Source organism: Gobius niger (genome assembly GCF_951799975.1).
Source record: "Gobius niger genome assembly, chromosome: 3".
Classification (NCBI taxonomy): domain Eukaryota; kingdom Metazoa; phylum Chordata; class Actinopteri; order Gobiiformes; family Gobiidae; genus Gobius; species Gobius niger.
This window is the reverse complement of record NC_136854.1, coordinates 5,220,729-5,364,907: the sequence shown is the minus strand read 5'-3', so window position 1 is coordinate 5,364,907 and position 144,179 is coordinate 5,220,729. Positions and strand designations below refer to the sequence as shown.

Sequence of the window (144,179 nt, the reverse complement as noted above, 5' to 3'; positions counted from 1 at the left end):
AAAAGGAGGTGTACGAGGAGGTCAAGGACAACATTGTGAGAGCTCAAGAGAAGACCCGCAAACGAAAACTAAAGACGGGGCATGATTATCAATTTGCGGTGGGGGACCAGGTTCTTTTGCGTAATAAGAAGGTGAAGCAGAGGAAGGGCGGCAAACTCCGCTAGTATGCTGGGACCCGTCACTTTTGTTTGTCTCCGGAACAAGTAAGTGGAGCTCACAGCTCCACAAAGCCAGAGCAAAATACGGGCAAACTTGGACCTGCTGAAGCCTTTCATCACACCGAAGGCAAGAATTCCTTCTAAACTGAAGGTCAACCAGGCAGAGGAGTCGGGCGGTGAGGCGGGACCCCAGGTGGAGGCGGGACCCCAGGTGGAGGCGGGACCCCAGGTGGAGGCGGGACCCCAGGTGGAGGCGGGCGGTGAGGAGGGACCCCAGGCCCAGGTGGAGTCAGGCGGTGAGGCGGGATCCCAGGTTGAGGCAAAACCCCAGGCGGGGCTCAATGTGGACACCTGTGAGTACATCTAAGAAGGTTGGCGTATGTGTCAAACTATGAAATTACTTGATATGAATTTTTATATATCTTAGTCTTCACCTAATCATGGCAAATGTACACCCTGGTACGGGCCTTTGGTCGAAGATTGGGCCATACAAATTGTTCACTGATGATTTTTTAAACCTGGGGCCAGGAAAAGAGGTGGAGAGTGAGGTATGATATGATTAACATTAGCATCAAGGAGTGTTTGCTTAAAAGCTTATTCTCTCAGGTTATAAATGCGTACTTCACATTGCTGAGCTCCAAAACGGGGGCATGTCTGATTGACACATTTGTGTTGAGTGACCTGTGGGAGGGGAAAAAGCGAAACCTGATAAAGGTGAGCTTGCTGTATACTTGGTAAAGCCAGAGGCTGTGCATTAACTGTCCATTTTGTATTTCATTTTTGTAGTTGGACATCCTGAGCCATGATGTGGCATTTGGGGCTGTGTGCTCTCACCACCACTGGACACTTGTAGTAAGCTTGGCCAATGTTGTCTGTACTATAATGCCAATTTAACATTTACTCATAACCTACTACCACAGATAATGTATCTGAAGGACATGAGGGCACTGTACATTAATCCCTTTGGCGCCACAGCAGCTCAAGTGATGCGCGTTACCAGGTTGGTGGCTTTTAAGCATGGTGCACATGAAATGTGACACATGTGTGAGTGTGTGTGTGTATGTGTGCAGGAACCTGCTCCTTACTGTAGATCCATCCTTGGACTTGACCAGATGACGTTGTGACACCCTGGCACATCCCATCCAGAAAGATGGCACCTCCTGCGGAGTGTTTGTTTGTAAAGTAACAAGACTGATGTAAAAGAATGTGACTACTTTAGTAATGTGTCTTACTTTTTTGCAGTTGGCTGAGAAGATTCTGTTGAAGGAGACCATTACCCCTCCAGTGGATCCAGAGGGAGTAAAGGGACTGAGGCTGGAGATAGCCCGCACTCTCCTGGAAAACACGGGTACTACGAGAAGGACCAGCTGAGCATTTTCACCAACCTTGTTAATTTTTATTTATTTTATTTTTTTTTTCCCCCAGAGGATCTGTCTGCATTTTGCAGACAATGTGGGTTCCAGTGCTCTGTGGGGAGGGACAGTGCCGGGGAAGGCGACAGCGGTCCAGAAGAAGATGTGTGGGTGAGTATAGTAGCATCAATGTTTTGTGTAACTTTGTTTTTTCTTACATTTTGTTATTTGTTTCAGATTGAGTGTACTGCCTGCCTCAGGTGGTACCACTGCGCATGCGTGGCCTTCCCCGACACGGAGGGGGAGTATTTTTGCACTCTGTGTAGCAGTAATTAAATAAACATAATTTTTTTTATTAAGACCTGGCTCTTTTGTTGTTTTATTTGCTTGCAAAGTTCCCTCTTAAGAATGTGACTACTTGTGTTGACAACAATAACTGAGCACCCAATACTTCCAAGTGCTTTTAAATGTACATACACCTTACACCTGCAAGTGAAATGCATGTAATTCAAGTTGCACATAAGGTTGGCAGTTTAGTGTTACTAACTCTATGAAAACAAACCACTTATGCGGGAATCGAACCCCCGACCTTCTGAACGTGAGACGCTGTTCTACCATCTGCGCCACTGTCATGCCTATACTGATGCAGTGAATACGATTTATTTGAATGCATGGAGACTGTGGCAACGACAATATTTGTTTTAATGTAGCTGTATGAAGACAGCATTAGTGTAAGGCCAGTGGACAGAACTGACAGTCGTATAGCTTTGCAGACACACGTCTCAACAATATGAACTGGAATTTGGTCATTCGGCAGACACGCTGGATCCATCGGATTTCACTTAGTTAGCGGAACAGCGAAAATGTTAAATCGCAAAAACTAAACTGCAAACATTCACCGCAACCTTATTTGTTGACTTGTGCGTCTTCGTGGTCAGTGATCGATGTATTAAGCCTGCCTTCACAGCTGTAGAATCACGGCCAGCTGCGGCAAGCCACACCTACCGACAACTGTCAGCCATGCTGTCATCCACGCTGTCAGGCAAGATAAACTACTCGGCGATATAAACTGGGACACCGGTGTGGCTTTCCCCTCCTTCCCGCCCTGAGCCACTGCCAGACCCCGACCTCCGTCCGAGGTGGGCCCCTTCTGTTTCGGAGCCACCGCTGGGCACTTTCTCCGTCCAGGGTGGGCTCCTCTTGTCCTGGGGCCACCATCGGACTGAGACCTCCGTCTGGGGTGGGCTCCTCCTGTTTGTTCCCCTGGGCCACTGTGGGACATTCTCTATACTGAGTGGGCCCTTCCCACTCCAGTCCCTCTTCGTCCACCAGGGTTGTCTCTCAGCTGCCTCCAGTGCCTGCACCTATCCCCGAACCACCGCCAGACAACACTCTACATCTGGGGTGGGCTCCATCCGTCCCTGCGCCACTGCCGGACACTGGCCTCCGTTTGAGGTGGGCCCCTTCTGTCCGGGAGCCACTGCTGGACACCATTCTCCGTCCAGGGTGGGCTCCTCCGGTCCTGGGGCCGCCATCGGACCGAGGCATCCGTCCGGAGTGGGTTCCTTCAGTTCATGTTCCTCACCTGAGCTCTTCCTGGCCGATGTTTGTCCCCCAGACCGCCTTCATTGCCTCTGGGGCCTGACTTGCCTCGGCTCTTCCCCCTTCAACGTCCTCCTGCTGCTCTCCTAGTTTTGAATCTTCAGCCAGTCTTTCACTTCCTGGAGGCAGCTCTGTAAAGAATGCATGGAACTGCTTTCTGACTTAAGAGGCATGTCAATTTGGACGTCATCGGCAAAGCAATGAAAGGAAATGTCATATTTTCTAAAAAAGCGAGCCCCAATAATAACAATTGCCCCCAATATGGCTGTGTGATGTGGTACAAAGTTGATTGTGAGGGATCAACATGACTTGCAATTCCATGACTGCTGTTTACCTGTAGCCCTTGGTGGCAGAGTCCCTGCACCCTGTGAAGGCTTTTGATGTGCTCCTCAGCTTCATGAAGGTCTCAGTCTGCGAGTGGCTCCTTGCAACAAGAGACAATATTTGTAAATATAAAGAGCCTACTTAACTGCAGTGGTTTATGTGCTTATTTGTATAATTGCATATCTATCGCACAATTTAATATTTGTTTCATGAGTCCCGTTTTGATATGGACAATTGTGGATTTGAAGTTTGGATGTTTAGACCTCTGATCTCTGATCTGTCACATCAAATGCTGTACTTTGGTGAATATATGTTGCACTTTGATTAACTGTGCTGATGGTCGAATGTTGTTGTATTGTTGTCAAGGTGGTGTGATGGACATGCGAGGAGTGGTGATGAGTTAATTTTGTTGATTAAAGTATTTAGTTAGAATTTTGTCTAAGTAATGATTTTATTGAGTTATGTCTAATAATAGATGTCCAAGTGTGCATGACTAAATTCAATTACTGACAGAAGGGGCTAAATACATACAAACTTTCAATGTTAAAAGCTTGGCCTTATCAGTTATATTCACTGCCTAAAGACCAGGTGTGGCTCCATGAGGACCTGAATTAGACATAATCATTCATGATAACTGTTACTGACAGAAGTATGTTTTAGATTTGGTCCACCACAACTTAAAGGATCTGTATCATACTATTTTAGCCATTCCAAAGTTAATCATAGGCATTTATGATATATTGTACCTCTACCATTATGCAGCACTCATTTTAGTGTGTGTTTTCTGGAGATATTTTTCAAACCCGGAAGACACAACGCTTTGATCCAGTTAACTCCGCCCACTCTCTCCACACATACAACTTTACCGTAATATAAATAAACAGCAATACGTGACGATGCAGTTTATAAGGAGTTGACATGAGGGGCGTAGCACCAAATTCTGGGCCCTGGGTACAAACTATCTTGGTGGACCCCCCCATTTGAAATTCACATTTTATTTTTATGTTCTTTGACCACATGACAGTGGTTTGGTGGTTTGACAGCGCAGTTCATTTATATTCTATTATAACTTTATTATATATACCTTAACTAAGTGAAAAAATGGGTCGGCCAAAAAAGTGCTTCATATACAAACACATATCCAATCCAATGGGTACTTTGGTCATGGTTTGTTTGTTTGTTTGTTTCAAGTCCATGTTTGACTTGAAATTTCATCTGATTTGGCTTCAGTTACAGAAATTGAATAACCTTTAACCCTGTGGTGACATAGATATTTAGATTAGGGTGGAATATTCTACTTTAATTGGGTCAATTGAAATGGCTAGTTTTAGGTAGAGCATAATGATTATTAGCAGATCACATTAAACAGGAGGGCTGCACCAGGGACATGGGATATTTGTGCTGAGAATAACACATGTGTGACTTTAAAATAGGCATTAAAATGCTATTTTACAAAAAATGATGATACTATGATGTCTCTGTGGCCACAGGCCTGAACACAAAACTCCAGGGCTTCAGTCTGATTTAGTCTCACCATATCTGAAGCCTTTACCTTTAAGTGTATAGTCAGTAAATTGTTGTTGTAAAAAGTTACGCTGGAATAGGCTAAATGGCACGAGCTCCACCTTTCACTAGAACCAGGTTGACTCGTCTCCAAAGCGCGCGGCTAATTAGCATAATTAATTCGGCGAAAACTTTTGTCACTGTATTGGCCTGATGGCTCAATTACAATAAATATGAGGAAAGAGAAACTTTAGAGATTAAAACGAGGAGAGAAGGAGCTCTGTCTCTGTCTCTGCACCATCCTCAGCGCAGGCAGAGGCAGGACTCACCTCACCTCATGTTTAAGTTTCATTTATGACAGAAAGTTGCCTCTAAGGTCCGCTAGAACAGGCTAGTGCTAAATAAAAGCACATAAGAGCGAGGTAAGACTAAGATCTGTCTTTCTTAGCTCTGTGTCATTACATTACAGAGTCCACCTCATCAAGTCACTGCTGAGCTGAAGCGCACGGTGCTGAACACCGGTGTGTGGGCTGAACTATTTGGCACATTTTTAAAGGGGTGTCAGGGCCCTGAGATATTATCCATCATTATTGTTTGTGCAAAATTCTGTGTAGCAACCATTGTATTTTAGCCCGGTTGTTCAGTTCTTATAGTATAAATTATGAAGAAACTTATAAAGTACAATACAGAACGCTTTTTGCAGCATTATTGAGGGCCCCTACCCTGCTCTGGGCCCTGGGTACTCAGTACCCTTTACCCCCCCAGTCCGACGCCCCTGGTTGACATCTGCAACACAGTTTGATAAATGGCTAACACACAAGCTAATACACAAGCTAACACGTGTTTGGATAAACTCACCGCTCTGGTCCATCGTTGTTTATGTGATGGGACTCGCGTTGGTTACAAAAGTTAATCCACTTTGATTCTGGCGAAGGTTCACCAAACATCCATCAGAGACAGTCACAGAAAAACACCATTTTGGTGATAGTCGCTGAATCCCAGAGAAAAAAACAACTTCTGACGAGTGGCCACATCTTTAGGAAGGTTGAAGAGACTCAGTCCTCGTAGCCAAACGCGCTTCTTTTTCCCCGTGACATTATCGTTAGTTAAGAATAAAGAACAGGTGTGTCCAGAGTAGGTTATAACGAGCTCCATCTTCACAGCTGCAGCGCAAACATGACGTCTGTTCAGACGCTCAGGGGATGTGTTTGTTTTGGCCCCAGCTGACCTGGAAGCACCTCGGGCACATTTCTTTTTTTCTTTGTTTCTTTCTTACGACAGAAATAATGAAAAAAGCTGTTTTACAAATTAAAATCAGGCTGTAAGACATTACATTACAGACGCCGAGCACTTCCGTTCCGCTGTAACGACACAACTGAGCACGTCAGTCGTTCACCAGGAGAGGGCGGCGCAGCTGCTCAGAGAGCAGGATTCAGGAGGATTGCTGAGAACTGCGTGAATGAAGCCAAAAAACACTCTGGGGGTGTTTTTGATAAGGAAATAGCATTACAACATGGCTAAAAGCTCTAAAAAGTTGATTTTGCATGATATAGGACCTTTAACAAGTAACAATACATGATACACTTTCCCCTCACAGGACGAAGACTGGAACTTTATTGAAACATGTCAACATTGAGTGGTGATATACATGGATGTCGTGCACACCTGATGGTTACAGCAGTTCCGTACTCACATTTGAATGGGCACTTTGGCCATCCTCCGGTCCGTGCTCCTGAGGTTTTCCGTGTGTTGTCATATTGCAGTTTTTTCCGTGGGTTTGATAGCGGTGCATTGTGGGAGCTTTTTATGCTCCCGAGGCAGCAGAGGATTCACAGGCGCATCCTTCGTAAATGAGCCAAACGGAGGAGTGGAGCTGCGAGGGGCGAGTGTCTGAGTGAAATGGAACACCACTTGGCGGCGCTGTGATGACGCGAAAAATCCATGGTACATTCCACATTATATTTCAAGTTAGTTAACCAACACAAAAGAAAACCTTTGTTATTTTTCAGCTTCCACAATGTTTTCACCAGACATTTACTTACACAAGCTCAAAACAAACAAGTCTAGCTTCAGCCACACTGGTGTGCCTCTCTTCCACTACCCGTACATAACAGGGAAGCCTATCTTCCCATGTTTTTCTGGGTTATTCCATGAAGTGCCGTCCTAAACCCACACCAGCATCTGACGCTATGCCATAGCTGTTGACATTTTCAAGGAATTCCTAATAGAGAAGTCCAACTAGTGTAAGATGACAAGAACTTGCAGTCTTTCACTCATGGGAGTAAATCCTGATTGTCCAGTTGTTTCTTGATCTTGTAACCTCCACCGGCCCCTGTATGGCCAGCAGGTGGTGTCAGGCAATGGTCGAAAGAGAGAAGTGCTGGTCTTTCATTTGGTTTCATTCAAATAGTTTATTTAGTGCAGGGTCTTCTGGTCATTAGTCAACAGTTCCAAGTTCTTGCAGTTGAGTTGTCAATAAGATTCTTTAAACCATGAAGGTGAGCCGTTCATTTCCACATACCAAGAGCAAAGAAGTGGAGCAAAGTCCATTCCTTCCATGCCGACTTCTTTGTCCTCATCTGAACAGCATGTTGTAGTTCGATTGCTTGTCACAGGGCCGTTTTCTGCCTTGGAGCTCTGCAGTTGGTCATTGAAACGGATTTATTTTGCCTGGAATCAGCACAGACAAAGAACTCTGACAATGACACGGTCAAAAATCATATCGCCTCTGCAACTTCCAACACCTGCTGCCAATAACCTGTCCTTTATAACAGGTGTGTCTCCTTACACGAAAAGGTAAACCACAGTGCCCCATAGTGGCAGGAGGCACACATACATACAGTCAAAATGGCTCCTACACTTATATTATAGGGCTCCTTCCGAAACCATCAGATTGCTAAGAGCTCTTACGCCAAACCGGATGTGCGTCAGCGTCCGCCATGGCAAGTTGCTTCCGAATTGGTAAGTCAGTTAGGAAGTAGTTAGGAAAAGGAGCCTCGATGCTAACTATCATGGCCACTTTAGCATAGGGACCTCTGATGCAAACTAACCGGTGATTAGGAGCTGTGTGCCATCCCATAATAAGCCACTGCGCCAAACCCCCCCACCCCCTCGCCCCCACCCTGGAGTGATTCATGCGCAACCAGTTGATTGACAGGAGCACATTTAATAATAAAAATAATAATAATTAAAAAATTAAGATTCTGCACAAGCCAAACTTTATAAAGGTGATAAATCCATGTTGTCGTCGCCACAGCTCAGTTACATGTCAGTGTTAAAGAGGAAACTCAGGAAACTGATTAAATGCTTTTGTTTTCATTTAGTAGAAACTTAAGCCACACGGATCATTTGCTACTGTAGCTTTAAAGGGACTATACAGAGTTTACTGTCACTCAAAAAGGTGTCACTTCGGCCCGAATTGCCGTCATGCGCGAGCTTAATATAGAAGGTGCAGTTACACATATGGCCTGAGGTGGCAGTAGTGAGTATAAAATGGCCAACTTGCATCCAGCCCCTTAAAGAAACAGCTGCTGAAATAAAATAACACTAAACGTATGCAACATTTTTTCCTCCTTAAATGTCTTTGTTTGGACACTATACAGCAGGGGGCGACATGCACTTTTGTTTGGCCTGCACTCCACCAATAACTTTAAAGAAGAAGAAAAACAGCTGTTGGTGATGTCACTTCCCTTTCCCCTGTTTAAGGATGGATGGATTGTGCAAATGCTGCTGAAGCTCTAGTTCACTAACTGCCAGAGGTGGGAGACTCGAGTCACATGACTTGACTCGAGTCAGACTCGAGTCGCAATTTTCGGGACTTGAGACTTACTTGACAAAAGCTGCAAAAAGACTTGACATGGGACTTGCTGTTTGTGACTCGAGACTTAACTTGGACTTGAGGCCAAGGATTCTCAATGACTTGCTGTGACTTTATAGTTATTATTTATTTGAGTGAAACTGTGGAAAGATCAGGTTTCATTGCGTAAAAACGGCGCGTCTATGTTTACATATGGTAATTAGCCTCATGCGCGTTCGGTTTCCCGACACAGCGCTTCTAATCAATACAGCGCGTAAAGGCAGGAGGAAATACGACGTCGAAATACGTGCATTAAAAGTTTTCTAAACAGAGTTAAGAGGTGGAGATTTACGGACAGGAAAATGTTTCAAACACTGTGACTGTACCTACAGCGCTGACAGGCGGCCTCGAGAACGACGATGCGTAAGAGCTGATTAATCAACAGAAATCTTGGGGCTTTTTGATGTTTTAAGGCGTTCACACAACGTTTTCAGCATTTAGAGGCTATTTTACGCATCCGCACAGAGCCCAGTGACAGCGGGACTAAAGGCTACGCGGAATTTGAGCAGGGCGAATCCGAGTATACAGGGGCTGGGGCATTACAGGGGAACCACTGACAGAAAAACTGCCAGAAACTAACAAAAATAAAAATATTATTTTTTAGTTATCTTTCAGACTGCAGGGAAAAGCAGCTCATGTTTAAAATACTATATTTCATATTTTTTAAGTCGCCCCCCCGGGCCCCCTTCCTTAAAATGCTGTCCCAGCAATTGTGTACATAGACTGTTTATTTATAATACATATATTTTGAATGTTGTGGCGTTTAAATATTAATTAGACTTTAAATCCAAATCCATGAGTTTTTAAAAGTTTGATTTTAGCCTAAATTTTCAAAATTACAGTATCTTGAGAAAGCACTTATTATTTTCAAGATTAAACACATGAAAAGTAGACACGCTGGCGTTTGTGACTTGAGGTGACTTGCCGGCTAAAGCAAGACTTGACTTGACTTGACTTGACAAAAGCTATGACTTGACTTGACTTGACTTGACTTGACTTGACAAAAGCTATGACTTGACTTGACTTGACTTGAGCCCATGACCGATTGACTTGGACTTACTTGGGACTTGGACCTTCCCGACTTGGACTTGACTCGAGACTTGCATTTAGTGACTTACTCCCACCTCTGCTAACTGCATAGATCTAACAGTTGACCCCATGAAAGGTTAAGGAGGTAGTTGCTAGTGTTAGTGCTCAGAGGCTACAATCTGCTCGTTTCGGACGCAGCCAGAGTTTGTCTGAAAACCACAACCACGTGGGCGGGATCAGAGAGAGGCTTCCGGACGGCGCGTTGTGGGCGGGCCGTGTCTGCGTCAGGTGAGTATTTCCGCTTTGTACTGTCGCCGTTAGTGGGCTGTGTTCCTGTAGATGAGAGAGACCAGAGAGAGACCAGCTGCGAGACACGAGAGAGGCCGGGGAGAGGCCGGGGAGAGCCCGGGGAGAGCCGACCCAGAGAGCGCGGTGATGTGTCTTCCGCTCCACAGACACGCTCAGGTAATGAAAAACCACAGTCTGTCAGTGGCGTTTCCTCCTCTGCGACGTGTGCGTGTGTGTGTGCGTGTGTGTGGGCGTGTGTGCTGCATGTGTGTGTGTGCGCGCGCGTGTGTGTGTGGCGAGAAACGGGAAGAGCACGTCGCAAACTTGCACTTCTTTGTGGTTGAACGGAGCGCGCTGTAGTTCCCGATACTGAATGAAACCGGTGAAAATGTTAGTTGCTCTACTTTACATCCGCACAGCCCTTCTGGAGCGCCATCATTTACTTGGACCAGTTATTCTCAAGCCTTGTGTCGAAAAGAAGCCAGAACCAGGTTGATTTCCTCCTTCTGAAGAGATACGATCTGAAAGTCTATTCCACTGTGAGAAAATCTAATAGTTACATCAGCCAGTTTACAGCAACAAGTGGAGACACGACAATATGAGCTCAAATATCTCAATTTAAAAATAGTTAATAAAGGAATAAAAGCGAATCTGTAGAATATGAGTAAGAATATAACACTATACAGTTAAAGAATGATGAATATGTTGAGGTTTTTATCTGCAGCCTCACATCTCGAAGGAAGGAAGTGTTTGCATAGCGCCTTTCACAAACATATTCACCAAGCGCTGCTACATGGGACTATTTTACATTCACTCCACACATAGTGGCCAGGTACGTGTGCAGGGGCGGCTGCTGTCAGTGGGCTAGGTAGGCTAAGCCCCGCCTTTCGTTTTTTTGGCAAGAGAATGAAGGAAAGAATACGTTGTGTTTTTCATTTATTAGGCCCGAGCACCATCAGGGCTGTCGAAGGGGCTCTTGAAATCGTATAGACCAGGGGTCACCAACGTGGGGTCACCCTTTGGGGCATGTCCAGTAGCCCTTGGGACTTTTTCTAAAGTGTAAAACACTTCATTTTCTTGAATCTTATTCTTAAAATGACAGTTATTTCGGTTCTCGTGACTCGGTATGAGTTCAAAATAAAGCTATTTTAATATAATATGGGGTCAATATCCTAGAAGTGAACAGTGTACGTTTAAGTCTTTAGGATTTGTTTTTAACTGGTGGCCCTCGAACAACTTAATGCTCTTAAAGGAGCCCTCAGCTGAAATAAGGTTGGTGACCCCTGGTATAGACACTCCTCCAAAGTGCGTGGAAATGAATATACAGCGTCCCCTGCTGTCAGAGTTCAACACCGACACGCTTAGAAGCTTCATATACAGCATTATAGACAAGAGATTTTCCAAATATATCAGCGGTGCATATCCGTATTGGCCAGTCAAATTCCCGAATAGTCGACCTCTCTATTGGATATATTCCTATAATTGAAACCTTTACTATAATAATAATAATAAATGTTTAACTATAGGCTATACGAGCGATCGCAATGTCGTCACATCCGTTGGCCGTGGTAGGCATTTTACCTTTTCATATTTGATAAACATTTTATTAAAATCCTATAATCAGCAAAAACAATGTCCATGAATAGTGCATTGCTTCTCTTACGCTGTAACAGATCGATCATTTTATAAAACCGGGTTAGAGGCCTGTATGTTGCCGACCATTCACCAAAACATCCGGCGAAAATTTTGGAAGTAAACAATAACAGCGGTCGCTCGTATTTGAGAGATAAAACATATTAATCTAAATTAAATTACTTTAAATATCAGTTTATATATCGGCTATCGGCCAGGCCAACCCCCTTCATATACTGTAGGTATCGGACCCCAAAAATTTGTATCTGTCGGGCCCTAGTCACGACGGTCCCTCTGACCACCACCTCCATACATTCACACATCATTCATACTGGCCTGTTGTACATGTTTTAGTGGTAGGGGAAACCGGAGTACCTGGAGGAAGCCAGACACGAGTTGAACATGTAAACTCCACACAGAAAGGCCCCGTCTAGGCGGGAATCGAACCTGGGACCTTTTTGCTGAGAGGCACGAGTGCTAACAGCTGTTGACTCGTGCTAACAGCTGTTGACTCGTGCTAAAACAATGTTTCACACTAAACCGCTTTGTTGGAAAGACATGGCAATTTGATGTGTTGTAGAAAATGGGTTCCCAAAGTAAATCCGACTGTTCTCACTATTTCATGTTTGAAAAGTAATGGATGGCCCTATCCTGCTGACTAAATTGTTAATTTAGTTGAGCTCGAATGTGCTCAAAGTGATCTTAAGAGTCAGAGCCTCTCTATTCACGATACACGCCACTAATTCGAGCAGACTCGGATTACTTTAGCAATTAGCACACAGCTCTGAAATGGGATAGGCATATTTCCCGTCGCTTTTGAACATTTAAAAAGGTTTTGAAGTGCCCCACTATTCTTCGTCCCACCGCGACCGCATCAGACACGCTTCTTTGTGCCAAAAGACCTTTATTAACTGCGAGTTGCAACGTGTGCGCCACACACGGGAGGCTCGCAGTCCACTGTCATTCATCGCCTTTATCATGTGTTTGGCATTGTCCCGTAGTACGACATGAACTGGGTTGTTTTGGGTATCCCCCACGTCTGTAGCATATCTTCCAACACATGTGCTATAGCCTGACCGGTGTGAGAGCCTCGTAACTGTCCAGTGTGCAGAATGACTCTTTGGACTGATGACAACTTCACCACAAAGAGTACAAAGGACTAACACTACTATCCAAATATCTGTTGTGAAGCTAAAGAACTCCACGTAGTAAACCAGTAATGTGCTTCTTGACATGTTCGTGTACCTTTGGCAAAACACTCTGTTAAGTGGCGGCGGCCAGGATTCCGTACCGTGGCTCGAGTGAGCTCAAAAGGCGGTGAAACCCCACATCGACACACGAAAGCGGGGTTGTCCCTCCACATCTTCTCTCGCTTTTCCAAAGTTTCCCATAGTGTTGGCTGTTTTTTTGTTCCGCTAATGGAAAAGGCTTTGTGCTCTGAGTCGTGGTGAGTTTTCAAATGTTTAATCAAGTTGCTGGTATTTTACGTGTTTGCTTTGGACCCACCTCGTGACAGTTTCGCCTTGCACATGTTCCAATCCGCTTTGCTTTTGTCACTCTCATTAATTTGGAAAGCTGCCACACGGCCGACATGCTTCCTCCTGTTTTTCTTGCTCCCAAGTTTTCGACAGCCAGGCGTCACCATGGCCGCGCTACTGTAAACCTAACAACGGGGTATCGGCTCCTTTGTCATGAGTACGAGTACAAGCCTGTGGTATCGGGCTGATGCCTGATACCAGTATCGGTATCGGTGCATACCTAGAAAATGATTTGTAACTCCTATAAGGTTCTTCTAGAAACACTACATAAACACTAGATGTAACAAAATAGTTTTCTTTCTTTCTAGAAGAACCTTCTAAGAGTTGTTGAAACAAGAAGACAAAATGAAGGTCATTTTAAAAGAGGAACATTTTCAGTGGCTGAAAGCAGCTTTTTTGTTTACTGCAGACTCGTGCATTGTTTCGTATTTGAAGTTTTTAAAAGTACGATTGCCTAAGATATTTATTGTCTTTACTCAGTTTCTTCAGGTGGCACAACCAACTAAAATATACATTTTGTCGTAAAACATGAAGAAATTTTAATCGTTTTCTGGCTCATACAGACTAAAATGGAGAAAAAATGACATAAAAATGTAGTATTTTTGATGAAAACTTTATTTTATTTTATTTTATACTTTGATTTTATATTTAGGGTCTGTAGTGTTTTGTACATTGTAAATTTCATTAATAGAGCCTTCAAAAAACATGTCCCTTTAGTTTACTCCATCAACACCACTTAAGCGCCACTTATAATGTGATAAACGTGATAAAAAAATTTAAAAAATACAATTTTCCTACACCATTCACGGCCAAGCGATTAATCGAATTATCGTAAAAATGATCGATAGATTAATCGATTACAAAATAATCGTTAGTTGCAGCCCTATAACTATGATGAGAAATGGGGCTGTATTGAATATAAGCATTTATATATTTATAAATTCATTTTCACGTTTTTAATTGTAAAATCATATGTTGAAAAAAGTAGAATGCATTAGAATCATCTTAAATTATTGCACATACAAAACACAACCAAAAAATATTGTGTGCTGTTCACTGCAAAGATATACATGGCACATATTTGACTTTGTACAAATTATACCAAGTTATTTTAGATTTTTTTTTTTTTAAACTTGGTTGTGCCACCTGACATTTTTTATGCAGAGAAGTTACAAACACATAAATAAAATAAATAATTATTATTATTATTTAACAAACCTTACTTGTTTAAACACATAATTATCGGATCTCAAATATGCATCCTAATAGTTTTGAAAAAAGCTTTTTAAAAACATCTTTGTAGACCCTATATGTCATGGACCCAAATAAGGAAATCTAACCTGGGCCAAATGGTTGAGTCTAGATGTGCATTTCCTGTTCAAGATTTAAATTTTGTAGTTTGGGCCCAAACTCGTGTCAAGCTGTTGCTATCCCTCCTGCACATCTGAATTGTTAAAACAAACAGCTGCTTTCTGATATGCAGATTACCAAGACCTACTCCGGCACAACGTTGTAAGGTGGCTTTCCAAATGTAACTCGCTGCAGGGTTTCTGTGCACTCCAGCAGGAGATACTAATATTACATCGGGAGAGAAAGATGAAGGCCGAGGCCCATTTGTTGGACAGTAACTATATGGCAGATGTGTTTTTCTCTCGGATTTATTTAAAGGTCCTATATCATGCAAAATCGACTTTTTGGAGCTTTTAGCCAATGAATATACATTGGCTAAAAGCTCTAAAAGCTCTGGGGGTGTTTTCCTTATCAAAAACACCCCCAGAGTGGTTTGTGGCTTCATTCACGCAGCTCTCAGTAATCCTCCTGAATCCTGCTCTCTGAGCAGCTGCTCCGCCCTCTGCTGGAAAACCACTGAGTTGTGACACTCTGACGTTTTTTAAGATAAGATAAGATAATCCTTTATTGATCTTACAAAGGAGAAATTCACTTGTTACAGTCGGCATTCAAGAAGATCACTCAGAGTTAATAAAGTGCAGCTGATACAGAGATTATTGCACATGTTACTTTACAGTCTGATTTTTACGTCATAGTGTCAAACCGGAAGAGCACAACTTCTGTAATGTAATGCCTTAAGGCCTGATTTTAATTTATAAAACAGCTTAAAATAAATAATAATAATAAGGAAGCGCTTCCAGGTCAGGGCGGAAAACAAACGCACCCCTGAGCGTCTGAACAGACGTCATGTTTGCACTGAAGGATGTGAAGATGGAGCTCTTTCTAACCTACTCTGGACACACCTGTTCTTTTTTCTTACTTAAGGATCATGTCACGGAGAAAAGTGCGTTTGGCTACGAGAGGTGCAGAGATTTATTCAACCTTCCTAAAGAAGAGGACACTCACCAGAAGTTGGAATTTCTTTCCGGGATTCAGTGACTATCAGACAAAATAGTGTTTTTCTGTGACTGTCTCTAATGGATGTTTGGTGAACCTTCTCAAAGTGGATTAACTTTTATAACCAACGCGAGTCCTCAATGTGATGGAGAGGCCAGGACAGAGCGGGGGTGAGTCAAAACGCGTGTTAGCGTGTGTGTTAGCGTGTGTGTTAGCGTGTGTGTTAGCGTGTGTGTTAGCGCGTGTGTTAGCGTGTGTGTTAGCTTGTGTCTTAGCTTGTGTGTTAGCGTGTGTGTTAGCGTGTGTGTTAGCTTGTGTGTTAGCGTGTGTGTTAGCTTGTGTCTTAGCTTGTGTGTTAGCGTGTGTGTTAGCGTGTGTGTTAGCTTGTGTGTTAGCGTGTGTGTTAGCGTGTGTGTTAGCTTGTGTCTTAGCTTGTGTGTTAGCGTGTGTGTTAGCGTGTGTGTTAGCGTGTGTGTTAGCGTGTGTGTTAGCGTGTGTGTTAGCGTGTGTGTTAGCGTGTGTGTTAGCGTGTGTGTTAGCGTGTGTGTTAGCATGTGTGTTAGCTTGTGTGTTAGCGTGTGTGTTATGCTGCGTCCACACCAAACGCGACCGACTTAAAAAAAAATCTTTTAAACATGAGCTGCTTTTCCTTGTTGTCTGAAGTATAAATATCAAATAATACTTTTATTTTTGTTAGTTTCTGGCAATTTTTTTGTCAGTGGTCTCAAGTCTGATTCGAGTCAAGCCATTTTACTAAAATGGCACAAACATGTGACAATAAAATACTATAATATACGCTAATAAAAATATGCATATTTTATCTACATGATCTGGCGACCCCCCAGGTTGAGAACCACTGGTCTCCAAGGACAGCTCGCAGACACCGGGGGCAGCGGTTAGCTTATCCTGCCAGGCCTTCGAGGCTCCGAGCCGGGCGGGAGACTGTACAGCGGGGCAGTGTTAGAGCTCGGGTCAGTGTTAGAGCTCTGGGTCAGTGTTGGAGCTCTGGGTCAGTGTTGGAGCTCTGGGTCAGTGTTAGAGCTCTGGGTCAGTGTTGGAGCTCTGGGTCAGAGTTAGAGCTCTGGGTCAGAGTTGGAGCTCTGGGTCAGAGTTAGAGCTCTGGGTCAGAGTTAGAGCTCTGGGTCAGAGTTGGAGCTCTGGGTCAGAGTTGGAGCTCTGGGTCAGAGTTGGAGCTCTGGGTCAGAGTTGGAGCTCTGGGTCAGTGTTAGAGCTCTGGGTCAGAGTTGGAGCTCTGGGTCAGAGTTGGAGCTCTGGGTCAGAGTTGGAGCTCTGGGTCAGAGTTGGAGCTCTGGGTCAGAGTTGGAGCTCTGGGTCAGAGTTGGAGCTCTGGGTCAGAGTTGGAGCTCTGGGTCAGAGTTGGAGCTCTGGGTCAGAGTTAGAGCTCTGGGTCAGTGTTAGAGCTCTGGGTCAGTGTTAGAGCTCTGGGTCAGAGTTGGAGCTCTGGGTCAGTGTTAGAGCTCTGGGTCAGTGTTAGAGCTCTGGGTCAGTGTTAGAGCTCTGGGTCAGAGTTGGAGCTCTGGGTCAGAGTTGGAGCTCTGGGTCAGAGTTGGAGCTCTGGGTCAGAGTTGGAGCTCTGGGTCAGAGTTGGAGCTCTGGGTCAGTGTTAGAGCTCTGGGTCAGTGTTAGAGCTCTGGGTCAGAGTTAGAGCTCTGGGTCAGTGTTAGAGCTCTGGGTCAGAGTTGGAGCTCTGGGTCAGAGTTGGAGCTCTGGGTCAGAGTTGGAGCTCTGGGTCAGTGTTAGAGCTCACTTGAAATAAAGTCAAATTAATAAGACCTATTTTCTTACCCCATTGGCAAAGAAAATTACCTGAAATAAGGACGAAATGTATCGAAACGAGTCAGAAACATCTCAGAACAAGTGAAATAATCTAGGACAAACGCCTAACAACTTCTTAACAACAAAAATTTGGATTATTATGCTCAAATTGAGATGTTTTTTCTGATCTAGTTAAATACTTTTTGCAGTGTGTATAGTGAGGCCACGTCCTTCTTAAGAGCTGGAAACACGACATGTTCCACTGCTCCGAGTCTGGGTCACAGCACACAGCTCTCGACATCTCACATTGTCATCTAAGTTTGTGCCTCGTTTCATGTTGGATTAGTTTTCACACCAGTGACTTTTACTCCACTATTTCACATTACGGTTACCTCACTGAGTATTCAGCAGACTGAAATGAGAACGCTTAAATGATGCTGGCGGATATTTCACACCAGGCTCTCGTTTAAATGTAGTTTTCTGTTCTGAAGTGGAAGATTGAATGTCTGTGTAGGCTCTCAGTCGTGCAGGCATACAGTGCCTCTCGTAAGTATTCATACACCTTGAACTTTTGCACATTTTGTCATGTTTACAACCCTAAACATAAAGATTTTATTTAGATTTTTTTACTTAACGTTCACACACAAGTAACAGACAACTGTGAAGTGAAAGCAAAATGATACATGATTCTGTTATTTTTCAAAAAATAGAAAATTGAAAAGTGGGGCGTGCATAAGTATTCATACAGCATTTTCTGAGTGCATTAAATTGCCTTTAAAACATTTCTAATGACTCCAGAATGTTCACACCTTGGCCTAACCATTAAATAGAGGCCACCTGTGTGTAATCTACTCTCAGTATAATTACAGCTGTTCTGTGAGGGCCTCAGAGCTATGGTCGGAGTGTATTGGTCACTAAAACACATCATGAAGGTCAAGGAGCACCAGAGAGGTCAGGGATAAAGCTGTGGAGAAGTTTAAAGCAGCGTTAAGTTACACAAAGTAACTTAAGTTTCCCAAGATTTAAACATCTCCAGGAGCACAGTTCAATCCATCATTCGGAAATGGAAAGAGTATAGCACCACTGCCAACTTACCAAGGCGTTGTCGTCCACCTAAACTAAAAGACTGAACAAGGAGAGCACTGGTAAGAAATGTAACCAAGTGCCCCATGATAACTCTGGAGGAGCTGTGAAGTCCTGCCGCTGAGCTGGGGGAATCTGTACATGGGACAACTATAAGTCGTATCTACACAAATCTGGCCTTCATGGACGAGTGGAAGAAGAAAGTCATTATTGAAAGGAGGCCATAAGAAATCCTGTTTGAAGTTTGCTAGACGTCATATGGAGGACACAGCTCCATGTGGAAGAAGGAGCTTTGGTCAGATGAGACAAAAATTGAACTTTTTGGCCCAAATGCAAAACGTTACGTATGGAGCAAACCTAACACTGCTCATCGTCCTGAGTGCACCATCCCCAGTATCAAATATACAGGGGGGAGCATCATGCTGTGGGGCTGCTTTTCCTCAGCGGGGACTGGGGAGATCGTAAGAATAGTTATGAAGACGGATGTAGCCAAATACAGGGACATTTTGGAGGAAAACCTGCTGGAGTCACAAGTGAACTGAGGCTGGGGCGGAGATTCACCTTCAGCAGGACAATAACCCTAAATACAAAGCTAAATCTTCAATGGAATGGTTCAAAAAAACATAATAATGTGTTAGAATGGCCCAGTCAAAGTCCTGACCTAAATCCTATTGAAAATTTGTGGAAAGGTCTGAAAACTGCTGTTCACAAACGCTCTCCTTCTAATGTGACAGAGCTTGAGTTGTTTTGTAAAGAGGAATGGGCTAAAATGTCAGTCTCTACATGTGCAAATCTTGTAGAGTCAAACCCCAAAAGACTTGTGCTGTTATTACAGCAAAAGGGGGTCCCACAAAGTATTCATTCATGCTGTATGAATACTTATGCACGCCCCACTTTTTGGTTTTCTATTTTTTGAAAAATAACAGAATCATGTATCATTTTGCTTTCACTTCACAGTTGTCTGTTACTTGTGTGTGAACGTTCAGTAAAAAAAATCAAAATAAAATCTTTATGTTTAGGATAGTAAACATGACAAGATGTGCAAAAGTTCAAGGTGTATGAATACTTACGAGAGGCACTGTATGTCCATATTCAATGAAGGTTTTTGAGTCATCTTCTGTACTCTGTAGTGTGGAATGTTTCGCCTCTCATCCAAAAGGCTTTGTCAGTGCACTAATGTTCAGCTCAGCTCGCAGCTCAGATAAAGACCATAAGGAGGAGATCAGCTTGGCTCAGTCCCTCTCCTCTATTAACAGCTACTCTCACCTGTGGGCAAAGTCCTTTCAAAGACTTCTAATTCCAGATGTTTACCCACGCTCAAGAACCTTCATTGCAGAAGACTGAATATTTGTTGGATGTTCTAGTCTTGTGTTTGGTTGTTTTGCAGAGTTGATGGAGACCGGGAGAAAGTACACTGTTGGCATTGTGCTCTGCATGCTGCTGGCTCTCGTCTACCTCCTGGTGATTTCCAATGTGGAGCAAGAGCAGAGTGGGGCGGGCCTGTTCTACCTGCCTCTGCCTAAAAAGCCCTCCACCCCGTCCCAGCAGCCCCCTCATTCCTCCCAGCCCGAGCCTCAGTGGGAAGACCCCGGGCCGTTCCATGTGGCCTACCCCCGCAACTACCGCTTCATCATGGACGACACGGCCGTGTGCCGACAGTCCCGCCCCTTCATTCTGCTGCTGGTGCCTGTGGCGCCCTCTGACGTCACTGCCAGGTACTACGGGAGAGCGGGGTAAAGTGACACGCGCTAGCTTTGCTTGTTATTCACGGGTGAAAATATAGATTTTTCATGCAGTGGTCAAGCTGGAGATTTTTGCGAGAATGCGGCGGCCCTGGGGTTTAAGGGATATTCAGGATTTTTGACATTGGGCCTCATTTCCTAGTTATCCAGTGTTGTTGATTTCTTGAGATTTCTTTATTTTTTAATTCATGCAATCTTTTTATTTGAATTGAATGGAACATTTTATTTCGAGCCATATAAACAAAACTATGCAAATAGTGTTGAATAAATACAGAGACCATTGTACATGCCATATCTGTCCAAGATCTTTACCTTTCATACATACAACATACTTCCTTAATAATTTACATTTTAGCTCAAAAAGGAGTGGGAAGAAGACAAACTTATTTACTCCCACCCCCATTTATATATTCTAAATAATTTAAATAATGTGGTTGCTGCACTAACTTGGTTTAATCCTTGCTAGCTGCAACCATGCATTACATTAAGTCAACATTCACAAAATGCTACACTTTATAACAAGTGTATAATTATTAATTCCGACACCCAGTATATCACCATGTTAGTATTACTGTTATTATTCATTATAAAATCATCATCATCACAACCCACAAAGTATTCATATTGTATGTAAGTGTTTGATATAACAGCCCATATATATTAATGAGAAGCATAGTAATAACAGATTGATTCATGGTAACCAGATTTAATTTTAAGGATGTGTATTTGAAGACTTTAGTGGTGTTGACTGAACAAAGTCTTTTACATGTAGCTGTTTTATCTGAGTGTATTATCTTGATTTAAACTTAAAATTATGCAATGTTTATTTGTGATTATGTGTGTACAATTGTAACTTGTATGTAAACCTGTTCCCCTGCATCTTGGCCAGGACACTCTTGAAAAAGAGTGATTTGTCTCAGGTGCACTGTGCTCGGGTCAGACTGTTTTTAATGCAGGCTACTAGTTACCATAGACATGAGCTAGCCTAGCACTAGCCTAGCATCACTAAACTCTTCAAATATAAGGACTGCAAGAATAATAAAAAAAAAGAAATATCTCCAGAAATCAACAACACTCTGGATAACTGGGAAATGAGGCCCAATGTCAAAAATCTTGAAATATCTCTTTAGGCTCTCCCTCACTCAGCGTCTCTACCGCATAGCCTACATAGCATACACTTAGGGATGCACGATAATATCGGCCGCCGATAATTATCGGCATTTATCGGCATTTTGGCGCCATCCCCGATAAAGCCGATAAATAGATTCGGCCGATAATTAGGCCTGATAATCATAAGCTCAAATTACATTGAATCTGCGGCTCCAGCTCGCTGCCTTTCTCTCGGCGGCGGCGCCCGCACGTCCTGCAGCCCGGAGCTGCTGCAGACTCAGGACAGCACGTTTACAGCAGCAGATACACGCTCTCCCTGGCCGACTTCTGCACGGCTTTAGCTGAAAAATACGACGAGTATTCCAGCGAAACAGCGCTGTGCAGGCGCTCTCCGTGAAGGAAGAGTTTTTCGACTTTTTACATCGAAGTAACTTCAACATTAGCACCGCAACAAAATGAGAAAAAGACGAGGAAATGCGAACCGCGGACCCGCTCACGTGAGTTACTGGAACAGAGCGGGGCCTAAAAACACATGTATTATCTTCGTATTTCTGATCAAATAAACACAACAGCCCCGCGATTAAAGCGCTATGAACGAGAGAAGTTTTACATTGATGAAATGAGCCACTGCTCGTGTTCTTTTTACCACATGAGGCACAAATGCATAAATGAGCCCAATGCAGGAGAGAGTCTTGTTTTTGTGCTTTAGTGTCGTATTAGTCAAAGTTGAATCTGTCACAGATTTGGCATCACTTCTCTCTCATGTCAGAGACGCCTCTAGACTCAGTGAAATACTATAATACTGTCTATATTCCAGTATTGTAAATAAGAATTCATTAGTATGATGTCAACAAAAAGAAAAATACTAGGAAGGAAGTAGTAATATTCTTCTTTTTTTTTTTAATAAGATGTGACACAGATGAACAGAGACAGACCTGCTCAGATGATGGAACTGTAAAAACCCAGAGCTTTAGAAAAAGGTGGAGACTCAAACCCAAAGTAAAACTCATTATTTGATTTATATTTATACTCTTGTATTTTGCTTGGTAGAATTAATACATTTTGGGCAGAACTGTGAACTGTTACATTGAGTTCTTGTCACAAAATAAAGTGCAAATATATATACATAATTATCGGTGTCATTATCGGTATCGGTATCGGGACAGGCGGAATTATCGGTTATCGGTTCAAATTGGCATTATCGTGCATCACTACATACACTGGCTCCAGCAGAATAAAGGGAAGGTCCCGTTAGTGTCCATCTCAGGCCGTTGTAGCACTTTGTGGGTCACCCCGACACCGCCCTAGTTCCAACTGCATTTACTCCAAAGTTAGTTCAGTCCCAGGTTTTTACAGGAACTGGAGGCTTTTTGCCAGAAAGAATGGACCACTTAACCATCAGAAAAAATAAACCTCATCCACAACGGCCACGAAAGACTCCAAGCTGTCAATGATGTTAAAGGGGGAAATACACAGTATTAAAAACTGGGGTATGTAAACATTTGATCAGGCTCATTTTGGTGCTTTCTTTTTTCATTACGATTTATAAATTTACTAACTCAGTAGTTTTGGCTTTACACAACCACTAACTATGAGTGAAAAAACCCTTTTTGTGTTATCTTTCATATTCTTTGAACAATAGTTAAAAAAAAAAAAATCTGCCAGGGTATGTAAACCTTTGAGCACAACTGTAAAACTAAATGTTTAAGCTCTTAACTCCCACCTGAACCGAGCACATTTTCTGCAGTTTGTCCCCTAGGACTACAGCTGGAATACTACCTCTGCAGTAGTATTCCAGGGCCTCCGTCAGCCACACACGGGGAAGTGTTGCATAATAATGAAGCCATACGCTCTCTCTTTTTCAGCCTGAGAATTAACGCTTTTAAATATACCAATGCTGTTCAGAGGAGAAGAAACAGAGTGCTCGCTGGATCACCGTGGTCGCATAGTAAATGCTAGAAGATAGCAGATACACTTACAAAACAGGTGCTCTTCAAGCTTGTAGGGCCAGGCATACAATGACAAAAAGAGATGGGCTGAGGCACTCTGAATTTGCAGATAAAATGTATTACGCGTTTTAACTCAGTCTTCATCAGGGTACGTCAATACCAATACTGTCATCGAAAACATGGTGAGGCTTTGGTGAGACGATTCTGCAAAAAAGCAAAAAACACAAATTTTTGGTGATCTGTCAAGAATCGGGCGAATGTGGACAAGACCGACTGCCGAACACATCGTCTTGGTGTACAAGCGCTCCCATTCTCATTTGCTCCGCCTCGCTCCTCGAAGTCAGGCCCGGGCTGAGTGAGAGGTGAGCGGGGGGACAGATGCAGCAGCCCCCGCAGAAGCGCTGGATGTCACGACTATGCGCAGACACCACCGCAATATGTGGAGGCCGGTGTGGATTCTGTGGCACCGCCACAAATGAGTCTAAATGTCCAGATCAAATGACTTTTTGTGACTTTTCACAAATTGTTGATCGATATTTATTTCAGTTCTGTTCATCACAGAGCTCCCAAAGTCACACATGAGCTGTATTAGAGTGTCGAGTTACGTAATTAAAACAAAAACGCATACGTTTTTGGCACTCAAGAATCGCAATAAGATGCGTTTGTATCGCATCGTGCCTATGTGTAAACCCAGCATGACAAAGGTGACAGTCAATGAAATGAAAAAAAATGATGGAAAAAGAGCATGAAAAAGTGATGACAACACGGCAACAAAGAGAGGAAAAAGATCCATTTAGATCAGTTTTGTAGGTCTTTGAAGTGAGGCATTACACTGGCCTGTAGGCTGTGAGCTCTTAGCCGGTAGGCTGTGAGCTCTTAGCCGGTAGGCTGTGAGCTCTTAGCCGGTAGGCTGTAAGCTCTTAGCCTGTAGGCTGTGAGCTCTTAGCCTGTAGGCTGTGAGCTCCTAGCCTGTAGGCTGTAAGCTCTTAGCCTGTAGGCTGTGAGCTCCTAGCCTGTAGGATGTAAGCTCTTAGCTTGTAGGCTGTAAGCTCTTAGCCTGTAGGCTGTGAGCTCCTAGCCTGTAGGCATTAAGCTCTTACCCTGTAGGCTGTAGGCTCCTAGCCTGTAGGCTGTAAGCTCCTAGCCTGTAGGCTGTGAGCTCCTAGCCTGTAGGCTGTGAGCTCCTAGCCTGTAGGCTGTGAGCTCCTAGCCTGTAGGCTGTGAGCTCCTAGCCTGTAGGCTGTGAGCTCCTAGCCTGTAGGCTGTGAGCTCTTAGCCTGTAGGCTTTGAGCTCCTAGCCTGTAGGCTGTGAGCTCTTAGCCGGTAGGCTTTGAGCTCCTAGCCTGTAGGCTGTAAGCTCCTAGCCTGTAGGCTGTTAGCTCTTAGGCTGTAGGCTGTGAGCTCTTAGCCTGTAGGCTTTGAGCTCTTAGCCTGTAGGCTTTGAGCTCTTAGCCTGTAGGCTGTAAGCTCTTAGCCTGTAGGCTGTAAGCTCTTAGCCTGTAGGCTGTAAGCTCTTAGCCTGTAGGCTGTGAGCTCTTAGCCTGTAGGCTGTAAGCTCTTAGCCTGTAGGCTGTAAGCTCTTAGCCTGTAGGCTGTGAGCTCTTAGGCTGTAGGCTGTGAGCTCTTAGCCTGTAGGCTGTAAGCTCTTTGCCTGTAGGCTGTGAGCTCTTAGCCTGTAGGCTGTAAGCTCTTAGCCTGTAGGCTGTAAGCTCTTAGCCTGTAGGCTGTGAGCTCTTAGCCTGTAGGCTGTGAGCTCTTAGCCTGTAGGCTGTGAGCTCTTAGCCTGTAGGCTCTTAGCCTGTAGGCTCTTAGCCTGTAGGCTCTTAGCCTGTAGGCTGTAGGCTCTTAGCCTGTAGGCTGTAGGCTCTTAGCCTGTAGGCTGTGAGCTCTTAGCCTGTAGGCTGCAAGCTCTTAGGCTGTAAGCTCTTAGCCTGTAGGCTGTAAGCTCTTAGCCTGTAGGCTGCAAGCTCTTAGGCTGTAAGCTCTTAGCCTCTAGGCTGTTAGCTCTTAGCCTGTAGGCTCTAGGCTCTTAGCCTGTAGGCTGTAAGCTCTTAGGCTGTGAGCTCTTAGCCTGTAGGCTGTAGGCTCTTAGCCTGTAGGCTGTAAGCTCTTAGCCTGTAGGCTGTAAGCTCTTAGGCTGTAAGCTCTTAGCCTGTAGGCTGCAAGCTCTTAGGCTGTGAGCTCTTAGCCTGTAGACTGTTAGCTCTTAGGCTGTGAGCTCTTAGCCTGTAGACTGTTAGCTCTTAGCTTGTAGGCTGCAAGCTCTTAGGCTGTAGGCTGTGAGCTCTTAGCCTGTAGGCTGTGAGCTCTTAGGCTGTAGGCTGTGAGCTCTTAGCCTGTAGGCTGTAAGCTCTTAGGCTGTGAGCTCTTAGCCTGTAGGCTGTGAGCTCTTAGCCTGTAGGCTGTGAGCTCTTAGGCTGTAGGCTGTGAGCTCTTAGCCTGTAGGCTGTAAGCTCTTAGCCTGTAGGCTGTAAGCTCTTAGCCTGTAGGCTGTAAGCTCTTAGCCTGTAGACTGTAAGCTCTTAGCCTGTAGGCTGTAAGCTCTTAGCCTGTAGGCTGTAAGCTCTTAGCCTGTAGACTGTAAGCTCTTAGCCTGTAGGCTGTAAGCTCTTAGCCTGTAGACTGTAAGCTCTTAGCCTGTAGGCTGTGAGCTCTTAGCCTGTAGGCTGTGAGCTCTTAGCCTGTAGGCTGTGAGCTCCTAGCCTGTAGGCTGTAAGCTCTTAGCCTGTAGGTTTTGAGCTCTTAGCCTGTAGGCTGTGAGCTCTTAGCCTGTAGGTTGTGAGCTCTTAGCCTGTAGGCTGTGAGCTCCTAGCCTCTAGGCTGTGAGCTCTTAGCCTGTAGGCTGTGAGCTCTTAGCTTGTAGGTTTTGAGCTCTTAGCCTGTAGGCTGTGAGCTCTTAGCCTGTAGGCTGTGAGCTCCTAGCCTGTAGGCTGTGAGCTCTTAGCCTGTAGGCTGTGAGCTCTTAGCCTGTAGGCTGTGAGCTCTTTGCCTGTAGACTTTGAGCTCCTAGCCTGTAGGCTGTGAGCTCCTAGCCTGTAGGCTGTGAGCTCTTAGCCTGTAGGCTGTGAGCCCTGTAGACTTTGAGCTCTTAGCCTGTAGGCTGTGAGCTCTTAGCCTTTAGGCTTTGAGCTCTTAGCCTGTAGGCTGTGAGCTCTTAGCCTGTAGGCTGTAAGCTCTTGGCCTGTAGGCTGTTAGCTCTTAGCCTGTAGGCTGTTAGCTCTTAGCCTGTAGGCTGTAAGCTCCTAGCCTGTAGGCTGTGAGCTCTTAGGCTGTAGACTGTAAGCTCTTAGCCTGTAGGCTGTGAGCTCTTAGCCTGTAGGCTGTGAGCTCTTAGGCTGTAGGCTGTTAGCTCCTAGCCTGTAGGCTGTGAGCTCTTAGGCTGTAGGCTGTGAGCTCTTAGCCTGTAGACTGTAAGCTCTTAGCCTGTAGGCTGTAAGCTCTTAGCCTGTAGGCTGTAAGCTCTTAGCCTGTAGGCTGTAAGCTCTTAGCCTGTAGGCTGTAAGCTCTTAGCCTGTAGGCTGTAAGCTCTTAGCCTGTAGACTGTAAGCTCTTAGCCTGTAGGCTGTGAGCTCTTAGCCTGTAGGCTGTGAGCTCTTAGCCTGTAGGCTGTGAGCTCCTAGCCTGTAGGCTGTAAGCTCTTAGCTTGTAGGTTTTGAGCTCTTAGCCTGTAGGCTGTGAGCTCTTAGCCTGTAGGCTGTGAGCTCTTAGCCTGTAGGCTGTGAGCTCTTTGCCTGTAGACTTTGAGCTCCTAGCCTGTAGGCTGTGAGCTCCTAGCCTGTAGGCTGTGAGCTCTTAGCCTGTAGGCTGTGAGCCCTGTAGACTTTGAGCTCTTAGCCTGTAGGCTGTGAGCTCTTAGCCTTTAGGCTTTGAGCTCTTAGCCTCTAGGCTGTAAGCTCTTTGCCTGTAGACTTTGAGCTCTTTGCCTGTAGACTTTGAGCTCTTAGCCTGTAGGCTGTAAGCTCTTGGCCTGTAGGCTGTTAGCTCTTAGCCTGTAGGCTGTTAGCTCTTAGCCTGTAGGCTGTAAGCTCCTAGCCTGTAGGCTGTGAGCTCTTAGGCTGTAGGCTGTAAGCTCTTAGCCTGTAGGCTGTGAGCTCTTAGCCTGTAGGCTGTGAGCTCTTAGGCTGTAGGCTGTTAGCTCCTAGCCTGTAGGCTGTGAGCTCTTAGGCTGTAGGCTGTGAGCTCTTAGGCTGTAGGCTGTGAGCTCTTAGCCTGTAGACTGTAAGCTCTTAGCCTGTAGGCTGTAAGCTCTTAGCCTGTAGGCTGTAAGCTCTTAGCCTGTAGGCTGTGAGCTCTTAGCCTGTAGACTGTGAGCTCTTAGGCTGTAGGCTGTAAGCTCTTGGCCTGTAGGCTGTGAGCTCTTAGCCTGTAGGCTGTGAGCTCTTAGCCTGTAGGCTGTGAGCTCTTAGGCTGTAGGCTGTAAGCTCTTGGCCTGTAGGCTGTTAGCTCTTGGCCTGTAGGCTGTGAGCTCTTGGCCTGTAGGCTGTGAGCTCTTGGCCTGTAGGCTGTGAGCTCTTGGCCTGTAGGCTGTGAGCTCTTAGCCTGTAGGCTGTAAGCTCTTAGCCTGTAGGCTGTTAGCTCTTAGCCTGTAGGCTGTAAGCTCCTAGCCTCACCGCTGTAGCACCAGCTGATTCTGCATACACAAGTAAACAGGAAGTGGAGTAAACCAATCAGCGAAGGGCGTCACTATTCGCTCAGTGTTAAGAATCAGGAAACTCCCCTGTTGATGGTTTGGGGCTAGGTTAACTAGGGTTAGGTTTGGGGTTAGGGTTAGGTTTGGGGTTAGGGTTAGGGTTAGGTTAACTAGGGTTAGGGCTAGGTTAACTAGGGTTAGGTTTGGGGTTAGGGTTAGGTTAACTAGGGTTAGGGCTAGGTTAACTAGGGTTAGGTTTGGGGTTAGGGTTAGGTTTGGGGTTAGGGTTAGGGTTAGGTTAACTAGGGTTAGGGCTAGGTTAACTAGGGTTAGGGCTAGGTTAACTAGGGTTAGGTTTGGGGTTAGGGTTAGGTTAGGGTTAGGTTAACTGTTTGGTCAGTTACCGCTGGTTGGAGACGGGCTCTTTCTGTCTCTGAGCCGTTCGTAGTTTGGAGGAACTTCCACGTCCTGTGATGACGCCGCCCGTGACAACACGTGACACAAATAAACAAATCTGATTGCACGAGATCGTTTTGATTTTTCTGATGTGCCAACGAGGGCGTGGGTTCCAGACAGATCCCCCTCTGTATAAAACAATCTAGAGAGGAATCATAGTGGTCTCATGAGGCTAGTGAGCTCCAGTCCTGAAGCTTTTAGATTTGGGTGAAGCCGAACTGGAGCAAATGCACTTGGTAAAGGTGGGGAATACATCAAATGAAATGATTTAAAATATCGGCTATATATCGGCTATCGGGCCAAACATCCAGATCGGTCGGGCCCTCATTTAAACCACTTTAAGAAAGTATCCATGCACAAAGTTATTGCCTCGTGACTGTACAATTCTGGACAATCACAAATCTGTCCTGGATGTTTTTCCTTCAGTACCGTTATCATTTTAATTGTTTCAGGAACATCATCCGCAGCTCGTGGGGCCGGCGCGTGGAGGTTCGGGGCCACCTGTTGGAAACGCTCTTCTTCGTGGGGGTGCGCACGGGAGCGGGGTCCGAGCGGTTGCAGGAGGCGCTCAGGCTGGAGAACCAGCAGCACCACGACCTCATCCAGAGCAACTTCGTGGACAGCTACCGCAACCTCACCATCAAGACCATGATGATGCTGGAGTGGATGTCCGCGCACTGCTCCACCACAGCCGTACGTACCCCACAGACCAGGACACACTTTGAACACAAAGTACACACACATCAGCTCAATGCAAAATACAAAAGGAAGAAAAGAGCCTGGAAAAAATTCAGAGAATTTTCAATGGGGAAATTTTCCATGGGAGTTGCTTCTTTGCAGACAGCTATAAACTGAAGCATAAAGATATGATTTGATAAGTAGACACTGAAATATCTATCACAGCAGAGATGAAATCCCATGCACACTCTCAAACACACTCTCATTCATCCTGACCTATTGTACATGTTTTAGTGGTAGGGGAAACCTAGGCAGACACGGGGAGAACATGCAAGCTCCACACTGAAAGGCCCTGTCCAGGACCTTCCAGCTGTGAAGCACCAGCACTAACCACTGCGCTACCGTGCCGTGCATGTTTTATGGTTCAAAACATCATATTAATGCGTAGCTAACAGTTGTCAGATTATTTATTCAACAAAAAAAATTAAAATATCATGTTTATTGAAGCATTCTGACAGTTAAACATTTTTTGAAAATTCCCAAAATGTTCGAGCTAAAATATTTTTTCACCTGTTTTCTTTTTGTCTTTTAAGATTCTTAGTTGTCACAGTGCTCGACGTGGGGATGGTAAAATGATGAGCTGCACTCGTCTCCTCTGTGCGATGGTTTAAAGAGACAATCGATGCTATGACCAAAGTTTATCTTGGCAGCTTCCGGCCTCAGAGGCGTGTGCTCAGAGATACGATGGAGATCGAGGTCGTCTCAAGATAAGGCGTTTATTGCTGCTGTTCCTGGTTACAGAGCAGTATAACCATCTGGTGACTCCAGAGAGAGAGATGTAAAGTCCAGGCCTCCTACAGTTCCTTGTGTTTGTACTTTATCTGTACTTCACGTTATGTCCAGAGTGATTATGGTGTTGACCGTTGTTCAGCTTATCTCACTGACATGGTCTTCGTGTTCTGTAGCGTGTAAGACAAGCCTGAGTCAGAAGTTTGTTCAGATTTAGTTCAATCCGGACAATCTGAATACGTTTGGTGGTGGGAGGCTCACCCCTGACCGGCTAAGTGACCAATGACCTCCAGTTACTTGTTTCACTGGGCCAGATTTGTTGAAGAGCCCTGCTGTAAGCAATGCTGACTGTGAAAGAGGATTTCCTCAAATAATACACACAACGAACATAATAACAAGCCTGCAATCAAAATGGTTCATAAGTAATGTTTCAGTACTCGTGTTCATTTCTTTGGTTGGGCCTCCTTTGAATAAGTGGTATCCTGACTAGGGATGCACCGATACCAGTATCGGGTATTGGGCCGATACCACATGCTTGTACTCATACTCGTACTCATTAATGAGGTCCCGATACCACTTGACGTGTGGCCGGCCCTGATACTGGAGCAGCTCCACTGAGGAGAGAAAATAACAACAAACTGTAGAATTGTTGAGTGTAAATCCAATATTCCACATAGAGCTGACTTTATTACAGACGACACTCCCTAAACCAGAGTCTGTGCTGTTAGTGCTGCAGCGTGGAGTCTGCAGTGTTTACAGATACAGGCTAATGTTGCTAATGTTGCTAACTAGCCGCTAACTTTTATGCCCAGGGGCTGGGCATAACAAGGCTGAAAAACTAACCCAGCGACTAAAAAGTCCAAAATAAAGAGATACAGCATGTTTATATTGAGCCAAAATGAGCTACAGCAAAACAATAAAATGCTGAAGCTACTGGATAAGTTACTATAAACACACGAGAAAATTCACTTCACTGAGGAGAGTCGTCGTACAGGCAAATACGGCTTTTGTTTACAAAAACTGCCTATACTTATCACGTGAACTCGCACCAACCACGTGAACCCACGTGCACTTCTGTTCTCGCGAGTGCCGTTTCTGTGCCTGGTGCAGCGTCTGGCGCCGGAGCCGGCAGAGCTACAGTGTCAGCCGGACTCACTGTGAGTGGTTGTTTGGGGCAAACCCGGACTGGATCAGGACCAAACCTGGACCGTAGTTAATGTGAGCCGGGGGTGAGTGAGTGAATCTATCTTTGATGTAAAGTGCTTTGAGTGCCTAAAGCAGGTCGAAAGGCGCTATATACAGTGGGTTGCATCACTATCCACCCCCTTTCCTCTTAATACAACCAACTGCCTTCAGTGATTTCTGAATGATCACATGTTGCCCTAATGACTAAACAGAGTCTACCTGTGTGTTTCTAATGTCAGTTCAAATACAGCTGCTCTGTGACGGTCTCATGAGACTATTGTGGAGCAGAAGCATCATGAAGTCCAAGAACACACCAGACAGGTCCAGGATCAAGTTATTGAGAAGTATAAAGCTGGGTTAGGTTATAAAAACATCTCTCAAAGCACAGTTAAATACACCATCCAGGAATGGAAAGAGTATGACATCACTGTAAACCTACCAAGACCCGGCCGTCCTCCTAAACTCACTGACCAGAGCTGTTACCAAGAAGCCTATGATGACCCTGGATGAACTGCAGAGAGCTACAGCTCAGGTGGGGGTAACTTTAAAAGCTGTTTGCCAGAAGACACATGGGGGATACAGCAAACATGTGGAACAAGGTGCTTTTGTCAGATGAGACCAAAATGGAACTTTTGCCTAAATGCAAAACACTATGTTTGGTGTAAAGGTAACACTGCACATCAGACTGAAAACACCATCCCCACTGTCAAACATGGTGGTGGGAGCATCATGCTCTGGGGGTGCTTTTCTTCACCAGGGACAGAGAAGACCGTTCGAGTTGATGGGAAGATGGATTTGGCCAAATACAGGGCAAACTGGGACAAAAACATGTTGGAGTCTGCGAAAGACTTGAAACTGGGGCAGAGGTTCACTTCACCTTCCAGCAAGACAGCGACCCTAAACATAAAGCCAAAAAAAAAATATCCATGTGTTAGAAAGTCCTAAATCCAATCGAGAATCTGTGGAAAGTCTGAAAACTGCGGTTCACAATCGCTCTCCATCTAATCTAACTGAGCTTGAGCTGTTTTGCAAAGCAGAAGATGTGCAGGACAGGTAGAGACAAACCCCAACAGCAGCAAAAGGTGGTTCCACAAAGTATTAACTCAGGGGGTATAGACACTTTTGCACACCCCACTGTTCAAAATCATGTATACATTTCATTTCACTTCACGATTGTGTGTCACTTAGGGTGTCTTTTACATAAAATTACAATTAAATATACAGTGCCTCTCGAAAGTATTCATACACCTTGAACTTTTTCACATTTTGTCTTGTTTACAACCCTAAACATGATATTTTTATTTTTATTTTTTTACTGAACTATCACGCACCAGTAACCGACAACTGTGAAGTGAAAGCGAAATGATACATGATTCTGTTATTTTTCAAAAATAGAAAAGTGGGGCTTGCATAAGTATTCATACAGCATTTTCTGAGTGCATTAAATTGCCTTAATAACATTCCTAATGACTCCAGAATGTTCACACCTTGGCCTAACCATTAAATAGAGGCCACCTGTGTGTAATCTACTCTCAGTATAATTACAGCTGTTCTGTGAGGGCCTCAGAGCTGTGGTCGGAGTGTATTGGTCACTAAACAACATCATGAAGGTCAAGGAGCACCAGAGAGGTCAGGGATAAAGTTCTGAAGAAGTTTAAAGGAGCGTTAAGTTATACAAAGATTTTCCAAGATTTAAACACCTCACGGAGCAACTGTTCAATCCATCATTAGGAAATGGAAAGTTCGCAGTGGTGCTGTACTCTTTCCAAGACATGGCCGTCCACCTAAAATATTAGACTGAACTGCATCATGCTGTGGGGCTGCTTTTCCTCAGCGGGGACAGGGGAGATTGTAAGAATAGTTGGGAAGATGGATGGAGCCAAATACTGGGACATTTTGGTGTAAAACCTGCTGGAGTCACAAGAGAACTGAGGCTGGGGCGGAGATTCACCTTCAGCAGGACAATGACCCTAAACACAAAGATAAATCTACAATGGAATAGTTAAAAAAAAAAAAAAAAAAACATATTAATGTGTTAGAATGGCCCAGTCAAAGTCCTGACATAAATCCTATTGAAAATCTGTGGAAAGATCTGAAAACTGCTGTTCACAAACGCTCTCCTTCTAATGTGACAGAGCTTGAGTTGTTTTGTAAAGAGGAATGGGCTAAAATGTCAGTCTCTACATGTGCAAATCTTGTCGAGTCATACCCCAGAAGACTTGTGCTGTTATTACAGCAAAAGGGGGTCCCACAAAATATTCATTCATCTGTATGAATACTTATGCACGCAAAATGTGCAAAAGTTCAAGGTGTATGAATACTTACGAGAGGCACTGTATTTATGTTTGTGGACCATAGCATGGCAAAAATTAAAGAGGGGCGGATACTTATGCAACCCACTGTAAATGTGACCACCTTTGACCATTATAATTTTGATCTGATACATTAAATCATGTGAATCCCTCTTCCATCACGGCACAGTCGTCAGAATACCACAATAATACTAATAATCATCTGAATACTTCATGAAACACACTTCATTCATACATCCTTTAGCTTAATGATTTCTGACTGTAAATGGAATCCGGACTCAAAGTGAAGTAATGTGTTGTTTCCTCTAGACATTCGCGGTCAAAGTGGACTCGGACATGTTCCTGCACATCCCCAACCTGGTGGACCTGCTGCTGCGGCCCGACACGCCGACCAGCGGCTACATGACGGGCCTGGTGTGGTGGAAAAGCCCGGTCCTCCGTGACCCCGGCAACAAGTTCTACATGCCCCCGGAGGTGATCGCCGAGCCCGCCTACCCACCCTACCCACTGGGCATGACCTACATCGTGTCCCTGGACCTGCCCGGCAAGATCCTGGAGGCGTCCCGGCATATCAAGCCCATCTTCATCGAGGACGCGTACCTGGGCATGTGCCTGAAGCGGCTGCACCTGTCGCCCACTGAGCCGCCCCAGGGCGACATGTTCCTGGTGGACCCGTGGCACCCGCTCAGCCCCTGCGCGCTCTCCAGGGTCGTCGCCACTACCACCACCAGCAGCCCCCAGATGTTGAGCTACTGGAGCCGCAGCCAGCAGCCCGAGACCCACTGCTGACGGGACACTTTTAGGAGCTTTTAACTGGTGGAAACGCTGAGGAAGATGGATTTAGTTTCTTTCACGGAGCTTTGGATCAGACTGCACTGAACGTATGTTTCACCTTACAATACTGAACTCAAACCACTATTACATGTATTTATTGCTCAAATATATATTGTATTTGTAAACTTTATACTTGGACTTGACTCGATTCTTGCATTTAGTGACTTACTCCCACCTTTGTCAAAGTCATGAAGGTCCAGGTCCCAAGTAAGACCAACTCAATTGGTCTTACTTTGGGTCAAGTCAAGTTGTACCTTTTGTCAAGTCAAGTCACACTATAGTCGCAAGTCGCCTCAAGTCGCACATGTTGGAATAATCCCTAAATTATTTTTAAAATGTTTAATGTTTAAGAACCTTTACAAAAATGTAATGTATTTGAATGTATTTTGAAGTGTAATCAATGTTGAATAGTCACAAATTAAAAAATATATATTTTGAAGGATCCTGTCAATGAAAGTTAATATAATACAGTATTTTAAGACGGGGGACTACTGTGCAAAAATGAAAGCAGAGTCTTTTACATGAGCTGCGTTTCCAAACTTTCCATGCAGCCTGAGAGATGTATGCTAAGATTCAGCCCTATTCAAAGTAGATTCAGTCCTGAGTCACACAGGCTTCTGTTCAGCATCGCCATGTGGCCAAAGTTTTTAGCTTTTACTGCGTTCCTGTCAAACTCCTGGAGGCGCTTCCTGCGGGTGATTTCCTGTTTCCTCATTAAACTTCTCTGAATGTATTAAAACAACAGTGATTGAAGAGGATTCATAGACTTCAAAGAAAATCACCTTCCAGCCTTCCTTTTCCGGCTGTACTGATCAGAAGTGCTGAGTCAAGCAACTAATTACAATATGTACTTAGAGTCCGTGTGACGTCCTTTCAGGCCGTTTCAATTCTTCGACTCTTGCGCTGCACGGTAAGTCGGTCGGTCCATGCTCCTCGTCTCTCGGGAAAAGCCAGAATGAGGCGGACAAAGACACAGCAGGTCCATGAGCTAGCATTATAGCTAGCCTACTTCCGGTTTCGTTCTTCCATGTGTCAGTGAAGCCGCAGATAGAGGAGGCGTCAGACTCGCGTATGGGCTATTTCACTGTAGAACCAGAGTATTTAAACAACTGTAGAAGTCTGGATTATTGAAGGCAACATCTGGCCAAGACACAGAGCTGCTGATCTTAGCTGTGTATGCGCACGCAGGAGCGGCCTCTCCCGTCCTCATTTCTCTCCTCAATGTTATTATTATTATTTACAAGCATTTTTAACAATCAATTCAGACGTCACTCTGTCTGTAAAACTTTGATACATCTGTTTCAATCAATCAAAAAACTTTATGGTAGTGATGAGTCGATACAATACTGGTACTTTTGGGGTTATTTTTGTTTATCGAAACCAGTATTTGTCCTTTCATATCGGTGAATGCTTTTCAATCAATATACATTGCTACAAGTGGTTATTTTGTATTATCATGTAAATTAAAATGATTTAACTGGTTAATTAACATATTAAGTGCCAAAATAAAATTGGTGTGAGCTCTGAGACACCTGTCTGCTGAACCTGCATGTCTGCTCCGCCCACTTTCCCCTCTGAGCAGAGACAGAAGATATACACGGATCTGATCATACAACTACTTAAAGGGACAATGCGGAGTTTAAAAAAAAAAATGTATTTTCCTCCCCCTACATGTTCCAGCCATGTCCTAATGTGTAGAATGAGCCCAGACCTGTTCACCACAGCTCCCTCTGAAATCCTGCACTGTCACTCAGAAAGGTGTTAATTCGGGTCTGAAGTTCCGTCATGCATGAGCTTCATATAGAAGCTGCAGTTACACGTATGACCTGAGGTGGCAGTAGTGAGTATAAAATGGCAAACTTGCATCTAGCCCCTTTAAAAACAACTCGTATTTAGATCATTTCATATTCCCCAAATCCTCTATTGCTGTAAAATGAAAACAAATGTGTAAATTTAATGTATCTGATTTATTTTTCTGTTTGGTTCATGCTAACCCCCATCTGAACCCAGCACATTTTCTACAGTGTGGCTATACCCAAATCTAAAAGGCTCAAATGGCGTATGTTTCATAAAACATGCGATATCTCAGTTTCTAGAAAAAAAACAAAGGATTTTGATCAAAACTAGCCTCTGTTTAGCTTAGGATTTCTCAGGAACCGAGGCATGTAGAACTAAACAGAGCTTAGAGTCTCACCTTTCAAACAAGCCATAACATGTGTCCATAGCTATAACATAGTACACTGTGGTGCTACAAATGGTCTGGATTGTTGGCTTTTAAATTAATACTTTGATGTGAAATAGAACCTTAACTGTGTGGGTTGGAAAGATCCACAAGAAGCCTAAACATTGAACACTGAAGTGTGTATCTTCATGGAGCCCTGGGGATTAAGTGCTTGTTTCATTCCATTCCATAATAGGGCTGGCCCTAAAAGCTAAACAAGCTCAAACACACACAGACACTCATCACTTTAACAAGAGTTAACAAGTTAAACAAGTTTTATTAGGACAAAGTTATTCTATGTTTAACAAAAGCCCACAATGTAAATGGTCAAAGTTCAGAGCGTGCTCATGATCCGCACCCGCCTCAGGGCACAAGCCTCGGGGCGGAGCCTGGACCGGAGAGGGACCCAGGCCACCACCTCCTGCCCCTGGGACAGACCCCCCGGGTGCACGTACAGCGGGCACTGGTAGGTGAGAGCAGCTGGGTCTTCTGCTGATGGGGGGAGTGGGTTGACTCTAAGTGGGGGGGCTGGGTGCACAGATAGTAGAGGAAGTGGGTTGCTTGAAGACCGGGAGTTGCATATGGCCCCGACGTTTGGGTCCCACACAGCGCCGCCTCTCAGCTCCAGGCCACACAGATACACAGTCTCAGGAGGGCAGGACGTGGGGCATGCAGCGTCATCCAGAACCTGGGCACACACAAGGCTCTGGATAAGTTACAAACATAGGACCTACTGTGTATAGACAGGGTCGGTATTCAAGTCAATTTATGTCAAATAGGGTTGTTGAGGATCTGTAATCGTCTACTTTAAAACTGATTTGTACTTTCTTCTTTGAATAACACAGCAAATTCTTAAGTACTTTCACAGGGTTTATACAGGCAGAAGCAAGACAAGCCGTTTTAATGCCACAAATGCAAAAAACAATCAACACATCACACAGAGGAAAGAGAATTGGACAAAACGTCAACTTATACAGTCAAGTATTGCTGAACAATTGTAGACTTTTCCAAGAAATGTTGATTTAATCCCAGCTTGAATCCAATTAATGCTTTTTAATGACATTTAAGACCTTGATTTTGGCAAGGCCCCATGGAAACCCTGCTTCACTTTGACGTTGGCATCAGGGCCTCTGAGCATAGGCGAAACCGTGTGACATCTTCATTGTGCGTTGGACTATCTGAGCTTTTAGAACATAAGTGACCTCTTTAGTGTGCGTTGGACTATCGGAGCTTTTAGAACATAAGTGACCTCTTTAGCGTGCGTTGGACTATCTGAGCTTCATAACATAAGTGACCTCTTTAGTGTGCGTTGGACTATCTGAGCTTCATAACATAAGTGACCTCTTAAGTGTGTGTTGGACTATCTGAGCTTCATAACATAAGTGAACTCTTTAGTGTGCGTTGGACTATCTGCGCTTCATAACATAAGTGACCTCTTTAGTGTGCGTTGGACTATCTGATCTTAATGACAGAAGTGTGACCTCTTTAGTGTGCGTTGGACTATCTGAGCTTAATGACAGAAGTGTGACCTCTTTAGTGTGCGTTGGACTATCTGATCTTAATGACAGAAGTGTGACCTCTTTAGTGTGCGTTGGACTATCTGAGCTTAATGACAGAAGTGTGACCTCTTTAGTGTGTTGGACTATCTGAGCTTCATAACATAAGTGAACTCTTTAGTGTGCGTTGGACTATCTGCGCTTCATAACATAAGTGACCTCTTTAGTGTGCGTTGGACTATCTGATCTTAATGACAGAAGTGTGACCTCTTTAGTGTGCGTTGGACTATCTGATCTTAATGACAGAAGTGTGACCTCTTTAGTGTGCGTTGGACTATCTGATCTTAATGACAGAAGTGTGACCTCTTTAGTGTGCGTTGGACTATCTGAGCTTAATGACAGAAGTGTGACCTCTTTAGTGTGTTGGACTATCTGAGCTTCATAACATAAGTGAACTCTTTAGTGTGCGTTGGACTATCTGCGCTTCATAACATAAGTGACCTCTTTAGTGTGCGTTGGACTATCTGATCTTAATGACAGAAGTGTGACCTCTTTAGTGTGTGTTGGACTATCTGATCTTAATGACAGAAGTGTGACCTCTTTAGTGTGCGTTGGAATATCTGATCTTAATGACAGAAGTGTGACCTCTTTAGTGTGCGTTGGACTATCTGATCTTAATAACAGAAGTGTGACCTCTTTAGTGTGCGTTGGACTATCTGATCTTAATGACAGAAGTGTGACCTCTTTAGTGTGCGTTGGACTATCTGAGCTTCATAACATAAGTGAACTCTTTAGTGTGTTGGACTATCTGAGCTTCATAACATAAGTGACCTCTTTAGTGTGTTGGACTATCTGAGCTCTATAACATAAGTGACCTCTTTAGTGTGTGTTGGACTATCTGAGCTTCATAACATAAGTGACCTCTTTAGCGTGTTGGACTATCTGAGCTTCATAACATAAGTGACCTCTTTAGCGTGCGTTGGACTATCTGAGCTTTTAGAACATAAGTGACCTCTTTAGCGTGTTGGACTATCTGAGCTTCATAACATAAGTGACCTCTTTAGTGTGCGTTGGACTATCTGAGCTTCATAACATAAGTGACCTCTTTAGTATGCGTTGGACTATCTGATCTTAATGACAGAAGTGTGACCTCTTTAGTGTGCGTTGGACTATCTGAGCTTAATGACAGAAGTGTGACCTCTTTAGTGTGCGTTGGACTATCTGAGCTTAATGACAGAAGTGTGACCTCTTTAGTGTGCGTTGGACTATCTGATCTTAATGACAGAAGTGTGACCTCTTTAGTGTGCGTTGGACTATCTGATCTTAATGACAGAAGTGTGACCTCTTTAGTGTGCGTTGGACTATCAGAGCTTAATGACAGAAGTGTGACCTCTTTAGTGTGTGTTGGACTATCTGAGCTCTATAACATAAGTGACCTCTTTAGTGTGTGTTGGACTATCTGATCTTAATGACAGAAGTGACCTCTTTAGTGTGCGTTGGACTATCTGAGCTTAATGACAGAAGTGTGACCTCTTTAGTGTGCGTTGGACTATCTGAGCTTAATGACAGAAGTGTGACCTCTTTAGTGTGCGTTGGACTATCTGAGCTTAATGACAGAAGTGTGACCTCTTTAGTGTGCGTTGGACTATCTGAGCTTAATGACAGAAGTGTGACCTCTTTAGTGTGCGTTGGACTATCTGAGCTTAATGACAGAAGTGTGACCTCTTTAGTGTGTGTTGGACTATCTGAGCTTAATGACAGAAGTGTGACCTCTTTATTGTGCGTTGGACTATCTGATCTTAATAACAGAAGTGTGACCTCTTTAGTGTGCATTACCTGGAAGAGCAGTGTGATGTCGGACACATTCCTCTGCTGTATGTGAGCGTAGTGCCTCCTGATGGCCAGCAGGAGGCCCGTGGGGTTGGTGAAGGCAGACAGTCTGTAGGCCTGTGCAGGGTCAGAGCAGCCCTGGGGCCACCGGTATGAGCTGAGGAGCCTGGCTCTCGTTTCCAACACCTGCAGCTCGGACTGTGAGGGTGGAGACTGGCACACAAGGGACACCTGGGAGGATACCGCGGACCACAGCGCGTCACACTCAGCCTGAAGGTAGTCCTGCAGAGGTCCGGAGCCCACAGCCCCTGTCCCGCACTGTAAAGAGCCACAGCGTAAATTACTGAAATAAAAAAATGGATGAAACTAATGGATCTTAGGATTGTGTCATTCTATTACAACAAGGGTTATTGTTCATGTAAAACTGAATTTGGACCCTACAGTGTGTTCGATGTATGGAGTGGCAGATAAAGACAATGATTATTCCTTTATTTTTCAACTGTTGTTAGCTATGGATAATGTTTTCAGGTTCCTTCTTAAAGTAATTTTAATTTATTAAAAAAATTGATATAAAACAAATTTCTCCGGCCTCATAAAATGTAAATTTGACATGCTTATTATACTTTGATCTGTTAATATACTAATAGGCCATTAATAATCGGTTTATTCATAGCCAACCCTAAACCTAACCCTAAAATGATTACTAAGTAAGGGATAATGTATACACTGCGTTCCAAATTATTATGCAAATGACATTTTTCTAAGATTTTCTAAATTGTCAACTCAAATGAGAGTCAGCATATTTTTAAGTCTTTACCTGGTAGAGGATCATTTAAATGTGGTGGAAAAAAATTCCTAGTGATAAGTTTTTTTTTCAAAAATAAATATAGTAAAAACCTCAAAATCTACTGTTCCAAGTTATTATGCAACTCATCGTGACATGGTGCGTTGTCCTGCATGAAGAGGATTTTGTTTGGGAAAGCACAGCTCTTCTTTTTGTAGCATAGAAGACAGTGGTCAGTCAGAAACTCCACATATTTTTCAAAGGTCATTTTCACACCTTCAGGGAGCCTAAAAGGGCCAAAAGGGGCCGACCAGCTCTCTCACCATGATTCTGGCACAAAACATGACTCCGCCCCCTCTTTACTGACGTCACAGCCTTGTTGGGACATTGTGGTCATTCACCAACCATCCACTACTCCATTGAGTTGACCATCCAGGGTTACACGGCCTCATCAGTGAACAAGACTGTTTGAAAATGTGTCCTCATATATTTCTGAGCCACTGCAGCCGTTTCTGTTCATCAGCTTCAATGAACAGTTTAGGGGAGGCTGGATAGAAGGTTTATGCACAACTGCAGCCTCTGGAGGGTCCTACACCTTGATGTTCGGGAGACTCCAGAGGCACCAGCAGCTTCAAATACCTGTATGCTGCTTTGTAGCATCTGTTCTAATAATCTGATGTGTTTGTCTTGGCAGAAACCGTCCATATTGTGCCTTTATCGGCACAAACCGGAGTGTGCTCTGAATCATCCACAAATCTCTTATCAGTACGATGATTACGCTTAATCTTTCATGAAATATTGAAGGTTTTCATACCTAGACCAAGGCATTCAACTATTTCCACGCTTTTCATCAGCAGACAGACCCTTTTTCTTTACCATAGTGCTTGAAAATGATGATCTGCTTAATAATGTGGAACACCCTTTTTCAGTAGTTTTTCCCTTAACTGGGCTTAACCCGACAACTAATCATCCCAGGTCTCTGAGATTAATGTCAGTGATTCAGTGATTTTGACACAAAAATCCAATTTGCATAATAATTTGGAACGCAGTGTAGAACACTGGTAATTATGGGGAAATTAAGCACCGACAGAAGGTGCTTATTTTCCCGATAATGACCAGCGTTCTATACATTATCCCGCTTATTATTCGGCCATTTGCCAACTGAACACACACAACATAAACTTCGTACACTTTTATGAAGGTCGAAAGGTTTATTTAATGACTTCCGCGACAGATAGTTCCCAAAAGTTTGCGCGTTGCTCGGCAACGTTTTGCTAGGCTAGAAGCAGAAAGGCTAGTAGCTAGCCTAGCTACTTAGATGAAGGTGCAGTTGGAGGAACGGTGGTGAATCTCTGGGTAAGTTGAAAGTCAGACTGACGCTAACTTCACGAGCAATTCCCCCAACTTCTCTGGCAGTGACAGGGACAGATAGTGTCGCTACTACGTATGCGCGGAGTGATATGAAAGCACCAACTCCGTTGCCATGGGCAGCGTCATTATTTTTTTCAGAGGTCTTTTATCGTTGGGAAATCCCATTCAAATCAACGGAGCTTCTACTTACATTGTGAAGAGCAGTATAATAATGCTTATTAATACTCTAAAGTGATACCAACTATAGTTCTGACTGATATATGTTCACTGGGGTTAAGATATCCGTCTGCTACGCTCTTCCCAAAAGAAGGTGAAAGACAGTTGTGGAGTGGAGGTAGCTGTGCAGGAGGAAGAGGAAGGAGGAGGTGGAGGAGCTGAGGACCAAAGAGAAGTGCGATCCACATCCTTCCGTTTATCGTGACTACACAGTGATACACACAGCTATCCTTCTTTTTACTGAAACAAATATTTCCAAGAACTTATTTTGAGATTACTTTTTGCAGTTGGAGCTTCATGTAGGCCTGCACCCCCCACAGGCGCTGCAGCGGAGAGACAGCCCTCTCTTCACGTCCCCGAGGAGACACAGCGGACACGTCCTCTCCAGAGCGTCCCGGTGGACTCTGGGACGCCTGCAGCAGGACATCCAAGCGCTGACTGTTCTTCAGGAGGATCTCTTCCCAAATGACTCCTCCAAAGCCCAGACACTGGCCCTCTCTGCTGCCTGCCCGGTCCAACAGTGAGGCTGGAGCATCTGAAACAGAGAGCGCAATCTTGGGCTTATCCGGTACCTATAGAGGCCATTCAGAATCACCAAGTTACAGCAATACAGCAGCCAAGTGAGGTCCAAGGGTTTTGACACTGGTACTGCTATTAGTGTGCAGTGAACAGTTCAGAGCGAGTCTTATCTTATCAAATAAATCAAAGTGGGGCTTAAAACAGGCCTGAAACATCATTTTTGCTGCCTCAGCATCGGTGTCCTGACGAAATGATGAAATGCATAATAAGACAGTGGTTCTAAACACAGGGGCCAGGGCTGGTGAGGAGTTGGGCCGGAGCTCCCCCTGTAGGCAGTCGAGTAGCTCCGTGGTGCCGCGGCGAGCACGCTTCTGCAGAACTGCTCAGAACAGATCCCAATGATGGATTAAGCACAGATCTGAGCATGTCAACAGTAGAAGAAGAAACAATCAGTCTCCAGGTCTGTTTTTGACATGGATCTGAGTTATGGCAGGGTTTAAAGCTCAAAGAAAGTCATTTTTTCATAATATGTTTCCTTTAACCTCTTAACCCCCGCCTTAACCGAGCACATTTTCTCCAGTTTGGCTTTACCCAAATCTAAAAGCTTCTTGAAAAAAGCATCCAAATAGCGACAAAAACAAGAACAAAATGAGGATGAAAACGCAACTTTTTTTAAAAAACAAAAAAACAAAAGAGCAGCAAATAAGAAACAAAAATGTGACAAAAGAGCAGAAAAAAGTGACAAAAACTCGACAAAAAGGTGGCAAAAATGGCGCGATAAAGAATGTGAAAAAAGTGATGGAAAAAGATCCGTCGAGTTTTGTAGGTCTTAGCTTTCAAATGAGGTATTACTCTGGCCTATAGGCTGTAAGCTTGTAGATTTGGGTGAAGCCGAACTGGACAAAATGGACTTGGTTAGGGCGGGTGGTAATGACTATTATGGGAAGACAGGTTGTTTTGGGCTGAGAGCGCCCCTTGCTGGCAGAGCTGGAAATGATCTTTGTTATAAACATAAAGGAAGCTTTTCAGGCGTCCTTATCTCCTACGGTTTTGATGACGGTTACCTCGGTGACTGTGCAGTCCAGGGAGCAGGTAGGTGAGGGCCACACACTGCAGCTCCTCCAGGTCAGCCGTGTCCAACACGTGGCCCCCGTGCACCAGCCTCACTGTGGACATAACAGTGTCCATCACACCACAGGGTTTATGTCTCCGTAGTATTTAGCCTCTGCTGTCACCTCTGAGCGGCAAACACAGTCCTGACTCCTGACCCTGTCACCTCTGAGCGGCAAACACAGTCCTGACTCCTGACCCTGTCACCTCTGAGCGGCAAACACAGTCCTGACTCCTGACCCTGTCACCTCTGAGCGGCAAACACAGTCCTGACTCCTGACCCTGTCACCTCTGAGCGGCAAACACAGTCCTGACTCCTGACCCTGTCACCTCTGAGCGGCAAACACAGTCCTGACTCCTGACCCTGTCACCTCTGAGCGGCAAACACAGTCCTGACTCCTGACCCTGTCACCTCTGAGCGGCAAACCCAGTCCTGACTCCTGACCCTGTCACCTCTGAGGAGCAATCACAGTCCTGACTGCTGACCCTGTCACCTCTGAGCGGCAAACACAGTCCTGACTCCTGACCCTGTCACCTCTGAGCGGCAAACACAGTCCTGACTCCTGACCCTGTCACCTCTGAGCGGCAAACACAGTCCTGACTCCTGACCCTGTCACCTCTGAGCGGCAATCACAGTCCTGACTCCTGACCCTGTCACCTCTGAGCGGCAAACACAGTCCTGACTCCTGACCCTGTCACCTCTGAGGAGCAAACACAGTCCTGACTCCTGACCCTGTCACCTCTGAGCGGCAAACACAGTCCTGACTGCTGACCCTGTCACCTCTGAGAGGCAAACACAGTCCTGACTCCTGACCCTGTCACCTCTGAGGAGCAAACACAGTCCTGACTCCTGACCCTGTCACCTCTGAGCGGCAAACACAGTCCTGACTCCTGACCCTGTCACCTCTGAGCGGCAAACACAGTCCTGACTGCTGACCCTGTCACCTCTGAGGAGCAAACACAGTCCTGACTCCTGACCCTGTCACCTCTGAGCGGCAAACACAGTCCTGACTCCTGACCCTGTCACCTCTGAGCGGCAAACACAGTCCTGACTCCTGACCCTGTCACCTCTGAACGGCAATCACAGTCCTGACTCCTGACCCTGTCACCTCTGAGGAGCAAACACAGTCCTGACTCCTGACCCTGTCACCTCTGAGCGGCAAACACAGTCCTGACTCCTGACCCTGTCACCTCTGAACGGCAATCACAGTCCTGACTCCTGACCCTGTCACCTCTGAGCGGCAAACACAGTCCTGACTGCTGACCCTGTTTTCATGCTAGGCTGCCCTCTCTTACCTGTGTTTGACTAGAACCAGTGGAGATAGATTTTCAAAAGTCAGATGTTGTTTTAAAGGTTGTTACATTTACAATGCCAGACAAAGACATTGTCCCACTTCTCAACAATCGACTGATTACTTTTAGGCCTTAAATATCTGGTTCTTTCAGAGGTTACATTTCGATAATCAAAAACAAAGTGGATGAAACGGGTAACTTTGGAGCCAAACATTGTACATAAATGTATATTTACTTGCAGCTGAATGTGTTTTGGGACCATCATTTTTTTTTTATGAACTAAAAAATTCTTTTAAGGCCTTAATTTTGGCACAACTGTCTGTACATAACGTTATAAAATCAATCAATCAGTAGCCCCACCACCCGTACAGTGATTTCCTGTTCCGATCCAGCACGCCAGAATAAAAGCACACAGCTCGTTTCATTCTTTAGTTCAGCAAGTACAGTGCCTCTCGAAAGTATTCATACACCTTGAACTTTTGCACATTTTGTCATGTTTACAACCCTAAACATAAAGATTTAATTTTTATTTTTTTACTGAACGTTCACACACAAGTAACAGACAACTGTGAAGTGAAAGCAAAATGATACATGATTCTGTTATTTTTCAAAAAATAGAAAAGTGAAAAGTGGGGCGTGCATAAGTATTCATACAGCATGCATGAATACTTTGTGGAACCCCCTTTTACTGCAACAACAGCAGCAAGTCTTTTGGGGTCTGACTCTACAAGATTTGCACATGTAGAGACTGACATTTTAGCCCATTCCTCTTTACAAAACAACTTAAGCTCTATCACATTTGAAGGAGAGCGTTCGTGAACAGCAGTTTTCAGATTATTCCACAGATTTTCAAAAGGATTTAGGTCAGGACTTTGACTGGGCCATTCTAACACATTAATATGTTTTTATTGAACCATTCCATTGTAGATTTAGCTTTGTGTTTAGGGTCATTGTCCTGCTGAAGGTGAATCTCCGCCCCAGCCTCAGTTCTCTTGTGACTCCAGCAGGTTTTCCTCCAAAATGTCCCTGTATTTGTCTCCATCCACCTTCACAACTATTCTTACAATCTCCCCAGTCCCCGTTGAGGAAAAGCAGCCCCACAGCATGATGCTCCCACCCCCCCGTATTTGACACTGGGGATGGTGCACTCAGGACGATGAGCAGTGTTAGGTTTGCTCCATACATAACGTTTTTGCATTTGGGCCATTTGTCTCATCTAACCAAAGCTCCTTCTTCCACATGGAGCTGTGTCCTCCATATGACTTCTAGCAAACTTCAAACGGGATTTCTTATGGCCTCCTTTCAATAATGGCTTTCTTCTTCCACTCGTACATGAAGGCCAGATTTGTGTAGATACGACTTATAGACATGTACAGATTCCCCCAGCTCAGCGGCAGGACTTCAGCTCCTCCAGAGTTATCTTGGGGCACTTGGTTGCCTTTCTGACCAGTGTTCTCCTTGTTCGCTCTGATATTTTAGGTGGAGGACCACGCCTTGGTAAGTTGGCAGTGGTGCTTTACTCTTTCCATTTCTGAATGATGGATTGAACAGTAGTTGCTCCAGGAGATGTTTAAATCTTGGGAAATCTTTGTATAACTTAACGCTGCTTTAAACTTCTCCACAGCTTTATCCCTGACCTTTCTGGTGCTCCTTGGCCTTCATGATGTTGTTTAGTGACCAATACACTCCGAACACAGCTCTGAGGGCCTAAAAGAACAGCTGAAATTATACTGAGAGCAGATTACACACAGGTACCTCTATTTAACCGTTAATCCAAGGTGTGAACATTCTGGAGACATTAGGAATGTTTTAAAGGCAATTTAATGCACTCAGAAAATGCTGTATGAATACTTATGCAAGCCCCACTTTTCACTTTTCTATTTTTTGAAAAATAACGGAATCATGTATCATTTTGCTTTCACTTCACAGTTGTCGGTTACTTGTGTGTGAACGTTCAGTAAAAAAATCAAAATAAAATCTTTATGTTTAGGGTTGTAAACATGACAAAATGTGCAAAAGTCCAAGGTGTATGAATACTTACGAGAGGCACTGTACTTACGAAGTAGAATATAATTAAATACACACATTTTAAAACATGTCTGCTCTGACTTTAGTCAGTGACAACAAGAAAGAAAAGAGCGGGAAAGCATGTGTATGACAAGGACCAGTCTCTTCAGCGTTACTAAGCCAGGAAGAGGAGCGAGAGAAGAGGCAGGAAGAGGAGCGACAGAGAGGAGCGAGAGGGAGGAGTGAGAGAGAAACGAGGAAGAGGAGCGAGAGAGAGGAGCGAGAGGGAGGAGTGAGAGAGAAACGAGGAAGAGGAGCGAGAGAGAGGAGCGAGAGGGAGGAGTGAGAGAGAAACGAGGAAGAGGAGCAAGAGAGAGGGTGCGAGGCAGAGGAGCGAGAGAAGAGCGAGGGAGAAGAGCGAGGCAGAAGAGTGAGAGAGGAGTGAGAGAGAAGTGAGAGAGAAGTGAGAGAGAAGTGAGAGGGGAGTGAGAGAAGAGCGAGGGAGAGCAGCGAGACAGAGGAGCAGAGTGAGGGAGGAAAGTACTCCCAGGCAACCAATCTAAACTGAATTACAGCACTTCATTACAGCACATCAAACAGGTTTGATTTCCTGTGACTGGTTTCCTCTGGTCGGGAATCGAACCCAGGACCTTCTTGCTTTGAAGAGTGATAAATATAAACAAACGAAGGAAATCTGGATGGGGCATATACTTTTTCACGGCACTGTAGATTATATATATGTATTTTTGTGTTTACAAAATTGTCAATGACACTGATCATGTGGCGAATTGTTGATGATTGCTGATGAGCAACACGTGTGTCAATAAACATGGCGTGCGCCCAGTGTGGGAGAGCACTACAAAGAGTAAAGACGTGTCTGCTGTGTTTTATGCCACGAGTTTAAGTGACTCTGCTAACAGGTTATGGGCCCAGAGTCATAACGCACAGTTGGATTAAGTACCAGGTGAAAGTCGCGACGTTTGCACCTGAGGGCCGAGTTTGGGTGATCCAACCATGAGTAGAAAGGACAGAGACGCGGTGCCAACTAGCCGCTGGGCAAGGCTCGTTTTCGACAGAGACGAGAAGAACTATGAGCTATGGGAGACAAAGTTTTTGGGCCACCTCTGTCTGCAAGGGTTAAAAGACACTATTCTTAATGAACCCGCTCCCGATAATGAGGAGGATGAGGAGAGGAACGCCGAGGCCTACGCGGAGCTCATTCAGTTTTTGGATGACAAGAGCCTGTCGCTGGTAATGCGCGAAGCGGCGGATAATGGACGCGAGGCGCTCAGGATTCTCAGGGAATATTACGCTGGTAGGGGAAAGCCCAGAGTAATAAACCTGTACACCGAGTTGACCTCACTGCAAAAGTCACCCATTGAGAATGTCACTGAATATGTCATCAGAGCAGAGACTGCGATTACGGCCTTGAGAAACGCAGGTGAGACGCTCAGTGACGGACTTTTAATAGCCATGGCGTTAAAAGGGCTACCAGAGACATTTAAGCCGTTTGCAATACATGTGTCTCAGACCTACGATAAAATGACTTTTGCCGAATTTAAGACAAAGCTCAGAAGTTATGAAGATGTTGAGAACATGCGAGCGACTGTGTCAGGGGATACGGTTATGAGGGCGAGAGCGCAGTTTGGCACAAAGCGCGCGTCCGACGGTGCAAAGAACAGTGAAAATATGGACATTGTGTGTTACAAATGCGGTGCAAAAGGCCACATTGTCAGGGTCTGTCCACGTAAACAATGGTGCAACCACTGCAAAAGCAACACGCACAACAGTGCAAGCTGCAGACGGAAAACGCAGCGCGATAACGCACGGATGGCGTCCGAGGAGTCGGGGAACAAGGAGTACGCATTCCGGGTTTTCGACGCGGAGAAGCGGGTGCCAGATGTCAAGAGTAAAGGGCTGATGGTGGACGCGGGAGCAACATCGCACATCATCACAGACATCGCAAAGTTCAAGACTTTCGTCGGGAGTTTCCAGGCTGGGACGCACTGCGTGGAGCTGGCGGACGGATCCAGGTGCCACGGATTCGCCAAGCGCAGAGGTGACGCGGAGGTGCGGCTAATCGACAGCGAGGGGCGGAGTTTCTGAACAACGCTCAGGAGAGCCCTGTACATCCCAACTTATCCCCAGGATATCTTCTCTGTGAAAGCTGCTACCACCAGTGGAGCCACAGTGATCTTCAGTGAGAAGAACAGTGTCCTGCTGCATAAAGACGGTACCAAATTCCCAATACACGTTCACAACAAGCTTTTCTATCTGCACACTTCAGACAATGACTGCAATGACCAGCGCAAGAAAAGCCTTGATTTGCAAAGTTGGCATGAAATCTTAGGCCATTGCAATTATGCAGATGTGTTAAAACTAAGGCATGTTGTAGATGGGATGGAAATTAAGACTGAAGTTGATAAACCTGTTCCGTGTTGTGAAGTTTGCACTCAGGGGAAGTTTGTTTTCGAAACTAGGAACAGGGGTCCAGATACAAGGGCCAAAGCACCTCTGGACATGGTGCACACAGACTTAGCTGGTCCTATAGACCCAATGTCTAAAGATGGTCATAAATATGCACTATCCTTTACAGATGACTATTCTAGTGCAGTGTTTGTATACTTTTTGAAAAATAAAAGCGATACAGTGAAAGCAACTGAGAAGTTTATAGCCGACATGGCTCCTCATGGCCAGAAAAAGGAAGCAAACCCAAAGAGAGGCGCTATCCTGATAGAGAAAGAAAAAAGCCAGATTATTACGGTGATCATGCTTGTGGTTTTGAGGAGGACATAAATATTGACTACTGTTACAGACTTATGTGCAATGTGCCACAGACCTATAAAGAAACTGTCACCTCAATGAACGCAAAAGACTGGACTGAAGCAATGGACGAGGAAGTTCAATCTTTGAAGGAAAACTCAACGTTTACCCTGACCACTCTACCAGAGGGCAAGGATGTAGTGGGGGGTAAGTGGGTTTACGCATTGAAGAAAAACAATGACGGATCAGACAAATACAAGGCGAGATATGTTGCCAAAGGTTTCAGTCAGAAAAAGGTTGTTAACTATGATGAGACTTTCTCTCCTACAGCCAGTATGACCAGCATCAGGCTGTTAGCACAGAAAGCAGCACATGATGATTTGATTGTTCACCAGATGGATGTAAAAACAGCATATTTACACGCACCAATTGAGTGTGAAATCTATATATATCTATAACAACCCGAGGGTTATGAAGTAAGATCTAATGGAGACAAACTAGTATGTAAACTGAAGAAATCCCTGTACGGACTAAAACAGTCGGGGCGCAACTGGAACAAAATGTTGCATGATTATTTGTGTGAAATACAGTTTGTACAAAATCCAGCTGATCATTGTGTCTACAGCAAAATTACTGACAATGAGAAAGTTCACATTATCATATGGGTTGATGATTTGATTATTGCCGCTAGTGATGATGATGTCATGAAATGTGTAAAGGAAAAGCTAAGTTCCAAGTTCAGGATGAAAGACTTGGGTAAACTGGCACATTTTCTAGGTATTGACTTTGACCAAAGTGCTGAATGTGTTAAGATGTCACAATGCAAGTATGTTCAAACTATACTGGAGAGATTTGACATGTTAAACTGTAAGCCTAGAGCTACGCCGTATGAACAAAAACTTGACTACAGTGATGACGCTGAGTTAATGGATGATGTGAGGAAATACAGAGAGGCAGTTGGTAGCTTAATCTACCAGGCAACCTGTACAAGGCCAGACTTAAGCTTTGTAGTGAGCAAACTGTCACAGTATTTCACCAAAACAACTACTGAACAATGGACAACTGTAAAGCATGTTTTAAGGTATTTGAAAGGTACCCAAAACAAAGAACTCTGTTTCCGAAAATACAAAGATGAGAACCTAATCCATGCTTACAGTGATGCTAATTGGGCAGCTGATATTGGTGATCGAAAAAGTACTACAGGTTACTGTATCAGTCTAAACAAGAATGGTCCAATAGTCTACAGTCTACAGTCGCACTCTCTACCTGTGAGGCTGAGTACATGGCTTTAGCTGCGACCATGCAAGAGTATTTGTATTTGAAACAGTTTTTGAACTGTCTTGATGGTCAAACATACAAATGTATTGTTTACGAGGACAATCAGGGCACTATAGCTTTAACAAAGAACCCTGTACATAGGCAACGGTGCAAACATGTGGATATTAAATACCACTTCATAAGGTCTACGTTGGATGACGACCACATAAGCCTATTGTATTGTCCAACTAATGCAGGGGTGGCCAACCCGCGGCTCTCGAGCCGCATGCGGCTCTTGGCCAATCAGAGTGCGGCTCTTTGCATGATTGGAGATGTTTAATACAATGCGGCTCTTTGCAAAATAATTGGTAAATATTTCCCATAAACTGTAACAGTCTTTGACCAAAAATCCAACCATATCGTCCTACAGACCATGTTTCCATCTCTACATGAATGAGAGTCCGTATCTCTCTCCTTTTCGAGGCAGTGTGTAAAAGGAGCCCGTGCGGCAGCCTCACTCAAAGCGGGATGTAGGTTGAACAACAGGCAGGCAGATTGTGGCACTAGGATTAGCTTCTGTGCTTTTCAGATTTCTGATCAGCTACTCTTTATTTGATGTAATTTGGCCACATATTCACAGAAAAAGATCAAAATTAGGAAATGGAAAAAAGCGGAGCTCTTATTAAGCGTATGATGCGAAGCGCGACATCGTAACGCGGAAATACGCAAAGTCATTGACTTTTCTTTCACATGTGACAGAGACTGTAACAGATGCAACTTAAAACAGAATCTCAGACGTCCTCCTGAGGCTCCTGGTTAAAGTTCATGAACTTTGTGCAGCCTAGAGTGCGTTCTTTGCACAGTCCAGTCAGGACAAAGCTGCAGGCACTGAGCGCACAGGCCAGGGGCGAATCAGAGAAGGGGGCTCAGTGGGCAGGGCCCCACATACAAACACACCCCAGCATTAAAAATAAATAAAAAATAATAATAATAATCTAATTCTGTCTCAGTCAGAACAGTAAACACAAAATGTCATTTAATATACATGTATTTCAATCTTGTTGAGGAGTAAAACCATTCAATCTAACACAATTATTTAAAAAAAAAAAGAAAAAGGCATAAAGTTATAGTTTATTGTGATTAAATAAAACGGTCACATTCTATTTAATCACAATAAACTACCGCCCCGGGATCTCGCTAATGGTCGGTGCCTTTGTGGCTCTTCACAGGATCAAGGTTGAAAATTTCGGCTCTTGGTCTCCGACTGGTTGGCCACCCCTGAACTAATGAGATGGTTGCGGATGTACTGACCAAGCCTGCAACTAAACAAAAACTTAAGAGATTTGAAATGTTTATGTTTGCTATGTAAACCAACATGTGTTAAGTTAAATGAATTTTTCAAATGTGAGCAAGTGGGGGTGCTCTAATTTTGTTATGATTTGATATATATATTTTTGTGTTTACAAAATTGTCAATGACACTGATCATGTGGCGAATTGTTGATGATTGCTGATGAGCAACACGTGTGTCAATAAATATGGCGTGCGCCCAGTGTGGGAGAGCACTACAAAGAGTAAAGACGTGTCTGCTGTGTTTTATGCCACGAGTTTAAGTGACTCTGCTAACAATTGTTACACTGAACTTTACTTCTTCTGACTCAGTAATGATTTTGGCCATTAAAAGGCAAACTCCAACAGAGAATCCTACAGGGCCAACCTCTGACACGTGCTCCTTTACCTGCCAGGACCTGTAGCGCCTCCGTGTGGTCGCTGCACAGAGCTGCGATGGCTCTGTAGGCCTCTCCCAGAACCAGGAGGTCGGTGTCAGTCCTGTGTGTGCAGAATCAGAAAAATGTGTCACAGCCTGAGGAAAGCACAATATGGAACCTTTGTGTCTTTTTCCATATAGATGCGTTGTTCTTCTGTGTGCTAACAGTTGTTACAGCATGAGCCCCATGATTGTATGTGCAGTTTCAGTCGTCCTTTTCATTCACCAGAGAGCAGCAGGTAGAAGCGTCTCTACTCTTGTCCCTCTCCAAGCACACTGTCAAAGAACAAGTGATGAAAACTCATTTGGAGCTTGCCATCATTGCGGGTGGATTAAGTAAAGAACTCCAACCGCTGGATATTGGCGTCAACAGGTCACTTAAGTTAAACTGCGTGCAGCCTGGGAGCGGTGGATGAAAGACTGCAAGCACACATTCACCAAGACAGGGAGGCAACGCCGGGCAACCTACTCACGTATCTGCAATGGATGGTAAATGCCTGGGCTAAGGCATCAGTGTTAAGTGTGGTACGAGCTTTCATGAAGGCCGGAATCATCACTGAGGAGCCAAGTAACAGCGAGACTGACTCTGATGACGAGAGGGATGGTGCGCCTAATGGTGCGAAAAATACGGTAAATGTTTTTGCTAAATACCCTCAAATGAAAGAGTAACTGTACAGGAGTAGTTACCCCAAGGAGTATTCTAAATACATGAATTCAGGTACTACCCAACACTGCAGATATGTGGTTTTAGTCAAGCAGCAGTGAAGCTAGAGCCCACCATCTGTCACTGATCATCATAGTGTAATATAGTTATAATAATAATATAATAGTTCTTCAAAAAGCACACAAGAAGTGTCTTTGTGCCATATTTGTTCTGTAAAAGCAGCCCAGGGCACCAGGCTGTGGTAAAGCATGTGAAGGTCTCACCAGTGGTAACAGTGGCTCTGTGTGGACTGTCTCCGCAGCAGGACCGTGTGGAAGAGGGCACAGCGCAGGAGCGCCCCCCTGTGGAGCTCAGGCAGAGAGCAGGTTCCCTCCTCTGTGAGGGCCCTGGACGAGTCACATACGAACACCAGAGACTGCACTCGCAAAACAACTGCAGAGAACATGCAGACATGAGTACATCCCCATCTGAGCTTCTGGAACGGCCTTTCCCACTTCACCAGCTCCGCCCTGGGACTCCTCTCTGGGACTCCGCCCTGGGACTCCGCCCTGGGACTCCGCCCCTCCACTTGGACAGAAAATGCACCACCTTCAGTGGCTTCAAACTGGTGGAATTAAAATGATTTAGATTGAAATTGAGTAAGTTTGAACAAGTCTAAAATAAGATGATAAAAAAGACTAAGAACTACAAGTCGTCTTTTGTAGGAGTTTGTCGCCTGGAGTGGTCAGACCCCTGGAGTCTGATTGGTCGCCCGTCCATGTAAATCGACCTAACTCGTTAGGTCAATATACACGTAAGCTGGTACTAGAAAGGTGTTATCCCAAGTGGAGATGCAGGAAGGCCGGACAGAGCCAGGTAGAGCCTGGTAGAGCTGAGCAGGGTGCAGTGGGAAAGGCCTTTTATTTCATGTTGTTTCAGTTACATGGAATGAGCTGAATCCTCCCCTCAGGAGCTAGGAACCAGAGCTGGAGCCTGTAGCCCGGAGCTTCCATCAAACCTGCAGTCAATCACAACACAACAGGCAGGACAAGAACAATTCATCTGCAGCTCTGGTTAGTGCGTGGATGGCTTTGGAGGGGCAAACACTGAGCAAAAAACATTCAAATTGGGAAAAAATAAATAAAAATTGGGAAACTTGGATCTAAATTTATATTTTTTTTCTCTGTTCCTGCTTTCGATTTTTCCCCCCAATGCCATACCGGTAACGTTTAACGGTATCCAGCTCTGGGTTTGCCACTTACCTTTGAGAATGAGCCTGTTGACTTCTGCCAGCAGCTGTCGGTCCCATCGCCCCAGTAAGTGACAGCTCTTAAAAACCAACCAAAGACCTTCCTTTGGAGCTGCTTTCAGAGCTGAGATGATGGAGGACTGTTCCCATGGACAGATCACCTTCAGACAAACCTGCAGAGCCAGAGGGAGCCGTGAGCAGACTGTGGGAGATGCTCCACTGGAGTCACACTGAGGGCTCACCTGTTCCCGCAGGGCCAGCTGTGTGATGAGCTGCAGGGGCTGTGTGCCACAGGGACAGGCTGATGTGAGGATGAAAGGCCCGCTGTGTTGGAGCAGGAGCTGGGACAGGGCCTGGAGGTCCCCGCAGTGCGGCGGCTCACTGAGGAGACATGCAGCAATGTCCTCTGCTACATCCCAAAGACTCTCAGGCCTCAGGGTCCTCCAAAGCAGTGCCCGCTGCAGCAGGGACAGCCCTGTGAAGGGGCTGAAGGGCACCGGGCCTGTGACTGTGCTGGGTACGCCCAGGTACTCCTGCCACTGTCCGGGGGCCGAGCAGAGAGAGGACACGAGGCCCCTGAAGGCGGGCAGCTGCTCCAGGCACCACAGCTGTGGGCGCACATGTGCAGGGATCCACTCAGGATAGGTCTCGGGACAGGTCTGAGGAGAGGTCTCAGTACAGATCTGAGGACAGGTCTCAGTACAGGTCTGAGGACAGGTCTGAGGACAGGTCTCAGTACAGGTCTGAGGACAGGTCTCAGTACAGGTCTGAGGACAGGTCTCAGTACAGGTCTGAGGACAGGTCTGGGGACAGATCTGAGGACAGGTCTCAGTACAGGTCTGAGGACAGGTCTGAGGACAGGTCTCAGTACAGGTCTGAGGACAGGTCTCAGTACAGGTCTGAGGACAGGTCTCAGTACAGGTCTGAGGACAGGTCTCAGTACAGATCTGAGGACAAGTCTGGGTGCAGGTCTGAGGACAGGTCTCAGTACAGGTCTGAGGACAGGTCTCAGTACAGGTCTGAGGACAAGTCTGGGTGCAGGTCTGAGGACAGGTCTCAGTACAGGTCTGAGGACAGGTCTCAGTACAGGTCTGAGGACAGGTCTGGGTACAGGTCTCAGTACAGGTCTGAGGACAGGTCTCAGTACAGGTCTGAGGACAGGTCTCAGTACAGGTCTGAGGACAGGTCTCAGTACAGGTCTGAGGACAGGTCTCAGTACAGGTCTGAGGACAGGTCTGGGTACAGGTCTCAGTACAGGTCTGAGGACAGGTCTCAGTACAGGTCTGAGGACAGGTCTCAGTACAGGTCTCAGTACAGGTCTGAGGACAGGTCTGAGGACAGGTCTGGGTACAGGTCTGAGGACAGGTCTGGGTACAGGTCTCAGTACAGGTCTGAGGACAGGTCTGGGTACAGGTCTCAGTACAGGTCTGAGGACAGGTCTCAGTGCAGATCGGAGGACAGGTCTCAGAACAGATCTTAGTACAGGTCTCAGTACAGGTCTGGGGACAGGTCTGAGGACAGGTCTGAGGGCAGGTCTCAGTACAGGTCTCAGTACAGGTCTGGGGACAGGTCTGAGGATGGGCCAGGCCCTGGAGGAAAGCCTGGCTCTCTGTGGGGGAGCAGAGCTGCCTGTGCTGCAGCAGAGCCACACTCAGCAGCAGCCTAAGGACCTGTGTGTGCCTCTTGAACAGACGGGGCCCGTAGCTCATTAACACCTGGGAGACGACTTTCAGACAGAGCTCTTCAATGATGGCTGTGGGCACAAGGCAGTGAGCGCCCAGCACCCTCGCCCTCCCTGACAGAGCCCCCTTCATCACACTCAGAAAGCCCTCCAAACTAAAGCAGTAGGCTGGGGACAGCACTGCCACCTGCTGGAGAGCTCTGTACATGAGGGCAGTGAGGGCAAAGAGAGGCCGAGAGCTGTTGAGCACCTCGGAGCACCCGCACAGGGCGCCCTCCAACTGCTGCAGCTCCTTCTGCAGCTCCTGCGACTCCTCGTGGAACGCATGCACTTTATCTGCAAAACCAGCGTCCCCCAGCAGAGGGCCCTCTCGCTCAGTGATGTGGTCAGTCACAGGCAGCTGGGGAAAGAGGAAGTCAGATGAATCAGACTCTGGTAGAGGAGCTATCATAGACATAATATTAATAGACTACGTCTCCTCACTCCTCCCCATTTACCACAGTGACCACGTTCGAGGGGGAAATCATGGCGGATATACAGACTCCTCCTACCCAGCTCTGACGTAGCATGTTCCTAAAAAGGGCATAAGGACGGGATCTTCACTGTACCCTTGGGGGACATGTCGTTCGGTTGTAGCAACGCCCGCGCCATTAGCTCTATTGCTAATTGCCTGTCCGGCCCTCATTAATATGCGAGATTCCTAAAATGTTCCTTACGATAACCAGCCTGGTCCCTGTAATTCTGCCTAACCCAGCGTTAACACAGGAGGAATATCTAACTGTAGAAAGTTTAGGACAATTAGGCACCAGGCTTTAAAGTTGTTTTTTAACAAGTCTAAAGTGCAATGGTAGCTTATGGAAGACTAGCTTGTTCTGCCGCCCCTAAGCGGAGGTACTGCAGCAATGTCGGCCCGAGCGTCGTGGTCGTAAAGCAGCACAACCAGCGGCCACTGGGAGCTACAGAGGTCAGAGACACTACAATACAGCTCAGCCCGCCTCCCTCTGCGGCCGTGTCTTTGCGAGGATGGCGTTTCTCAAGGCAGTACAAAGTGTAACAAGGCAGTACAATGTGTAACGAGGCAGTACAAAGTGTAACAAGGGGGAACAATGAGTAACAAGGCAGTACAATGTGTAACAAGGGGGAACAATGAGGAACAAGGTAGTACAATGAGTAACAAGGCAGTACAATGTGTAACAAGGGGGAACAATGAGGAACAAGGTAGTACAATGAGTAACAAGGCAGTACAAAGTGTAACAAGGGGGAACAATGAGGAACAAGGTAGTACAATGAGTAACAAGGCAGTACAATGTGTAACAAGGGGGAACAATGAGTAACAAGGCAGTACAATGTGTAACAAGGGGGAACAATGAGTAACAAGGCAGTACAAAGTGTAACAAGGGGGAACAATGAGTAACAAGGCAGTACAATGTGTAACAAGGCAGTACAAAGTGTAACAAGGCGGAACAGTGAGCAACAAGGCAGTACAAAGTGTAACAAGGCAGTACAAAGTGTAACAAGGGGGAACAATGAGTAACAAGGCAGTACAATGTGTAACAAGGGGGAACAGTGAGTAACAAGGCAGTACAAAGTGTAACAAGGCAGTACAAAGTGTAACAAGGGGGACCAATGAGTAACAAGGCAGTACAAAGTGTAACAAGGGGGAACAATGAGTAACAAGGCAGTACAAAGTGTAACAAGGGGGAACAATGAGTAACAAGGCAGTACAATGTGTAACAAGGGGGAACAATGAGTAACAAGGCAGTACAACGTGTAACAGGGGGAACAATGAGTAACAAAGCAGTACAACGTGTAACAGGGGGAACAATGAGTAACAAAGCAGTACAACGTGTAACAAGGGGGAACAATGAGTAACAAGGCAGTACAACGTGTAACAGGGGGAACAATGAGTAACAAAGCAGTACAACGTGTAACAGGGGGAACAATGAGTAACAAAGCAGTACAACGTGTAACAAGGGGGAACAATGAGTAACAAGGCAGTACAACGTGTAACTACGTGTCAAGGTGTAGTAAAGATATTCAAAGAGCAATTAATGGTGCTGAGCTATCGCATAGTTGTGGCAAAAGGGAATGTGGTATTATAAATTGTGCGTTAATTTTAATGTTGCAGGACAGTTGTATTACTGTTGTGAAAGTGAAGACATGACTCCAGGCATTTTTATTGATTGTTGTTTATTTTTTGTAGTGAGACACCGTTGCCTGTAACATGCAGAAACAAGGAAAAGTAGCAGCACGTGCATGTATACTGTAACTAATGTGTACGTAGCAGAAACAAGAGTGAACAGAGAAAAAATAAGCAGTCAAGACTGTGAAAATTATCACACTATCAAGGTGTGTGTACACGTGATATGATGATGCAGCGGTTAGCGCTTTTGCTTCATAGCTAGAAGGTCCCGGGTTCAATTCCTAAGTCAGACGGAGCCTTTCTTGGTCTAGGTATGAAAACCTTCGATATTTCATGAAAGATGAAGCGTAATCATCGTACTGATAAGAGATTTGTGGATGATTCAGACACACACGGGTTGTGCAGATAAAGGCACAATGAGGACGGTTTCTGCCAGACAAACACATCAGATTAAGAGAACAGATGCTACAAAGCAGCAGACAGGTATTTGAAGCTGCGGGTACCTCTGGAGTCTCCCGAACATCAAGGTGTAGGACCCTCCAGAGGCTACAGTTGTGCATAAACCTTCTATCCGGCCTCCCCTAAACTGTTCATTGAAGCTGATGAACAGAAACGGCTGCAGTGGCTCAGAAATACATGAGGACTCATTTTCAAACAGTCTTGTTCACTGAGGAGGCCGTGTAACCCTGGATGGTCAAATCAACGGAGTAGTGGATGGTTGGTGAATGACCACAATGTCCCAACAAGGCTGTGACGTCAGTAAGGAGGGGCGGAGTCATGTTTTAGGCCAGAATCATGGTGAGAGAGCTGGTCGGCCCCATTAGGCCCTTTTAGGATCCCTGAAGGTGTGAAAATGACCTTTGAAAAATATGTGGAGTTTCTGACTGACCACTGTCTTCTATGCTACAAAAAGAAGAGCCGCGTTTCCCCGAACAAAATCCTCTTCATCATGACAACGCACCATGTCCTGCTGTAAAGAAAACCTCTGCATCACTGGCTGCTATGGGCATAAAAGGAGAGAAACTCATGATGTGGACCGCCTCCTCCCCTGACCTTTAACCCTATTGAGAACCTTTGGAGCCTCAACAAAAAAAACTTCTATGAGGCTGGGAGGCACTTTTCATCCAAACAGCAGCTCTGGGAGGCTATTCTAACATCCTGCAAAGAAATCCAAGCAGAAACTGTCCAAAAACTCACAAGTTTAATGGATTTAAGAATTTTAAAGCTGCTCAAAGAAGGTCCTATGTTAAAATATAACGTGACCTGTTAAGATGTTGTTTGATTGAAATAGCTTTTGATTTCAGTAAATATGACCTCCTAATGCTGCAAATTCAACAAATGACCATTTTCAGTTAATTACAAGCTTTAAAATGTATTGAAACGATGAGTTGCATAATAATGTGGAACAGTAGATTTTGAGGTTTTTACTATATTTATTTTTGGAAAAAAAACCTGTTGGGAGATTTTTTCAACCACATTTAAATGATCCTCTACCAGTTAAAGACTTGAAAATTATGCTGACTCTCATTTGAGTTGACAGTTTAGAAAATCTTAGAAAAATGTCATTTGCATAATAATTTGGAACGCAGTGTATAATTAAGCGTGATCAACAGGTGTGGAGGTTGTGTTGTTTACCTCTGTGGAGATGAGCTGCTCGGTGAGCCGCTGCAAGCTCTGTTGTAGCTTGCGCTGCTGCCCCAGGAGGGCGCTGCTCTCTGGAAGCAGCAGCCGGGTCTGGATGAAGCTCTCCACCTCCTGGGAGCTCAGAGACAGGTCCACCACACGCAGCCGGCACAGAAGGGGCCCCGGCAGCTCTGTACAGCATTCAGAAGGTCGGCTTAGGTCACTTCACATTTTCAACTGTTACACTTTCAGTAATCCGACATATTTACACTGGTTTAGTGAGTTGCTCTTACAATTCTCACTCGTCATGTGTGAACCCCCAGTCGTTCAATATCGCGCTAAATACAGTCGTGTGGACCCCCCGTTCTTGACAAAATCTTCTACGACTGACAAAATTGTGTATCTTTAGGGGCCGCCAGAATGTTAAAGGGATATTTCAGGATTTATCCTAGTTATCGTTATAGTGCTAGACTAGCTCATGTCTATGGTAACGAGTAGCCTCTTCAAAATCATGGGCTCGTCCTCCAATCGTTGCCATATCTGATTTGTAGAAAGCTCCTTTGTGAATGCCACGTGTAGTAATGGCGGCCGCAGGTAAACAAACTACTGTAGATCAGGTAACCGAGCAGATCACTCCGCCGCTGTGTAGCAACTGTTTTTAATGCAGGCTACTAGTTACCATAGACATGTACTAGCCTAGCACTAGCCTAGCATCACTAAACTCTTCAAACATAAGGACTGCATGAATAAAAATAAAAAAATCTAATGTATGTATGTGTATATATATATATATATATATATATGTATATATATGTATATATATATATGTATATATATGTATGTATATATATATACATACATAAAGTTACCTAATGCATCTTTAAGCACTAATTTGAAACTATTCTTAACTATTCTCTTATAAGTCAGTAATGTGAGTAAATATTCTGTGTCCTCTTCTCCGACTGTACAGTGCCACACCTGCGGTCAGTTGGTGCGCAGGGACAATGGTGTAGAAGACCAGGCAGAGGCTGGGGGGACGCCTGTGGGACGGTGTGGACAGCAGGGACAGGAGCCGGGGACAGGATGGGGCCCTCTCTGCATCTCGCACCAGCACTCGGGCCCCTGCGCACGCACAAAAGCGTCTGTGTTAAAGTAGACATGTCGCCCAGTGCCCAGGGCAGCTTTAAAGGTCTTATATCATGCAAAATCGACTTTTTGTAGCTTATAGCCATGTTGGTATGCTATTTCCGTTTGGCTTCATTTACGCAGTTCTCATCAATCCTCCTGAATCCTGTTCTCTGAGCAGCTGCTCCGCCCAGGAAGAGCACAACTTCTGCAATGTAATGCCTTAAGGCCTGATTTTAATTTATAAAACAGCTTAAAAAAAAAAAAATAGGAAAAAAATAATAATAATAAGGAAGCGCTTCCAGGTCAGGGCTGAAAACAAACGCACCCCTGAGCGTGTGAACAGATGTCATGTTTGCACTGAAGGTTGTGAAGATGGAGCTCTTTCTAAACTACTCTGGACACACCTGTTCTTTTTTCTTACCTAACGATAATGCCGCGGAGAAAAGTGCGTTTGGCTTCGAGAGGTGCAGGACTTTATTCAACCTTCCTAAAGAAGATTCAGTGACTATCAGACAAAATAGTGTTTTTCTGAGACATGGCTCTGATGGATGTTTGGTGAATCTTCTCAAAGTGGATAAACTTTTATAACCAACACGAGTCCCCAATGTGATGGAGAGGCCAGGACAGAGCGGGGGTGAGTCAAAACGCGCGTTAGCTTGTGTGTTAGCTTGTATGTTAGCTTGTGTGTTAGCTTGTATGTTAGCTTGTGTGTTAGCTTGTGTGTTAGCGTGTGTGTTAGCTTGTGTGTTATAACTGCATCGTGAAGTAACTTCACTTATTGCTGTGATATTTATATTTATTCTACTGCTAGTAATGCATATGCAGATCCGGTCGGAGAGAGGGGGCGGAGTTAACTGAATCGAAGCGTCGTGTCTTCTGGGTTTGCTACCCCCAGAAAATACTCACAAAAAATAGTTCTCCAAAGTGGTAGAGGTACAATATATCATATAAATGCCTATACTTTACCTACTATTACTATATTGTGAGGCGTAATGATACGAGGAGCACAACGTCCGCGCAGTAACTCCTAAAGGTTATTGACGGAAGTGAGCGGGGGGAAGTCTTTAGGAGTTACTGTGTAAATATACTTCGGATGAAAACACTTCACGTAACTTAATTTAAATAGGGACCACGTGGAAGAGCTTGGTAGCTTCTATCGTAAGCTTTTTTGGAGCTGTATGACATGTGGGAGAGGCTGCGTATGTGCTCCGTTTGCATGACAGAGCGCACGGACAAAGACCAGACGGGGATATATTAATTCGTCTAAGGTTAGGTAAGAACATATCTCAGTATGTAAAAACGGTGGCCTATTGCTTTAAGCCACACCTCAGTGACTGGACCTCAGGTTGGCTCACACCTGACTCTAAATGTCTGCATAAACCTACCTTCTACCTACCTACCTTCCTACCTACCGCAACCCTAGGGGTTTTTGCGGCAGCCGTCGTTACCAGGCATGTGGGGTTCGGAGTCCACACTGCTCGCAGTCACCCCTTGGTGAAGCCTTCAGACAGTACTGGAGGGCCTCTCGGGGCCCCTGTTTGAACCCATTCGCCAGGCAGGGATGGACTGTCTGTCCTACAAGACTGTGATCTTCTTAGCTCTAACGTCGGCTAAGAGGATGGGAGATCTCTGTGCACTCTCTGTGCACTCTTCCTGCATGTCACTCCCTGAGGGTGATGGGGTGATGGAACTCTGGCCCAACCCGGCCTTTCAGCCGAAGGTCATTACGTCCGCCTTCAGGTCCAGGGTGATCAGAATTAGGCCCTTCTTTCCCCCTCCGCACGCGTCGGCGGAGGATGAGCGGCGAAACCGCCTTTGCCCGATCAGGGCAGTACGCCACTATCTTGAGCGGACTACCAGCTTCAGACGCTCAGATCAATTGTTCGTGGGCTTTGGGGTCAGGAACAAGGGTGCCCCACTGTCCTCCCAAAGATTGGCCCACTGGATATGCCTTGCCATCCACGCTGCATATAAGGCACAAGGACTCCCTCCGCCAGCAGTGGTCAGAGCACACTCTCTCTCTGCAGCTCAGAGTTTAACAGCGCGTGGTTTTGCTTTGCTTCGCCTTGTACGGAAACTTAAACCGTTTTAAAATGACGAAATGGCTCTCACATCGGAGCTAGCTGAGCGCGCATGGGTTTGGAATATTCTCACAGGAGAGAGACAGGGGAGAAAGAGGCGCGGTGCAGGGGTTACGAGGTTACGAGCACAAGGACCGGGCAGCGCGTGGAGCGGCTTCAAAAATGTAGCTACGACGCAAACTTCTAAATATTGTCCCGTTCACCCACTGTTTCTTAAACATTACGTTAAAACTGAGCAAATGCAAATAATAAGCTCCGATTTATATTTGTATTCGTGTGATAAGAGCCTTGGTATTGAGAAGTTGACGCTCTGAATAAGTCGTTCTCATCTCAGACTTTACGCACGAGTTTTAGCACCTTTCTGTTGCAAAATTCGTGTTCCGTGACTCTGTTCAAATCATGCTTAGTTTAGATCCATTTATCCTGCAACCTCACATTTTCCTAACATACATAGTACTATGTAGCATATATATAGGCTATGTAAATGTATTTTAAAAAATGCTTATAATGAGAAATGGACGACATCATCGTCCATCACGATGGTTCACTGTAAACATCGTCAACGGCCAATTAAGGGGACATCGCCCAACCCTACTCTACGGCACTGCTCCATGGCGCGTCGATTGAGGAGGTCTGCATGGCAGCCTCTTGGTCGTCCTCTTCAACGTTTGTGCAGTCATATCTGCAGGACGTTGCTACTGGTTCAGTTGCCCACGCAGTTTTGGGTGGTGGACGGTCACGAATTCCCCCCAATCCTATGGTGGTTCGGGAGGGAATGACCTGGGTTGGTTTGGTATTCTAGGTGCTCTGAGCGCTCTTGGGAGAGGCGCTTCCGAGCTCCTGTTTTTCCAGCATGGTCGGTTCGATGCCTCAGTGAGGCGGACCCCAAGTATGATTGGAGCGGTCAGTTCTTTGATCCTCTCAGGGCGGGAAGCTGGCGCTTCCGAGAGATATGCAATAGCGCAGCCTAAGGGCGGCGCACACATTTCTTAGAACTATAGTTACATAAGTAACTTAGATTTCACTGACTTTTTCCTCCCATTGTATAAACATTGTTTGAATCTAAATGAAAATGTAAAAAGAAATAGGGGAAAAAAATGAAAATGCTTTTAATAAGATTTCTAAAAATGAAGTAAATAACTTTTGAGGCTTTTAATGCCCCACGGAAAAGAATAAATACAAAAAAACATTTTACGAGTTTGTAAATGAAGGTGTAAGAAGATGAAGCCTTTCTGACCTGTGACCTTGGCCTGCTCCAGCTGCTCCATAAGGTCAGGATCATCTGCACTGAGCTGCACCTCAAACTCCAGCAGAGCCTGGGTCTGTTCTCCTGCACACACCACAGAATATACCGCTGTCAGATTTGGTCAACAGTCAAGGAAACCTAGAGGTCAAGATTTGCTGCCTGTTTGAATAATTCATCATTTAACTGGCACGAACATTTGACCACATCACCCCCATTTTATCCTCTCTTCACTGGCTGCCGGTGCCTCTGTTTGTTTTTAAATGTCTTTATGGTGTCGCCCCACTGTACCTCTCTGAGCTCTGACCAAACCAAAGCTCAGAGGGGATCAGGCTTTTGCGGTGGCGGCACCAAAACGATGGAATGAGCTGCCTCTGCACATTAGACAGGCTTCTTCTGTGCCTGTTTTTAAATCTGTTCATAAAACGCACTTGTTCACTTTGGCTTTTGACACAGCCTGAGATTTTGACGTGTTATCAGATTTTATTCATTTGTATTTGACACACCTTTTGTATTGTATTTAACCTTACCTTTGTAGCACTTTGGTCAAGTTGTTTTAAAGTGTATTATAAATTATTTTCCTCCTGAGAGGAGATTGAAGCAGCTGGGCCTCTTATCTCTCCTACACCGTCAGCATTCCCCACTCAAGGTCAAGTCACGGAGCTAAACCAGATACGGACTGAGGCTTTACAAACATTCACTCACAACATTCATTTCAAGGACTATGCAAATAACTGCACACACATCCCCTCTCTGGCCACGCCCCAAATCCCTCTGCGTCTGTGTTCACAAACTTTTTTCAACTCCCCCACCCTCCAGTCGACAGGCGGGCGCCCCTGCCCTACCCAACAAAAAATTCCAGCGCCTGCCCAGGTGTACTGTGTGTTTCCCATGTCTTGATGTTTTTATATATGTGCTTTGCATTAACTTAACCTGATTGTCATTTGGCATATTTTCTTTTGCAAGGCGCATTGAGTTGCCTTGTGTACGAAATGCGCGGTATAATAAAGTTGCCATTGCCATTTGGTTCTCTGTGGGGCAAAGATAGTTGGGGGCACTCTTCTGGCTCCTCTGGACTTTTGAAAATTTGTTGAATTTGGGATTTATTTTTTGTATGGGGAACAAAGACTCTGGAACAGCATCGCACACTCAAGTAGCCGATGTCCAATTTTTAATCAGGATGAAAACGTTTCGGCATGAGCCTTCATGAGATACAAGGCGATAAAGGCGGGGCTACTGTAGTGATGAACAAAGTGGACTATATACAGGAATGTCCTAGACAATTGTCAGATAATATGTTCTATGAAAAACTTACATATGATCCAACTGAGGCGTTTCATTCATGACATTGGTTACAGAATGGTGAGATTTCTGAAAATGAGTATAACTTTCTAAAAGTGGACTTCCCCATTATCCCAACATTCTATACATTACCAAAAATACACAAGAATCTTGATAATCTGCCAGGCCGACCTATTATAGCCAGTATAGGCTATAGGTTTTGCCATCTTTTGTAAAGGACACTGGACACATGGTAAATATGATTGAATCTATTGATTCAAGCGAAGATGAATGATATTTAGTGTCCTTTGATATCAATTCTATGTACAGTATACATCTATACCTCATGAAGAGGGGATTGAGGCTGTTAAACATTATGTTTCTCAATTTGATTTTGAAAATCCATCTATTCATGCTATTTTAGACATGATAATTTTATTATTTCGCTCGTGCATGACGGCACTTCAGACCTGAATTAACACCAGTGCAGGATTTTAGAGGCAGTTGTGGTGAACAGGTCTGAGCTCATTCTACACATTAGGACATGGAGGAACATGTAGAGGGAGGAAAATACATAATTTGAACATTTTTAAACTCTGTATAGTCCCTTTAAGCACAACTATTGGATTCTTCAAGACACATTCTATACTCAGAAACATGGAGTGCCTATGAGTAGCCCTTTCTCACCTTCATTTTGTAATCTGTACATGGGTCTGTTTGAGGAGAACTGGATCTATAACCATAATGAGTTTAAAGAAAATATATATCTCTGGAAAAGGTATCTGGATGATATATATTCTGCTTGTTTAAAGGATTTAAACTTAAGCTTGAGGCCTTTTTAACATATTTGAATTCCCGCTCTCCATTTTTAACAAATTTGAACACTATGATGTCAAATTTTGAGCAAAGGGGTTACAAAAAAACTGTTGTGCGGACCAGGGTTGGATCTTCTTAGGGCGAATCCAACTAAAAAGCCAAGTAATCGTCCAATATTCTCGACTGTCACCTCAAAGGGTTCAGAGAAATTTAAGAACAACTTACAATCTGACCCACTTTTAAGTGATACTTTAAAGGAGCACCCCCTGGTGGGTTATACCACGGGGTATACTTCCTCTAAAACCACATCAAATCAAGCGATTTTAGCTCCTATACCTGATGGTAACCGCCGTTGTGGGGGCTGTAGTCAGTTTAACTACACACACCGCTGCAGCAGCTTCAAACATCCCCATACAGGTAAAAACATATCCATCAGAGGGATCATTTCTTGCAATACCAAATCTGTCATTTATCTGATTACTTGTCCTATGTGGGTAAAACAAGCAGAGCCCTAAAAACACGTATGGCAGAACACAGAAGTACGAGAAGATGCAAAAACTTGGACAAAAACTTGGCTCATTTTGAATTCAACCATCCCAGGTATATTGGGATTGAACAGGTAAAACTGCCCCCTAGAGGTGGAAACTTGGATCTCCTCCTTTCAAGGGGGGAACACTATTGGATCCACCATTTAAGACTAAATATTGACTTTGATCTCAAATGCTTCTTGTAATACTGTAGGCTATATGTATTACAGACTTTTGTATATATTTGTATATTTTTTAACCATTTTTGTTTTTTGTAGAAAAATGGCTGTGGCTTCCTGATTGATGGGCACCACCCACTCTTTGCTAACACTATTTCTAAGCCACCTGGGCTGGTCCACTCCACACACTGTGGTTCTAAGATGAAAAGAAAAAATGATCTGATGAAGGCTCATGTCCAAACGTTATATCATCATCCTGATTAATTGAAAAATTGGACTGGCTTCAACCAAAAGAAAGAAGATTGTATCACTGGTATATGTTTATTTTTAATTGTATTAATTATCAGACACACTTCAGCCTATCCCATACGACACTTGCTACATCCATTTTTTGACACACCAAAAACTCACAGGGAAATGGGACGTAGAGCATTCTGTTATAAAGCACCCACGGACTGGAATAACCTCCCATTGTCACTGAAGTCTATTACATCTATACATTTATTTAGACAGGCACTATTTTTATATTTAAAAACACCATGTACCTGTTACTAGAGGACTTCTCTTCACTTCTCTGATTGTAATGATGTAAATTATAGGCCCATTAGAATTAGAATTAGAATTAGAATGCTTTCTTATTGTATTTATTTATTTTAATTTTATTTATATTATCTATTTTTCAATTTTGAAAAATGTTGTCAATGTAATCATGTAAACCATGTAATGCATAATTTGGGGAGGTGGTGGGTCTTATGGGGGAGCATACTTGTTGTCTTGTTGAGTTTGGTCTTGTTTTGCATTATTTTTCTTTTTACATGTGTTGTGTTGTCGTATGTTGTCAGGTGTTGTCGTGTACTGTCATGCCTTGTGCATGTGTGGCTTTTATCACTTACAATCAGTGATTGAAAGGATCCCCTCGAAAATGAGATGGCACATCTCAAGGGGCTATCCAAAATAAGAATAAAGAATAAAGAATAAAGATTAAAAATTGGACATCGGCTACTTGAGTGTGCGATGCTGTTTTTTTGATTTATGAAGATTTTCCTCAACATCTGCACCTCTGAGAGTACTTCTGGTGTGCGTTGCTTCTATTTTTTCATTCGAACAAAGACTCTGGGTCACACTTCCGTGCATATATTATTTGTTGTGTATTTCAATATACTTACTAAAAGAACACATTTTCTGTCTGTTTGGTGTTGTTCAGCCTCCGTCATATGGGAAAAAGGGTTTATGCCTGGTAGCATACGTCCTTTATGGTTTTGACATTTTAAAGGAAACTCACAGACTGTATCAATAAATAGCATACCGCAATATAAAAATATACCTAAACATTCATCCTATACGTTAGGAGGGAAACCTGATTTGCACCCATAGAAAGAACCTTACAACAATATAAAAAAATACATAATAATAATATCAACAATAACAATAACCAGATGTGGTGGATGCCTCTACCACCACCATTTTGTGTTAGTATTGTTTGTTTATAATTTACCTTAGTTACAAAGGACAACACATTATGTTTGATTCATTTCTTTATTTTGAGGCTTCAGTTAATTTGGTTTGAATTGTTTACTTACACTCTTTATTTGAGGTGCTGCAGACAAAGACTGGCTGGAGGGGTTGGAGGCCATCTTGAGACCTTGGAGTGGACCATAACAATGAGCGGAGAAGGAACACTAAAAGTCACACGTTTTATTCTGTTTTTCTGTTGGTTTAACTTACTTTATCTGCACTTATCATTTTGAGCTAAGTTATAGTTATGTTTGCTTTACTTGGTTGTTATGATAAGTTTTGCTAAGTTTAGTACGTTTGTGTTTCTTTGTGTTATACCTCCCTCTTATGTTGGTTAAATGGTTTACTCCACCCCTATTTAAGCACTGTGGTCCTTTGTTGCTGTCAGTTGTTTTTGAGTTCAGTTACTGTTAAGTTGGGCCCAAATTTTTGTGAGTTTTGTTTGTTACTTATTTTTGTAAGCCTTTGTTAATTCATATTTTGAGCATTAAACTAAGCAACTTTCCTTTTTTTAAACACCTTTGTCCCTGCCTTCTACTTGGTCCACGACACCAGACCAACTGCCGATCCGTCACAATGTCATCATCCTGCCTGTTCGTCTCGTACTCCCGGACACGGCAAAATACACTCATCAAGCGCATACTCTGTGCAGAGTGTTGCATTGTGCGCTCTGCTCCAGACCTTAGGAGCAGCTATGGCCGCTGCATTCTGTGTGTTCCCTTTGGGGGCGCTATGATCACCCACGTTTCTCCTGTGTGTCCAAAATCGGGCTTAAAAATCAAACATGTTTGATTTCCTGCAACAGTAGTCCAGTCGCGGCTTTTCGCCGGCCACATTCCACGATTTGAACACGAGTCCAGTCGTGACTCGTGACCCCCCCCCCCCCACACGGCGCAACACGACTCTCTGCGACTGCCTTCAACTAGCCATGACTCGAGAAGACTTGGCATGACTGAGAATTAGAACAAAATCGGGCATAAAAACCGTGTGTGCTGACCTTTAGAAAAACACTAAAGAGTCCAGTCACAACAATATGGATACATTTATGTTTCTATGACAGTGCTCTCACTATGGGCAGCGTGCTGAAGCGCCATGCCCCCTTCTATGATGCGATGCCGTCTGTATCTATATGTGTTTATTTTTAGAACACTGAGAGACACATGCCAATATAGCAAAGACGTCTATGTTAAAAGTCACAAAGTATCAGGTTGTGGCGTTTTGTTCTGACTACACTCATTTGCATATTAATGAGCGGGCGGTCCTGGTTCCTTACCTATGATGCAGCAGGTCGGGTTGGTGTCTAAGCGATGGTGGGGATCAACCAGCAGGGGGCATAGTTCCTGGGGGTCGCGGATGCAGTTCCAGAGCAGCAGAGACAGCAGCAGGCTGGAGAGGGCCACCCCCCGGAGCCTCCTCTCAGCCACACCCAGCACCCGAGCCAGAGGGTTCTGCAGGGGGGCCGACACATGTCCACCACTGAACCACTTGCTCACCAGTTCAGAGCGGATGTCTGCTCCAAACGGGCCCAAATAGGAGAGGGTGGCGGCTGTAAGGAGGGCGTCACCAGGAAGGGCCTCCAAGATCAGGGCGGCCTTCTGAAACACCAGGGCGTCCACATGAGCTCAACACTTCAGCATACAGGCTCTGGACCTCCTGAGCTTTACAAACCGTATCCAAACTCACTTCTAACTTCCCTAATTCTAGACAGAAGAATTTATAAGCACACCATGCCACAAGGCTGGTAGTTCATGATCAATGAAATGCTTTATTATTAAATGCACAGCGCACAGTCTTCACAAATGTTTACTTTTTATAGTGTACTACTGGATAAATTTAACATCACAACGAGGAGAAGCAGCATGAGCTCGTCTCCATGGAGATGTTGGTACTTTACTTTGGTTACCCTCTTGCTAAGTGATTATGTCATCACTTTGCAGTGCTTCTAAAGGAACTTTAGCCCTTTTCACTATAGTGGGATTTAGCTGATTTGAACCTGCTGTCAAACAGACTACTGTGTGGTTCTTCTACAGAGGGACTATAGAGAGCATCCTGACCATCACTGTGTGGTTCTTCTACAGAGGGACTATAGAGAGCATCCTGACCAGCTCCATCACTGTGAGGTTCTTCTACAGAGGGACTATAGAGAACATCCTGACCAGCTCCATCACTGTGAGGTTCTTCTACAGAGGGACTATAGAGAACATCCTGACCAGCTCCATCACTGTGTGGTTCTTCTACAGAGGGACTATAGAGAGCATCCTGACCAGCTCCATCACTGTGTGGTTCTTCTACAGAGGGACTATAGAGAACATCCTGACCAGCTCCATCACTGTGTGGTTCTTCTACAGAGGGACTATAGAGAACATCCTGACCAGCTCCATCACTGTGTGGTTCTTCTACAGAGGGACCATAGAGAGCATCCTGACCATCACTGTGTGGTTCTTCTACTGAGGGACTATAGAGAGCATCCTGACCAGCTCCATCACTGTGTGGTTCTTCTACTGAGGGACTATAGAGAGCATCCTGACCAGCTCCATCACTGTGTGGTTCTTGTACAGAGGGACTATAGAGAGCATCCTGACCAGCTCCATCACTGTGTGGTTCTTCTATAGGGGGACTATAGAGAGCATCCTGACCAGCTCCATCACTGTGTGGTTCTTCTACTGAGGGACTATAGAGAGCATCCTGACCAGCTCCATCACTGTGTGGTTCTTGTACAGAGGGACTATAGAGAGCATCCTGACCAGCTCCATCACTGTGAGGTTCTTCTATAGGGGGACTATAGAGAGCATCCTGACCAGCTCCATCACTGTGTGGTTCTTCTACAGAGGGACTATAGAGAGCATCCTGACCAGCTCCATCACTGTGTGGTTCTTGTACAGAGGGACTATAGAGAGCATCCTGACCAGCTCCATCACTGTGTGGTTCTTCTACTGAGGGACTATAGAGAGCATCCTGACCAGCTCCATCACTGTGTGGTTCTTGTACAGAGGGACTATAGAGAGCATCCTGACCAGCTCCATCACTGTGTGGTTCTTCTACTGAGGGACTATAGAGAGCATCCTGACCAGCTCCATCACTGTGTGGTTCTTCTACAGAGGGACTATAGAGAGCATCCTGACCAGCTCCATCACTGTGTGGTTCTTCTACTGAGGGACTATAGAGAGCATCCTGACCAGCTCCATCACTGTGTGGTTCTTGTACAGAGGGACTATAGAGAGCATCCTGACCAGCTCCATCACTGTGTGGTTCTTCTACAGAGGGACTATAGAGAGCATCCTGATCAGCTCCATCACTGTGTGGCACGGCACCAGCACTACCTCCTGCTGAAGGTTGAGGATGTGATACTTTTGTGTTTTTAAATCGTTTTAACACTTTGGTTTTCCTGGTGCTGTTGCTATTGTACAGTGTTTGTCTATGGAACTGTCAACACTTTGGACCTGGAGGTTACTCAGCCCTCTTTACCAGAGACATTATGATCAGCCTGTGCAGGAATAGCCTTGGTGGTTTCTAGCTGAGTATGTGAGTGCTGTATCTTGTGCTGCAACACATTGACCTCACTGTAGAGTAAAAGATGGATGGATAAATGTGTAAATGGGATTGTGTGCTGGTAACTCATGTGAAATAGCCTCTGCATCAGAGCCACTTTATCAGACACCTGCACGAGGACTGAAAACTTGCACTACCAATGACTTTTGATTTAAATATTCTTTCTATTCTGTCCTATTTTTCATTTTTTTATATAAGAAAGGTCTAGTTGCTATTCCTTAATTGCTCATTTCCTGTTTGTTGCGAGTGAGTGTTTGAGCTGACATGTGCTTATCCAATGGTACCTGAGCGCGCTCCTTCCACACTGAAGCGTAGTGTCCGAGCTCGGCCACAGTGCAGGCCGCCTGTCGGTGACAGCCTTCTGCTCGCTGGAGCTCGGCCCTCTGTTCGTCCAGCTGCTCCTGTACTGAGCGCAGCTGCAGCCGGAGTGTTTTCATACGGTTCAGTGCGTCCTCCTTCTGCCTCTTGGCCTGATGGAGGCGCTGTTGGGCCCCTGCCGCCTGGACCTCCAGCCTGCGACACCGCTCCGTGTGCCGCTGCGACCGACAGCAGTCGTACACAGCCAGCACCCAGCGGCACAGCGACTCACAGGCCTGGCTGGCCTCACGCACCACCAGGGGATCAAAGTCGGCACGGAGCAGCAGGGCACCCAGCTGATGGAGCTGCGGCTGAGACACGGCGCGATGGTCAAAGTACTCCAGCTCCTGACAACACCAAGAGCAACACATCAGCCTGACCACAGCCTCACTATCACCACAGCACTGATGATATAGGACCACTGTGATAGGACCACCCATACCATACACTATAATATACAGACAATAATAAAGTGCAGAGGTGCGGCCCTCCTTCTATAGTCTCAGTGGTTCCTAAACGTTTTGGATTTGTGTACAATGAACTCAAGCTGGCTTTTGTCTGGGTGACATGTTATTAAGAATATGTTGGCCTAACAAAATAGCAACAAAACTGAAAAAGAACATGTCAGTTTTGAAGTGGTTCTTAGTCTACCTTTCAAATGGGACACAGTATAGCCATGAATTACTCTCCATATCTTTATCAGTACATCATCGAAGACACTTCAGAATTCAGCTGACCAAAGAGCGCTCTAAATGTTTTCTCATGTCAACCATATGAAGGTTTAGATTTACTGTATTGTCCTTGGTGGAAATGTGTCTTTGGTTCACCATCACAGTCACAAAAAACACACAGTCACACTAGACAGGACAGACAGTATCAAAGACAATAAGTTAATGAAAAAACAACTCGTCATAGCCTATGACTAAACTTTAGAGCAAAGGAACAATAACAGGATTCAATTAATTGCATTATTTTCAAATCACAGTTATGGATTTAATAAAGGCTTTAAAATCCCCATATAACCGTGAATTAATGATGTTCTCTGAATCTTCCAAATCTTTCACATCTAATCCCTAACTGGAAAAAAGAGCTTATTTTAAACAAGATCCAAAATCCCTCTGAGAAAGTCTTACTAAACTAATATGTGACAAAATAATATAGAATACATATTGCCTGTCCTGCCAGACACTCCTCCGTTCAAAAGAAGAACCGTCTGGACAGCTCCTCGCAGCCTATCATTTCACGATTTTACCCACATCGGTCCAATCACGCACTGAGAGGCGGGACTTCATTCCCCCAAGAGGCGGAAGCCGTCACCACACTCTACCAAAACAATAGAGATGGCGTGTGCGGCGAGTGACGATGATTTCTTCTGCTCTCTCGTCTGTTTTAAATCATTTAAAAAAAATGTAGTCCCTAAAACCGGAGCAAGACGCAGTGTTCGAAGCGTTCCTCGTAAATAAGGACGTTTTTGGAAAGGCTTCCTGCCGCTTGTTGCTGCGACGTATCTAGCGTTGCTCTGATTGGTTGATACCGTCTGTCAATCACGCCCACCGGGAAATCGTTGAGATCATGCTTGCTCCCAGACTATATGTCTTTGAAATATCTATGACGTTTGGCAGGCCAGGCAAGAATACATAAAATATATAGAATACATTTAATCAGGCTTGATCCATTATTGAGATTTTGTCGGCGAAAATGTTGGAAATGTTGGGCATCAAAATGACAAAAAGCAATACATATTTTTTTCATATTGATATCGCTACATATTCACCTGCAGCGCCCCGCCTTAACAGATACTCTTAAAAAATACTCTTAATCTAAAGGTATCACAAGAATATTCTACTATTGGTGTAAATATGACATGTTCACACACTTGAAGGACTTGGCCTTTGCAGTGCAGTGCTGCAGACTCAGACCCAGACCTTAAAGAAGTTGTCCTGGCTGAGCAGGTGCTTGGCGCTGTCCCAGCCCAGCGGCCGCTGGAACAGCAGGCACACGGCGTCCAGCACCAGGACCACGGGCCGCGGGGGGTCTCTGTACCCCCGCACCTCCTCCAGGACACTGAGCTCCAGGCTGGACACTCTCCTCAGCCAGGCCTCCTGCGCAGCCTGGACCTGCACACAGAAAAAACATTCAAATATACTAGAAACCTTTTGTTCATATGTCCATTTGGACATATGAACAAAAGATTTGGTTTCATTTACTTATAATCTGCTGTTAAACCTGGATGGGGCTGGTTCAGAGGTAGGAGTGAGACCCAACATAGTTTGATGGATGAACGTGAGCCAGTGGAGCCATGTCAAGGTGAGGAGAGAAAAGGGGACGAAGCTCTTGTTGCAGTGACACCACGCCTCAGGCGACCCCTTCTTTTTAAGCCACACCCCCCCCCAGGCCACCATTCATCTGCAAGTTGTTCCAATAAGCTTCTATAATGTCCAGGCCACAGCGAATGTGCTGTAATCAAAGCTGGGCGGCACGGTAGTACAGCGGTTAGCGCTCGTGCTTCACAGCTAGAAGGTCCCGGGTTCGATTCCCACCGGGACTCTTTCTGTGTGGAGTTTGCATGTTCTCCCCGTGTCTGTGTAGGTTTCCTCCGGTACTCTGGTTTCTCCTACCACAAAAAACATGTACAATAGGCCAGGGCACGCTGGTGGGACTATAGCCGTCGTTCCACATAGCCCACACGGCCGCGCACGGCACGATCGACGTGCACGTATTGACTCTACACCACACACACTTCTGTTTCCACCACACATTTGTTGTGGGCAGCGCCCCACGAGGAGCACGCTGTACAGATTGTCATTAAGAGTTTTTAGAGCTGCGATGAGAACAAATGTGGACAAATACTGCCATCTGGTGGACATCAGAGGAGACAAGCTGTACTAAAATAGAAAAGAAACCGCTAAAAACAACTGAAGGTAAGATACATACAAATGTTATGCTAACATCAACTAACAGCAGCTAAATGCTAATATCAGCAAAATCCCCGTTTAGAACTGCCGAATGATGTTGTGAAATATTAAATCAGTATGACCTGCGTGTTAATAGTGAGGACTGTCCACTCTCTCGTTGCCAATCAGAGGTCAGAGTCACATCAGACACGGGTCAGCGCTTCGGCCACAGCCAGAGGTCGGTCCCAAAGCCTATACCTAATCAGACCAGTTTGGCCCTGGCCTTTGTTATGGAAAAGCTCGACAAAGCGGGTGAAAGAGCCATTCGGCCGACACACGCCTGTATATGGAAAAGGAGCTTATGTCTCCGAGCTGGCCTGGGGTCGCCCCTGGGTCCCCCCAGAACAGCTGGAGGAGGTGTGCGTGAAGTCTGGGCATCTCTGCTGAGACTGCTGCCTCTGCGACCCTGCCCCGGATAAAGTGGAAGACAATGGATGGATGGATGGATGGATGAATGTGTGTTTGAGAGTGTACATGGGGGACAACGGATGGAAATGACCCAATGCTACAACCCGGTGTGGCTCAAACGTGCACTGTCCCGACCAAATAAACCAATAAAGGCGCTACGTATTAGAGAAGGTCAGGACGAGTATTTGACTAATCCTAACAACTTAATTCCCGTTCAGTTGATTTCACTGGACAGATGGATTCAAGTCCTTGAGCTTTAGAAGGTTACGCTTTCAGGAACAATCTGTTTGTATGGTCTAATAGTTTAGTCTGCAGTTGAAACAATGGTTCCATATTTGTCTTGTACGCGTAACCACAGCCTGCGGGCCCATAATAATATAGAAGTATACTGTATGTAGTTAAGCAGACGTTTAGCTTTGCCCTTTATGGAAACACTGGCCAGTTTAGGTCTGATATTGACCATGTGGGATTCCCAACAGTCTATGATCCGATCACTCACTCTTTCTATTGCAGTATTGTCTACCCTATTTTCAAAGATCACATATCTGGTTTTCATCTGTATTAGACTTTTACAGTAACATAAAACATGGCGGACACAGTACTCCGGCCCGACCTTGATCTGTGTCTGCTGCATGTCCCTCTCCAGCCCAGTGAGGCAGCTCTCTTCCAAGGCACACGTGTCCAGGGCGTCCCGCAGCCTCCACTCCTGCTCCGTGATGGCTCTCAACACCGCCTGCTCCTCCTGCACCACACCACAGTGAGCATTTACTTTACACACAGGGCGACTAACAGTGAGTGATGTATGGCCAACTGATACAGGCGAAGAGAGAGGCGAAGTTAACTGAATACAAGCGTGTCTTCTGGGTTGGAAAAATACTCCCAGAAAATACTCATATTTTTCACATAAATGAGTACTCCATAGTGGTAGAGGCATAGTATTGTACATAAATGCCTTTAGTTTTCTTTCGAATGGTTAAAATAGCATGATGTATGATATAGGTGTTAAAATTCATCGATGACCTCCAGCACTCTCACTCAAGCAAAGGATGTGTGAGGGTTTCATTTTTAGATCAAGTTCAGCTTTAATTCAATGAAGATACACATCCTTTTAAAGAAACTTCAAAATTGAGGACTAATTCTGTGGATCAGACAGTTCCTGCCCTGTGTCAGGAGCACAGACATTTTGAGGGGCAGGTGCTCAACCAAGACAAAAGGGCCCAAAAAAGACCACAAAAGTGATTTTTCTGTAATTAGTGACACAAACAGACCATTGATTAACACAGCAACATAAAATGTCCAATTATGTGAACCGAATAGTAAACTACATAGACTTTAAAGGACGATGTAGGACTATCACAAGGCTCTGAATGTAAGACTAGCACAAATACGAATAAATGATGCAAATGTACTATAGCCTACACTTAAAACATCTGGTTTGTCAATATCAGGACATGGATATTTTTGTCCATATCAAAAATGTGTTAAATAACAATAATCCTGGGCTGTTCATGTTCCTGTGCTCCTCACACAGATGCACAGTGTCCAGAACCCAGGCACCTCCTCACCCTTCTCTCTCCTCTCCCTTCTCTCTCCTCCTCACTCTTCTCTCTCCTCCTCACCCTTCTCTCTCCTCCTCACCCTTCTCTCTCCTCTTTCCTCCTCACCCTTCTCTCTCCTCTCCCTTCTCTCTCCTCCTCACCCTTCTCTCTCCTCCTCACCCTTCTCTCTCCTCTCCCTTCTCTCTCCACCTCACCCTTCTCTCTCCTCTCCCTTCTCTCTCCTCTTAACCCTTCTCTCTCCTCTCCCTTCTCTCTCCTCCTCACCCTTCTCTCTCCTCCTCACCCTTCTCTCTCCTCCTCACCCTTCTCTCTCCTCCTCACCCTTCTCTCTCCTCCTCACCCTTCTCTCTCCTCCTCACCCTTCTCTCTCCTCCTCACCCTTCTCTCTCCTCCTCACCCTTCTCTCTCCTCCTCACCCTTCTCTCTCCTCCTCACCCTTCTCTCTCCTCCTCACCCTTCTCTCTCCTCCTCTCCCTTCTCTCTCCTCCTCTCCCTTCTGTCTCCTTAGCTCAGCTGACTTCTTGCCGCTGACTTTGTCCGGACGGTCTCAACACGCGCGGCGGCGCTGACATCCTCGCCCGACGGCCCTTTCTTTTCCTTTCCCCTTAATAATCCAGTCATGTCGCACTGGCTCATTCATAAAGTTATTGAATTTACTTCGTTTACTTTACTCCCGCGTCTCACAGAGATGGGCTGTACCATCTTCTCAAACGGGGGAGACACGGGGACAGCAGAGCTGCCCTCATTGATCAGGAGCGTCAGCGCTGCCGCGGCTCGAGAGGCAGAGGAGGAATGAAGCGCGATTTGAAGTTGTTGAGCATTAAAACTGTACTTTCAGCACATAATACTTAATATTGGGTAGGAAAAAAAAACAGGTCTTGAGAAGGGCACTTAAAGGGCACAGGGCAAAGGGGCAGGTGCTTGAGCACCACCTGGGCTCTACCTGTGCACGTCCCTGCTGTGAGCACTGGATGTCCCCAGTTTTATACATTCAGTTTATCTTACCATTGATTTAAAATAAATGACTGCATGGTGTTTGCATGTTCCTTGTGGTTTTGTCCTGGTGCTCCGGTTTCCAACATCAAACCAAAACATCTGCATTATAGTCCATGGACCAGAACCCCAAAATCTAGCAAACGGAATCATAATTTTGAGCTCTTGAAGTGTACCTGCTGTGTCCGCTGGGTCTTCTCCCTCTGTGTGAGCAGCCTCTCCAGGGCCATGCAGCTCATCTCCTCCAGCCCCGACACCACAGCTGCCGCTCTGCAAACACCAGCTTTAGTTACCCTTTAACAAGCTTTACACCATGCATAATAAAACCCAACACTGCACATTGTTAACGCCTACAATCCCCACACCTGTTCTGAGCAGTTCTACATTTAAAATGTTTCATTAAGCATCCCATCAGCTGAATGGGACCGCTTGTACTGTCGCTTGTACGCTTGTACACACAGTTACTCCCTCGGTTGCAGGAAGAAGGCGCTTCATTTATGATACTGACCAACACACATGCATTGGATTATTTACAGTCTCGGAGTTTGGGAATGTCTGCGTTGTTATCTCACACTTACAAGCTTTGGATTGAAGTTAGAGCGCCCTCTGTAGACAGCAGTGGAAATTGTAGTTGACCTTTCAATAATGCACTAATATAACCTTTTTTTGTTGTTTTTTTACATAAAAAATGCATAGCGCATCTTCTATTTACTTTACGTTACAAGCCGTAACTTTTAGTTGACAAATCAGTAGCACCCTAATACTGGGATGCAGAGTACACATCATGGTTCTTAATACTACACATGTTTTTCAAACAACAGGTGCGTATTGCTCGTAAAACTTAAGCTGCATCTGAAAAGCTTCAATAATCTTAGGAACCTCCTTCTCCTCATCGACATGCGGCATCATCAGCCGCGACAAGGAGCATCTAAATGTGTCAGAGCAGTTAGGAGGGAGTTAATGTAGAACAAAGTAACTCTTGCCCCTAGAGGCGATCAGCGCCACTGCAGGTGTCGTACCATGTTGTGTTTTTTACTCATTAATTGTCCGTGAGAGTAAATACTACGCTGATGGAAAAGACAAAGGGAGAGAGGGATATTGTACAGGTTATTTCTGTCAGTCAGTGTAGTTTCATATAGTACAATAGTAGTTCATGTTTGAAACTTCCAGAGTCAGTGATAATTGAACAGTGATGTTTATAAAGAGTTGTTTATTTAACACATTCTGACATTTGTGCAGATGTTCAGATTATATACTGCACTGTGACTGTTGGTAATTGTTGTTAAAAAATGTGTTTTCCTTGTTGTTCCTCCTCTGAGTTAGGAAGATTCAGATCGTCCTGACGCAGAAGGAGCAGCTAAAGCTCCTGTTCCTCACTGCAAAAGGTCGACCGCATGACATCGGCCTCAAAGGTAAAGGAACAGGAGAAAGGAGCTATCTTTCCACTTTTTAGATGCAGCCTTAAATGAAAGGAATCGTCCTCTATTTACATGTATTTACAGGTGCAACGTTTCAGCAGCTAGGCATTCATCAGGCGAAATCAGATTGCCTGAAGAAGGTCTGGTTGCCGAAATGTTATGCCACAATTTGTGTGTGTGTGATGAGCTGATACCGGTGGTTCTGCTGCAGCGCTCGGCTGTGGAGCAGCTGGTACAGGTCACAGAAGTGCTCCATGAAGGTCAGGTAGGTGGAGGGAGTGAAGGGCTGGTAGGTGAGCTGAGCGGAGGCGTACTGACAGGCTGACAGGTGCACACGCGTCATGACTTCTGCCACACTGCTCACTGACAGTCCTACAACTGATCATCAAAGGCATCAAGTGGATTTGGAGCGAAATATGGGAACATCTCATTGTTTTCAGCTCACTGGAGGCACAGCCTGATTTAAGGTGACCAGATGCCCCACATTGTCTGTATTTTCAACTCAGATCATCACGCCAATTTGGAGCCATGTCCAGCATTTTTCTCTGCTGCTCTTCCTTTGCTTTCAGCTTAAAACATGGAGAGATTGCTCAGCAGTTACCCGAGTCTATGCTATATTTTCCCTCTCGTTCGACTTCACAATAGACTATGACAACCAATAGTACTGCGTTTTGACCAGTTAGATTGTTTCTGATTAGATGTTCTACTCTTAAGCCAGCTGTACTCGCTGGTGCTCCTGCAGACTGCAAACTCACCCGAGAAAAGCAGCGTGCAGACAACTACAGATTCAGAGAATGACATCAGGGTGAATGTTACAGGCACTGTATATCAATCTGTCGGGTAACTTCATTGCACTGTCAGACAAAAACTCTGGAACCCCTGGAATCACTTCAGTTGTGATATTGGGCTATCCAAGGACACAATGATTTGAGTTGATTTGATACAGTATGTCTTATTAAAGCAGTTTGGAGTTTGCTCAGTACAACAGGCTCAGAGTCTGAATGGACCTTATTGATGTGAAGCATGTTTGTGTTGGCAGACTCACATGCACTGGTAGGGCAGGTCTGAAGACAGCGAGCTGCAGTAGACACCAGAGTCTGGTCGGACCAGGAACGATAGACCTCCACACAACAGCTCCGCCACACGACTCTCGTCATCTGTGTCTGCAGACACACCAGGGCAGCAATATGTAACAACACTACTGGACTATAGGCAGTAATGTGTAACAACACTGCTAACTATAGGCAGCAATATGTAACAACACTGCTGACTATAGGCAATAATATGTAACAACACTGCTGGACTATAGGCAACAATATGTAACAACACTGCTGACTATAGGCAGCAATATGTAACAACACTGCTGGACTATAGGCAGTAATATGTAACAACACTACTGGACTATAGGCAGTAATATGTAACAACACTACTGGACTATAGGCAGCAATATGTAACAACACTGCTGGACTATAGGCAGCAATATGTAACAACACTGCTGGACTATAGCCAGTAATGTGTAACAACACTGCTAACTATAGGCAGTAATATGTAACACCACTGCTAACTATAGGCAGCAATATGTAACAACACTGCTGGACTATAGGCAATAATATGTAACAACACTGCTGGACTATAGGCAGTAATATGTAACACCACTGCTGGACTATAGGCAGTAATATGTAACAACACTACTGGACTATAGGCAGTAATATGTAACAACACTACTGGACTATAGGCAGCAATATGTAACAACACTGCTGGACTATAGGCAGCAATATGTAACAACACTGCTGGACTATAGCCAGTAATGTGTAACAACACTGCTAACTATAGGCAGTAATATGTAACAACACTGCTGGACTATAGGCAGCAATATGTAACAACACTGCTGGACTATAGCCAGTAATGTGTAACAACACTGCTAACTATAGGCAGCAATATGTAACAACACTGCTGGACTATAGGCAGCAATATGTAACAACACTGCTGGACTATAGGCAGCAATATGTAACAACACTGCTGGACTATAGCCAGTAATGTGTAACAACACTGCTGACTATAGGCAGTAATATGTAACAACACTGCTGGACTATAGGCAGTAATATGTAACACCACTGCTGGACTATAGGCAGTAATATGTAACAACACTACTGGACTATAGGCAGTAATATGTAACAACACTACTGGACTATAGGCAGCAATATGTAACAACACTGCTGGACTATAGGCAGCAATATGTAACAACACTGCTGGACTATAGCCAGTAATGTGTAACAACACTGCTAACTATAGGCAGTAATATGTAACACCACTGCTAACTATAGGCAGCAATATGTAACAACACTGCTGGACTATAGGCAGTAATATGTAACAACACTGCTGGACTATAGGCAGTAATATGTAACAACACTGCTGGACTATAGGCAATAATGTGTAACAACACTACTGGATTATAGGCAGTAATATGTAACAACACTGCTGGATTATAGGCAGTAATATGTAACACCACTGCTAACTATAGGCAGCAATATGTAACAACACTGCTGGACTATAGGCAGCAATATGTAACAACACTGCTGGACTATAGGCAGCAATATGTAACAAAACTGCTGGACTATAGCCAGTAATGTGTAACAACACTGCTGACTATAGGCAGTAATATGTAACAACACTGCTGGACTATAGGCAGTAATATGTAACACCACTGCTGGACTATAGGCAGTAATATGTAACAACACTACTGGACTATAGGCAGTAATATGTAACAACACTACTGGACTATAGGCAGCAATATGTAACAACACTGCTGGACTATAGGCAGCAATATGTAACAACACTGCTGGACTATAGCCAGTAATGTGTAACAACACTGCTAACTATAGGCAGTAATATGTAACACCACTGCTAACTATAGGCAGCAATATGTAACAACACTGCTGGACTATAGGCAGTAATATGTAACAACACTGCTGGACTATAGGCAGTAATATGTAACAACACTGCTGGACTATAGGCAGTAATGTGTAACAACACTACTGGATTATAGGCAGTAATATGTAACAACACTGCTGGATTATAGGCAGTAATATGTAACACCACTGCTAACTATAGGCAGCAATATGTAACAACACTGCTGGACTATAGGCAATAATATGTAACAACACTACTGGACTATAGGCAACAATATGTAACAAAACTGCTGGACTATAGGCAGCAATATGTAACAACACTGCTAACTATAGGCAGTAATATGTAACAACACTGCTGGACTATAGGAAGTAATATGTAACGACACTGCTGGACTATAGGCAGTAATATTTAACAACACTACTGGACTATAGGCAGTAATATGTAACAGCACTGCTGGACTATAGGCAGCAATATGTAACAACACTGCTGACTATAGGCAGCAATATGTAACAACACTGCTGACTATAGGCAGCAATATGTAACAACACTGCTGACTATAGGCAGCAATATGTAACAACACTGCTGGACTATAGGCAGTAATATGTAACAACACTGCTGACTATAGGCAGTAATATGTAACAACACTGCTGGACTATAGGCAGTAATATGTAACAACACTACTGGACTATAGGCAGTAATATGTAACAACACTGCTAGACTATAGGCAGTAATGTGTAACAACACTGCTGACTATAGGCAGCAATATGTAACAACACTGCTGGACTATAGGCAGTAATGTGTAACAACACTGCTGACTATAGGCAGCAATATGTAACAACACTGCTAGACTATAGGCAGTAATGTGTAACAACACTGCTAACTATAGGCAGCAATATGTAACAACACTGCTGGACTATAGGCAGTAATATGTAACAACACTGCTGGACTATAGGCAGTAATATGTAACACCACTGCTAACTATAGGCAGCAATATGTAACAACACTGCTAACTATAGGCAGTAATATGTAACAACACTGCTAACTATAGGCAGTAATATGTAACAACACTGCTGGACTATAGGCAGTAATATGTAACAACACTACTGGACTATAGGCAGTAATATGTAACAACACTGCTAACTATAGGCAGTAATATGTAACAACACTGCTAACTATAGGCAGTAATATGTAACAACACTGCTGGACTATAGGCAGTAATATGTAACAACACTACTGGACTATAGGCAGTAATATGTAACACCACTGCTAACTATAGGCAGCAATATGTAACAACACTGTTGGACTATAGGCAGTAATATGTAACACCACTGCTAACTATAGGCAGCAATATGTAACAACACTGCTGGACTATAGGCAGTAATATGTAACAACACTGTTGGACAATAGGCAGTAATATGTAACACCACTGCTAACTATAGGCAGTAATATGTAACAACACTGCTGGACTATAGGCAGTAATATGTAACAACACTGCTAACTATAGGCAGCAATATGTAACAACACTACTGGACAATAGGCAGTAATATGTAACACCACTGCTAACTATAGGCAGCAATATGTAACAACACTGCTGGACTATAGGCAGTAATATGTAACAACACTGCTAACTATAGGCAGCAATATGTAACAACACTGCTGGACTATAGGCAGTAATATGTAACAACACTGCTAACTATAGGCAGCAATATGTAACAACACTGCTGGACTATAGGCAGTAATATGTAACAACACTGCTGGACTATAGGCAATAATATGTAACAACACTGCTGACTATAGGCAGTAATATGTAACCATCAGTTTCTGTTCATTTCTGTTGTAGATACATTGGTTGAATGTGTTCAAAATAGTTATGATAGTTTTGAGAATAATTGGGGCAGTGCGCTAATTTCCATTTTTGGATTATGAATCAATCAACAAATGTGTCCCAAAAAACAAGTGCAAGAGTTTTGGGAACAGTACTCATGGTTTGGACCTCAGAGATCTGTTGTGGAGAAATGTGTGCCATCAGTTCATGGCTGTGTGCAGTGAATGAAATTTAGTACCTTATCAATCTAGAGAAACTGTTAAGGAGAATTGTATATTCCAATGCTCATGCAAAAAAACATGGCACATGATCCTTTGCCCCATTTTAACAATGACACTTATCAAGCATTCTTGATTTTTTTTTTATTTTTTTAAATTAATCTTAATAATGGCGCAAAGGCTTAATCAGGACATGTTTAATTAAAAGTAGCCTTAGTAGGAGACTTTGCACTTTGCACATTGTCACAGTCCCATTCAATCACTTCCAATCTGACATTTGGATATTGTGGTACTTACATTCCACTGACTGGAGGCCTGGATATCAGGAAGCAGTAAGAATATATGGATGTTCTTGTGGATTTGGCCCAAGAATCTATAGACAAAAGTTATACATGAGTTAAATGTGATATTTATTTATTCAGAGGAGAGTCATACGATAAGATTATGGAGGACTACACACACTGCCAGAATTTGAAAAAAGTACTAACTACTTTGGAGCTATTGATAATAAAAACATGAATATAGGCTGCATGGTAATAGTTGAATGTCTCTCCCAGCTCTTCATCTCCTGTCACCCTTAAAAAAGAAACACACCGAATTCCAAGGGTTAAAAGGTTTCCTTTGAAAGGCCATGAAACAATAATATATTCTATAATGGATAGATAATGTAAAAGAGTCTGTGGCGGACTTTCCCATTAAAACACCACTCCAGGCCTGTTCCTTTTTTAGAGTAAAGTATGTTGTAATGTTCCCTCATCAAAAACATACCTGTGTGTTTGAGTGAACTTTGACTCTTCCCAAGTCCATTTTTGCTCAGTTAATTAACAAGTAAGTGAAACTAGGGGCGATTTTGTGCAAGTCATTTCAGATCAATATAGAAGATGTGTTTGAGATTATTACCCGCTCTTTCCCACATTTCAAGCACACAGACCAAATGTCCTTTGCCGTCTTACAAACCCGTACCTTTCCAACATCCAGTGGTCGAGCTGGTACCTCTGTGACAAGTTGGTGGCGGTTACCGTGGAGATGTGCTGTGCCAGCTGCTGCGTGTGCCGCCCGGGGCCGCCCTGAGCCATGACCACCAGTAAGCGCTCTCTCACTTCTGCGCTCACATTCTGGTGCACGAGCAGCATCACCCGCGTGCCCTGCACCCTGCTCCGATCGCTCGCCTCTCTCAGCACCACGGACAGCTCCTTCTGGTTACCCAAATGAAGCTCCAGCAGGTCGCACCCGGCGAGCAGGGCGGCACAGCGCACCGTGGACTTGCGGCCGGTGCCCAATTCGGATGCCAGGAGGGCCGCGTGGGCTCCTGGCACCAGCAGGAGCCGAAAGATGTGGGCCAGCTGTCGCGCTCGCTGCCGGTGCACCACGTATGTACGGAGGAATCCTTTGCCAACGCAGTGAGGAGAATCTTTATAAACCTCTGTGTTCAGGTAATGATCAAAGGCTTCGGTGAGATCGTCCAGGCTGTACTCCTTATACGGAATCCCTTTGCTTGTCTTTTGCCCAGTGTTCAAAAGCCCTGACACCTCTGGGCAATACACAACATTAAACCTGATGTTTCTTAGGTAGTCCAAAACAAGCGTACGCAGAGAGCACGTAGAGAGGTGCGTTTCTGAGGAGCTGTTGTTTTCAGAACCTTCTAAAGTGCATGATCGCTCCAACATGCTCCCAAAATGAGCAGTTGCGATATTGGCCATCAAGTCGTCAACAGCTGTGTGTTGATCTTGCTCGTACACTCGGTCAAGAAACGTGTGCGAGCATTCGTGCAGCCACAGTTTCACTATGCTCACAAGCATTTTCACGTCTGGAGAGAAGACTGGCCCGTTGGATTCATCATCGCTTTGCCACAGAACCATCCCCTGAAACACTTTCTGCAGATCGCGAACGGAGAAAAGGAAATAGTTCCGACTGACGCTGCATCGGAAGTGCTCTTGCAGCGCTAAATACAGGCTGTGAGTTGCGGAGATGATACAAGACGCCATTTGGTAAGTGTTTTGGACCAAAGGCGCCGCCCACAGCTGTAGACCCGGGGCGTATATGGAGGTTATCACGTCTGGGGTTAAGCTGGGCAGCGTGAGCACAGAGAAGAGGCGGGTGAGGCGAGGGGAGAGTGCGGGGCCGTGGGGCGGCGCACAGCTGGTGCACAAGTAAGAGATGGCCGCAGTGCTCAGGAGCTGGAGGGAGGACTGACTGAACATGACAACGCTCCCTGTCGAAATGCTCTGCCTCAGCACCTCTAAAGCACAAGACGTCTTTCCAGAAACCTCTGTGGGAAAAAAAAGGAGGAAAATAAATATTAGACATCAGAAATACTTTATCTTTCAAACACGGTGGCTCGGATTACATGGTCGAAGAATCACTAGTTCAGTCACTGGTGTGATCTGAAAATTCCCATTAGACCATTACTGAATCCTCGCATTATGTGGTTAGATACTTGAACACAGGAGTGTCCAAATGGCGGGGTGAAGAAGTCCCCTCTTCAGTGATTTCAACTACAAAAAGGCAGTTGTAGTAAGTACACTGCAAAAAGTAAATAACTAGATTAGTTTAAATGTCTCAATTTCAGCATAATTTAAATTTGAGTTATTTTCACTAGGTTATTTCACTTGTTCTGAGACGTTTCTGACTTGTTTCAACACATTTTGTCTTTATTTGAGATGAACTTCTTTGCCAATGGGGGAAGAGAATTGCTCTTGTCCCAGTGGTTCTGATGAGCGTGAAACAAGAAAGTAAAACTGTACTTTCTTACGAGAGATGACGTCAGAACCAGTCTGACATGTCATCTTTGTCCAATCAGAGAAAATGTCTAAATGAGTGAAAACTCTTCAAAACAAGATTAATATTCTCAATTCAAGTCCTTTATTTGCATCATAGGAGGTTTTTGTCAAAATAGGTCAATTTATTATTCCTCTGTTTGAATAAAAGCTACAAGAAGCACACATTATATAATCTATAGCCTATTTTTACATTAATTTGAATGGATAAAGAACTGGATTGATAAGAGAAATGATCAATGGCACTGAAACTTACCAGTTCCCATCCCTAGACACTGAGAGGTCAAAATACTTTAATATGAACCTTTTTCACATTTAAGTGTCATTATGATGAATACACCTCAGACGAGAGCTTGCACAAATACGTCCGGCTTATAAAGTGAAAGCCATTCTTATTATTGTATCTGTAAACTTTATTGTAAACTGTATCCATGCTTTTCACTAAGTCCCACACAAGTCGTATTGAGGAGCCTGATGTTCGTGTGTCAGGTGAACGGCTGCAGACTGTAACCCAGTATAAATACCTTGGTGTCATTTTGGACTCAAAACTCACATTCAAACCACATGTAAAAATGATCAGTAATCGCATCAAATTTACCCTCAGCAACTTCAGACACACCGGCACCAAATGTCAATACAAGCAGCAAAAATGTACATGCACTCTGATCTTTTCACATCTAACATACTGTTTAACCGTCTGGTCACATGCCAATGTCACAACCCTCAAACCCATCCAGTCCCTGTACAAACGCACCATCAAAACTCTGGACGGCAAACCACTCTCATATCATCACTGTCCACTATTACAAAAGCATCATTTACTCAGTTGGGAAAACATGGTCAAATACTCTCATCTCTGCCTCATCTATAAAATAATACATGGTTTGTCGTCACCTCCACTCAGACAGTTCATTCTCACCGGATCAACAGAACTCAGGAGAACCAGAGCAGCAGCGAGAGGCGACTGCCTCATCCCTCTGAGGAAAAGCCTCTTTGGACAAAGCACCTTTTCTGTCCAAGCTGCCCATGAATGGAACCTCACCCCCACAACAATTAGAAACATTAACACATATAACTCATTTAAAACACAGTTAAAAAAATGGCTCATTGAGAATGAGAGCTGTCAGCACTGACAGGATCATCTCTCGCTGCCCCCTGCTGGCCTCTTGTCCTCGTCTGTTGTGTCTGTCTCTGTAGTTGTTGAGTTTGTAGTAGTCTTCTTGTAATGTCTGTCAGCATGATTGGTTTGCGATATTGAGTGTGTTGTTTTCTGTTATGTTTTTAAATATTTTATTGTATTGCATTTTAATGTGTATAATTGTACCTTTACGCCCTTCAGGAGGACACACAACAACTGTCCAGGGACTACAGATGAAAAATAGCCTTTAGGCTAATTCTGGCATATTTGCATGTATAATGTATATTAATATTAAGATAAGATAAGATAAGATGGTACTTTATTGATCTCACAGATGGAGAAATTGCATTCGATGAGAGAGCATCCGGCAGCAGCACCCATTCAGTGCGCACCACTCACTATTCACTATTCACTGTCCCTATAATAAATAAATAAATAAAAAAAATATTGGAGCTAAAATAAATCCCCACCAGAGACGGCCAGGTGCAAGTCGTCCACAAACAGCAACAGGTTGGAGCGTCCATTGTTGGAAGGTCTGTTGGAGGGTCTGGCAGCGTGGCAGAACACGGTGAACAGGTCCGAGGGGCTCAGGACAGCGCTGCCTGACAGAGTCACACTGGGCTTTGTGAAGCTCGGCACACCTCTGGACACGGTGCTTTTGCCTGAGCCGGGTTCTCCGGTCAGCAGAACGGGCTGCCTGGCCTCCAGCAGGATGTGGAGAAGATGTGTGTACATTCCATACTGAGGACAAAGAAAGCACATTTTGGTTCAAGATGTCCTGAAGTCCACTCTTCAACCCCTTTTACTTTGTTTTGTCCAATTGAATAAAATATACAGTCATAAAACAATCACCAAAATGGCACAGCAAGAGCGTTGACAGTACAACCAAAAGTATTCATCTCAAAATTGGAATGGTGACAGTTAAGGAATTACACAGAATGCAATTATTTAGGCCAGTGTAACATCCCATAAAAACAAAAGTATTTTGTTACTTACTGCTTTTATCACAATTTCAGTCCGGGAGCCAGACATCCTCCCCAGGCAAATTTCTGCTACCTTTTCCAAACTACTATCCTTCATTAGTGTATATTTTGGGTCAATACCAGTAGGGACTTGACCCCCATTTGGGTACGGGACCCCAAAAACCACGTCTATGGGACAGGCTTCAGATAGAACTTTGTGATTCTGTTCAAAGTAGCGCTGTGGTCGCATACAGAGTCACAGATGAATGAAATGTAATTGTTATAGTAATAAAGAAAGGAAGGAACAAAGTAATATAATGGAAAGTTCAGTTCAATATATCATGTAGGAGACAGACACAGTGATATTTGAGAAGTGAAATTAAGTTGATATGATTTATGGAAAGTTTTATTATTTAAAGGGACTATACAAACTCAAATCCTGCACTGTCACTCAAAAAGGTGTTAATTCGGGTCCGAAGTGCTGTCATGCACGAGTTTAATAGACTGCAGTTACACGTAAGACCTGAGGTGGCAGTATTGAGTATAAAAATGACCAACTTGCATCTAGTCTCTTTAAAGATAATTAGGCATGTGCATACATTTAGGCACCACAAAAGAAAAGTATACTTCATATTTTGTGCAGTCTGGATTCTGGCAGAAGGTATTTTGGACCATTCTTCTTCACAAAACGTCTCCATTTCAGTCAGGTTTGATGGTTTCCGAGCATGGACAGCCCGCTTTAAATCACGCCACAAAGGGTCAATAATATTCAGGTTTGTGGACTGAGATGGCTGTTCCAGAACGTTGTCCTTGTTCCTCTGCATGAGCCTTAGTATATTTTGAGCAGTGTTTAAGGTCGTTGTCTTGTTGAAAGATCCAGCCCCGACGCAACATCAACTTTGTCACTGATTCCTGGACATTGTTCTCCAGAATCTGCCGAAATTGAGTGGAATCTATGCGACCTTCAACTTTAACAAGATTCCCAGTCCCTGCACTGGCCACACAGCCCCACAGCATGATGGAACCACCACCACATTTGACTGTAGGTAGCAAGTGTTTTTCTTGGAATGCTGTGTTCTTTTTCCGCCATGCAGAACGCCCCTTGTTTTGCCCAAATAACTTTGTTTTAGTTTCATCAGTCCACAGCACCTTATTCCAAAATTAAAGTGGCTTGTCCAAATGTGCTTTAGCAAACCTCAAGCCACACCGTTTGTGGCGTGTGCAGAGAAAAGGCGTTTTCCTCATTACTCGTCCTTACAGCATCTCCTTGTGTAAAGTGAATAGTTGAACGATGCAGAGTGACACCATCCGTTCCAAGATTAAAAGGGCGAGATGATCTTGGTGATTGGTGGTTCCTGGCTGATGAACCTGCAGCAGACCCTCCAGCTGACCCATGGGCACTGGAGGAGGAGTAATGCGAAGCAGGAGATTACACCCACCTGTATACATCAACCAGTAGTCAAATTTAAATACATAGGACTATATTCCACAAAGCAATAAAGGGGCTTCAGTAAACGTTGAGCAATTCAAGTAAAGTGTGATTGGTCTACTAAAATGAACACGTCCCGCACAGTTCTTGGTTAAGTTAATGTTACACATGTTTGAACCGTCATATATCATACTTAGTGATGACACTGGCAACATATTGGGTATACATTTTCAACAAAACATTCTAAAAAGTACAAAAAAGCAGTCAAATTCAATGCAGTTTGTCACAAACGTCCAGTCCCTAAAGTTAGTGAAACTTGTTAAATGCATCGAGGCCTGATTCTAACCATACCCCCCTTAAATCCACTAAATCTTGTAAATTAAAAAAGATACAAAGCTAAAACTTTTCTCACAGAATATTTAGTATATCAACATCAACTGTGCCAAGTTTGAAGCAAATCCAAAAAGGTGAAGTTGAATTGTAGTCCTAAAACGTGAAACTTTTTCATGGAATGGTCTCACAGGCCTTTATACAGACGGACTGGACTTGCCCATATATGGTCATGTTTGAAAAAGAATTCCATACATCGGAGGGGGAGCATGGAACACATTCTCTGTTACAGCTGGTGATCCGTTTGAGGTACGGAGATCGTCTTTGACTTAACGTGAAGCTAAAGAGTTGGGGAAGTTTTCTATTTACATTTGAAACAGTAAATAAAAGGACAAGGGACAATAATGTGCACATTTGTGAAGTGCTTTTCTCATCTTTATGACATTACTTTTGCATTTTTGTTGATATATAGTTTAATAGTTTGAAAAAGAAATGGCGAAAGCCCTACACCATTATATATTACTTGTTCCTTATCCTGTCAGCTTTCTTTATTTTAAATTTCATCAATCTGTGACTCTGTATGCGACCACAGCACTACTTTGAACAGAATCACAAAGTTCCGTCTGAAGCCTGTCCCGTAAAAGTGGGTCATACCTGAACCGTCAGCTGAGTTGCGTACCTTGGGGGAGGTGTGACCTGCCAGTGCTGTGGTCTGCAGACACACACGACTGTCTGAGGTGAAGAAGTATTCAAACACGCTCTCTCCTTCAGGAATCAGGATGTGGTACCGGCACTTTCCCAGGACGTCTTGGGCAACGCAGTGGAACCGGGGCCACATACTTTGATCAAAATAATTCAAAACTGGTTATTGGGTTTCATTTTGTAATAACTATAATAACTGCACAGTGCACACTGTTACATATTTATAAAACTGTGTCTGGCTAAGATTAGGAAAAGGGTTTTGGGGTTATTATCTTCTAGGGCAGTGGTTCCCAACCTTTTTTGTCTTGCAGACATATTTTTTGTCTTGCAGACATCCAGACCTTTCAGTGGTAGTTGTATCCTCAATCTCAAGGTTGTTGCAGTTAATTATAAAGCAATCCTTTAAAAGCTCTACTTGTAAGTAAAACAAACTATCGTAGTTCTAATAAACATAAAATGCCAAAACGCCACATTGTATATTCACCTTATTCCGCCCCGCCCACTTTTGCCACTTTTTGCGTTGTCTCGGCACTTCCGTTGTACAGACACTTCCGGTCGAGCGCGAAACCCGTTCATTTATACGGAGAATAAATCTGATGTTTAGTTGATTGATTTGTGTAAAATGTCCAATGTTCATTTGCACCAACATGTCAACTCTGCACCGTTTCTCTGCGCGGCTGAAAAACGGCTTTGTTTTCGTGTAGTGACTGATTTTATCTGGACTTCTCCAGTCCCATGTTAACGGATAGGAGAAAAGGGGCGGACACAGTTCATGGCGACGCCCACGCGAGCCTCCGGAATAAGGTGAATAGCATTACCTATTAAAAATAGTGTTCAGTTTCCCCTTTTTTTAAACCTGAAATAGTTCCAAGTACAGGGGGTACTTAAAACTATTTCAGCTAGGTCCCCATACCCCTGGTTAGAAAACGCTGATCTAGGGCAGTGGTTCTCAACTTCAAGATCCGTCATCAATTAATTATGACAAGCTGGGACACAGATAAAAAATTGGGCCAGTGACCCACTTTTGGGTCCTTACCCACCAGTTAAGAACCAGTGTTCAAGCACATGGTCACTCTTGTTGGTTTGCTGAACTTGGCCCTGTTGGTTGACCCTAGTCAGTCATTGGTCTGGATCGTGTTCACAGGACAGGCCAGGTGCAGAGTGCAGTAACTGCACCCGTCATAAAATTAAACAGGTGACAGGTGATCATCTAGGAGACTTTGTCTTGGTAGTGTTTTTTTTGTTGATGTGATGCTACCAATACAACTCAGCATTTCCTGCACGTTTTTGCTGTCTCTGTCTGTTGCATGTATGGTTAATTTTATGGGAAATGTCCATATTTAACTGGCGATTATAAACTGCTTTCCTTGGATCAACACCTGTGATCAAACATCAGAAGCTAACTTTCGAACTGAAACATAGTGGGGGTGTAGTACTTGACTTGTCATTATTATTCTGGAAAAATGCAAGTTATTTATCTCTCAATCATTTTGAAGAAACCCTCACAAAATCCACAACTGATAAGATACTTTACCTAGAATGAAGATGTCCACCAAAGCCCCAACTGTAGGCCATGAGGAAACAGTTTTGTGCTAGCATTCTTGCTTTATTTTCTGGACTGATTTTTGTGTTGTTCCCATCTGATGAACTACCTGAAAATGGACATGTCGTTTGGTTAGTAAAAGTTATCAAAACAATGGCGAGCAAAATCACACTGCTGAGCACCTCTGCTGTCAGGCTCCACAGAATCTTCAGTAGTACATTGATCAGCCGTCAGGCACACTTCGAAGTGCTGCACAAGTGCCGTCAAGATGCGGGAAAATGACATGACTTCCTGCAGTCCCTCGGGAGCCCTTCGAGAAGATCCCATCGTCGTGGCGTTGCCAGGCATTGTGGCTTCTTCACGAAGCAAACGCAGCGTAGCGGGAAAAAGATCTTCAGCCAGCGACTCCCACATTTCTACTACTTCTTTGTCCAGATGGTGTTTCGAGTAGATCTTGTTCATCTGACTCTTCCACACAGATTTCCACAGCTCGGCGCCAACGAAGTGAACCAGGCTGCAGGCGGTCAGGGCTGAAGGGCAGGCGGTGCTAAGATCGCTCACTTCGAGGAAAACCTGCAGATGTTCTCGCGGAGGCATGAGCTTCTCCCCAGAGGCCAGGCTTAGGAGCGGACCGGGGGAGTGACACAGCGTGACTATAGTGTCCGTCCACATCGGCTCCCCGGCTGGGCTCCTCGGGTCCTCCCCGTCCAGTATCAGCCAGTTCACCACGCCCGCCCCTTGTCCACAACGTCTCAGGAGTGTTGTGAGCGCGCCATCTTGCCAGCCTCTCTGCTCACAATCATGCCCAAACAGCTCTTCGAAGGACATGGAGTTTGGGAACAGGACATCGGGCTTCACAAATCTCCTTGAAGGTTCAGTGCTTTGTTTGCTTGATTTGGCGGCGAGCACATTGAGAGCACCTGCCAAAACTGAGTAGCAGCTTGTTTTTCCACTCCCACATGGGCCACTGAGTATAACAGCCCGGCCAGATTTCAGGTTCTGGTAAACGGTCAGGGCGTTGTGGATGAGTTCAGTGTCTGGCTGGAGGTCAAGCGTTTGCAATACCTCTACAATCGCGGCTTTGACATTGTCTTTTTCACGTTCTTCAAGGTAATGTTCCAGTGACTGAAACTGGCAAACTACTGGGAATATGTCTTTAAGGATTTTCTGGAACTCTAAGACCTTGTTCAGCTCATGAGTCCAGGGAAGGAGGACAGACAGAATGGACTTAACGACAGCGGCTTCCTCCATTAGACTCTGCACAACTTTGAACACCGCAGCGTTCGCTTGAGATAAGTTTCTCTGCCTTCTGCATTGTTCCAAGTATGGTTCAGATGAGGCGATAATATTTTGCAAGATAAGAAAAAAGCAACTATCGTTTTTAGTTTTGCAGCCAGGCAGACACAAGCTCTCCTCTGCAAACATGATGAGTGACACTAGACGTTGACTCAGGTACGTGGCGTCTATGAACCCGAGGGACGTAAGCATGACGTCCGCGATGACCTTGTAATCAGGGTGGGTTAAAGCAACAGGTCTGGAAGCGACTTGGAGATCTTCGGGGAGGGCTTGCACTTTAGAGGGCACCAAGACACAGCCATAGTTGTACGAAGCGCGGATGTCTTTGTCTGAGTTAAGAAGATTGCACGTTAGATGCACGCGACCTTCGGACATTTTGGCCTCTGTAACTCTGGTGAAGGACTCATGAATGTTGATCAAAAACTGTCCAAGAGCTGTTGAAACTTTATCTGATAGTAAGTCAGCTGAATCCAGGACTAGCCACGCCCCGATCTGGAGGGAACCGAGTAAAAAGTTCTCAACTGTAACTCGCCTGACACTTGGACCACACTCTAGGACAAAAGCCAACCTCCCCAATGCCATAGCAAGTTGGACAATGAGATTTCTCTTACTCGTTTTGCAAGAGCCGTTGACAAGACCGCACCTGAAGTTCGTGAGAGCCAATAGAATGCCCAGTTTAGCACGATCCATAGAAGGTGTGTGCGGGATGATCCAGTCGTCTGAACCAATATACTCGTAACCGTAATGGAGACGTTGATTTAAAACATCCATGAAACAGAAAGACTGTTGACTGTCATCAACACTTAAGTTGTACTTGATTGAGCTGAGCCACTCGAATGAAGAATGGAGATGCCCCTGGACCTTCTGGAGACGGGAGATGTGCCCCAACTGATTCATCGTGACTTGCACTAAAGCGCGAAGGAACTGCCGCACACAAGCTGTCGTCACACCACTGACCTTCTCCTGCACCATGCGGTTCCGGATGAGGCGTCCCAGCACCGACATTCTTGTTCTCAGGAAGAACTTGAGGTTGTTCATTTTGATGGGATGTGGAAAACATTCTGCAAAGACTCTGCACCACACCGCCTCCTCGGCCACCAGCAAACATTGACTGGGCTGTGCAGCCAGCAGAGCCAAGATATTCAGAGTCTGCTTGGTCACATCTTTAGAAAGCGTTGTTTCAACCAGTCGTTTATCCACAGAAAGAACTTGCGTATGAGGTCCAAGCTGCTCCATCAGCTGAGAACAGTCCCTCATGTGTTCAACCATGGACAGGTGCAGCTGTTGGTCAAAGTCACGTAGCCACAGGGCAGCATCGAGTCTGGGTTCCACCGGAGACACAAAGGTGATGCACTCCTGGAGGCTGCCTATAAAGTGAAATGTTCAGAATGAATTTAAAAACACTTACATCCAGGGCCTTGACTAAGCCTGGCGCTAAACTATGAGTAGTACCTGAAATTAGCCATGGCTATTTTGTGGGCCTGATTTACCATTAGACACTGTATATTTTTAGTGCCGCAAATGTGATATGTAAATGAGTTTACCGCTTGAGCAAAACACACTTTCCACAAAGAGCCATGTATAAAAGTCCTCATGGATAAAGGACAAATGGCCATTGAAAATTATTATTTTATTATTTACTGTGGGCATACCGCCTTTGCTAAGCTAAGCAGGAAGGGCCTGGTCGGTACTTGGATGGGAGACCGTTTGGTAAAACCAGGAAGCCTGGCGAATGTAGTGTGTGAGTGTGTGGTTGGTGGTGGTCGGAGGGGCCGATGGCGCAGTCAGTCTACCCCAGGGCAGCTGTGGCTACAATAGCAGCTTACCATCACCAAGTATGGAGTGAATGAATAATGCAATGTAAAGCGTCTTTGAGTGCCCAGAAAGCGCGATATAAAACCGATGCATTATTTGTATTATTATTTATTGAAATATGAATAGTAATTATTATAGGAAATCCATTTTCTTATCTGAATCTTTATTCTTCTCTGTGATTTGAGTCTGTCTCAAATATTTGATTCATGTTTGCACCGCGATGATAGTGCTTGTTTAGGCGCATCCAGCTGTAGATACATGCTGGTTCAGGGGCATCTCACAGGCACGGTGTGCTTCACAATGCACAGGCCGCGGCCAAAGGGGAGTGTTGGGAAAACCTGTCTTAAAAGAGTCATTATCGGCGCTGAATGTGGAGGGGGGGTTACACAAATACAAACAAAGGCAGCAGAGCTAAACGGCTCTGTTAAACAGGGTAAAACGAGACGGCAGTTGAAGGAAGGGGATGTGCATACATTGATGGGTGGGGAGACAAAGACAACAAGAGTGGACACGGGTTTGCTTTCATTGTATAGGTATTTTTCTTTGTTTTTCCCTTGGACAGAGAGAGTGTGTGTGTGTGTGTGTGTGTGTGTGTGTGTGTGTGTGTGTGTGTGTGTGTGTGTGTGTGTGTGTGTGTGTGTGTGTGTGTGTGTGTGTGTGTGTGTGTGTGTGTGTGTGTGTGTGTGTGTGCGTGAGTTTTAGTAATATTAATTATGGAAATTGCCATGGTGGGTGTCAGAGGCTGGCGCTTGAGGAAGAAAGGAAAAAAATAAAGAGTAAAAATAACAAAATAATAATTAGATAATAATAAAATAATAATAATAATAAAACTAAATTAATTGAAAATACTAATAATTTTTAAAAGGAGAAAGGGGGGATCAATAATTATGTGATTTGGAGAGCAGGAAGGAAACAAACACGGAATAGACAAGCAGACACACATATACGTACATACATACATACAACCATATATATAGATATAGATATATATACGTCTCTTAGCCACTTTTTCTTTTTTTCTTTTTTCCTTTCCTCCTTTTCTTTCTCCCTCTCTTCCCTTTCACTTTTCTCCTTCCTCCCCTTCTCCTCTCAGTCGGGAGTGACCGTGTGGGCCATTATTCCTAGTCGCACTCTAGCCCTGAGGAGAGCGCAGACCAGGATAGCTCCATAGACTCCAAGGCAACCCTCTCACCCCACTGGGGAGTCAGACTGCCTCAGGGACTTTTGATGTGCCCACCGAGGCAACCCCCTCACTCCAATGAGGAGTTGGTCTGCCTCGATGGCCCATGGTTGAGCCGCCACCATTTTAGTTCAGAGAGGGGAGAGAGGAGAGACCTTAGGGATAGAGAGCTGCGTAATTGAGTGTGATGATGGAATGATGTTAGTAATAATAATCATAGTGATAGTTCGTGATCGTAGACTTCTTGAAAGCAAAAGGAAAAGAAACAGGAATCCGGACAGCTGCAGGATTTTTGAGCCGTCATGATAAATACGACAGCACCCGCAAACAATGTCATTTGCACGTCTTTCCTCTCCTGACTTTTACCTGAGTGGGACTATTCTCCAAGAGACTGATGAGATCATTATGTCACAGACGACAGGGACATGTATAGACAGCAGTGTAAGCCCGATGGGCAGGCCAATATGCTCGCCCATGTGGACTGCCAATGTAAAAACTGTGCGTTTCAGGTCCTTCTGCTCTCCTTTATAACAGAAATGATTTGCTTCAATAAACTTATGAAAACACAATACACAGACCAATAAGAACATGTTTTCCATCGGATTACAAACATGGGAGAGGCAGGAGGTTTAAAAGCAGAATGAGGTTTGTACTGGACAACTGTTTTCAGTTAAAACAATATTAGATTGATCTTTATGCTGTTCTGCGTTGTTGTATTGAAAAAAAAATATATAGTATTGATAAGTATCAGTAACATTTCTAACCTTCCATACTCACCTAAAACCCCCACCACCTTGAGCGAGGCCTGGCTGTTGGAGCAGACTGCCCGGCCCCGCAGCTCCCACACCCCTGGGAAGAGTCTCCGGACAAAGCGGAGCATGGAGGAGGGGCTGGGCGTTGTGGAGAATAGCTCCACCAGCTCCCTGTCGCTCAGGAACCACAGCCGGGCGCACTGAGTGCGGAGGGAGTCCAACAGCGCCACCATCGGACCAGAAACCGCATCCACCATAGACAGCCCCGAAAACAGAACGTGACAAAGGGCCTCACTATGGAGCGCTGTGTCTGAGGCAACAAGGCTCAGCACGCGAGGATCCCTGGAGACACGCTGGATCACCTGCTCAAACGTTGTCTCCACAGGTTGGAACAGCAGCAACTACAGACAAAACATGAAACATTTAAACACGAGGGCCACATTTCAGATTTTCTGATGTGTCTGTAGCCTTGTTTCTATTGAGCTACAATTGTGCAAGTTGAATAATTCCAAACGATTTTGAGGTTTGAGGAGGTGGTTTTTCAAGAACTGCAACGGAAACACTTTTGTCTTACTGGTCATGTGATCAGCAAACTAGGGCTATATACACAGTGTTGGGAAAGTTCATTTTCTACATGAACTAGTTCAAAGTTCAGTTCACAAATTTCAACATGAACTAGTTCGTTCATAGTTCATAATTGTTTATAATAAATAGTTTGTTCATAGTTCCAATATTTTTTTTTTTTTTTTGCTGCGAGCTATTATTAAATAGGTGAGAAGTATATTTCCCCTCTCAGGGAAATTATATTCCATAATTTAAAGCAACAGTCTGAAGTATTCTGAGATGCATTTTTGCCAACCTTGGGAGAGCTGGAGAAAGTTGACTTCAGCCATGAGTCAAAAATATTATGGCCTCCTCACTTAGTGTTAAAGCTATTTCATGTCAGCCTGTCACTGTTTTAGGAGTGGATTTGGATATCTTTGCTAATCATATTTTATTACATTATTTTTATTATTTCTTTCAAGTTTAGTTGGTAAATTCTTAGTGGAAAATGAAGCTACAAATATTCAAGTGCATTTGTATTAATTTGGTCAATTAATCATGTGAATAAGATTGTTTTAGGAGCTAATTTGTAGTTAAAAGACTCCACATTGTGTCTTTATGTAAATGAGTGGCACCGCGGAGCAGAGGAGTTTGGAGCCACAGACAAGGGAAACTTTGTAACCTCACTCTGTGGCTGCTGTGGCACCGTGCGGACCCGCTGGTTACCGCTGTGCCAGGGCATGTGCCAGAGCCATAAACAGCAGAGTTCACCGCCTCAGACCTGGTCACAGTCGGGCCGCAGGCGCGGGGGCGGAGGGGAGCGAGCGCGAGCTACACCGTGGACCCGCCAGAGTTTAGACCCGCTGGTAAACTCTGACGGCGCGGCGGGGTTTTATATTCACTGGTATAAGAAATCTGGCACCATATTGAATGAACGTAAATAGAACGGGAAATGCCGTTCACAGACACCAGAATGAACGCGTTCATGGTTTCGTTCATCAGGCAGTAACACTGTGCGTTCAGTTCACGTTCGCCCAAAATATGAACGCGTTCATTGAACGAAAGTTCATGAACGCGTCCAGGTACATCACTGTATATATATAAAGACAAACGCTTCTAATGTGAGAAACTTTCTCGGTAAACACGGACCCATGTCAGTGGAAAAATCCAGACTCACCGCTGCACCAGCGTGTGAGTCTGGTAAGAATTCTACAGCCTAACATACACAAGCAAACAGGAAGTGTAGATTATTATCGAGGGAACTTCCGCATCCCAAGTGTGACGCTGCTCAAGAACAACACGTCACAAATCTCTACTCAGTATCGTGAACAAAAGCTTTATGCTTATGTTAAATGCAGAGGACACATTTCCCTGCTCGGACAATAAAGTATACAAAACAAAACAAAACAAAAAAACAAACAAACAAACAAATCTCTATTAGAAGAATAAACATAAAACAGATTTTAAAGAGAGTTGAGACATACCAAGTCAGTCTGTGAGACGGAAATAGATGGATTGTGTAAAACTTTGATGAAAAACCTCCACACTCGTTGGAATTGCAGAAAAAGCTCAAGCGTGTTACCTTTAAACAAAGGGAGAAATAGATTCAAATATCTGTTTTCGATCTCTCCATATGAAGGTGTTTGGAGGGTCTTACCAAGCTTCTGCATCAGCTGCAGCCAGTCTGCCAGCTCGGTCCTGAAGTCCGCACTGAGTGGGGACCTCGACATGTCGGACAAAATGACCAAATCCAACTGAGCCTCGGCAAGATGGACTTCCAGATCTGGAACAATAACAATCACAGTTTAGTTCAGTATGTGGATACAAATCTACTTCCTCCAGCTCGTCTTTAGTCCATGGAAACAAAGGCAAAGTATCTCTCGCTAAAACAGTCAAACCAGGTCAGAAATCTAAACCCTCATTTACACCCAAGTCTTCCATACAGTCATGTGACGAACTCCAGTTTTTATTTCTTTGTTCAAAACACCATATGTCAGCTTCTTCCGATTCTTTTGATTTTAAATTAACGTTTTGGCAAAGTCCGTGTTTATGCATGCAAAAGTCGGCCAAAAATATCAGCAGTGCATATCGGCATCGGCCAGAGAAAAACCCATAGTGGTGGACCTCTGGCTAATAGCAGCTAAAGCAGGAGGAGCTAATGCCGGAAAACATTTTTTTACTCTTATCCACAAAAGGACATTCTTTTGAAAGCTTCTTTAAAACACGTTGTCCATGACTGAAATAAAGTCCATCTCTGTCATGTTGGCCTCAATAGCTTCAGTTTCCACTTGGAGCTTCACAGTGACCGCAGCTAATGCTAGTGCTAATGCTAGTGCTAATGCTAATGCTAATGCTAATGCTAGTGCTAATGCTAATGCCACTCTCACAGACACAGAGCAGGAGCATCAGGAGGAGGAGCCGTCAGTCAGAGCTACTGTATTTAACCCCTTTTTGCGGAGGCAGCCAATCAGCATTCATCTGCTGAGTTTACTCTCCAAACGTAGAGCTTCAATGGGATTTCCCATCGAGCTTCAGCAGCTCTGAGGGACAGAGAGACGACAGGGAAGAAACACCTGATAAATAAAAGACATTCTCACAACATTTAACACACTCTAGTGCAGGGGTGGGCACGTTTTCATGACGCTGGGCCTGTTCTAATCATCATTGAAAGACCAAGGGCCCGAAGTAAAGCACCACTTCCAACAAGTACTAGTGTTGTGCATCATATATGAATTAATTGTGTGCTCTGCTGAGAAATCTTTAAGGAATTGACTGCATTTTTCACATTTTTGAGTAGTTTATTTAAAGCAGTACTAAGTAACTCTTCCCCCTAGAGGCCATAAGCGCAACTGCAGGTGTTGTTGCAAGTTACGATTTTTTTACTTATTAATTGTCTTGGAGAGTAAATACTACGCCGACAGGAAAGGCGAAGGGAGAGAGGGTTATTGTGCATCCAATTATACAATGGAAATATTTTTTTTCACTCAAACTTGGCTGTAAATACTGTTTAAAGTGACGTTAGCTCGCAGTTAGCTTTGCCCGTTAGCATGTTAGCTTCTTCTTCGTGATTACATTAGTGTGTATTGCTTTTTCCGGACCGGTGGCAGTCAAGTTGCAAACATGGTTTTCTGGCCAGAGACACCAGGGGGAGATGAAAGACGCTCCAATCATCCCATAAACACTTGTATTACCCCCACAGGGACAACGGGAAGGATTTATTAAGGTAAACACGTTACTTAGTACTGCTTTAATCTCTGATTTGTTAGTTATTTCTCAAACTCATCTTGACAGCCAGAGGTTCGATGCTGGAGGGCCAGATTTGGCCCCCGAGAGGATTCATTATTTTTTGGCTGAAATTTTGAGGGAAGTCAAGCTTCACTTGTAGCCAATGAAATTAACAACAAGCGGCTGCATCTGCTGCTGCCGTATTTTGATCGATTGGAAGTAAATCAAGTACATTCATGCACTGCGAACACTCCCATCAGTCTAAAGTGGGGAAAGTGGAGCTGATCAAACCAACACAGTGAATGAGACACAGAGCTACACATTGTACGCACTTCATTTGTATAATATTCACCAAGGACACTCACAGGAAGGTTTTTGTAGCACTCAGTTTTACCATGTTCACCATTTCTCAGATGAAGTGTATTGGTATGTCCATGTTGTGGCCTCTGACCTGTGACAGTCCACAGGAACTGACGGCGGGCCCCAGCATCGCCCTGGAGCTCCACACACGTCAGAGAGAAGTCTTCCAGAGTGAGGCGCCTCTCTGTCCATTGCTTCTGCAGATTTTGGAAATCTTGCTCCATGTCGCGCTCCACATCAGCCTCCAAGCAAACCTGAAAGTTACAGATCATCTTCATGTTATTAGTCATGCTTTAGGTTGGAATTTAATGTTTCCAACAAAAAAGAAAATCTCTGTCTATACATTGGACTAAAGAGGCTCAAGTTAACACCAAGTAATAGAGCAGTGTTTCTAACCTGCGACAGGGTTGCCAGGTCCGCGATTAATCACACAATCGGAATTGTGTGTTTTTTAAAGCCATTCCGCGGGTGAAAAAAACTGTCCGCGTTTTTTTGCCTTGCTGTAATCAATGTTGAATTGATCAAAATCACTATTTCGAAGGCAAATCCAAGGCTTTTTCAATAAGGGCGGGAAGTAGGGGCAGTTTCTCATCATCATAGGAGCACATGGGCTCTGTTAACTAGTAAACAATATTGAAAATTCCAGCCACGCCGTATGTCCGCAGGTTTTCCGATGTTTTCAGAAAATTTTGGGCGGGTTTGGCTGCCAAGACCTGGCAACCCTGACCTGCGAGACCGAAAGGAGGTCAGGGAAACCTTTCTCCCAAGGTTACAGCGGATTGCTGTATGAACATTGAGGTTAAGGTCCTTTGCTTGTCATTATACAACTGACATGTGTCCTCGGCATTTGACCCATCCTTCCATGCTGCTGAGGTGACCTGTATGATGAACCAGGCTCGGTCAGAATCACCTGGAGGATTCTCCTATTGTACATGTTTTTGGTTGATTGTTTGGATCAACTGAACTTTGATATCAAATATACTCAAACAGGGTCAAATACCAAATTGTTTTAGCAAAAGTTCAAATGAATATAATTGTTCGCTTCAGGTTCCTGGCTGCTCAATGCTCCAGTGATAGCTAACCCTTCCCCACTGCCCTGAAGCTCTAGCAAGGACTGGCTGCTGGATCCACAGTCTTCAGCCTGATGTGCATAGTGCAGACTGACGTCTACAGCCTGTCCACCCATGGAAGAGGGATCTCCTGCAATGTGGTTCTCCTTGAACTCGTGTTGACAAACCCAGTGGGTATGAACGAGGTTTTAAGCAGTGGCTAAAGTGGACTGTGGGAGGTGGTGGAACTCTGGTCTAGAAGACTCAGTACATTTCATTAGGTCGATATATAACTTGACTAAATGCGTGTGTTAAGCCCCATGCACACCGGTCAAGTCATGTTACCGGTTCTATTTGGCTGCTTAAAACGGCAATCAGTCCATTCCTGTCGCTGACTCACTGAATCTAACAACTTCATTCAGTCTAACAAGTAAAATGAATCGCATTTCACACCACTACTTTAAAATAAAAACACTCAATCAGGACTAAGACAAGACAAATGGAACCCAATTAGGAAAAGCCAAACTAAAGTGTCTGTGTGGTTTTGTCATATTTGCAGGATAACGTGGCGATGATGACTGTCTGTGCATGTAAATGGCCTGAACAGGGGGCTCACCTTGCTGAGGAGAGAGGAATACTGCTCCAGGCTGTGGGACAGAAGGTGGCCCATGGTCAGCTCATGCACCTTCACGTGACTCAGAGTCAGACCTGCCAAAAGAGCAGAGGCCGCACTTCACTTCAGACAGGAAAACAAAATATCACATGAAGAAAATAAACCATTTCAGAGTGCTGCTCAGTCACCTACTGTACTTAAACACATGTGGAAATATAATATACTGGCCACTCCGTGATACTGCAGCGGAAAATCCCCCTGGGCCCGGAGAGGATTTTCGCCATAAGCCCCAGGGGCATGCTGGGACCTCATTTCAGCCCAGGAGTTTTATGATTTAAAACCGGCCCTCTTACCCCCAGATGTTTTAGCTCACCTCGAAGGGCGTACACCATACAAAAATACTGCTTGTGTTTGACTGGACAGTTTCACTAGGGTCGGCAGTTTTTGTGGAGGTTATTATCTGCTTTAACAAATGTTTGTATCACTTAAAAAAATAACTTTTTAGGATGAGCGGTACTAACTAAAACACCCTCTCAGAATCTCGGTCAAACCTAGAAGAGACGGCGAGAGAGTTAAGAACCTCTGAGGATGGCCAGCCAGTGCTTGTGTTTGAGACAGGGCTCCTTCAGTTGGGTGATGAGCTCCAGCTGGTGGCGCTGTTGCTCCAGCTCGTTCAGCGTCCTGTGAAGAAGTGCGTCGCCCGGAGGGACGTCGGTGCTGACCGAGAGGACGCTCCTCCTGCGCTCCTCCAGATGTGCTTTGGCTCTGACCACATCCATCTGCATAACAAACAAGTCACAGCTTTACCAGCGTTTCCTACGGCTGACGCAGCACTCTCTCATTTACACGCCTTAATGCTGTAATCCACATGGAACAATCCCAGCAATATCCCCCAGAGTGGTTTTTGGTGGCTTCATTCACGCAGTTCTCAGCAATCCTCCTAAATCCTTCTCTCTGAGCAGCTGCTCCGCCCTCTGCTGGTAAACCACTGACGTGCTCCCATCTGACGTCAGAAATTAACAAGGAAGTGCTCGACATCTGTAATGTAATGCCTTACGGCCTGATTTTTAATCGTCCGCACTGCCCCTGCGGAGAAAACAAACGCTCCCCTGAGTGTCTGAACAGATGTCATGTTTGCACCGAAAGTTGTGAGGATGGAGCTCTTTCTAACCTACTCTGGACACGCCTGTTCTTTTTTCTTATCTAACGATAATGTCACAGAGAAAATGCGCATTTGGCTGAGAGAGGACAGGACTTTATTCAACCTTCCTAAAGAAGAGGCCACTCGCCAGAAGTTGGAATTTCTCTCCGGGATTCAGGGACTATCAGCCAAAACAGTGTTTGTCCGTCCACTTCACTGGTGCTTGGTGAACCTTCGCCAGAACCAAAGTGGAAAAACACCCGATGGAACGGCCAGAGCAGTGAGTAAATCAAAATGTGTGTTAGCATGTGTGTTAGCGTGTGTTAGCGTCTGTGCTAGCGTGTGTGCTAGCGTCTGTGCTAGCGTGTGTTAGCGTGTGTGTTAGGGTGTGTGTTAGCGTGTGTGTTAGCATGTGTGTGCTAGCGTCTGTGCTAGTGTGTGTTAGCGTGTGTGTTAGCGTGTGTGTTAGCATGTGTGTTAGCATGTGTGTTAGCGTGTGTGATAGCGTGTGTGCTAGCATCTGTGTTAGCGTGTGTTAGCGTGTGTGTTAGTGTGTGTGCTAGCGTCTGTGCTAGCGTGTGTGTTAGTGTGTGTTAGCATGTGTATTAGTGTGTGTGTTAGCATGTGTGTTAGCGTGTGTGTTAGCGTGTGTTAGCATGTGTGTTAGCGTGTGTTTTAGCGTCTGTGCTAGCGTCTGTGCTAGCGTGTGTTAACGTGTGTTAGCGTCTGTGCTAGCGTGTGTTAGCGTGTGTTAGCGTGTGTTAGTGTGTGTGTTAGCGTCTGTGCTAGCGTCTGTGCTAGCGTGTGTTAACGTGTGTGTTAGCGTCTGTGCTAGCGTGTGTTAGCGTGTGTGTTAGCGTGTGTTAGTGTGTGTGTTAGCGTGTGTTAGCTTATGTGCTAGCGTGTGTGTTAGCGTGTGTTAGCATGTGTGTTAGCGTGTGTTTTAGCGTCTGTGCTAGCGTCTGTGCTAGCGTGTGTTAACGTGTGTGTTAGCGTCTGTGCTAGCGTGTGTTAGCGTGTGTGTTAGCGTGTGTTAGTGTGTGTGTTAGCGTGTGTTAGCTTATGTGCTAGCGTGTGTGTTAGCGTGTGTTAGCGTGTGTTAGTGTGTGTGTTAGCGTGTGTTAGCTTATGTGCTAGCGTGTGTGTTAGAGTGTGTGTTAGCGTGTGTTCTAGCGTGTGTTAGCGTGTGTGTTTGCATGTGTGTTAGACTGTGTGTTAGCGTGTGTGTTTGTTCAGAATCGACCCCCGGGTCTTGCATTATGATGTGAATAAGTAAAAATGTGCATGTATTATTTTTTGTAAAGTCCCTCCTTCCCAGATCTCAGCGACTAATCAAAGTCTAGTATCCTCCCGCGTCGACCAATGAGACAAGCTGTGTACCGGCCTGTCAGGTCCAATCAGGAGAAGAGGGAGGAGCTTGATCGTTTACTATCGAACAGGATTAGACTTTGAAGGCAAAAATTCCCCCAAATCTTTCCCGTTTAGGATAATTCTGCAAAGACAAAGAGCGATTCAGAAGCCCCTTATGAGAGACCAACAGGCCCGTTTGGAATCGTGAGGCCGTCCTTCTGTGGCGGAGCCATAGGGGCTGGTGCAGTGTGATTTGGGCAGCTCCAACAGCTGACCCCACGACTCGGCAACGGACTAGTGGAAGAAGATGGATGGATGGGTAATTCTGCAGACTCCAAGGTCCTCAGGTGATTCTAGTCTAGTCTAGATGTTGGAGTTTGGAAAGTTTTTAACCAGCGTAATGAAGTTTGAATAAGGGCAACATCAAAACATCTTTTTACCAATATACCTTATGTCTGTGTTTAAAGGAATAGGCCACCGTTTTTACATACTGTGATATGCTCTTAACTCACTTTAGACGTGTTAATATATCCCCGTCTGGTCTTTGTCCGTGCGCTCTGCCAGGCAAACGGAGCACATACGCAGCCTCTCCCACATGTCACATAGCTCCAAAAAAGCTCACGATAGAAGTTACCAAGCTCTTCCACGTGTTCCCTATTTAAATAAAGTTACGTGAAGTGTTTTCATGCGAAGTATATTTACACAGAAATGTAACGTGTCGATTTTATAAGCAAATAAAAAGAGAGACTATATTGTGAGGCGTGATGATACGAGGAGTAAAACGTCCGCGCAGTAACTCCTAAAGGTTATTGACGGAAGTGAGCGGGGGGAAGTCTTTAGGAGTTACTGCGCGGACGTTTTGCTCCTCGTATCATTACGCCTCACAATATAGTCCCCCTTTTTATTTGCTTATAAAATCGACATGCTACATTTCTGTGTAAATATACTTCGCATGAAAACACTTCATGTAACTTTATTTAAATAGGGAACACGTGGAAGAGCTTGGTAGCTTCTATCGTGAGCTTTTTTGGAGCTATATGACATGTGGGAGAGGCTGCGTATGTGCTCCGTTTGCCTGGCAGAGCGCACGGACAAAGACCAGACGGGGATATATTAACACGTCTAAAGTGAGGTAAGAACATATCACAGTATGTAAAAACGGTGGCCTATTCCTTTAAACTATAATGATAATATTATGCATCAAAGCATTTCTCCGACCTAATATATATTTTTTTAATTCATTTAAAAAGTATAAAAGAGGAAAAACTACAACACTACACAGACATGAAGTGGACGTACAGCCCCGTTGTCATGGCAACGTTAGGCTGACGGCTCTGAGGGAAAGTTTGGATGTGTTTGGTGCAAAGTTTAGACGGAAGAGGCTGTTTCAGAGTGAACGGATTAAAGAGGGGGTATTATGCTTTTTTCAGCCACATAGCACCAGTCTATAGCACACTACAATGATGACCAAACCTTCTGTTGGTCTGTCAATGCAGTAAATTAGAATAACTGCCTTGTATAAAATTGCTCTTTCAAAATGGCGGTAGCAAATGACTTGAAATAGGCCCCTGTCTCTTTAAGAACCTCTGACCCTTTCCGACACGCCCCCTCCACACGCTGTCTGTGGCATCACAACAACACTGCGCTTGTCTCAACAGTATTGAAACTACGATCGGTGCATTTTAATTTTTATTGTTGGAAAGGAGCTACTGTTTATCACTTTGTGAACAATGGCCACACGGGATATTATTTGGAGACGAACCTTCCACACCGGACGCTTGGAAGGGGCTCTTGCCTGAAAAATAACTGCTGTTTGGAGGCTCTCTCTTTGCATCTGCCATGCCCTATGGATCTCTAACTATACCCCCATGGACGACACCAGGATCTGCAGGAGCCCATACGATTCAAAAGACGGACATTATCTGTGCAGGTGGACAATGGTTTTCGAGGTTACCCGTTAGCTTGTTATAATCGACTACAGCTCATTGTTGATGAAAAGTCTGCAATAAACCACAAATGAGTAAAGCCAGGCTCATTGTGTGATCATCGTAAAGGCTGCTTCGAGTAGTTGCTGCTTTGTTGACGTTATTTATAATATGCTGCCTGTTTTCAATGAATGTTGTGAAGGTGAAGGTTGTTAGCTTGTCGCGGCTAATAGTGCCTTAGCTCCGGGAGAAACCACTCGGCTACGACTCACTGTAGATGAAATGTGAGCAATAAACTACGAAATCAACAAGCCAGGCTCCGTGTGTGATCATCATAAAGGCTGCTTCAAGCAGTTGCCTGTTAAGTGACGTTTTCAATGCATAATATGCTGCTTGTATTCAGTGAATTTTCCCGTTAGCTTGTCGCGGCTAGCTTGTTAGCTCCGGGAGAAAACCACTCGGCTATGACCCATTGTAGATGAAATGTGAGCAATAAACTTCCAAATCAACAAGCCTGGCTCCGTGTGTGATCATTGTTAAACGGTTCTTTATGTGTGTGGTGGTTTTATTGACTTTATGTGTGCATATTTCTCGTTTTCACGTGATGACTCGAGGTTTAGCTTAGCATTAGCTTTCTCCGGAGGGTCTGTGCATCATCAAGGCCCAGCGCAGAACCAGACGCTGAAATAAGTGTTCTTGTCACCGGTTTTAATCCTGGGTGTTTCGGTAACAGAAACACTGATGTGTCTTTGTAAAAGTCTGCTGTGGCTCCGGTTCACAACACATGAAGCTAATCCTCCATGATGACTCTGTTTACATCTTAGGGCTGGACACTGCGGGGAGGGGGTTCTGCTGAGGAGCAGTGGTTGGTTACTCGGCTGGTGACGAAAGGTCGGAGGCGTATCCTGGAGGTCGAGGGCGTTTCCTGAAGGAATCAGGCGTTTTATCCCTAAAATGGCTGCCATCAGAGTTTCTACAGATTACTCGAAAATACGTGAATGTGCTAAGGCAACACTTCAGGCATGTTTTTAATGAGGGAATGACTTAATAACATGATGTAAAGCTTGAAAAAGTCCATTTTGCATAATACCCCCCCTTTAAAGGAGAAAGGAAACTGGCGCGATACTGAAGTTGTTGGTCGTAGCGTGCGCCGTGCGGTGAGAAATGGATTTTCTCGCTAAAGCAAAGCTCATAAACAAAGCTGAGAGTTAGCGCTCGCATCACCAATGAATAAAAGGCTTGTTGTCATCGTTCAGTGTTCCTTATCAATACGTCATTTCTGGAAAAAAAGTTGGTTAAAATGAGTGAATTACTTTTGGGAAACTTTTACCTGCTGCAGCTGAACCTGAGATTGCAAGGTTTACAGTTCTGATCAGTGACATCTGTCACTCAAATACAGAGACAGAAGAAAAAAAAATTCAGCCTCTTGTGGTTCGTTTATTGCAGTAGTCAGCCAATACTGATATTGATAAACCTCGCAGCACTATTTAAAATGCAAGGAAAGTACAACATTATCATTACGTCCTGACGCCGGTCTTGACCCACTGCACACAAGCTGTGTGTAACAACATGGAGAAAACAGGATGTGGCTCTGGTTCATTATTAGGCCCAAACACCATCAGAGCGGGTGAAGGAGCTCTTAATCGTGTAAAGTGCACTCGCGTTAGCATCCGACATGTGCACAATGTTTGTGGCTTGGGTTTGGAAAGTGCTTTGGATCAGCCCCGGAGATCGTTAGATGGTTTAATATAGTCATTTCATGACTGCAAACAGTAATGGAATAATGGACAAGGAAAAGAGTGCTATTGATTGGTCCATAACATTACCTCTGTGAAAAGCATGTGTTGGCAGTCTTCTCTCCAGGCGTTACATGAAGCCAGTGCCTCCCACAGCTGTGTCCTGGCTTTGACCTGCTGTATCTGTCGGCTCAGTCCGCTCAGGTCTTTGGGCATCTCTGCTCACACGGCACTTCAGTTACTACACGTTTGGACAGACGGATGAATAAGGTTGTACCTTGAAGGCTGTTGCAGTTGTCCCTCAGCTGCTCCAGCCTGGCCCAGCGTGTCTGCACATGTGTGTACATGACCCGGAGTGCGGGGGCCATGTCTGAAGCCTTCTGCTCTGGATCCAGGTAGGTTCCCTGGGAAAGCTGGGACACCATTTGAGTGAGATCAGAGAAGGCAAAGGAGAAGATAATGTCCAGTGTTTGGCAGTGGACAGGCAGGCCCTGGCACACAGCCATCTCCGCGCCCTTCAAGAGCAGCAGGAAGTTGTTCCATGAGCTTTCCACCTGCACAGAAGTCCACATGACCTTAAGGATGACTTAAACAAGTGATGTGATCGGTAATGAGCAATCACCTGACCTGGTCACTGCGCGTACGCTCCTCCTCACTCAGCTCTCTGTAGTGGGTCACGAGGAGCTCTTGGAGGGAGTGAGTGGAGTCAAGTCTCTGGTACATCTCAGCCCAGAGGGAGAACCACTGCTTCACCTGCTCACAGCAGAGTTAGCTTTGATCATCTACAGTGGGTAACTTTTCCACATTTTGGCATACTATGGACCATAAACATAAATATATTTGATTGAAAATTTATGTGAAAGACACACACTAAGTGACACACAAGCATGAAGTGGAATGAAATTTATACAGGATTTTGAAAATGTTTATAAATAAAAAACTGAAAACTGGGATGTTTTAGGGGGATAAAGGTACTGAGAAGTATAAAGCTGGGTTAGGTTATAAAAAGATTTCCAAAGCTTTAAACATCTCTCAAAGTACAGTTAAATACACCATCCAGGACCCAAATCTGGCCTTATGGCAGAGTGGCATTTTTAAAAGAAAACCATGAGGTCCCGTTTTCTGTTTGCCAGAAACCACCATGTGGCTGCCATAAGGCCAGATTTGTGCAGTGTACGACTATTAGTTGTTCTGTGTACAGTTTGCCCCACCTGAGCAGTAGCTCTCTGCAGTTCATCCAGGGTCATCATAGGCTTCTTGGTTGCAGCTGTGGTCAGTGCTGTCCTTGTTCAGTCAGTGAGTTTCGGCCGGGTCTTGGTAGGTTTGCAGTGATGTCAGACTCTTTCCATTCCTGGATGGTGTATTTAACTGTACACCGAGAGATGTTTTTATAACCTAACCCAGCTTTATACTTCTCAATAACTTTATCCTGGACCTGTCTGGTGTGTTTTTGGACTTCATGATGCTTCTGCCCCACAATAGTCTCTGAACAGGATATCGTCACAGAGCAGCTGTATTTGAACTGACATTAGATTACACACAGGTAGACTCTTTTTACACTGCGTTCTAAATTATTATGCAAATTGTATTTTTGTGCCAAAAAGATTTTTTTTTTAAGTTTTTTTTTTTTATGATATTGTGTCTTGGGGCTCTTTGAATCACTGACATTAATCTCAGAGACCTGGGATGATTAGTTTTCAGGTTAAGCCCAGTTAAGGGAAAAACTACTAAGAAAAGACGTTCCATTTTATTAAGCAGATCATCATTTTCAAGCAAAAAGGGAAAGAAAAAAGATCTCTCTGCTGATGAAAAGCGTGAAATAGTTAAATGCCTTGGTCTAGGTATGAAAACCTTCGATATTTCATGAAAGATTAAGCTTATTCATAGTACATAGTGGATGATTCAGACACACACGGGTTTGTGCAGATAAAGGCACAATATGGACGGTTTCTGTCAGACAAACACATCAGAGAGACAAGGACCCTCCAGAGGCTGCAGTTGCGCATAAACCTTCTATCCGGGCCTCCCCTATACTGTTAGTTGAATGATGATGAACAGAAACGGCTGCAGTGGCTCAGAAATACGTGAGGACTCATTTTCAAACAGTCTTGTTCACTGATGAGGCCGTGTTAACCCTGGATGGTCAGATGGATGGAGTAGTGGATGGTTGGTGAATGGCCACAATGTCCCAACAAGGCTGTGACGTCAGTAAGGAGGGGGCGGAGTCATGTTTTCGGCCAGAATCATGGTGAGAGAGCTGGTCGGCCCCATTAGGCCCTTTTAGGCTCCCTGAAGGTGTGAAAATGACCTTTGAAATAAATGTGGAGTTTCTGATTGACCACTGTCTTCTATGCTACAAAAAGAAGAGCCGTGCTTTCCCAACAAGATCATCTTCATGCATGACAACGCACCATGTCCTGCTGTAAAGAAAACCTCTGCATCACTGGCTGCTATGGGCATAAAAGGAGAGAAACTCATGATGTGGACCCCATCCTCCCCTGACCTTTAACCCTATTGAGAACCTTTGGAGCATCAACAAGCAAAACATCTATGAGGGTGGGAGGCAGTTTTCATCCAAACAGCAGCTCTGGGAGGCTATTCTAACATCCTGCAAAGAAATCCAAGCAGAAACTGTCCAAACACTCACAAGTTTATTGGATTTAAGAATTTTGAAGCTGCTCAAAGAAGGGCTCCTATGGTAAAATATAACTTGACCTGTTAATATTTTTTTGATTGAAATAGCTTTTGATTTCAGTAAATATGACTAACTAATGCTGCAAATTCAACAAATGACCATTTTCAGTTAATTACAAGCTTTAAAATGTATTGAAACGATGAGTTGCATAATAATGTGAAACAGTAGATTTTGAGGTTTTTACTATATTTATTTTTGAAAAAAAAAACTGTTGGGAGATTTTTTCAACCACATTTAAATGATCCTCTACCAGTTAAAGACTTGAAAATTATGCTGACTCTCATTTGAGTTGACAGTTTAGAAAATCTTAGAAAAATGTCATTTGCATAATAATGGTAAATTGTCTCAACTTATATAGCGCTTTCCCACCTACATTAGGCACTCAAAGCACTTTACAGCAAGGATCCAATCACCATTCATACTCTCATTCATACGCCAATGCACACAGACACTGGGGGCAATGTGGGTAAAGTGTCTTGCCCAAGGACACAATGACAGTGTGCACTTTCAGGAGGAGGGATAATTTGGAACACAGTGTAGTCACTAGGTCAACATGTGGTAATTCAGAAATCTGGTTGCACTAAAAGTTAAAGGGGGGCCGATTCTTATGCAACCCGCTGTAAACCCAGAGAGAACCATTGCTTCACCTGCTCACAGCAGAGTTAGCTTTAAGCTATATCCAAACAGAGACAAAACCGCGTTTATAGAGAACGTTTTAATAGAGAAACTTCTCTATAAAAACGTTCTCTATAAACACGGAGCCAGCTCAGTAAATGTGTGTGTCCACATGAAGCCAGTCATGTGTGCGCTGCGATTCATCTGCCAGGCCTGTGTGTGGCGCTGTGACTCAACCACAGATAATAGAACAATTCTGTATATAGCACGTGTGCTGTAAACGTTTTGGAAAGTAAAGAGTAACACCGTGGTGAAAATGAAACTGTTTCAGGGATCTACCGAAGGTATGAGGAGTTGGATTGCACAGGACTAAAACAGAAAAACTTTTGCTGTCAGTCCAAAAACACACACTGATTGGAGGCTAACTGTGTTTTTCTACTTGTCACATGTGGCTCGCCACCTTTGGGCAGAGAAGCAAAATAAAACTCATTCTAAGGTCAGAACACGCAGACAATGAATCGACAAAAGACAAAGGGTAGCAGTACATGAGGGAACAGGTGAAACACAGGGAAGTCAAAGAGAAAACAGACATGCCAAAGTAAAACACAGAGGACGTGATTAGAGGCAAAGACAAGAAAACGAGTGGATCGTGACACAACTGCTGCAAATGAAGCAGATGGTTGGCCGGTGAAAAACTGTGTACCTTCAGAGCGAACTGTGGGAAGTTCTGGCCCGTGAGGTGAAGGTCCGCATTAGGCCTCCGCAGCTCGGAGATGAGGCTCTCGGAACACACTTGGACTTGTTCCACCAGCTGCTTTAAAATCCCTTCATCGATTAACTTAAGCTGGTGTTCTGGAAGAAAAATATGCGTCCGGTCAAGGCTATTTTAGTTTACACAATTTGAAAAAGGGCCAAATCTCAGCATCACCATGTTGTGCAGTGTAAAGGGGTTTATGAGCCGCAATTACCAGCACAATATGAACTTAGGACTGGGGATGTACGATGTTGCCGGGGTTTCATGTTTGGTATTTGTCGCGAGTTGTGGGGTCCTGCACTGCAGAACCCAGTGGCAGAACATGGCAAAATACTCCGCAAGAGGAACAAATCATCAGCGCCATCAGTAAGCATCTTGCAATGCAATCAAAAAGCTGACAGTAAAACACAGAAGACGTTGCGTTTAGTCCTGAGCAGAGCCGGTGCTGGCCCTTCTGGGGCCTTAAGCAAAAATCCACACGGGGGCCCTACAGTAGCGTCCCATGGCTATTCGACTAAGAGAGAATCCATTTATGGTCAAAACAGTTCCACTGTTCTAGGGCAGAAACAGAACATACAGACCTCAATTCAGGCCCTGCCCCCTGTGTGAGGACCACTAACCACAAACCACTGTGAGACTGGTATTTAGGACGACTACTACACTGCGTTCCAAATTATTATGCAAATTGGATTTTTGTGTCAAAAAGGTAAAAAAAAAAAACAATAATAATGAAACTCATGGATGGTATCGTGTCTTAGGGCTCTATGAATCACTGACATTAATCTCAGAGACCTGGGATGATTAGTTTTCAGGTTAAGCCCAGTTAAGGGAAAAACTACTAAAAAAGGGTGTTCCACTTTATTATGCAGATCATCATTTTCAAGCAATATGGAAAAGAAAAATGGACTTTCTGCTGATGAAAAGCGTGAAATAGTTGAATGCCTTGGTCTAGGTATGAAAACCTTTGGTATTTCATGAAAGATTAAGTGTAATCATCGTATTGATAAGAGTTCTTTTTCTAACTTCGTTCGGTGTTTCACTATGGGAATCGCCTCGGGCGTGACCATCCACGGAAGCTCCAATGGCACCACGTCTGTCTATGACAGACAGGATGACTGTACCTTGGGCTACGCCCCTTCTCCTAGGTACAGCCAGCCTCCTCCTTCAGTAAACATTCTCGCTTTCTTCCCGCGTGGAAGCCACATCTTTCTAGCTCCCTCAGCGCTTTTCTTGCCAGCAAGCTAGCTACTGTTTAACTGTTCACAGACGAGCCGTAAAGGACATCGTTGACGAGCACAGTTGCCGGCATTGGCTCGTTTACGCTGAGTAAGTTCTCACGGACTTGATACCGCTATTACACGGTTAGTTTGTGCAGCGACCGCGTCGAGGCGAGCTGCTTGTTAGGCTGCTTGTATTAGTTTACTACGCACCGCTAACCGTATAGCTTATAATAAGCCAAGTTAGTTAGCATTTATTTGTCGACTAACTTAGCCTTTGCATTCGGCTACCGTCAAGGCAGCTTCTTGCGGGTGACATTTACTTGTTGCCCGCTCTTTTGATCGGTTGACATTAATTTGTGGACTGATTCGATAGTGCGGTGTTCTGCTAACGCGTTACAGCGAGCAGGCTTCCTGGACCCGGCTACGGTTTGAAACCCGTGTCCCGGCTTCTCCAGTCGTGTTTACTTCACGACACGACTAGCACTGCACTTATACCTGGTCTTTTTTCCCGGTTTTAGGCATTATGTCCTCGGCTCCTACCCCCGCCAAAGGGTCGGACCCGAAGTCCAAGGAGGTTGCATCCCGCCCTTGCCCCGCGTCGTGCGGGGCTACCATTTCAGGGAGGGACCCTCACCCGATGTGCATCGCTTGTATGGGCGCTAAACACGCTCAGACAGCGCTGGCGGACCGTGACTCTTGCCATCACTGTACATCAATGCCGGAGAAAATACTGGAAAGGAGACTTAAGAGTGGCGGTGGCTAACTCTCAGGACCCGTGCCTGGCAGAGGCCACCGCTAAGCCCACAGCCGATACCCATCAGCGAGCTGCCACTAGCTGGGGCAGCGCGCTGGATGTATCAGACGCTATGCCGCCACTGTTTGAGGACCTCCTCGACATGGATCCAGGCAGTGAGGACGCAGAGTGCGATGCTGCCTCTGACCTCCTCGAGGCTGTGGATATGGAGGATGTGGAGGAGGACTCCACATTTCCACTGTCCCAATCCAGACCCCCGAGTGCGTCAGAAACGACGTCCCCTGTGGACAGCAGTTTGTACGAAGTGTGCAAACGCGCCGCCACCAGGCTCAACATACCCTGGCCCGTGGCTGTAGACGCAGAAGGAGGGATAAGGGACCTCTATGATGGCAAGCGGCTCCCACCGGCCCAAGCACCTCCAAAGCAGCTCCTTCCTGCTGTACCTGCATGCATGAAGGAGATGAGCCGGTTCTGGTCCAGCCCACTTAAGAGCAAGCTCCCAGTCCAGGGCTACTCAAAGCTGGAAGTACATGGGATGAAGGAGCTGGGGTTGGCCAAACCCCCAGCGGTGGAGCCTTCATTGGCATATCACCTACACCCTAATCGCCGTGCCATCTCAGCCTCAGCTAACATCTCCCTGCCTAACAAGATGGAGAGGGTCACATCCTCCATCTTTCAGCGGACGTACAAATACGCCGCTCAGTCGGTGTGTGTACTGAACACAGTGTCTCTGCTCTCCGCTTACCAGGGGGAAATACTTGAGGAAATGGGCCAGCAGTTGGACTCGGGGGCACCCAACCCTCATTTTGCGCTCAGCTCGAGGGGCAGTCCAGGGCTGCGGCCACGTGATGGGACTGGCTGTGGCAGGTGAGCGAGGTCTATGGCTAAACCACTCAGGACTGACCGACACACAGAAGGCTGACGTCATGGACGCGACCTATGACCCCACCAAGGGTCTGTTTGGGCCAGCACTGGACAAAATGAAGGAGACAAGCACCCTCCGTAAGCAGGAGGGCGAAGCCTTCAACTTGTGCCTGCCCCGCAAGCAGCCTTCCCGTCCTGCACAAACTCAGCGACCAGGTGTCATGGCAGCAACCGGTAACAAGGGCTACAGAGTTGGCCCTAAGCAGCAAAAACCGGCTGGACAGCAGAACGAACAGCAGCGGTCAGGAAATCCCAAACCATGGGGCAAGCACTCTTTTGCAGCAGCAGCGGCTAAAAACCGCTCCTCACACCCCGGGGAGGGCAAGAAGAAGCGCACAACCTAACAGATATGTCTTCTCTCAGCGCCCCTCCATGCAAAAGACAGAGAGTGTCCTTGGACCCCAGCCCCAGTTCAGAGGCCCTGTGCAGTTTGCCAGGCGTCCTCTCCTGTTCACTCACCCCGCATATGTTGCAGGAGGTGAGTCGGGGGCAATGTCAAAGTCACAAAGCACATTTTTCAAAAATAAAGCTTTCACACTCGCATCCAGGCCATGGGCTAAGGGCGAGTTTGGTTCAAAAAATAAGAACTCAATCAAATTTGAAAACTCTCCGGCTTACGCCACAAGAGGGAGCTCACGCTCCTTCTTATGCAGACGTCGAGACTCCTTTCAGGGGAGTGACGTCACCGAGCATTTGCATGGGGCCGCTCACTGCCCAGCTGGAGCAGTGGCGCGCATGCGCAGTTCATCCATGGATTCTTTCCATTATATCTCGAGGATACAGGCTTCAGTTTGCAATAAAACCGCCCACTTTCAACGGGGTTCTGCCTTCAGTGGCGAAAGGGGATGCAGCTCTTGTCCTAGCGGACGAGATCACATCTCTACTGAGCAAACAAGCAATACGAGCTGTTCCACACAGCGAGTGTCAGCAGGGGTTTTACTCCCGCTATTTCCTCGTCCCGAAGAAGGGGTCCTCAGCCTTACGTCCCATTCTCGATCTCCGCGTATTAAACAAACACACACAGATTTACGTTCAGAATGCTCACTCACAAAGTGCTCTGCCGCTCGATACGCAGAGAGGATTGGTTTACCACAATCGATCTGTCGGATGCGTATTTTCACATTCCAATACACCCCGCGCACAGGAAATATCTGCGGTTTGCGCACGGAGGGACAGCTTACGAATATCAAGTCATTCCGTTCGGGCTGTCATTAGCTCCGAGGGTGTTCAGCAAATGTGTGGAGTCCGCACTGGCTCCTCTTCGGAGCAGCGGGATCAGGATCTATTCGTACATCGACGATTACCTGGTGTGCTCCGCCTCACGCGAGCGCGCACTCACGGACACGCACACTGTCGTCTGTCATCTCACTGCTCTTGGGTTCAGAATAAACCGGACGAAGAGTCGGTTAGAACCCGCGCAGAATACAGAGTATCTGGGTTTGAGCATAAACTCCCTCTCATTCAGAGTGACTCTTACGGCTCAGAGGCTCTGCTCTCTCAGCCAGTGTCTCTCATTGTTTCGCCAGGGCGCACGGGTCACGTTCAGAACATGCCTCCGCCTAGCTGGTCTTATGGCGTCAGTAATATCTGTCGTTCATTTGGGTCTGTTAATGATGAGAGATTTTCAGCGTTGGGTCGCAGCGTTACGTCTGTGCCCCCGCCGACACCTTTACCGCAGGGTGGAAGTGGACAAGCGCTGCGTAATGGCGCTTCGCCCATGGCAGGACACTCACGCTCTGGCTGCGGGAGTCCCACTGGGCACAGTGTACGCAAGGGTTACCCTGACAACGGACGCCTCCTTGTCAGGGTGGGGAGCCACCCTGTCCGGCAGGACGGTGAACGGGACATGGGGTCCGCATATGGCTCTGTTACACATCAACATGTTGGAGCTTTGGGCTGTTTTCCTTGCTCTGAAACACTTCCTACAGTATATTCAGGGTCAGCATGTCCTTGTAAAAACGGACAATGCAACTGTTGTCGCGTATATTAACCGCCAGGGCGGCACACGCTCTCTGCAGCTACACAGGCTGGCACAGAAATTGATTCTGTGGAGCAGCACCAGGCTGCTGTCTCTCCGGGCAACACACCTGCCAGGTGTCCTGAACAGGGGGGCGGACTTGCTGTCGCGGGGCAATCCCCTATACGGCGAGTGGGTTCTCCACCCTCAAGTGGTGGAGCAGCTCTGGCAGATGTACGGCCAGGCCGACGTAGATCTATTCGCCTCGCAGGAAAACGCAAAGTGTCCGCTGTACTTCTCCATGACGGACGTGGGCGCACCCCTCGGGATGGACGCTCTAGCCCACCCATGGCCGGACGTCCTGCTCTATGCTTTTCCACCGATCAGTTTAATCCCACCCACCCTGGCTCGGGTGAGGGAGCAGGGGTTTTCACTCATCTTGATTGCCCCGCGGTGGACGTCCAAACCCTGGATGGCGGAAATAATGCAGCTCCTTCGGGGACAGCCTTGGCCCCTCCCTGTGAGGAGGGACCTCCTATCTCAGGCGGGCGGAGAAATTTATCATCCTCACCCAGACCGAGTAGCTCTCTGGGCTTGGCCCGTGAAAGGTGGAACTTAAATGCTGCCGGTCTCCCTGCACATGTTATTGATACTATTCAGTGTGCCAGGGCCACTTCCACTCGGTCTTTGTATGACTGTAAGTGGCGCGTATTTGAGGAGTGGTGTGCGGCAAGGCAGACCATTCCTTTTCAATGCTCTGTGGCTGACGTCTTGTGTTTTCTGCAAGAGTTAGTCGAGAAGCGCAGAGCGTTTTCGACTGTCAAGGTCTATTTGGCCGCAATTTCGGCCTGTCATGTTGGTTTTGGGGACAAATCAGTCGGCCAACACCCTCTGATATGTCGCTTCATGAAAGGAGCGCGCCGCAAACTTCCAGTGGTTAAACCCCTGGTACCCCTTTGGGATCTGGTGGTTGTGCTAGACGCACTTTGCCAGCATCCTTTTGAGCCCTTGGAGGCTGTTGACATGAAGTATGTTGCTTTCAAGACAGTGTTGCTTCTGGCTTTGACCTCAGCAAAGCGTGTGAGCGAACTGCAGGCCTTATCTATTAGTCCTGCATGTCTACAGTTTGCCCCTGGTCTTTCTAGAGTCCGCTTACGTCCTAATCCAGCCTTCGTGCCGAAGGTATTGGACTCTGCATTTAGCTCCTCCACGGTCGAGCTTGAGGCTTTTCATCCTCCGCCTTTTTCCTCTGGAGAGGAGCGGCGGCTTAATACTTTGTGCCCAGTGCGGGCACTACATGAGTATGTGTCCAGGACAGCTGGCTTCCGCAAGGCTAACCAGTTGTTTGTGTCCTGGGCCACTCCCCATAAAGGGAAGCATGTGTCCAGTCAGAGACTTTCTCACTGGATTGTTGAAGCCATTTCGTTGGCTTATACCTGTAGAGGCCTACAACCTCCACAAGGGTTGAGGGCTCACTCCACAAGGGGTATGGCTACCTCATGGGCCCTGTTCAGAGGTATCTCTGTTCAAGATATATGTGCTGCAGCAAGCTGGGCGTCACCACACACTTTTGTGCGGTTTTACAGATTGGACGTCTCTGGTCCCTCTTTGGCCCAGGCAGTCTTGCAGCCAAGGGTTGCTGGTTCCTTTTGAGGTCACCGTTGTGACCTGCTGCTTCAGGAGCTTTATTTGCAATCCGGGAGTAGGCCATATCTCCCATAGTGAAACACCGAACGAAGTTAGAAAAAGAACTTAAGGTTACTCACGTAACCCCGGTTCTTTGATAACAGAGTGAGGTGTTTCACCTTCATTGCCCTCCTTGCAAGGCGGTCAGAAATTGCTTTAGAATGTTTACTGAAGGAGGAGGCTGGCTGTACCTAGGAGAAGGGGCGTAGCCCAAGGTACAGTCATCCTGTCTGTCATAGACAGACGTGGTGCCATTGGAGCTTCCGTGGATGGTCACGCCCGAGGCGATTCCCATAGTGAAACACCTCACTCTGTTATCAAAGAACCGGGGTTACGTGAGTAACCTTAAGATTTGTGGATGATTCAGAGCACACTCCGTTTTGTGCAGATAAAGGCACAATATGGACGGTTTCTGCCAGACAAACACATCAGATTAAGAGAACAGATGCTACAAAGCAGCAGACAGGTATTTGAAGCTGCTGGTGCCTCTGGAGTCTCCCAAACATCAAGGTGTAGGACCCTCCAGAGGCTGCAGTTGTGCATAAACATTCTATCCGGGCCTCCCCTAAACTGTTCATTGAAGCTGATGAACAGAAACGGCTGCAGTGGCTCAGAAATATATGAGGACTCATTTTCAAACAGTCTTGTTCACTGATGAGCGCCGTGTAACCCTGGGTGGCCAACTCAATGGAGTAGCGAATGGTTGGTGAATGACCACAATGTCCCAACAAGGCTGTGACGTCAGTAAGGAGGTGGCGGAGTCATGTTTTGGGCCAGAATCATGGGGAGAGAGCTGGTCGGCTCCTTTAGGGCCTTTTAGGCTCTCTGAAGGTGTGAAAATGACCTTTGAAATATATGTGGAGTTTCTGATTGACCACTTTCTTCTATGCTACAAAAAGAAGAGCTGTGCTTTCCCAAACAAAATCCTCTTCATGCAGGACAACGCACCATGTCCTGCTGTAAAGAATACCTCTGCATCACTGGCTGCAATGGGCATAAAAGGAGAGAAACTCATGAGGGTGGGAGGCAGTTTTCATCCAAACGGCAGCTCTGGGAGGCTATTCTAACATCCTGCAAAGAAATCCAAGCAGAAACTGTCCAAAAACTTACAATTTTAATGGATTTAAGAATTTTGAAGCTGCAATCACACATTGGGCCAGATCTTGTGGCGGCGCACGGGGCGGCGCAGGCTCTTGGCGAATTAATTTCCGAGTGGCAGAGCTGTATGTGCCATTCGCCTCCGCCACCTTTGAGGGGGCGTCACAAGAGGAGGCGACTGCACTGACGGAAACACGGCTGACATTCACTTCCTCGTTTACATTGCGCTGGCTTGCGTTCTTTCTTAAGCCTTAGGCTCTCACAGGTCAAACTAAAAACTTTATTTACCCCATCGTGAGCTAAACGATGTTCACGTCTCGAGAGAAAAAGAGCTACAGCGTCCGCTGTGGCGCGGATCGGCCCGCGCTTGGCGTGAACGCGAAGCAAAACAAAAGCACATGTTCACCCCCCACAACCACTCTCCTGGACGCGCAGTCGATCTGGTTGGAGGAAAATGTGTGTGTCTCAACCCACTTAAATGCGCCAAGTCTGGAGTGGCAAGATCAAAGAGTGCGCTCCTACTGAGCGCAAAATGTCACGCTATCGTCTCCGTTTTGATGCACAAGATCGGGCCCAAGGGCTCCTATGGTAAAATATAACTTGACCTGTTAATATTTTTTTGATTGAAATAGCTTTTGATTTCAGTAAATATGACCTCCTAATGCTACAAATACAACAAATGACCATTTTCAGTTAATTACAATCTTTAAAATGTATTGAAACGATGAGTTGCATAATAATTTGGAACAGTGGATTTTGAGGTTTTTACTATATTTATTTTTGAAAAAAATACTGTTATCACTAGGAATTTTTTTCCACCATATTTAAATGATCCTCTACCAGTTAAAGACTTAAAAAATATGCTGACTCTCATTTGAGTTGACAATTTAGAAAATCTTGAAAAAATGTCATTTGCATAATAATTTGGAACGCAGTGTAGTCTATTTCCCTTTTTAAAATGGTAAATGGCAAATGGTCCCATTCTCTCACCTCTGGTCCCTGACCCACAGATTGGGAACCGCTTAAAACGAACTGAAACCTGCTCCTGGCGGTTGTTTCTGTCTGACCGCTGAGAATTAGCCTGTGAGTCGCCCAACCCGTTTTAGACTGTGTACATTCAGAGAACCAGAGTTACTGTAAGTTACTGTGCTCATGAGAACCATGTGGATTCAACTCAACAAAAAGGCCACGGAGAACGGCTTTTTACTCTCGTCTACTCGCCAAACTACTGTCCTGATGCTCTAGACTCACCAGACACAATAAGAAGAGAGTTTAAGTGAGAGTGAGGCCCAGAGTTGTAGCCCAGAGTCCGCGCAGAGAAAACTTGAGAGCAGCGCTTGGACACGGGTGACGTGATGCAGCCACGGAGGAGCTGCGCATGAGATGAAGCACCGGGAGACAGACGGCCGAGCGGGGGCACGAGCGGAGAAGCACTCGCGCTTTGGAAGAGACAGGGGGAAGGCGGTCGGTCTCTCCTGCTCATTCACTTGCAGACTGCTCCGTTTTGGTGTTATATGTGGCGAAGTAGGCGGAGAGTGAGCGCGCGCTGGAAGAGCCTGTCCCCGTAACAACGCATTGATTAATCAGTGAAACAACACCGTAGTTTGACTGAGATGCAGGGCCCTTGCGACTGCTGGGGCCCTACGCACCTTGCGTAGTCTGCGTATAGGAAGAACCGGCTCTGGTCCTGAGCTTGACTTCATGTGGACAGGACCTACTGTAAATCCATAAGTATGAATCAGCGTGAACTGATGGATAGCCAGAATTGCCCAGATACTGTGTATTTGTACATGTGTATAGTAAGGCTGCTCGATTATAGAAAAAATAATAATCACGATTATTTTAGTAATAATTGAAATCACGATTATTCGAACGATTATTTGTTGCCTCAAAGAAATCTTTATTTTATTTATTCATTTTTATTATTATTTTAAAAAACAACTATGGACTACATTTTCTTTGGACAATAAAAACCTTTTTTTTTTTTTTTTTTTTTTATATGTTCACGTAATGCTATAGGGACACCTGCCCCCTGCTGGCCAGCCCTCACACCTGTCCAACAGAGCCGCGCGGCCTGATGACATCATCACACAGCGCTAATGTTTTTATGTCAGACCAAAGCATGAGCCTTAGCACGTGAAATGCGAAGGGAACAGAAACAATCATCACATCTGCATGAAGTAATAAGAGTTTGCTTTGAGCTCCGTTGAGATCTGCTCCTGAAGAAGAGTTTTAGACTTTTCTACTAAACAAAACCAGGGCCTGAGCAAAGGATGTCGAGGCTTCTAAAACAGCTGTTCACCTTTCAGCACAAGGTAAGCTCTTAACAGAGGCGTTATCTAAGAGTTAGGTGTAAAAAATATTAGTACGATATCATTTACAGTTCTGTCACGCTGCGCTGGTGTTTCAGCTGATCAGACGCGCTCACACAAACCGCGCAGGGCGGAGTTTTTGCGCTTTGGATGGACAAGTGGGAGGGCATCCTTAATAATCGTTTTTTCTCGATTATGCTATTTTTGTGATCGTCTAGTGTAATAATCGAAATCGTAATCGAATTTCGATTAATTGCACAGCCCTAGTGTATAGCCAGCGTGAGAGGTTCTGGTGCAGCTGAAGGAGAGTACCTAGCTTGTGGGTGATGCTGGTGCAGCTGATGGAGAACAGCTGCTTTGGACTGCTCACAGACGGAGAAACAGAGTGGAGTGCGTCCAGCCATTGGTGCACTGTGACAATGTTATCTCTGTACACCTGCACACACTGGCCCCCCAAGGGCCCACACAGGCCCCAGGCCTCCACAAACCGATGTGCCTCCAACAGCCAGGAGAATCTGTCATACAGCCAGCCCAGCTCAGACTCCTCCTACAGCACAAGGACAAACATTACCTCTAGTAAACCTTCTTTAGTATTGCTTAAGCCCTAAGCTTCACATTACAAAATATTCATATTGTGAGATACACATAATATATTAATAGATATTGATATATTTTATGTATGTATTTATGTTACACATCACATCTGTATAATCACTATAAGAAAGACATTTTTGCAAGAGGTTTTTACCTCATATAGGTGTATGCTGCTTCTAAAAAATAAGGTAGAATGTGTCAGTGTTGAACTAAGACAGCAGGGAGCACGTTATTTGGGCCATAGGGCAGATTTTTTTCAGGACATTCCTGTTTAGTAGGTACTTCAGAGCTTGTTGTCATTGGCAGATTCCAAAACAAATTTAAATCGGGTCCGGGATTCATACGATGTACGTATTTGTAGGAACAGACTCAGATAGCTCAAGGCATTTCTGTGATTTCTATGGTCAAGACCACTTCAGTGGTTCTACAACAATCTGCAAAACACTGTTTTACCTGCAAGAGGCGCTCTGCTGCCCCCACAGGCTGGGACATATCATACACGCAGAGGGTCCACTCCAGTAACTCTCTGCTCAGACTCTGGTCAAAGGTTCGGGTCCCAGACTGTCCGGAGGGGGGCCCAGGCTGCTGCTCCTGTTGTCGGGCTAACAGGCAGCAGCTAAACTCTTGGCCAGTGACTGAATGATGCGTTTTTTGTGAGTTATCTGGAAGGAAAAAAAGCATGTCAGAAATGCCCCTGATGACAGCCATCAACTTAGGTCAGGTATCAGGTGTTTGACAGGCGTTCATGTCGCTTTACCTGCCTTTGACATGGATTTGAAGGACTATGCTCAGCTTCTGTAATGCCTAGGAATATCAGGTTAGGCTTGTTTGAAAGCTTGTAACGAGTAATTTCCCAAACAAGTAAATCTATATCAATATATATTTGCCGGTCCGGCACTGATGCATTACCAATAAGCTCCTCTAGATGCGGAACCTTGTGCGCCACACTAGCAGACAGTAGAGGAAGACCAGCGCTGCACCTCGCACCTCGCACCTCCCTTACCCATTTATTATAATAGACTCATGTCCTCACCTCACAGCACCCCCAATACACCCCTCACCCTCACATTGGTCTAAACAGTGTGGAGTGGAGTGAGGGGCGTGGGCGGCGGGGAAAGCCAGGTGAGGGGGTGATGGTGGAGCAGAGCAGAGTTCACTACTCCACCTACTGATGAAAACATTTCAAAAAGACATCTCTTAAGGCAGCTTTAAATAAAATAATTAAATAAAATAATATATTTGTCCTAATATTTATGTCAGTAATCTACTCAAGTATTGAAATCTCTAAATAATTCCCTTTTTCATCCTGCTCTTTCACGACGTGCAGTGGCTTTTCACCAGACGTACCAGTGCTGGTATAGGCTTGGAAGAAACAGCTACATCCAACTAAAGTCTGTATGCATTAATGACTTATTAGTTTAAACTCTAGCCCAAAGATGATCAGGATGCGCACTCGCTACACTTTAAGACAAAGCTCACATGTAAGGGAAGGTGTGTTGAAGTCCAGGTCAGAGGCGCTGCTGTCGACCGGGTCCTGAGCTAAGGGTTGGTTAAAGAAGTCACCTGAGTCCCAGGCCTGGAACACAAGTAATATAACACTGTTAATGAGGTTAACACGACACGGAGTCAAGAACACTCCGCGTCGTGTTTTTTTCATTTACTAAACTCACTAAATATGCCAAACTACAGGGACTATTTTATGTGGGTTATTAGCCGGTCACTGAAGGCTGGTCTCAGAGCGAGTCATTCTCCGCAGCTATTACGAGGATCTCAGTCAGGCTCAACGACACAACATAAACACAGAATCACAACACAACAGGACTAACCAGCACTTTTCCACGGAGGTAAACACTGATATGCGGCTCCTGGGCAGAAGTTATTTCACTTTTACGCTGTTTAGCCTGAAGCTAGCTAGCTAGCTAGCTCAACTGTTTATGGAAACAGCTGCGGTGGAGTCGCTCACACCTGGGCCCCACGAACTGAAACTTTTATGATTGACTTTACTAATCCAGTCAAATACATATGCTTAAATGCTGGGATCATTTTATGTATGCCTAAAAATAATGAATAGTGCCTTAACCGTTTTCAATAGAAATGGAAACACAGTAGACTAACCTAGCTGCTCACTCTCCTCTACTTCCCATTTATCAAAAGTTTTGTTTTGGCCAAAAATGTTGAAATTAACCATAAAATCCATGTCATACGTTCCTGTCAGTCACTTTATCTGATTCAGCTGTGTCATGCGTTGCTATGGCGATGCCCGCAGCGGAGTGATATCCCAGTGATTTAACTACCGGACTACGTGTGCAGTTATACGAAAATAATGCACCCACCAGCCAATCAGAATCGAGTATTCACCCAGACCATGGTATCCACCTTATTCCGCCCCGCCCACTTCTGCCTCTTTTTGCTTTGTCTCTACACTTCCGTTGTCCTGCCATTTCCGGTCGAGCGCAAAGCCCGTTCATTTAAACGGAGAACAAGGGGAAAAGTTCACAGCTCAAATCTGATGTTTAGTGGATTGATTTGAGTAAAATGGCCAATGTTCATTTGCACCAACATGTCAACACTTCACTGTTACTCTGCGCAGCCTGAAAACGGCTTTGTTTTCGTGCAGTGACTGATTTTATCTGGGCTTCTCCAGCCCCATGTTAACAGATAGGAGAAACGGGGTGGGCACAATTCATGGTGATCTTTTCTACATAAAAGCACAAATGTTTTGTTTATTATTTATTGGCCAGCCCTACAATTCAACAATATCAGCAAACCATTGTCACTTACAACATTCATATGTTCATACAGACAAACAGGTTTCCTCCCCACCATGACAGTCACTGCTGGGCACAGACCATACCTGTAGAAGGAAGTCCTTCGATGTCAGCAGATCCTTCAGAGGAGCCTGAAACAAGGGCAGCGCAGGCTCCACGGTCAGCTGCCCCTCAGCACTCACGCTCAGCTCAGTGTAGAACACAAGTGTCTAAAAAAAAAAGAGGCGTGTTGGTGGATAAATGTATGCGTGTGTGGTTGGAAAATGGATGGATGGATGGATGGATGGATGGGTGGCTGGGTGGATGGATGGATGGATGGATGGATGGATGGATGAATGGATGGATGTGACACCTGCAGGACTTTGTGGATGAAGTGTGGGACATCACATTGAAAGGCGCTGATCAGGCAGTGCACGGTCATGTAGTTGACCCGCTGTATGAAGGAGGGCAGTTTGCAGTGACAGTGCTGGGCCTGGCGGAGCGCCCTCTGCAGCTGCTGGAGGTGCGACACATGCAGATAGATGGACTCAGAGAAGTATTTGGCTTGTTGGGCCAATTCAATGTGCCGCTGGAGCCGACAGTGGAGCTCCTGGCTCTCATCCTGCACCTGCAAAGAGCACATCGCAAAAAGTCATTCAAAAAGTCATCCAAAAGTCCGTAAATGTATTGATTTAAGTATGTAAGTGGCAAAGAACGTTCTGTGTTTGAATTTAAGATAAGAAAATCACTGTAATACACCTAAAGTAACTGGAAAAACTACATTTTCTAGTCTACTCTAGTCAGTGGATGAAGCTGCACGCGGAACAATCAGTGTTGTGACAATGAATGTCTCTCCCTGTTCTCGTCCCTCTTTGACCCTGAACTGTAATAAAGTTTATAGGACAAAAAATCTTTGAAAAAAAAAACTTCATCAAGAAACAACGTTCCTTTTCTTTTGATGAAATGAATCTGCTGCGTCTGCAACAAGCTGATTTCATAATGGACTTTAATGTATTATGTTGTGTGAACAAGCAAAAGGCTAATTTCTGCCATCATTGTGGTTTATTGGTTTATTTGTTTGGGACAATGCAGTTCAATTCTATTCTATTCTAATGTACCAAAAAAGTATTCAAGTTATTATTGAAATGGTACATTCACAGGCCAGTGAACATGTGCATTTGTTTTGTTTGGTGTTCATGCCAAGTGCGGGCCGATCTCTCTCGAGACATGAACATCGTTAAGCTCACGATGGGGTAAATAAAGCTTTTAGTTTGACCTGAGAGAGCCTACACAAGGCAGCGCAATGTAAACGAGGAAATGAATGTCAGCGGTGCTGCCATCAGAGCACTCACCTCCTCATGACGCCCCCTCACAAGTGGCGGAGGTGCAAAGCACATACTAGCTCCGCCACTTGGAAAATGATTCGCTAGGAGCCTGCGCCCCTCCGTGCACCAGCACAAGATCTGGCCCAGTGAGTTTTTCCCCCGTCACCACCGTTTATTTGGACATTATGTCTGCCTGGTTACTTCATTTGCCTCAAATTTACATTGTCTTGTCTATTGTTTTGTTTCATTGCTTTCATGTTTGTGCATTGTGCTTTTAATGTGTTTCCTTGATGTAAGGTAACCTTGAGTTCTTAGAAAGGCGCCAAACAATTAAAACATATTATTATTATTCATATTATTATTATTACCATTTGGAGAAGCGCGCAGCGGGTTTGGGATATTTTGGCCAGTTTGCGCTGAAAAAGATGCTTCTGGTTCTGCAGGGCGGTGGCGAAGTCCTGCAGGGTGTATAAGCCGGACGGGGGCAGCCACTCAGAGCCTTGGACTTCCTCCATCGCCCTGTAATGACAGTGTGACATTCTCACCATGGCTTTCAGAAGCAGCTGGTCCTTCTGTGGAAGAGGAGGCAGCTACAGAGAAAAGGCGTGCTGTTCAGTGCGCCATATATACAGTAAAAAAAAAGCTCTTGTTAAATGTAGCTGGTGCGGCTTATACGTACTCAGGTTGCGCTCAAACATCCGAACATTACAGTAATAGTACATAATGGAAAAGAACAGTCCTGTGTGGGGCGGCCTCTCTGAGAACCTGTCAGGGGAACTGGAGCAGGTGCAGAAAAGGTGTTGCAGGATTATTGGTATCCCACCATTCTCCATCCAATCTCTGAACGAGAGGCGGGACACGGCCACACTGCAGACCCTCCAGAATATCCTGAAGGACAGTTCCTCTCCTCTGCACACCTTCATAACTCAGGCTCCCACCATTGGATACCAGCTCAGGCACCGAAGACCATATACAGCCAAGAAGAGCAACACAAACAACATGAAATGTGCTGTTTTTATTCTGTTGTAATTGACACATTTCAGGTTAAACATTTTGTTCTTTCCTGCTATGTCAAATGTTATAAACCTAAAATATAAATTGGAGGATGACTCACGTGTTGAAGAGCAGGAGCGCCTCTCTGAGCACTGAGCAGCCTGTGAGCGTCAGCCTCTGCAGCTCTTGGCAGCGCTGGAGAAAGAGGCTCCGGTGCACCTGGTCACGCCACCTCAAACACACGACCAAAGACATGCATTTACAATGGACATTTTCTATTCATATTAATGTCAACATCAGACAGGACGTCACACAGAACCCTGTGATGCTGTGCCATTCTTTTGAAGAGAGGTTGCTTGGTTTCACCTTGTCTTCCGGATGGAAGAGATGGTACGAATGGGGAATAAATGAGCTATCCTTGTGAAGCTATCCTTGGGTAAAAGTGTCTTTTTTGACCTAAGAGCTAAGAAGAAGCTTCTGTGAGCCAAACGTCCTCAACTTTACCAAAACCCAGTCCAGTTGATGATTTAGGCTTTTCTACTATGGATACTCCCTGGATGAATGACTACTAGCAGATTTCTGTCTTTGAAATAATGCACGGCTAAGGCGGGACTAAACTGGGACTAAGCCAGGAGTAAACCAGGACTCAACCGGGACTAAACTAGGCCTAAGGCAGCTGTTCACTCCCTCACCAGCAGAAGGCCTTCCTCAGAGTGAAGAGTCTGAAGAAGGGGATTTGCTGCAGGGCGGTCCAGTAGACGGCCTCCCTGTACCACTGGGCCAGGCTGGTCATGCCGCCGTACCGGCTCTGGGTGACGTGGATCACTCCGCTGCGGCAGAAGATGTAGTACTCACTGTCGGCCTCAGAGGGCGCCACCACACGCAGGTCGTACGGTCTGCAAACAGGAGGAAGCACCATATGTAGCCATAAAGACAAAATAATCCTTTATTGATCTCACAACAGAAACATTCACTTGTTAGAGGATGTGCAAAATAGACAGGAAATGTGCATGTTAAATAGTAAATAAAGGTATCTTATATATATATATATATATATATTACATAATACACTATATATATATATATATATATACAATGAGTGTGGCCTTCCATTGCCTACATTTTAAATCCCTGATGTGCCATTAGTCTTTTTCAGTAAACATCAAAACTACATTTTTAGCCTCTCCATGTAAGGCTGCGTCCTTTCTTTTATTTCACAAGCAGCATCGGACTTCAATGACAACTGTCCACACGCTCCTGACAGAGGAGCGAGTACAAGAGGCCCTTGTGACGGCAGAATGTCTGTCCTGAATCCCGTCACTCTACCACAAAATTGACGTTGGCCCCGCCCCCATAGGCGCTATGTCTTTCACTTTTGTAGGTGGCGCTGTCACACCATTTTTTTCTTTTTCCAATTTGAAACACATATTTCAAATAATTTATCACCGGACCTGAATTTTGGACAAAGTTTGGTGAGTTTTCAACTTTGTTCAAAGAGCAGAAAGAAAAATAATAATATTACATATATATACAACAACAAACATTCTACATTTTTGGAAAGCTCTAAACGAGCCCCATGCAGCCGTGGGGTTCGGAGGTGGATGACGATCGCGCTATTGCGATTACAATAGGCCCTTGCAACGGCAGGCCGCTCGGGCCTAATAATAAAAATAATAATAATAATGAAAATTAGAACAGACTGTAAAAAGTAGAATATCAAGGTCAGCATTGGCAGTGCAAAGTTTACAATCCTGGTGTAGGTCAATAAGTCACGCTGATACAGGGAATGAAGTTGCGTGAATATTGCACATAGTTTTGCATTGTGGTTATTGCACATGTACATGTTACTTTACAGTCTGATTGTACAGTCTGACAGCAGTGGGGATGAAGGCTTTGCGGTAACGCTCCTTCTTACACTGAGGGTGTCTCAGTCTTCCACTGAAAGAGCTGCTCAGCTCCTCTACAGTCTAATGCAGTGTGGGTGGAGGTGTTGTCCAAGAAGTTTAACAGGCTATCGAGACACTTAAAGTGGAAAAGCATATGGAGTTGATCAGATAATGAATGAATATATTAAGCATACTTCAGATACTTTGGTTCCAGTGTATACAACTTTTGGACAGTGGAATAATCCCTGAGGATTGGGTCCTTGGTTTGATCGTGCCTATATATAAAAAGAATGGTGATGTACGGGACTGTAATTATTATAGAGGCATCACACTCTTAACTTGTTTGGGTAAATGATTTACCAAAATATTAAATGTAAAATTCTGTAAATTCTGTAATGATGATTCAATCCTGTGCGAAAATCAAGCTGGATTCAGGAAAAGGACTATTCTACAATCGATCATACTTTCCTTTTGAAACAAGTAATTGATCTGTTTTGCTTCAAAAAGAACTGACTCTAGAAAAGCATTCGATATGGTTTGGGGACAAGATCTGTGGCATAAGCTGTCGAAAACGGGCAAAAGAGAAACATTTATGGCAGTAGTGGAAAGTGTGTACAACAATATAAAATCATGTGTTTATTTACAGGGTGCAAAGTCAGAGGCATTTGTGAGTCTACGAGGTGTCAGGCAGGAGAAACTGTAACCCCGCTGTTATTTGCTTTGTATGTGAATGATCTAGAGGAATACTTGTTGGAGAATGGATGTGAGCCTGTTAATATTGGTGATTCAACAATAGAGGTTTACCTGAAACTTATATTGCTACTGTGCGCGGATGACACCATCATCATGTCCACAACTAAAGAAAGACTACAGAGGACCTTGAATTATATGTGCGAATACTGTGAAATGAACAGTGGCAAAACTAAAGTATTTGGGCACAGGAAAATGGATGGCACAAAATTAAATGTCTCATGTAATGGGGAAAGGTTGGAGATTGTACTATGTTTAAAATATTATATTATATTACATTTCTGTGTTCTCTTTAATTATAATGGCTCCTTCAAGAACGCAATTGCAGGGCTACAAACACAAGCTTCAAGAGCTGTGTTTACAGTCCTAGCATGACGTAGGAAATTTGACTTGTCAATTGATGTTGCATTGGAACTCTTCGATAAGTTGGTCTGCCCCATAATGCTGTATGAATGTGAAGTGTGGGGCTTTGAAAAAACTGTAGTATTTGAGAAACTTCATCTTCAGTTTCTAAAATACATCCTAAAAGTAGAAATGAGCACTTGCAGTAACATGGTGTACGGGGAGCTGGGACGATTCCCTTTGTGGATAATGTTTTAGAAAAAAATGATTGGATTCTGGGGAAGCCAAGTACTGACGCAAAATGTACAACCTGTCGTTTTACTTGTTTAGAAAAGGTGAATATATGTTGCCATGGTTACTGCAAGTGAAACAGATCCTAGATGACTGCGGTCTCTCCTATATTTGGAGATCTCAACAATGTTAATTGGCTGAAACTCACAGTGGAACGATCCCTAAAAATGTAAGATCATATTTAAATTAGAAAAGTATCTTTTGTGTGAGAATGTCTCTCACAGACATATCATTTGAGCTGGAGACGTGTGAAGAGGAGGGAGCAGGGAGGGGGAAGAGGGGGTGGGGGGAGAATCAAAACATTTGAAATGTTCGTTGAATTCATCCGCCCCGTACTGGTCTCCATCAGCTGTCCCTCTGGCACTCTGTCCAAATCCAGAGATGTTCTTCAGTTCCCTCCACACATCCCACGCGTTTGCCCTGCTCCAGCTTCTGCTCCAGCTCCACCTTCTGCTCCAGCTTCTCCTCCAGCTTCAGCTTCTCCTCCAGCTTCTGCTCCAGCTCCACCTTCTGCTCCAGCTCCAGCTTCTGCTCCAGCTCCACCTTCTGCTCCAGCTTCTCCTCCAGCTTCTCCTCCAGCTTCTCCTCCAGCTTCTGCTCCAGCTTCTGCTCCAGCTTCTCCTCCAGCTTCTCCTCCAGCTTCTGCTCCAGCTTCTCCTCCAGCTTCTGCTCCAGCTTCTGCCCCAGCTTCTGCTCCAGCTTCTCCTCCAGCTTCTGCTCCAGCTTCTCCTCCAGCTTCTGCTCCAGCTTCTGCTCCAGCTTCTGCTCATAGTCCTTCTTGGCCTTCCTGATCCTCCACTGGAGCTCGTGCTGGACTCTGCTCTGCTCCTCTCTGTCCCCTGAGTTGAAAGCCCTTTTCTTCTGGTTCAGGAGGGCTTTAAGCTCAGGGTCACTCAGGGGTGGTTGTTGGAGAACCACCGTACCTTCCGGGTCGGTACAGTGTTGGTCACACAGAAGTTGATGTAGTCGGTGATGCAGTGTGTCAGGGCATCAACGTCCTCTCCATGAGAGCTGCAGATCATGTGGAGGTGAAGCTAAAGTTGTAAATAACCTCGAAGTATATATTTGCTTTTATTTTGGCGTTTGCCATAAGCTACAGTTAATTTCCTGTTTGGTATTCAGGGCTTTTATTTTGAAAGAAGTTTTTCCCGCTAACTTCACGCTAGCTTCACAGCAACAAAAGTACGAGAAAAAAGAAAATTCACGACGGAGCGAAAAATGTATTTTTGTATTAGCTACCCCTTTGTAGAGGAACAAGGTATGTTTCTAGTAATGCATAACCACATGTTTAAATATTTTTGTTGATTGTCCATTTCATGGAAGTTAAAAGTTAATTTAGATGAAAGATTGTAAGAGTATGGAAATTAGCTTACACACTGTTTTTATTGTGTGTCCCCAGCTCTTACGGTGAATTTCGAGTTTACTGTCAATAAACTTCAAATCATCAGTAAAGTGTCTTCCATAATGCGGGGGGGGTATGCTACAAAAGTTATTTAATAAAACTCTAGATCAGACGTGACGCTCAGTGACGTGGAAAACGTGGTGGCCATCTTGTGACTGGCTAGCGCAGCTAACCCCTATGCCACCACGGCAAAACCAGGGGCCACATTTTCATTGATCCAATGGCAGGATGTGAGACACGCTCATTGTTTATTCTAAGGATCAGCTCATTTCATTCAAAGTTTTATACAAGTTTATTCAAGCGATTTTAGGACATTTATCACTTTAGTGTAATGTGGATGTTAGCTCAAAAAGCTTAAATAACTTTTGGGTCGATAAAGTTTTGGATAAATCTTAATTTAAAAAGTGAGTTTATCAGTTTCCATTGGCTGATTAGCTGCATCGTTCTTTTAAACTCTTATAATTCTTTCTTTCATTTTGACTTCCAGCGTCATCAGCTGAGTTCAGTACCTGCGGACAGGCCCCTCCTTCTCTGTCAGGTAGAAGACCTGAGGCCCTCTGTGCTGCCCCCTAGTGCTGAGCAGGAGCAGCAGCTGAGGCACAGTCAGCGGCCGCTGTGTGCAGCTCCCTCTGTTCCTCCTGGTCTGTGTCCCACAGGGCTGCTCTGTCAGCCTGGGCTCTGGAAAACTGTCCAACCCACAAAGAAAATCACATCATTCACAAGCACTTACAGGATTTCAAACACACATTTCGTGATTACATCTGTCGTTTGTTGGCTAAAATTTCAAATAGAACAGCTAAAGAGCAGTTAACAAGACAAAAGGTAAGTTTACCTGCTGTAAGTTTACCTGCTGTCAGTAAGTTTACCTGTTAGTAAGTTTACCTGTCAGTAAGTTTACCTGTCAGTAAGTTTACCTGTCAGTAAGTTTACCTGCTGTCAGTAAGTTTACCTGCTGTCAGTAAGTTTACCTGCTGTCAGTAAGTTTACCTGCTGTCAGTAAGTTTACCTGTCAGTAAGTTTACCTGCTGTCAGTAAGTTTACATGCTGTCAGTAAGTTTACCTGTTAGTAAGTTTACCTGTCAGTAAGTTTACCTGCTGTAAGCTTACCTGCTGTAAGTTTACCTGTCAGTGAGTTTACCTGTCAGTAAGTTTACCTGCTGTAAGCTTACCTGCTGTAAGTTTACCTGTTAGTAAGTTTACCTGTCAGTAAGTTTACCTGCTGTCAGTAAGTTTACCTGTCAGTAAGTTTACCTGTCAGTAAGTTTACCTGCTGTCAGTAAGTTTACCTGCTGTAAGTTTACCTGCTGTAAGTTTACCTGTCAGTAAGTTTACCTGCTGTAAGTTTACCTGCTGTAAGTTTACCTGCAGTAAGCTTACCTGTCAGTAAATTTACCTGTCAGTAAGTTTACCTGTCAGTAAGTTTACCTGTCAGTAAGTTTACCTGCTGTCAGTTTACCTGTCAGTAAGTTTACCTGTCAGTGAGTTTACCTGCTGTAAGTTTACCTGTCAGTAAGTTTACCTGTCAGTGAGTTTACCTGCTGTAAGTTTACCTGTCAGTAAGTTTACCTGTCAGTAAGTTTACCTGTCAGTAAGTTTACCTGTCAGTGAGTTTACCTGCTGTAAGTTTACCTGTCAGTAAGTTTACCTGTCAGTAAGTTTACCTGCTGTCAGTGAGTTTACCTCTCAGTAAGTTTACCTGTCAGTAAGTTTACCTGTTAGTAAGTTTACCTGTCAGTAAGTTTACCTGTCAGTAAGTTTACCTGTCAGTAAGTTTACCTGCTGTAAGTTTACCTGTCAGTAAGTTTATCTGTCAGTAAGTTTACCTGTCAGTAAGTTTGCCTGTCAGTAAGTTTACCTGTCAGTAAGTTTGCCTGTCAGTAAGTTTACCTGTCAGTAAGTTTACCTGTCAGTAAGTTTACCTGCTGTCAGTAAGTTTACCTGTTAGTAAGTTTACCTGCTGTCAGTAAGTTTACCTGCTGTTTGTAAGTTTACCTGTCAGTAAGTTTACCTGTCAGTAAGTTTACCTGTCAGTGAGTTTACCTGCTGTAAGTTTACCTGTCAGTAAGTTTACCTGTCAGTAAGTTTACCTGTCAGTAAGTTTACCTGTCAGTAAGTTTACCTGTCAGTGAGTTTACCTGCTGTAAGTTTACCTGTCAGTAAGTTTACCTGTCAGTAAGTTTACCTGCTGTCAGTGAGTTTACCTCTCAGTAAGTTTACCTGTCAGTAAGTTTACCTGTTAGTAAGTTTACCTGTCAGTAAGTTTACCTGTCAGTAAGTTTACCTGTCAGTAAGTTTACCTGCTGTAAGTTTACCTGTCAGTAAGTTTATCTGTCAGTAAGTTTACCTGTCAGTAAGTTTACCTGTCAGTAAGTTTGCCTGTCAGTAAGTTTACCTGTCAGTAAGTTTACCTGTTAGTAAGTTTACCTGCTGTCAGTAAGTTTACCTGCTGTTTGTAAGTTTACCTGTCAGTAAGTTTACCTGTCAGTAAGTTTACCTGTCAGTAAGTTTACATGTCAGTAAGTTTACCTGTCAGTAAGTTTACCTGCTGTCAGTTTACCTGTCAGTAAGTTTACCTGTCAGTGAGTTTACCTGCTGTAAGTTTACCTGTCAGTAAGTTTGCCTGTCAGTAAGTTTGCCTGTCAGTAAGCTTGCCTGTCAGTAAGTTTACCTGCTGTCAGTGAGTTTACCTCTCAGTAAGTTTACCTGTCAGTAAGTTTACCTGCTGTCAGTAAGTTTACCTGCTGTTTGTAAGTTTACCTGTCAGTAAGTTTACCTGTCAGTAAGTTTACCTGCTGTAAGTTTACCTGTCAGTAAGTTTATCTGTCAGTAAGTTTACCTGTCAGTAAGTTTACCTGTCAGTAAGCTTGCCTGTCAGTAAGTTTACCTGCTGTAAGTTTACCTGTCAGTAAGTTTACCTGCTGTAAGTTTACCTGTCAGTAAGTTTTCCTGCTGTCAGTTTACCTGTCAGTAAGTTTACCTGTCAGTAAGTTTACCTGTCAGTAAGTTTACCTGCTGTAAGTTTACCTGTCAGTAAGTTTATCTGTCAGTAAGTTTACCTGTCAGTAAGTTTACCTGTCAGTAAGTTTGCCTGTCAGTAAGTTTACCTGTCAGTAAGTTTACCTGTTAGTAAGTTTACCTGCTGTCAGTAAGTTTACCTGCTGTTTGTAAGTTTACCTGTCAGTAAGTTTACCTGTCAGTAAGTTTACCTGTCAGTAAGTTTACATGTCAGTAAGTTTACCTGTCAGTAAGTTTACCTGCTGTCAGTTTACCTGTCAGTAAGTTTACCTGTCAGTGAGTTTACCTGCTGTAAGTTTACCTGTCAGTAAGTTTGCCTGTCAGTAAGTTTGCCTGTCAGTAAGCTTGCCTGTCAGTAAGTTTACCTGCTGTCAGTGAGTTTACCTCTCAGTAAGTTTACCTGTCAGTAAGTTTACCTGCTGTCAGTAAGTTTACCTGCTGTTTGTAAGTTTACCTGTCAGTAAGTTTACCTGTCAGTAAGTTTACCTGCTGTAAGTTTACCTGTCAGTAAGTTTATCTGTCAGTAAGTTTACCTGTCAGTAAGTTTACCTGTCAGTAAGCTTGCCTGTCAGTAAGTTTACCTGCTGTAAGTTTACCTGTCAGTAAGTTTACCTGCTGTAAGTTTACCTGTCAGTAAGTTTACCTGCTGTCAGTTTACCTGTCAGTAAGTTTACCTGTCAGTGAGTTTACCTGCTGTAAGTTTACCTGTCAGTAAGTTTACCTGTCAGTAAGTTTACCTGTCAGTAAGTTTACCTGTCAGTAAGTTTACCTGTCAGTAAGTTTACCTGTCAGTAAATTTACCTGTCAGTAAGTTTACCTGCTGTCAGTGAGTTTACCTCTCAGTAAGTTTACCTGTCAGTAAGTTTACCTGTTAGTAAGTTTACCTGTCAGTAAGTTTACCTGTCAGTAAGTTTACCTGCTGTAAGTTTACCTGTCAGTAAGTTTATCTGTCAGTAAGTTTACCTGTCAGTAAGTTTACCTGTCAGTAAGTTTACCTGTCAGTAAATTTACCTGTCAGTAAGTTTACCTGCTGTCAGTAAGTTTACCTGCTGTTTGTAAGTTTACCTGTCAGTAAGTTTACCTGTCAGTAAGTTTACCTGTCAGTAAGTTTACCTGCTGTAAGTTTACCTGTCAGTAAGTTTATCTGTCAGTAAGTTTACCTGTCAGTAAGTTTACCTGTCAGTAAGTTTACCTGTCAGTAAATTTACCTGTCAGTAAGTTTACCTGTCAGTAAGTTTACCTGCTGTAAGTTTACCTGCAGTAAGCTTATCTGTCAGTAAGTTTACATGTCAGTAAGTTTACCTGTCAGTAAGTTTACCTGTCAGTAAGTTTACCTGTCAGTAAGTTTACCTGTCAGTAAGTTTACCTGTCAGTAAGCTTGCCTGTCAGTAAGTTTACCTGCTGTAAGTTTACCTGTCAGTAAGTGTACCTGCTGTCAGTTTACCTGTCAGTAAGTTTACCTGTCAGTAAATTTACCTGTCAGTAAGTTTACCTGCTGTCAGTGAGTTTACCTCTCAGTAAGTTTACCTGTCAGTAAGTTTACCTGTTAGTAAGTTTACCTGCTGTCAGTAAGTTTACCTGTCAGTGAGTTTACCTGCTGTAAGTTTACCTGTCAGTAAGTTTACCTGTCAGTGAGTTTACCTGTCAGTAAGTTTACCTGTCAGTAAATTTACCTGTCAGTAAGTTTACCTGCTGTCAGTGAGTTTACCTCTCAGTAAGTTTACCTGTCAGTAAGTTTACCTGTTAGTAAGTTTACCTGCTGTCAGTAAGTTTACCTGTCAGTAAGTTTACCTGTCAGTAAGTTTACCTGTCAGTAAGTTTACCTGCTGTCAGTAAGTTTACCTGCTGTCAGTAAGTTTACCTGCTGTTTGTAAGTTTACCTGTCAGTAAGTTTACCTGTCAGTAAGTTTACCTGTCAGTAAGTTTACATGTCAGTAAGTTTACCTGTCAGTAAGTTTACCTGCTGTAAGTTTACCTGTCAGTAAGTTTATCTGTCAGTAGGTTTACCTGTCAGTAAGTTTACCTGTCAGTAAGTTTACCTGTCAGTAAGTTTACCTGTCAGTAAGTTTACCTGTCAGTAAATGTACCTGTCAGTAAGTTTACCTGTCAGTAAGTTTACCTGCTGTCAGTAAGTTTACCTGTCAGTAAGTTTACCTGTCAGTAAGTTTACTTGTCAGTAAGTTTACCTGCTGTAAGTTTACCTGTCAGTAAGTTTACCTGTCAGTAAGTTTACCTGTCAGTAAGTTTACCTGTCAGTAAGTTTACCTGTCAGTAAGTTTACCTACTGTAAGTTTACCTGTCAGTAAGTTTACCTGTCAGTAAGTTTACCTGTTAGTAAATGTACCTGTCAGTAAGTTTACCTGTCAGTAAGTTTACCTGCTGTCAGTAAGTTTACCTGTCAGTAAGTTTACCTGTCAGTAAGTTTACTTGTCAGTAAGTTTACCTGCTGTAAGTTTACCTGTCAGTAAGTTTACCTGTCAGTAAGTTTACCTGTCAGTAAGTTTACCTGTCAGTAAGTTTACCTACTGTAAGTTTACCTGTCAGTAAGTTTACCTGTCAGTAAGTTTACCTGTCAGTAAGTTTACCTGCTGTCAGTAAGTTTACCTGTCAGTAAGTTTACCTGCTGTAAGCTTACCGGTCAGTAAGTTTACCTTCTGTCAGTAAGTTTACCTGTCAGTAAGTTTACCTGTCAGTAAGTTTACCTGCTGTCAGTAAGTTTACCTGCTGTAAGTTTACCTGTCAGTAAGTTTACCTGTCAGTAAGTTTACCTGCTGTCAGTAAGTTTACCTGCTGTAAGTTTACCTGTCAGTAAGTTTACCTGTCAGTAAGTGTACCTGCTGTCACTAAGTTTACCTGTCAGTAAGTTTACCTGTCAGTGAGTTTACCTCTCAGTAAGTTTACCTGTCAGTAAGTTTACCTGTCAGTAAGTTTACCTGCTGTAAGTTTACCTGTCAGTAAGTTTACCTGCTGTCAGTAAGTTTACCTGTCAGTAAGTTTACCTGTCAGTGAGTTTACCTCTCAGTAGGTTTACCTGTCAGTAAGTTTACCTGTCAGAAAGTTTACCTGCTGTCAGTAAGTTTACCTGTCAGTAAGTTTACCTGTCAGTAAGTTTACCTGCTGTCAGTAAGTTTACCTGTCAGTAAGTTTACCTGTCAGTAAGTTTACCTGCTGTCAGTAAGTTTACCTGTCAGTAAGTTTACTTGTCAGTAAGTTTACCTGCTGTTTGTAAGTTTACCTGTCAGTAAGTTTACCTGTCAGTAAGTTTACCTGTCAGTAAGTTTATCTGTCAGTAGGTTTACCTGTCAGTAAGTTTACCTGTCAGTAAGTTTACCTGCTGTCAGTAAGTTTACCTGTCAGTAAGTTTATCTGTCAGTAGGTTTACCTGTCAGTAAGTTTACCTGTCAGTAAGTTTACCTGCTGTCAGTAAGTTTACCTGTCAGTAAGTTTACCTGCTGTCAGTAAGTTTACCTGCTGTCAGTAAGTTTACCTGCTGTCAGTAGGTTTACCTGTCAGTAGGTTTACCTGTCAGTAAGTTTAACTGTCAGTAAGTTTACCTGCTGTAAGTTTACCTGTCAGTAAGTTTACCTGTCAGTAGGTTTACCTGTCAGTAAGTTTATCTGTCAGTAGGTTTACCTGTCAGTAAGTTTACCTGTCAGTAAGTTTACCTGTCAGTAGGTTTATCTGTCAGTAGGTTTACCTGTCAGTAAGTTTACCTGTCAGTAAGTTTATCTGTCAGTAGGTTTACCTGTCAGTAAGTTTATCTGTCAGTAAGTTTACCTGTCAGTAAGTTTACCTGTCAGTAAGTTTACCTGTCAGTAAGTTTACCTGCTGTAAGTTTACCTGTCAGTAAGTTTACCTGTCAGTGAGTTTACCTGCTGTAAGTTTACCTGCGGGGTGTATCTGTTGCCGGGAGCTCTGTTCCTATCGCGAAGGCCACCAGCTGAGGTCCCCCGGCCCGTTTGGAGTCCTGTTGTGCTCTCCTGGTCCCCACCCGTGCGATGAGGCTGGGCAGCTGTCCCAGGGGCACGGCTGAAGGCTGAAGGCCACGCGCGGGACGTCCCACCACGCTAGAGGAGGCTGTGAACGCCTGCGGGTGAGGCTGAGGCTGCAAAGTCGTCTGCGCAGGCGACTGCTTCTTTCTCACGGCTGCAGACATACTGACGTCTGCTCTACACAGGCCAGTATGGGGAAGACGCTGACACACGAGACATGGAACGAAGAAATGCATCCGTTATTTCTGTAGGTTTATACAGAAATACATACTCAAACTTTATTCATTAAAACTGCACAAAAGAATCTGTTCTGTTTATCATGTCTTCATCGGACTTGAGAGAATGTCACAGTATGGGTGGAGCTATAGTGGAGAGAGGGAGAGGCTAAATGCTAACGCCGTCTGTGCAGTGTTTACGTGACTGAGGGTGCATGCATGACGACCAGACAGGTACAAATGAACTTGTCTAAGCTAAGGTAGGACATATCTCAGTATGTAAAAATGGTGGCCTATTCCTTTAAAGAGGGGGTATTATTCTTTTTTCAATCACATAGCACCAGTCTATATCACACTACAATGATGACCAAACCTTCTGTTGGTCTGTAAATGCAGTAAATTAGAATAACTGCCTTGTATAAAATTGCTCTCTCAAAATGGCTCAAGTGAATGTCTTGAAATAGGCCTCTGTCTCTTTAAGAACCTCTGACCCTTTCCGACACGCCCCCTCCCACACGCTGTCTGTGGCATCAGTGGGGAGGGGGTTCTGCTGAGGAGCAGTGGTTGGTTACTCGGCTGGTGACGAAAGCTCGGAGGCGTCTCCAGGAGGTGGGGGCGTTCCTAGGAGGACTCAGGCAAACCTATCCCTAAAATGGCCGCCCTCAGAGTTTTTACAGATTACTCAGAAATACGTGAATGTGCCAAGGCAACACTTCAGGCATGTTTTTAATGAGGGAATGACATAATAACATGATGTAAAGCTTCAAAAAGTCGATTTTGCATAATAAAAACAAAAAAAAACAACAACTAGCAACTGTACCAGCCGTGGCCCTTTATTAGTATCCTCCACAAAATCAGTTCAATAAAATAAAATCAACTGGCCTCAGTGGCTAGTGAGAGGAGTTACAAGCCCAAACAGAGATGTATCTAAAATGTTAGCCAAGTTCACCATGCTGGAGAAAACAGGCCGTTTTGTGATGAGATCTGTGGCCAAAACGTTTACAAGTGCGATGGAAATATGATTGTAACTTCGGCAAAACAAACTTTCTTACCTGTTGAATCTCTGCTGTGGAGTGGACGTCTAATCACGGTCCGAGTTAGCCAGTACGAAGCACGCAGCACAGCGACGGTTGCCATGGAAACAGCACGCGGGAACCATATCACCTTTATTCCGGAGGCTCGCGCGGGCGCCGCCATGAATTGTGCCCGCCCCTTTTCTCCTATCTGTTAACATGGGACTGGAGAAGTCCACATAAAGTCAGTCACTGCACGAAAACAAAGCCGTTTTCAGGCCACGCAGAGAAACGCTGCAGTGTCGACATGTTGGTGCAAATGAACATTGGCCATTTTACACAAATCAATCGACTAAACATCAGATTTGAGCGTAGAATATTTTCCCTCGTTCTCCGTTAAAATGAACGGGCTTCGCGCTCGACCGGAAGTGTCTGGACAACGGAAGTGCCGAGACAACGCAAAAAGTGGCAAAAGTGGGCGGGGCGGAATAAGGTGATATACATATTTTTTTTAATTATTATTATTAACATTATTATTATTATTATATACATAGATACAACAGCAGACAGGAAACGGTGTCAGGGCCACACATTTACGACGTACCAGAGGAAGAAAATAAATAAAAG

General features: G+C 44.7%; 2 protein-coding genes and 1 long non-coding RNA gene across 3 annotated transcripts; 1 reads left to right on the top strand and 2 right to left on the bottom strand.

Moving 5' to 3' along the window:
- The first annotated feature begins 19,877 nt into the window (after positions 1-19,877).
- Positions 19,878-34,209, top strand: LOC306961385 (beta-1,3-galactosyltransferase 5-like). The gene is made up of 3 exons (XM_079554108.1): positions 19,878-20,202; positions 28,827-29,067; positions 33,648-34,209. Exons 1-3 carry the CDS (start codon positions 19,880-19,882, stop codon positions 34,125-34,127), a joined length of 1,044 nt encoding a protein of 347 aa, XP_079410234.1. The 5' UTR covers positions 19,878-19,879; the 3' UTR covers positions 34,128-34,209.
- A 2,465-nt stretch (positions 34,210-36,674) lies between these two features.
- On the bottom strand, positions 36,675-143,669 carry dnhd1 (dynein heavy chain domain 1). Its single transcript, XM_079553016.1, has 46 exons — positions 143,592-143,669; positions 142,220-142,527; positions 135,827-136,003; positions 131,339-131,542; positions 130,768-130,878; positions 130,022-130,172; positions 128,702-128,956; positions 128,436-128,558; positions 127,061-127,157; positions 126,035-126,243; positions 125,300-125,534; positions 114,986-115,134; positions 111,600-111,725; positions 111,250-111,526; positions 111,063-111,190; positions 105,401-105,599; positions 104,824-104,915; positions 103,250-103,412; positions 101,231-101,356; positions 101,058-101,155; positions 99,056-99,431; positions 94,170-96,650; positions 93,979-94,096; positions 92,422-92,581; positions 89,492-89,762; positions 86,070-87,375; positions 85,404-85,479; positions 81,199-81,316; positions 80,348-80,531; positions 78,912-79,005; positions 76,797-76,925; positions 74,747-74,938; positions 72,749-73,168; positions 70,189-70,510; positions 64,592-64,684; positions 61,124-61,267; positions 60,158-60,336; positions 54,941-56,779; positions 54,712-54,871; positions 54,393-54,467; positions 53,734-53,902; positions 52,777-52,868; positions 43,674-43,775; positions 42,369-42,625; positions 39,726-40,037; positions 36,675-37,081 (listed from the first exon to the last, which is right to left on the bottom strand). The coding sequence occupies exons 2-46, from the start codon at positions 142,486-142,488 to the stop codon at positions 36,728-36,730; spliced, it is 13,212 nt and encodes a 4,403-aa protein (XP_079409142.1). The 5' UTR covers positions 142,489-142,527; positions 143,592-143,669; the 3' UTR covers positions 36,675-36,727.
- LOC306961408 lies at positions 62,784-64,198 on the bottom strand. The gene is made up of 3 exons (XR_013792763.1): positions 63,945-64,198; positions 63,109-63,300; positions 62,784-63,037 (listed from the first exon to the last, which is right to left on the bottom strand). It is a non-coding gene; the product is annotated as an uncharacterized lncRNA (long non-coding RNA).
- Positions 143,670-144,179: the final 510 nt, after the last annotated feature.

Bases quoted from the DNA above. Each gene is read 5' to 3' on its own strand.
- LOC306961385 (XM_079554108.1), top strand. From the start codon at position 19,880: ATGGAGACCGGGAGAAAGTACACTGTTGGCATTGTGCTCTGCATGCTG. The intron at 20,203-28,826 runs GTACTACGGGAG...TAATTGTTTCAG, and splicing joins CCCTCTGACGTCACTGCCAG to GAACATCATCCGCAGCTCGT. The intron at 29,068-33,647 runs GTACGTACCCCA...TGTTTCCTCTAG, and splicing joins CGCACTGCTCCACCACAGCC to ACATTCGCGGTCAAAGTGGA.
- dnhd1 (XM_079553016.1), bottom strand. From the start codon at position 142,488: ATGTCTGCAGCCGTGAGAAAGAAGCAGTCGCCTGCGCAGACGACTTTG. The intron at 131,543-135,826 runs GTACTGAACTCA...TCCTGTTTGCAG, and splicing joins AAGGAGGGGCCTGTCCGCAG to ACCGTACGACCTGCGTGTGG. The intron at 64,685-70,188 runs GTAAGGAACCAG...TGGTGTGTGCAG, and splicing joins CCCGACCTGCTGCATCATAG to GAGAACAGACCCAGGCTCTG.